This window comes from Macaca fascicularis, chromosome 13, assembly GCF_037993035.2.
Source record: "Macaca fascicularis isolate 582-1 chromosome 13, T2T-MFA8v1.1".
In the NCBI taxonomy this organism is placed as follows: domain Eukaryota; kingdom Metazoa; phylum Chordata; class Mammalia; order Primates; family Cercopithecidae; genus Macaca; species Macaca fascicularis.
Genome location: NC_088387.1, coordinates 22,822,097 through 22,948,150, shown reverse-complemented (window position 1 = coordinate 22,948,150; position 126,054 = coordinate 22,822,097). Strand labels below are relative to the sequence as shown.

Sequence of the window (126,054 nt, the reverse complement as noted above, 5' to 3'; positions counted from 1 at the left end):
GATGCAGAATGAATCTACTTTTTCCATATTTCAAGAGGTAAGACATCAACAACAGCTCTCATGTGCTTCCTGAATCTTTCCTGAATCTTATTTTTTTCCCCCCGAGAGGGAGTTTTGCTCTTTTGTCCAGGCTGGAGTGAAGTGGTGTGATCTGCAACCTCCGCCCCCACCGGGTTCAAGGGATACTCCTGCCTCAGTCTCCCTAGTAGCTGGCATTGTAGGTGCCCACCACCATGCCCAGCTAATTTTTGTGTTTTAGTAGAGACAGGGTTTTGCCATGTTAGCCAGGCTGGCCTGGAACTTCTGACCTTGGGTGACCCACCCGCTTTGGCCTCCCGAAATGCTAGGATTATAGGCATGAGAGCCACCATGCCTGGCCTGCTTCCCGAATCTTTTCTTCTCTGCCCAATCATCTCCACTAGGGCAATAATGATTCAGCCTCATTGTCTGGAGTGACATCTGAGATTTGTTGTCTCACAGCCATGGAGATCAAGAATGTGGGCACACAAAGAGTGAGGTTAACAGCAGAAATTCAACAGGGAAATTAAAGAGAATAGCTCTCTGCTACAGAGAGGGGTCCCAGAAAAATGGGTTGCTGATCCACACTGAAATGAAGAGGGTTTTATAGGTGACCTAGTGGGGAGGTGGTGTCTGCTCTACATAGGGTGTGAAAAATGGGTTAGGACCAGGTGGGTCATCTGCACAGGACTTGAATCTCTGACAGCCCCCACCCCAATCTTTTATTATGCAGGTAGGTACTCTGCCTGAGCTTCTCTATGTGGCCCATTTCTTTTCTACTGTACACATGCTAACAAAAAAGGGAAGGTAGAGCCCCATGTTGGACATGCCTGGCCCCCAGGTAGCCCTTTTCTATTGGCACAGCTGCCGGCATCCCCTGTGCAAGCTTCCAGCTTCCTTATCTATGTTTGCAGTTCGGTCTTCCAGGGTGCTCTTTGTTAGAAAAGAAATTATTTCTAGGGCTGTTTTTTGTTAGAAGGGAAGTTCTGCTGAGGACTCTTTTGCCCTCACTATCTGCCTAAATGATTTTTTTTTTTTTTTTTTTTTTTTTTTTGAGACAGAGTCTTCCTCTGTCACCCAGGCTGGAGTGCAGTGGCATGATCTTGGCTCACTACAACCTCCACCTCCCAGGTTCAAGTGATTCTCATGCCTCAGTTTTCCCAAGTAGCTGGGATTACAGCTGTGCACTCCCATGCCTGGTTAATTTTTGTATTTTTAGTAGAGACGGGATTTTACCATGTTGGCCAGGCTGGTCTCGAACTCCTGATCTCAAGTGATCCAACCACCTTGGCCTCCCAAAGTGCTGGGGTTACAGGTGTGAGCCACTGTGCCCGGCCTAAATAATTTTTCTATCTCCTGCATCAATAAGAAATCTTTTCAAAACTCTACATGTGCTTTTTCTCATGACAGAGACCAGTAGTTCTCAATGGAGGCAAATCTACTACGTAGAAAGCATTTTAGGAATGTGGGAAGAACTTTTGTTTGTCACAATGATTGTGGGATGCTACAGGCATATTCGTGGCAGCACCAAAGTCATCAAAAAAGGGTTGGATCTCAGTGGGGGGAAAAAACAAACCAGGATGGGCTGTAGCAAAGGCAAATGGGCAAAAAACTTTTACACAGGATTTATATTGATATGTGGCATACTAGGGCCTTATGCCCTCTTCTCCACCACCAGTCTGGAAACTACCGTCAACATCCTCTGCATCCTTAATCCTGGCCAGAGATGTTAGATCCTCTGAGAAGCAGGGGACAGCCTGGTACAATGGAGACTCTCTGCCCACCCTGCACAACCTCGAATATCTGTATGTGCTTTTCTGGTAGGCAAAAAGTTGGTTTATGATTGTCTGAGTCTGGTAACCCATTTTGTAAGTAATCGTAAAGTAGTTTTTGTAAAGTTTTAATATACACTGAATTTTCCAGCAATGCAACTTCTTGTTAACCAAAGGAAGATCATAGTTTATTTTATTTAGAACTCCCCTAAGAGTCATTCAGCATTTCAGAAAATTATGGTCACAGGCAACAATATGGTATTGTGTCCTCAAAATCAATCTGCATTTTTGCTCTGTCTATCATAGTGATTCCACGTAGAGGTACAAACATCTAGCCATTTTATCTCATCTTCTAATATAGTTGTACCCAAGCATATGCATAGTGAGCACATTTACATATTTAATTTACAATAAATAGATATTACTACAAATTAACTTTGATTTTCTTTCACCTTTATTAGGTTAAACTAGTCATTTTTTTTTTAGGTATAAGAATGAATAAATTGGCCGGGTGCGGTGGCTCAAGCCTGTAATCCCAGCACTTTGGGAGGCTGAGACAGGCGGATCACGAGGTCAGGAGATCGAGACCATCCTGGTGAAACCCCGTCTCTACTAAAAAATACAAAAAAAAAAAAAACCAGCAGGGCGAGGTGGCGGGCACCTGTAGTCCCAGCTACCCGGGAGGCTGAGGCAGGAGAATGGCGTAAACCCGGGAGGCAGAACTTGCAGTGAGCTGAGATCCGGTCACTGCACTCCAGCCTGGGCGACAGAGCGAGACTCCGTCTCAAAAAAAAAAAATGAATAAATTATACTATGTATGAATTTCACTTTAAAGTAAACATAGTATTTACTATAATGAGACTAATATAATAAATATTTACTATATTTACTATTGCTGCTGTGACAAAACATGACAAATTTGGTGACTTAAAATAACATAAATTTATTATCTTACAGTTCTGGTGGTCAGAAGCCAGAAATGGACTTTATATAGCCAGAAATGGACTTTACATGACTGAAATCAAGGTCCGCAGGGCTGTGTTCCCTCTGGAGGCTCTAGGGTGAGAATCTGTTCCCTTGTCTTTTCCAGTTTCTTGGTTCATGGCCACTTCTTCCATCTTTAAAGTCAGCAACATAGCCCCTTCAAATATCTCTCTGACTCTGACCCTATTGGTTGCACTGTTGCTTCTCCTCTGACCCCGGCCCTCCTGCCTTCCTCCTATAAGGATCCTTGTGATTACATTGGTCCTACCAGGATAATCTAGGATAATCTTCTCATCTCAAGATCCTTAACTTGATCACATTCACAAAGTTCCTTTTGCCATATAAGGTAACATATTCACAGGTCTAAGCATTAGAATCTGCACATCTTTGGGGCCTGTTATTCTGTCTACCACCCTTTAATAATATAATAGCCATCATTCTGATAAGATTGAGGCCCACAGGTATAATTAGAGCCCTGGGCTTCCTCTCTCCGTGTGGTCTTGGGGCAGGTAAATTTCTTCTTTCACCATGGCTTGGGCTGAACCTGCTCCAAGAGTGCTGAGTCTAGGGAACAAGCTCATCTGAGCCAGGCTGAGCCCCTGGCCACTGAGGGCAGACTAGTTGTTGCAAGACCTTGAGTTGGTAGGCAATGTGGATAAAGGGTATTCACTGGGAGTCAACCTGGATTGAAAAAACCTTTTTTTTTTTTTTTTTTTTTTTTTTTTTTTGAGATGGAGTCTCTCTCTGTCGCCCAGACTGGAGTGCAGTGGCGCGATCTTGTCTCACTGCAACCCCCACCTCCTGGGTTCAAGTGATTCTCCTGCCTCAGCCTCCTGAGTAGCTGGGACTACAGGCATGTGCCACTACGCCCAGCTAATTTTTGTATTTTTAGTAGAGACGGGGTTTCATCGTGTTAGGCAGGATGGTTTTGATCTCTTGATCTCGTGATCTGCCCGCCTTGGCCTCCCAAAGTGCTGGGATTACAGTGAAAAAACCTTTTTAATATTTCCTCTCCTTTCCTGAAAACATCTTTCCTTTCCCTTCCCTTCCCTTCCTTCTTTTTTTTTTTTTTCTGAGACAAGATCTTGCTCTGTTACCCAGGCTGGAGTGCAGTGGTACGATCATAGCTCCCTGCAACCTCTGCCTCATGGGCTCAAGTGGTCCTCCTACCTCAGCCTCCTGAGTAGATGGGACTACAGGCATGCGCCCACCATACCTAGTTTATTTTTTGTATTTTTGGTAGAGATGGGATTTCACCAAGTTGCCCAAGCTAGTCTCAACCCCTGGGCTCAAGTGATCCACCCACCTCGGCCTCCCAAAGTGCTGGGATTACAGGCGTGAGCCACTGAGCCCGGCCTTCTTTCCCTTTTTTTAACTCTCTGTTTTGTAGAATTGTTTTTCCCCTTGGGAGCATGCAGTGTTTACTTTTTGAGGCACCTAACTTTACATGTCTTAAGTTCTTTTGCTCTTCAGGGTACATCAGAAGCCGCAGAGGCATTCTCTTGCTCTCATGGCTATGCATTCTTATCTAAAACTCAGGATATATGATAAGACAATGAACTTTCAACATGCTTCCAAGAGTCGAAGGGGTTTTGGGAGATTCAGTTGGTTGAAGACATGTTAAAATTTCTGGTACATCTTGATAGTTTAGGGAGGACAATGTGACAGAGTAAATAAAATAAAATAGCTATCACTTAATGAGTACTTTATGAAGTGCTCCGTGCTGTGTTATGTCCTTTATACATATTATCTAACTCTCACAATCCAGTGAGGTAGAAATTATCACCCTTGTTTCACAGGTTCCGTCTCAAGTGGTAGTAGCAGGCTCAGAATTCAAACCCAGATTCATCTGACTCCGAAACCATACACTCAGAAAGATCCAGGAAATGCCCCCGCCCACTGCCCCCCCGGGAAGTAGATGCATCCCAGGAACTAAAAATCTTACATGGAAGTCAAGCCAGAGCTCCAGATCTGCAAGTGTCTTTCTTTTAAACCTCAGTGAGAGCTGCCTGATAGCCAAGAACAGTGGCATTTAGTTCAATGGGGATTTTAGATTCGTCTTTCCAGTGTCCTCACTCCTGAGTAAGAAGAAGGACAGAGCACATTGGTATTTTCCTGGCAGCAGACACATGTTAAAGGAAATTTGATAGAAAGATAGAGATGGGGGTTGCTATTTTTAAAGCCTGCCTTCTCTGTATCCAGCCTGCCTCCAGCATACCAGCATCACCAGCAGTGCTAAGAACAGCTGTGGAGTAGGGGTGCTGTGGGAGACCTAGGTGACACTGAAGAGGAAAAATGCCCCCTTGGAGCCTAAATAGTACTGTTACGTATATGCCAAGGGCTCAGTTTAGCTTCTTCTTTTTTTTTTTTTTTTTTTTTTTTTTGAGATGGAGTCTCACTCTGTCACCCAGGCTGGGGTGCAATGGCGCAATCTCGGCTCACTGCAACCTCTGCCTCCTGGGTTCCAGCAATTCTCCTGCCTCAGCCTCCCAAGTAGCTGGGATTACAGGCACCTGCTACCACGCCCAGCTAATTTTTGTATATTTAGTAGAGACGGGGTTTCACCATGTTGGTCAGGCTGGTCTTGAACTCCTGACCTCAGGTGATCCACCTGCCTCAGGCTCCCAAGGTGGGGATTACAGGCATGAGCAACCGTGCCCAGCCCTCAGTTTAGCTTCTGCTGCTTCCTGAAAACAGTCCACCCTTGGGAGAGAGACTGAAAAGGGTGGGGCGAGGGGCCCACCTCACTTGAGAAAGTGCAAGCCTGACAGCTGAAGGGTCCCAGAGCAGCAAATATCACCTTGTTTCTCTTGGACTACTCTAGTTGTCTGCTTTTGATTGACAGAGGCATCTGGCTGCTAAAAATACACTCCTGACCAAATGCTCCCTACTCCAACTAAAGCCGAACAGGATTGTTGCAGTTCAGAACTTAGCATATACAGAGCTTCTGCTTGCAATGGAACCTCTCAAAACTTTTCAGGTCCTATCCCAGAACCATATTAAGCCATGGTCATTTTCTCTTCTGTTAGCTTTGCTGGGTGATGAATGAAACCCTTCCCAGTTCACTTGTTCTCGTGCCTGTCCCATTCCCACCTCCAGAAAAAGTAGCAGAGGGGGAGGTGAGGGCCCAGTGGCTGAGAGCGGGCAGGGAAGGGGAGGTGGCTTGTCCATTTATAGTCTTGCTCTTTGGGATGCTGAAGGTGCTGAAATAGCAATGACAAGAGACTTGGCTCAGTGTTAAATATCTGCTGCGCTGGCCTGACAGACTCTGAGATGACAATAGGGAGAATGGAGAATGTGGAGGTCTTCACTGCTGAGGGCAAAGGCAGGGGTCTGAAGGCCACCAAGGAGTTCTGGGCTGCAGATGTCATCTTTGCTGAGCGGGCTTATTCCGCAGTGGTTTTTGACAGGTATGAAATGTGGGGAGTTGCCTTCTCTCCCGTTGGTTTGGCTGGTGCCAAACTCTAAAATACTTTGCTCTCAAAAATCATCAGGGGAAGGGATAAAATTCATGTGCTCTTTTTTGAACAAAATGACACTTCTGAGAGCTAACTTTTCTGGCATAAATTTTTCTGCAAGGGGTCGTTGCCAGTGTGATTTGCTGTGGCTCCTAGAAGGATGGTGAAGGTGAGCAAAGGCTTCAGGGGCACTTTCTCCCAACATTGGGCAACTTGGCTGAGAGGGTGTGCTGGGAGTGGAAAGGTGGGTGTGGTGCTGTGGGAAACAATTTCCGACAGAAAGCTCTATATTTTTAGCTTTTTTTTATTATAAATATATTACCAGATAAAGTAATTGCTGAGACTTAAAAAAATAATAAACTGTTTGTATATTAATAATTATGAATAACACAGGAATCCACTTATCCTTGAAAAATCAAAGTATCATCCAATCCCAGTCCCCTCTGTCTTTCCTCAGATATTACCTTTGCTATTATTTCATTGTATTTCCTTCTAGAATGTTCCTGTGCTATTACATGTATATATCAGCATTTATCAAAATGGATGGCTGTAGTTTGCTTTTCTTTCTTTCTTTTTTTTTACATAAATGGTGTCATACTTCAGATGTCGTTTTAGAACTTGCTCTTTTCCCTAAACAACATGTTTATGATGTCTATCCTTGCAGGAACTATAAATCTATAGATACTTCTTTTAAATTCCAAAGATCTCTTTCCTTTATAGAGCTATACATATAGATTCATATGCTATATGAATCACCAATCTTAATTTTAAATATTTCATCCTATAAATATATGACATTTTATTTATCCATGTCTCTCACCTATTGAGAGACAATTGGTGGTTTTTAATTTTTCATAAAAAAATGAAAATCCTCGATCGTTTCTACCTGTACATATGTGCGATTGTTCTCTAGGCCATAGGACTAGAAGAGGAATTGCTGGGCCATAGGATGTGATGTTTTCAGTTTTATAGGCTCTTCAGACAGGCTCTGTTAAATGTACATTCCCTCTTCTTCACGACCTTGGCCACCCTAGACTACCAAGCTTTTAAATTAGTAATAAATCTTAATTTTAAACAAATTTACATGGTGATCACATTAAAGTGCCAATATTTTCTGAGATCAAGGTTGGGGTGACCTGCTTGACATCTATGTGGTTTGAGTCTGATAACCCAGGCTTTGTGGTTGGCTGGCTGCACTGACCACCCTGGGAAAGGGCACTGCTTCTCAGAGATAACTTTATTAGTATTCACATTCTCTTGTCTTCCTGCCCACTAAGACCTTCAGGGAAAAGGGTGTGAACTGGGGCATATGGCTTACCACCACCCGAGGAATATATGGGGCTGAGGTGACTTTTTCAGGGGGAGCTTGTCTTATTTCATTAATTGTGTGTGTGTGTGTGTGTATGTGTGTGTGTCAGGGGAGGGGTGAGTACAGTTAGGGAGCCAGCTGAATTCAGAGTGAAAACACAACCCAGAAACACAGGGACTGTCAACACTAATCCTGGTGCTGCCAGTGAGTTACTGCCTGGCCTTGTGAAGAACATCTCCATTTGCTGCCTCCAATTCCTCAAAGTCAATCTAGCCAATCAGTTCCATTTCAAGAAGGTTAAAGTTGAATGGGCTTTCATTCCATTATAAAAGCAAGGCATTGTCATTTCAGAAAATTTAGAAAGGTAAGATATCACACAACGATAACCACTCTTAACATGTTGGGTATCTATTTTTGGTTTGTTTTAAAACATAGGTTTCATTTGGCTGTAATATACTCATTATACAAGCTATTATGCTTTTTCATTTAATAATTTTGACGTCTTCTGTGCTATTATACACTCTTCAGAGACAGTACTTCAGAGCTACATGTTCTATTACCTGCTGATGACTGACCATTTGGATTGTTTCCATGTTTTTGTTATTATAAATAATTTGTCATTCATTTGAAGTAACAACTATAAAAACACTTCATGTACATTGAGGATAAATACTACATAAAATCATATATTTTTTTACAGTAGTAATACAAGTGGGATAAATGGTATAAATGACCTTTAAAATGATTGAAAAAAAAATCTAAAAGAGATAGTTTTTTCCAAAAAATGCCTTACCCAAACTTGTCACTGCACAGATGAGGGAGCTATGCTTTCTTTGGTTATACCAGAGACAGTCCAAAGAGGCATTAAAGGAAAGTTTTATGCACTTTAGGCTCCTGGTGAGGCTCAGCCACCGTAGATGAGAAACTTGATTGCAGAGGTGGAACTCATCACCCACAAAAGTCACTGTATAAAACTGGCTTATTCTAATCCATGTTATGGCAAGACAGGCTTTCCTAGTCTTCCACAGAAATGTGGAGAAAGATTATATTTTTAATTGAGCACTGCATTAAATGAAAATTAATTCTTTCAAACTGTGTATTATATATTCTAACATATATATTATCTATTATATTGTATATATTCTAACATATATTATACAAAGCATAGCAATAGATCAACACCAAACCAACTTAACTAGAATATTCCAATATGTTACATCTTCTCTATCCTGTCCCATGCCTGCTCCAAAGGTAATTATCCTAGGTTTTGTGTTGTATATTCTACTGCCTTTTAAATAATAGTTTTGGCCGGGTGTGGTGGCTCATGCCTGTAATCCCACACTTTGGGAGACCCAGGCAGGCAGATCACCTGAAGTCAGGAGTTCAAGACTAGGCTCACCAATATGGTGAAACCCTGTCTCTACAAAAATAGAAAAATTAGCCGGGCATGATGGCAGGTGCCTGTAATCCCAGCTACTCAGAAGGCTGAGGCGAGAGAATCGCTTAAACCCAGGAGGCAGAGGTTGCAATGAGCCAAGGTCGTGCCACTGCACTCCAGCCTGGGTGACAGAGCAAGACTATGTTTCAAAAAAAAAAAAAAAAAAAAAGTAATAGTTTAATCACAGTCACATATTTCTAAACAATATATAATTAGTTATGTTTTGTTTTTGATCTTTTAAACAAAGGTACAATATTATATGTGGTTTTATGTCCCTTGCTTCTTTCACTCAAATGTTTATTATTCATCTGTATGGTTTTGTGAAACTAATAAAGTGAATAAACTTTGTGTGTGTCTGTGTACCAAATTTATTTTTCCATTCTCCTGTGAATGGTTGCTATGAACATTTTTGTTCCTATCTCTTGGAAAGCAGATACATGAGGTGTGTATCACAAGAGTGTAATTACTAAGCCAGTAATATATGTGTTCTTTGACTTTAAAATATAATGCCATACTGTGAAATGCTGGTTTGTAAACCTGAATTGTGTCTTTGCTAGAATGGGCTTAGTTTAGCATTAGCAGTAACATTCCAGGCCCTTAAATTATGGTCCTTAGTCTGGTTAAGATCTTTTCACCTTTGATGATTAGAAAAACAGGTACTCTTCTTGAAGGTAAGAAAGCGAGAATAAAGCTGGGAAAATTCTTTCAGGCCTAGCTACTATGTAGCACTTGGATTAAGTGCTAGGCCTGACTAATCAATCAGGCACACCTTCCTCCTGAATTCCAATTTGGTCTCAGAATCCCTTCCAGCAGGTCCTCCAGGGGGCTACTACCAATCAATGAGAACTAGCATTTAAAAATGAAGTCTATTTGCCATCCCCTTAGGCATTGTGGTTGGGTGCTAGAAGGGAGTGAAGTACCTTTACCAAGGAGTTGCCTTTTTTGGACACATCATTTTATGGTAGTTGAGATACCGGGGGTGATGCATGAGTGGGTAAAATTGCTCTCTGCCCCTTTAACTCTTCACTTTGAGGTTTTCCAGTTCTCAGGAGGACAGTGAGTGGGAGCTCTGTGGTACCTTAGCCCAAGTGATCCTCCTAGCTTCTACATAGCATGGGGCAACCTGGGAATTCGCAATGCTGATTTTTTTTATTGTTGTTAAGGAAGAAAATAATAATTCTCCGCAATCTTATCATTTGGGGGAAAAAAACCCCCCAGCTATTAACATTCTGGTGTATATCCTCCTTGTTTTCTGATGCAAATACAATGCATATATAATATTTTCTTGATTCTGGTGAGTTATAGGTGGGGTGGGAGTCCTGGAAGAAACACTACATTATTATTGTTATTATTTTTGCTTTTTGAGATGAAATCTTGCTCTGTCACCCAGGCTGGAGTGTAGTGGTGAGATCTCGGCTCACTGCAAACTCTGCCACCTGGGCTCAAGTGATTCTTCTGCCTCAGCCTTCTGAGTAGCTGGGACTGAAGGTGCACGCCACCACACCCAGCTAATTTTTGTATTTTTAGTAGAGACAGGGTTTCACCATGTTGCTCAGGCTGGTCTCCAACTCCCGGCATCAAGTGATCTGCCGGTTTTGGCTTCCCAAAGTGCTAGGATCACAGGTGTGAGCTACTGCGCCTGGCAGAAACACTACATTAAATGTATGCTTTGATTGTAAGACACAAAATATCCCTAAATTCTGGATATTAAAATATGGGAAAAGAAGTTTATTTCAGAATGGAGGGAAAATGGGACATACATAATATGCTATATTTATCAATTCCAGAATACATATTTTAACTTCTCTGAAATCATAATGTATCCTAAATCTATGGCTCATTATGGTTTAATTGGTATATTTTTTTTAATTTCTTAGTAATGAATAAAAATGGTGCATTTAATAATTTCAAGTTCAATGTAATTAAGTTGTATATACTTTTTCTCTCAAAAAAGCTGGATTATTTTGTAACCTGTTTTATTTACTTCGTAAGATGTTGTGAACAACTTTCAAAACCATTAATATCCTTCTACACCATTTTAATGGCTGCATAGTATTCTTTTTGTTGACTTGTATATTAATTTAATTAGATGCCATATTTTTTTTAATTTTTATTTTAGATTTTGGGGGTACATGTGCAGGTTTGCTACATGGGCATATTGTGGGATGCTGAGGTTTGGGCTTCTAATAATCTGCTTGCCCAAGTAGTGAACATGGTACCCTATAGATAGCTTTTCAACTCTTGCCCCTCTCTCTCCCTCTCCCCTTTTGGAATCTCCAGTGTTTATTGTTCACATTTTTGTGTCCATATGTACCCAATGTTTATCTCTCACTTCAAAATGAAAACGTGTTATTTGGTTTTCTGTTTCTGTATTAATTTGCTTAGGAGAATGGCTTCCAGTTGCACCCATATTGCTGCAAAGGACATGATTTTGTTCTTTTTTAACGGCTGTGTAGTATTACAGGGTATATATGCACCATGTTTTCTTTATATAATCCAACATTGATAGGCACCTGGGTTGTTTCCATGTCGTTGCTGCTGTGGATAGTGCTGTGATAAACATATGAGTGCACGTGTGTTTTTGGTAGAATGATTTATTTTCCTTCAGGTAGATATTCAGTAATGGGATTGCTGGGTCGAATGGTAATTCTAGTTTTAGTTTTTGGGGAACTCTCCAGGCTGCTTTCTACAAGGGCTGAACTAATTCGTAGATGCTTTGTTTTGGATGTCAAGGGTCTGCTCTTTTTCCTAGCAGATCTTCCCATATATCTCTGATTATGTATTAAAGACAAATTCCTACAAGTACAAATTTTGAATTCAAAAGACATTTTTAAGGCTTTTGATATAGATTTCCAAATTACCTCACCAAAGGAGAACATACATTTTTCTACTAGCAGCACAGGAGTTGCCTCCTCATCCCAATACTGGCCAACACAGAAAACTACTTCACTTTTTCAAGTTTGTCAATTAAATCTGTTAAAACTTATCTTAGTATTGTTTTAAGTTGAATTTTTTATTATGAATTGTTGTTTTCTTTTGATGCCCTCAATTTTTTTTTTTTTTTTTTCCTGTGGCCCAGGCTGGAGTGCAGTGGCGCAATCTCGGCTCACTGCAAGCTCCGCCTCCCGGGTTCACGCCATTCTCCTGCCTCAGCCTCCCGAGTAGCTGGGACTACAAGTGCCTGCACCACGCCAGGCTAATTTTTTTTTTTATTTTTTAGTAGAGACGGGGTTTCACCGTGTTAGCCAGGATGGTCCGATCTCCTGACCTCATGATCTGCCTGCCTCGGCTTCCCAAAGTGCTGGGATTACAGGTGTGAGCCACCGCACCCGGCTGATGCCCTCAATTTTTAAGTATATGCATAACTCATTTGTTTATTACTCCTTTATGTCTAGTTCTCCCCTCTGTTACCTAGCTCGATGCACACAACAGATGCTCAATAAATACTTGTGGAAAGAATCAGGGAGGGAAGGAAAGAGAGAGAAAGAGAGAGGGAAAGAACATGGGGTTTCACCATGTTGTCCAGGCTGGTCTCAAACTACTGACCTCAAGAGATTTGCCTGCCTCAGCCTCCGAAAGTGCTGGGATTACAAGCTTGAGCCCCTAGGCACCCAGCCTTTAGTTCCTTTTGCTGCTGTAGCAAACTACTGTAACTTCAATGGCTGAAAACAACACAAGTTTATTATCTTATAGTCCTGGAGGTTAGAAGTCTAAAAACAGGCTGATACTTCTGTTTCTTCATTATCTCCATCTTCTTGAGGCTGCCCACATTCCTTGGCTCATGGCCCCCTTCCTGAATCTTTAAAGCCAGCACTGTAACATCTTGTTCCCCTCTGACCTCCTGCCTCCTCTGAAGGACCTTGCAATTACATTAGGCCCACCTAGGTAATTCGGGATACTGTCCTTGTCTCAAGGTCTTTAACTTAATCACACATGCAAAGTTCCTCTGCCATGTAATGTGACCTATTTACAGGTTCTGGGGATTAGGACATTGACAATTTTGGGGGGCTATTATTTAGTCTACCCCAACCAATAAGAATTTTCTAGATTGATCCAATTCATCACAAAATATGCTAAGAAGGAGCAAGGACAGTTAGTGGATTTTTTAAAAGTTTTTTAAATAAAAACTTGAACAGTCTCTAAATTATTCTGGTTACAAAGTTGAAAGTGTTCAGGAGATTATGTGTATATAGTGTGTGTATAGGTAAAAAGATAGTGGGGAACATGAGAAAAAGTTGAGTATTTGTAAATAAATTACTGACAACCAGGGTTTTTTTGAAAATGGAACCAGTTATGAGCTTTCTTAGGTGCAGCAGAGCCGGTGGGGTTTAGTCAGTGTAATTCTGTGTGAGCCTGTGGCAATGGCAGGATTAGCCCTGGCAGACACACAAACACACATGTGGCCTTTAATCTGATAACAGCTGGTGGTTGGTTAGTGGGGGATAAATGATGCTATAAATGGAAATAATTTAATGAAAGGATTAGAGAAATTCTGGAACAATTAGTTCAGAAAATGAGTAAGTGTTAAAGTATTCAAGTGACAGCCTTGAATGTTTGCATTGGATGTTGAGAATAACCACAGTTGATTTAGAATTCTGCTTTTCATTTGGCACTTTCAGCTACAGAGGCATGACATGTCGATATGTTACACAGTCTATTGTGAGTTGTATTGCTAAATATCGCTCAATAATTCTTAAATCCAGAAGTCTGAGAATGATTGCCTTTTAAAGATGGATTAGATCAAATGGCAGGTTGTCCCCATAATAATGCTATCTTTACCCACTCACATCCGAGCATGTGTTCTGAACATGAATTGAGGGGTGTGCTTCAGCTAGGTCATGTAAATGTATACAGGTCTTCGTAGGGTATGTGAGCTGTGGCAGAGAAAATCTTGAGAGTTGGTGTTTTAATAAAAAAAGGGATGTTAAAAATAAATTGGCAATATCCAGGCTTGATCCAAGAAAACAGTACCTTCTAATTCTTTTTTTTTTTTTTTTTTTTTTTTTTTAGATAGGGTCTCACTCTATTGCTCAGGCTGGAGTGTCATGGCACAGTCATGGCTCACTGCAGCCTTTACCTGCTGGGCTCAAGCCATCCTCCCACCTCAGCCTCTGGAGTAGCTGGGACTACAGGTGCCCACCACCATGGCTGGCTAATGTTTTATTTTTGTTTTTTTGTAGAGACAGTGTTCTCTACTGGACACTATTTTGCCCAGGCTGATCTCAAACTCCTGGGCTCAAGTGATCCTCCTGCCTCAGCCTTCCAAAGTTCTGGAATTACAGGTGTGAGCCACTGCCCCTGGCCCCCACTGACTTCTTATGTCAAGGTATTTAATAGTCAGTGCAAACATGAATCTCATGATCTCATCCAGCGGCTACCTTTGTCTCCTATATGTATACACTGACATGGACACATTTGCCTCATATCAGTTCCTCTTTCTGGAAGACCTCTACCTTCTCTGAGTACAAACTCAGCCCATCTCTCGAGGTCAGAACAATGCCTCCTCATCTCGTAGGTGATTGCCTGTCTAGATTGCCTCCCCTACCTCCGTTGAAGTAGTCTCTCTTCCTCGAAACTTACAGCAAGTTACCATGTTCGTGGAATGTTGTGGGTCCTGCCTTGTTTATACGTGTTTATGTCCCATCCCAGCCTGGGGACTGCTTGAAGGCAAGGTCGGTGTCTCCTTTATCTTTTAAGGCCGTCTATTACCTAGCTCAATGCACATAACAGATGCTCAACAAATACTTGCAGAAAGAGGCAGGGAGGGAAGGAAAGACAGAGGGAAAGAAGAAAAAAAGAAGGAATGAGAAAAAGAATTTAAAATATTGTGAAGTTATCTGGGTACTTGAGGGACGAGATGTTCTTTAAGACATCTACTCACAGGCTGGGCGAGGTGGCTCATGCCTGTAATCCCAGCATTTTGGGAAGCTGAGGCAGGCAGATTACTTGAACTCAGGAGTTTGAGACCAGCCTGGGCAACATAATAAGACTCCGTCTCTACAAAAAAAATAAAATCAAGCCGAGCCTGGTGGCCTGTGCCTGTAGTCCCAGCTACTAGGGAGGCTAAGGTGGGAGGGTCGCTTGAGCCCAGGAGTTTGAGGCTGCAATGAGCCGTGATTACGCCATTGCATTCCAGCCTGGAGGACAGAGAAAGACCCTGTCTCTTAAAAAAGAAAAAAAAAAAAAAAAGACACTTCCCTCTAATTTTTGAGGTGAGACCTTCTGGCAGGCTGGGAGTTTATAAGCAGCCCTGAAAGACAGAACTGTTGAACTGTTGGTCCAGTCCTCTCTCGCTGAGTTTTTAGGGGGCTTGCCCACCATGCAGGCACCTTGTCTTTGCATGTATCTGTCCGTGAGCAACTATTTCCATACAAGGAGCTGAGCAGCAGCTGCCCTTCCAGCCCTCTTCACTCTGACAGATCGCAGAATCCAGCAGGGCTGCAGAGCAGAGTGAGAGGGGACCAGCTGCTGGAGCAGGCACATTCAAGGCTGCAGGCCAAGCAGGTGGACTTTGTAGCTGCATCCGCCCTCTGTGTGCTGGGAGTAGAGTCCGGCATCAGGGACTCTTAAGAGAATAATATCCCTGTGAGGATAATGATTATGGCTACTCTAAAGGTTGCTGTGAAGATTTTTTAAAAAACGAATCACTAAAAACATCTCTTTGAAATGGCAAAGTGCTGTGTAAGTGGGAGTTGATACCTTTTGGTGTGAATAGGAATATGAGACTGGGGAGAAACGAGACTTGCTGAAGGTCACCCAGCTAAGCCTGTCTGGGACAAATGCTCTTTCTCGGAATCCAAAAAGTGGCTTTAGGACTTCGTGTCATTTGGACGCTCTCCTGCACTGGGGCCAGTAAGGTGGGGGAGGGATGGGCATTTCTTTCTTTCTTTCTTTTTTTTGAGATGGAGTCTCACATTGTCGCCCAGGCTGGAGTGCAGTGGCACGATCTTGGTTCACTGCAAGCTTCGCCTCCCAGGTTCTCCTGCCATTCTCCTGCCTCAGCCTCCTTAGTAGCTGGGATTACAGGCGCCCACCACCACACCTGGCTAGTTATTTGTATTTTTAGTAGAGACAGGGTTTCACTATGTTGGTCAGGCTGGTCTCAGACACCTGACCTCATAATCTGCCCTCCTCGGCCTCCCAAAGTGCTGGGATTACAGGCATGAGCCACCGTGCCTGGCCAGGATGGGCATTTCTGTCAGGGGAGTGCCCTTGTCCCCATACAATGTTCTCCTGTAGCTGCGCTGTCTTCCTTTCTGGTAGCTGCCTGGAATAAGCTGGCGCTGGGGATGAGAGGAACTCGGTGATTAACCTGGCCCAGCCCTGTCTGAGTGACAGGCAGGATGGGTGGCTTGGGCTGATGTCCGCTAGGCACTTATCCAGTGCCAGGCTCTGTGCTGACCACCTTACACGTGTGATTTCTTTTAACCCTAAAATCACTATGAGAGTGGTGAGATTTCAGAACTTCTTTGTAATTTTCATCTTGCTTGAATTTTTAAAAATAGTATATTTCATTCAAAAGTACTGGTCAGTGGTCTAAAAGATAGCAAGATCTAGGTGTTGCTACTCCCATTTTCACATAAGGAAACAAAAGCTTGGAGAAGTCAGGGGACTTGCTCAAGGTCACACAGCCAGTAGATACTGGAGTCAGGAGAAGAACCCGGCTCTGACCAACTCTAGGTTTGACCTTCCGTAACACCCAACCCCATGCCAAGGAGGGGAGATGGGAACCAGAGGGACAGGCTTAAAAAAATTTTGGACTAGATTTGAAATAAAACAAAAAATTTCCCTTTCCTGTCTACTTGACACATCTCGGTGTATCCCACCAGAAGGAGCAGGATTTGGGTTTTCTCTCATCTCCACATTCTTGCTACTCAAAGTTGAAGCATCAGTATTGCCTGGGAGCTTGTTAGAAATGCAGAATCCCAGCCCCCACCCCACATACTAAATCTGAACCCGAGTTTTAACAAAATTGCTGGTGACGTGTGTGCACACTGAAGTTCCAGAAGTTCGACTCTGCATCCTCCTTCTCCCCAGCTCCAGTCTTGTGGCTAAGCCCTACCAGCAGCTGCGGGCATAGAGAGAAGGTCAGCTTCATCCCAAAGGAAGCCTACATTTAAGAAAGATAGGCCGGGCGCGGTGGCTCAAGCCTGTAATCCCAGCACTTTGGGAGGCCGAGGCGGGCGGATCACAAGGTCAGGAGATCGAGACCACAGTGAAACCCCGTCTCTACTAAAAATACAAAAAAAGAAAATTAGCCGGGCGCGGTGGCGGGCGCCTGTAGTCCCAGCTACTCAGGAGGCTGAGGCAGGAGAATGGCGGGAACCTGGGAGGCGGAGCTTGCAGTGAGCCGAGATCGCGCCACTGCACTCCAGCCTGGGCAACAGCGTGAGACTCCGTCTCAAAAAAAAAAAAAAAAAAGAAAGATAACTCAATGCTTCCCGGGTTTCACCAGCTTTTAAAAATTGGCTCTAGGCCCTAGCAAAATTACAGAATGGGATATAAAATAGATCTGTGATCCTGAAGGAACTATTTGGTGGTTCATATTTGGAACCCACCCAAGTTCACTATGGGAAAAGAAATCATTGATCACATTTTCTTTTTATGAAAAGTATTTGAAGTTTATTACAGCAAAGAATCTCATGAGATAACATGAATTATTTAATAGCAAAGAATCTCATGAGATAACATGAATTATTTAATAGCAAAGAATCTCATGGACATAACATGAATTGATCCAAAGCCTGATAAAATGATTATATAAGTGTAATGTTCTTCCTGTCACCCAATCTTGAGTGAAGGCTGCTTTGCAGCACCTTAAGGTTCTGTCTCCTGGTCACGGTGGTTATTAGTGACTTTGAGAACATGAGGGTCATGTCACTGGAATTTATTCTTAGGGACATAATATAGCTACAGTTAATAGCAGATAGATTGTTCTCTAATCAGGCCCTAGTAGAAGTGTATTAAGTTAGTTCATGGGAGCTTGGAGGCAAATGCCAGGGGAGACATATTCTTTCTCTTGGAGCCGGGCTAGGAAAACTTGCCGTAATAAACCTCACAAGCAGCATGGACTGAGTAAGGACAGGGTTGTGTGAGGGGTCCATTCCTGATGTCTACAATAAGGTCATTAGTAAGGGGTCTTTGTACAGAATTGAAAAACAATAATCCCAGCATTTTGGGAGGCTGAGGTGGTCAGGAGTTCCAGACCAGCCTGACCAACATGGTGAAATTCCATCTCTACTAAAAAATACAAAAATTAGCCAGGCATGGTGGCGGGTGCCTGTAATCCCAGCTACTCGGGAGGCTGAGGCAGGAGAATCACTCGAACCTGGGAGGCAGAGATTGCAGTGAGCCGAGATTATGCCACTGCACTCCAGCCTGGGCTACAGAGCGAGACTCTGTCTCAAAACAAAAAACAAAAAACAATAAAAGTCAATCTTTTTTTGTTATCACCATGTACCAGCAATTCTAAACAACGTCAAGGATAAAATACTTCTCCTCACTCCAAAATCCGTATGAGTCTAAGTTCTGAAAAACTGCTGTTGGGTAAACCTCATTTTAGCACATTTTAAAATTGCCTATCTTTTAATAAACATTGCATTCTGCCTGGAAGTTAATTCTGAGGACCTTCGGTTATACAGTCAGCCATGTGGACTCAACTACATGTGTTCATTGTGAAAGTAAATTCTTAAACTTCAGAGTTATTCCAGATTGTGTTGGCCACAGTCTATGTCTCCAATCCTTGTGATACCATATATTCCCACATTTTTAAGTAGATTAGAAATAAGCAGTGACTATAAAGATGAAGACTCAAAATTTGTTATTCGAAGTGTTTACCTAGGTGATTTTCATTTGTGTTTGAAATTTAAAACAATAAAACAGAATTGTGAAGAGTAATGTTTTTGTTTGGTAGGCACACATATTAGTGTATACATGAAATATGAATGTGTGAATATATGTATATGAATAAAAAGATGAGGATATTGTACTAGGCTATTCTAAAATGTCAATTTGGGTGTAAAATATGAGAGTAGTTCTGGTGTGGGGTCGCTCTCTGATGGGCGACCTTGGAACAGACAAGCATAAAGTTACAAGTGACCGGTTACAAGGGACAGACAGCATGATTGTGCTTGTGTCTAACTGTTCCCTCTCCAGACCACCTCTTGGCTCTCCTCCCATTCTCTCCTGCCTTGGGTTTGTATTCCTGGTATGAGCCCTGATGCCCCAGAGGTGGACATCTGCTCCTCCTTCCTCGTTCCTAACCTAAGACAGACTCTGAAATTTGCAGATGACTCAGAGATTAGCATACCAATATGAAAGATGACAGAAGAAAATTCAAAATGACCTTGACGTTTTGGAATGCTACACTGAAAACCATCAGGAATAAATGTGAAGACTCCACTTCAAGTTTAAAAATTCAGTGTCACAAAGGAGCTTTTAGGCTGATGGATGTAGTCTTTACTTATTTATTTATTTTTATTTTTTATTTTTAATTTTTTCGAGATAGAGTCTCACTCTGTCGCCCAGGCTGGAGTGCAGTGGTGCAATCTTGGCTCGCTGCAAGCTCCGCCTCCCTGGTTCAAGCAAGTCTCCTGCCTCAGCCTTCTGAGTAGCTGGGACTATAGACACGTGCCACCACGCCCAACTAGTTTTTGTATTTTTAGTAGGGACTGGATTTTGCCATGTTGGCCAGGCTAGTCTCAAACTCCTGACCTTAGATGATCCACCTGCCTTGGCCTCCCAAGGTGCTGGGATTACAGGTGTAAGCCACCGTGCCCGGCCTGGATATGTGTATTATCTTGATTGTGATGATGGTTTTGTGGGTAGATGCATATGTCAGAACCTATCAAAGTGTTCTTTTTTTTTTTTTTAACACTTATTGTATGTCAATCATACCTCCATAAAGATGTCTAGAAAATGCAATGCTGTGTAGACAACCAGAGTGGAAACTCTGGCTTGACTGCAGCACCTTTGAGAAAGCTTGGGAGGTTCTACTGACTATACTTGTAATTTGACCCTAATTTTTTTTTTCTTTCTTTCTTTTTTTTTTTTTTTTTTTTTTTTTTTTGAGGCAGAGTCTTGCTCTGTCACCCAGGCTGGATTGCTGTGGCACGATCTCGACTCACTGCAATCTCTGTCCCTGGGTTCAAGCAATTCTCCTGCTTCAGACTCCTAAGTAGCTGGGATTACAGGCATGTGCCACCATGACCAACTAATTTCTGTATTTTTAGTAGAGACAGGGTTTTACCATGTTGGCCAGGCTGTTCTCAAACTCCTGACCTCAGGTCATCCGCTCGCCTTGGCTTCCCAAAGTGCTGGGATTACAGGTGTGAGCCACTGCACCCGGCCGTTTGACTCTAAATTAATGTGAGGTTTTCACTAAAGAAACTAATGGAAGCACAATGTGGAGATCTGGCAAGCGTGCATGGCACCACATCTGAATAGTATACTCTGCTCTGGGCACCATAATTGTGAGGTGTTGACACCCAAGCTCTCACCTGTGTTTGGCCAGGAGACAAGATTTGGAGCCTTCTTGGAATCCAATTTACTTGGATTTTTCAGCAGTCCAGTTCCTGCTAATGAACTGCAAATTCCTGCCAGAAAATGCAATCCTGACTTGAGGTAGATGTAAGAAATTCATTGCTCTCCATCGGCAGGGGTTTAGAGAGTTCACTAAGTGGCCAGGGTTCCCTGTAGGCCCCATGTGCTCTATTCTGCTGGGGCACTTATGACAAATGACGTTCTCAGGGAGGGTGCACCCTCTGTGGCCTAGTTATGACGGGCTGTGGAACCTGTGCAGTTCTCAGTATGCTAGTGTGATTCTTCTCCTCCTCGTTCACTAGGAAAGTTTAAGGGAAGGCAAGTTTAAGGGCGAGGAAGCTGTTACTGTGAGGATAACCTTGAATCTGCTCTAAATTAGAAATAAACACTGACCTTTCATGCCCTCGAGTACTTTATGATTGTTAACAAATTAGTAGCAATGCACCTCCTAGTGGATGGGGATACAACGGTGTGTTGAGCTGGCCAGCCAGAGGCTGGAAACTGCCTGGACTTTAGGAAGCCCAGGATGTAGCATAGAGCAGTAACCTCTGCCGTGCCCTCAGCTGGCTCTGCACCTGTCTATCCCCTTCTAGATGCCATGCTGGGATCAGTGCTAGGGGTCAGGCTCAAGGGTCAGGCCTGGCCTTTGGGCTGGTCCGTGAGCCTGACCCCCTGGCACTGGCCAGCACATGTTGCTTGATTTCTCAGCTAAACCCACCCTCTTGTGGCTACAGGGATTTCTGTAGATATATCAGAGGCCACTAGAAAGGTGCAAGAATTCTAGAAACCATGTACAAGGAATTGTTTAAAGATCTGGGAGTATTTAACTTGGAGGAGAGATATGAATGGGAAGCAAGGCAGTGGTCTTCAAATTCTTGAAGAACTGATCTGACCAGGCTTGTTCCATTGGGCAGGACCCAGAAGGCCAAATTAGGGTACAGGAGTAGGTTTTCTGGGGAGGCAAATTCAAGCTTAACACAAGGAGGAAGTTTGCAACAATTAGGACTGGCCAACAATGAACTGACTGTTCTCAGAAACAGCGAACTCCTTTTCACTGTGGGAATTAGAATATTCATGGCCAGGGATGTACACAAAAGATTTCTGTGCTTGAATGTTCTGTGGAAGTTTCTCCCTCCAGGCTCTAGAATTCTGCGGTTTTAAAAGCTCCTGTGTTCTTATACTTTTGAGGTCCCTGTTTAGACTGTGGACTCCTACCTGAGTTTACCCATCCACTTGCTTCCCAGGAGCTCAGCGCTCCCCTGCAGATCATTGAACTGGTTTTCATTATTTCTTTGCTTCAGTGGTTGGGATTTCTCTTCCTCACATTGCAGGAGCATGAGGTTGAGGCCCAGAGATTCTGTGCATCATACCAGATTTCCCTCACTCTGGATGTCAGGCTATGTCCTGAAATACATTTCCTATGGAGCCTATGCCCTTTTCTGTTTGAATGATGGGTTTAACATGGGGGACACAGGGCTCTCTAATGGGAACACTAAGAGGCTGGAAGCACCGGGTGAGGATCCTCATCTTCTCACAACTCTCTCCCTCACCCATCGAATGGGCTTGCATTTTCCTCTTCATCACTTCCATCCTCACTGTGAGCTGGGAGAATACGTCAATGACAGTGAAATCAGTAACCCTGTCATTCTTACTGTTGCAAAACACACAGACTGTGACATATATCATAGTGTGTAGATATTCTTTTGCATACAATACTATGATGCTCTTGTCCCATCATACTGTAGATCATTATGATTTGTTGTACTTTGGGAAAGGGGACACTACATTTCAACAATGAGAAAGACATGTCGCCAAAATGCCCCCTCCAACACAGTGCCAATGACCTGTGACTTCGGGCGAGGGTATCATAAGGAATTCAAGTGTCTTCTCCAAAGAGTCTAGGACCCCCCCTGTGCTCCCCTGTCATAGTATTCACCACACTGCACGTTCAATTGTTTCTCTAGTAATTTGTGGTATTCCCAATGCCTAACACACTTAGGTCATGAATTTACCCTTCCTGAATTGAAGGGCTTATATGCAGAGGATAAGAGTGTCCTCCACATGGGGGTCACTTAAAAATATTTGGTAGGCCAGGTGTGGGCACTCACGTCTGTAATCCCAGCACTTTGGGAGGCTGAGGTGAGTGGATAACTTGTTGGGAGTTCGAGACCAGCCTGAATAATGTGGTGAAACCTTGTCTGTACTGAAAATACAAAAATTAGCCGGGCGTGGTGGCACGTGCCTATAATCCCAGTTACTTGGGAGGTTGAGGCAGAAGAATTGCTTGAACCTGGGAGGTGGAGGTTGCAGTGAGCCGAGATCGTGGCACTGCACTCCAGCCTGGGCGACAGAGCGAGACTCCGTCTCAAGAAACAAACAAAAAAAAATTGCTAAAGGAATTGTTATTGCCGAGAAGGGCCTTTGGAAGCCCAGGCGCCTCATTTTGGAAGATGGAAATCTGAAGTTTAGACAGACAAGGACCAGTCAGCTGAACCCAGTACCAGAATGCCGTGTTCCACTGGCTGTATGGTGCCCTTTCCACTGTGCTCCCAATCACGTGTCTTCTCTCTCCATTTCCAGCCTTGTTAATTTTGTGTGCCACACTTGCTTCAAGAGGCAGGAGAAGCTCCATCGCTGTGGGCAGTGCAAGTTTGCCCATTACTGCGACCGCACCTGCCAGAAAGATGCTTGGTTGAACCACAAGAATGAGTGTTCGGCCATCAAGAGATATGGGAAAGTACCCAATGAGAACATCAGGTGAGAGCTGGGCCCCATGGTGGTGCTTCAAATTTCCAAATGTCAGGCTGGAATGGCCTCTGTAACGGCATTCCCAGATCTAAGGAAGCCAAGCTGAGTGCAAGTCAGGAAAGAGCCTCAAAGACTGGATATGGTCACTTCTGTTCATTCCCTTAAGGTCTAACAGGGAGAACTGGCTGTTGACAGCAGTGATTCCAAACTGCAGCCACAGGCTGAAACTGGCTTGCAGACTCCTGCTGTAGGGCTCCCCAGTGTTTAGTTTATTTATGTATTTTGGATACAGGGTCTTGCTCTGTTGCCCAGGATGGAGTGCAGAGGCCCTGATCACAGCTCACTTGACCTCCTAGGCTCAAGTGATCCTCCCACCTCAGCCTCTCGACTAGCTGGGACCACCGGCATGCACCACCACACCTGGTTAATTTTTGTATTTTTTATAGAGATGGTGTTTTGTCATGTTGCCCAGGGTAGCCTCGAACTCCTGAGATCAAGCAATCCACCCGTCTCAGCCTCCCAAAGTGCTGGTATTATAGCCGTGAGCCACCATGCCCAGCCAAGGGGCAAGTGTTTTTAAATTGATCCACCAATGTTTAAAAATTGGGAAATTTCACATTTTAAAATTAGGATTTTTGACTTCTCTTGGAAAACAAAAACAAACAAAAAAAACTGAAGATCTGGCAAAATAGGCTAGAGCTCAGTAGTATCTGCCACCTTTGAAAAAATACAAAGCTTTCTAAGTCACAGCAGCACCACTGCTCCCTGTGGTCATACACGTTACACCAGAGAGTGCATTTGAGTTTGCAACTAACGGCCTTTCCTGGTGGCCATCATCAGAAATCTTAAGGCCAGTAGCTCCAGTGCAAGAGATTCCCAAGTCCTGGAGGCTTGGTGCTGGGCTGCAGGGAGATGCTCAGGAAGCCAGCACTGCAGAGCAAAGGAGATGGAAATGGTGACTGGGAGCATTTTCACTGTGTGCGTAGGGTGTGAAGTTAAGGTACAGAATGGAATTGTCATATCATGATGATTTTTAGGAACCTGCAGGATGAAATGGCTCAGTCAACCTCTCCATGCCCCTTAGCTCCATCTACTGAAACAATACATATGCTTCAAGAACTAAAGTAAATGGCACCTCCTGTGACAGTTATTGAGTTGAAATCTATCACGCATTGACCTCTATTCTCTGAGCTTCATAACCCTTTCCTCATTATTTGGAGGCAGCAGATCTTCCATGTGCTGAGTTGTATTTTCCCCAGTGCTGCCCTGGGCTCCCTGTGAAGACACGTCAGTTTCCAGGCACCTGGAGTCCCACGCGGGGCATTTCTCCAGAAATAACTCAGTGACTCAAATGGGAGAAATCGGGAAAATGAAAAAGGTTCTGGAAACAGATGGTTGGTGATGGTTGCACAACAGTGTGAGTGTGCTTAATGCCATCAAACTGTATACTTTAAAATGGTTAAAATGGTTCAAAAAGAGGTGGGGGACAGAAAGGACCCTGAGGTGATGACACTGTTTAGTATCTTGACTGTGCAGGTGGATACACGAAGCTACATAGGTGATAACATTGTATATAATTAAACACACATACACATTCATGAATATAAGCAAAATGGAAGAAATCTGAATAACAGAGGTGGGATAATATTCTGGCTGTGATGTTAGTTTTCCAGAATGTTACCATTAGAGAAAACTGGGCAAAATGTACAAGGGATCTCTTCGTATTGTTTTCCAACTGCCTGTAAATCTGCAATTATCTCAATTAAAATTTCAATTAAAAAAAAAAAAAAAAACGAGGAGAGGGCCTGTGCTTTGCCCAGCAGGTCTCTCCTCAGGAACAGGATCTGTCCTAGACCACCATCCCCTCCCTAGGTGCCTGAAAAGTGAGCAGTCAGTGGGTGGCAGGAACATTAAAGTGTCCCTGGGTTATAAGCTTCATCACAGGCCACCTAATAGTTAACAAAGAGGCCTTTGGGGTGAAGTACACCCCTCTGTCTCATACTCAAGTCCCTGTGTCTCTACAGGTCTCCTCCTGTCCCACCTGGCCTCCTGCTCTTCCCGCAGAGCCCCGCTCCAGCCAGGCCAGGTCCTGCACGTGGCATGCCCGTGGCTGCCTCGAGGCCTCTCCTCACTGTTTCCCCACCTAGATGGCCTTCTCCACTTTCACGCTACCCAATCATTAAGAATATCAATACCGGCCGGGCGCAGTGGTTCAAGCCTGTAATCCCAGTACTTTGGGAAGCCGAGACCGGCGGATCACGAGGTCAGGAGATCGAGACCATCCTGGTTAACACGGTGAAACCCCGTCTCTACTAAAAAAATACAAAAAACTAGCTGGGTGAAGTTGCAGGCGCCTGTAGTCCCAGCTACTCGGGAGGCTGAGGCAGGAGAATGGCGTAAACCCGGGAGGCGGAGCTTGCAGTGAGCTGAGATCCGGCCACTGCATTCCAGCCTGGGCGACAGAGCGAGACACCGTCTCAAAAAAAAATAATAATAATAATATCAACACCTTCACATATAATGCAGACACCTATTACCTCACTTTGTCTTCTGAATACCTCTGGAGGTTAGCACAGCAGGGAATATTTTCCCTATTTTACTGGCCACCAGATAGATTCAGAGAGGTCAAGTGACTTGCCCAGGTTCACACAGTAAGAAGTGGAAACAGGTCATTAGACTCCTGATGCAAGGCTCATCACAGTAGGCCACAATGTTAAGAGAGACCCAGGCTGCCGCACCTCTCTGTGTCCCCAGACCCCATGGGACCTGGCTCCTGCCCAAACCTCCACCTTTATTTGGTCTCCATTTCTTGCTCCCTGTGCTCCCGCCACCTCTACCTTCCTGCTGTTTCTCCATCAGACCAAGCTCATTCCTTTGTACTCACTGCTCTCTCCCGAAGTGCTCTTTCTCCAGTGTCACAGAGCCAGCTCCTCCACCCCTTCCAATTCCAGCTCAAATGTGCCTCCCCTGTGACACTTCCTTGGAAGACCTTAGCTTCCCCACCCCAGTCACTCTCTATCATGTCACCCTGTATTATTTTTTCTGCATAGCACTTTCTATGTAAAATGTGCTTGTTTACTTACCTCTCCCCCACTATATGAAGCATCACAATAGAATAAATTCCATCTATCTAGTTTAAAACCATATCTTGGGCCCAACATTGTGCCTGGCATGCATGAGACATCCAGTAAATGTGTGTTGAATGAATGAATGCAGCTGTAGTGCCCCCCTGCTGCTGCCCATCCCACAGGCTGGCGGCGCGCATCATGTGGCGGGTGGAGAGAGAAGGCACCGGGCTCACGGAGGGCTGCCTGGTGTCTGTGGACGACTTGCAGAACCACGTGGAGCACTTTGGGGAGGAGGAGCAGAAGGAGCTGCGGGTGGACGTGGACACGTTCTTGCAGTACTGGCCGCCCCAGAGCCAGCAGTTCAGCATGCAGTACATCTCTCACATCTTCGGAGTGGTAGGCCCCCTGCGTCCCTTCTCCACCCTCCCTGTCTGTCTCCTCTTTCCTTCCCTCCTCCTGCTTGGGGAGGGTGGGGCTTCTCAGAAGTGAACTACGAGGCGGAAGCCCTGTCCGCCCTGGACCCTAATTTCTGTTTCCATAAAGGTCTCATCTAGCCCAGGCAGCCAGAGGCTCTGGAGAAACCACCTTCTGTTTACCATATGTAGCAGAAACATCTACTGCCCTTTCCATTTCAGAGCCCAGGGACAGGCCTCCAAATGACCCAACTAATAAAATCCAGAGATTCTAGAGTATGATTCCTCATAAAGGAGGGGCCATGGTGACAGCTGGGATCGTCCAACTAAGAAGTTTCCAGAAACTGCCAGGCCACAGTTGGGAGGGGAGGCCAAGAGGACTGAAAGAGGATAGGAGCTTGAAATGAAGGCCCCTCATCCCGGACTCTGTCTTCTGGCCTTGTTTACTATGAGGCCATTCCTGCTCTATCTGAATTGGCATCCCACATACAAATCTTACTTATTTATCCAGCTCTGGATGATAGATTTGGATGGTAATTTATCCTCTTACTTATCTGCACTTTTTATACTTTTTCCTCTCCACATTGAAAATAAAGACCCCCAATCACTATCCCTTCCTGCCCACCAGTCACTTTGGAAACCTTTTTCCAGGTCTGCCAGGCAGGATTGATGTGGAGGCTGCAGCAGTGGGGGCTGCGAGCCAGAGAGAGGGGAGTCAGGATTTTGGGGTGGGAGCAACCAAGCCAGGTGAGGCCATAACAGTCCCAGAAGTGGGGGCGAGAGCCCAGTGGATGAGGAGGCTCAGGTCCTGGCTGTGGGGATGGATGTGTTCCACCTGGTAGGCCAGGCTCTTTATGTGGCGAAGGTGAGCAGGCTGAGGAGAGAGGAGGACAGACATCACACTGACATCTCTCGAGTCTTCACCATATTGGGGGACAAAGGGAGAGAGATTGATTGAGTCCAAGGATTTGGCTCACACAATGGTGGAGGCTTGGTAAGTCCAAAATCTGTAAGGTAGGCCAGCAGGCTGGAGATCAGGGAAGAGTTGCAGTTCAAGTCCAGAGGCATTCTGCTGGCAGAACTCCTTGTTCAGGGGAGATGAGTCTTTATTCTCTTGAGGTCTTCAACTGATTAGATGAGGCCCACCCACATTCTAGCAGGCACTCTGCTTTACTCAACTCCACTAATTTAAGTGTGAATCTCATCCAAAAACACCTTCACAGAAGCATACATTATAGTTTTTGACCAAATATCTGGGCACCATTGACCAGCCATGTTGGCACACAAAATTAACCACCACAGCTTCCCATGTATTATTTCACACAGTCTTTACAACACAAGGTAAGGTCCATGCTTTCAGCATTTCTGTTTTATAGAACAGAAAACCTAGGTCCCGAGAGGTTACATGACCTCCAAAAGCCACATGGTTAGCTTGTGCCCAGGGAAATTCCAGAGGCAATCTGTATTTTCAGGAGCCAGAGCTTCTACCTTTTTTTTTTTTTTTTTTTTTTTGAGATGAGGGTCTTACTCTGTCACCCAGGCTGGAGTGCCGAGGTGCAATCATGGCTCATTGCAACCTCCATCTCCCAGGCTCAAGTCATCCTCCCGCCTACCAAGTAGCTGGGACCACAGACGCACACCACTATGCCTGGCTAATTTTTGTATTTTTTTGTAGGAGCCGGGTTTCACCATGTTGCCCAGGATGATCTTGCACTCCTGAGCTCAAGTGATCTGCCCATCTCGGCCTTCCAAAGTGCTGGGATTACAGGCGTAAGCCACCACGCCCGGTCTAAGCTTTTACTTTTAACAGTTATGTTCTATAGCCTTGGGGTGAATTGGTGTGTTGCGCAATCTTGGGCATCCCTAATAGGTCTGCGGACTAGGGCTAGAGGTCATATAATTACCAAAGGTTAGAGCTGAAAAGATCCTTGGAGCTCATCTAGTCCAATTTATTCAACCTATAGATGGGAAAACCAGGGCTCAGAGAAGAAAGAAGTTTGCTCCAAGTAGTACAGCTTGTTAGTGGTACTCACAGGCTTAACATCATGAACTTACTAAATGTCTGATGAGAATAAGTGGAGAAAGTGACACTCCTCCATATCTATGACAAATATTCATGTGAGGGAATAAATGTCTACTGGGTTTCTGTTATATATAGCATGTATTCATAGATGTATTTACAGATGAAGTGGAAATTTGCATGCAGTTACTAATGTATTCTAGGTTATATTTATTCTTATGCATTTTTCATACTGTGAGAGCAGATATTTAGAGTCTGTTTCTGTAAAGAACAATTTATTTTTAAGGAAAAGAAAATCACTTGGATGCCACATCAGTAGTAACCAACTTGATTTGCCTTGAATCTCAGAGATAAGTGTTAAATATGGCACTCACCAGATTTAAAAATTGTGAGCAGGGAATATAACAGTATTCACCAGATACAAAATAATCAAAAGAGATGTTAATTTTTTTTATGAACAGCCACAGGAGTTTAAACTAAGTAGGCAGAGGAAATAGAGGAAGGAAAAGCTCTTTCACACATACACACACACACACACGCACACACGCGTGCAAAGAAGGGCACAGAGAGAAAAACCAAGACAGAGACTGAGGAATACTCATGTAAGACCCAGATACAGAAAAAGGAAAACATTTCCCATCTTTGACTCTTTTAGAATACAGCCACAAAAAACTTTCAAGGTAGGGTTGCATTTTTGCAGATGTGGGACTGTCCCATGGCCCTAATCTTGTGCGTCATTTGGAGTCACACAGAGAACAGGGGACTAATGTTCTGTGTCCAGACTCCCTAAGCATCTCCAGGGTGAGACTGGGTCCTCTGTTTTTTAAAATTGCTTTCAACAGCTGGAATAGCGTTCTGTCCACGTCTGTTGACTGACTCTTTCATCTTTTCCTCTGGGTAGATTAACTGCAACGGTTTTACTCTCAGTGATCAGAGAGGTCTGCAGGCCGTGGGCGTAGGCATCTTCCCCAACCTGGGACTGGTGAACCATGACTGTTGGCCCAACTGCACTGTCATATTTAACAATGGCAAGTGAGTATGTCTTTATCTGGGGGGGGTGTGTGATGGGGATGGGGAGACCTATGGTGTTTTGTCCACTTGACTTAAGCCAAAGTCAACCTGCTAAACCTCAACTAGCATAGATTTTAAATGTATAGCACATAGAAATCTCATTCCAGAATAATTGTGAATGAGAGAAAGGCATCATGGAGGATATCAAAGAATTCAACCTGGGTCATTTCTGAGTGTGTATGTTTCTTGGGGCTGCCTAGATGTGTCAGATAAACCTTTAACTACTATTTTAAAACTTGAAGCCTAGGATTATCTGTCTAGAGGTCATTTAGTCAAGGTCTCAGCAGGAATCAGGAGGCACACTCAAAGGGGTTTACCCAAATACAATTGAATGAAGGGACAGTTTACAGAAGTGTGGGCAGGGTTTAAGATACTAACAAGGGACAGGGCCTGGTGGCTCATGCCTGTAATCCCAACACTTTGGGAGGCCGAGTAGGGGTGGATCACTTGAGGCCAGGAGTTCAAGATCAGCCTGGGCAACATAGTGATACTCCTATATCCATAAAAAATAAATAAATACATAAATAAATACATTAGCCGGGCATTGTGGTGTGTGCCTGTAGTCCCAGCTACTCATGAAGATGAGGCAGGAGGATCACTTGACCCCAGGAGGTTGAGGCTGCAGTGAACTATAATCATGCCACTGCACTCCAGCTTGGGTGACAAAGTGAGACCTTGTCTCTAAAACCAAACCAAACCAAACTAAACCAAACCAAACAAAATAACAACAAAAAGAAACTAACAAGGAATGGTGAGGTGCCCAGGGACTAGCAACACATGAAACCATCACCACCTCTAGGCCTGGAAGGGCAGGTGAAGGAAGCACTGTTTCTGCAGCTAGTGAGAGCTGGACATGGGCTAGAGGGCCCCCCAACAGCTCAGCTGTGGCTTACAACTGTGTCTAGAGAAACCAGCCAGCTGGCACCATGGCTCGGAAAAGAGGAAGTCAATGGACTAGATAGTCCAACCCCTCATTCCCCTAACCCTCTGCTCTCCTACCATTGGCCAAACCCCAACCTGAAGATGAGGGGTAAATAAGGGCACATTATGGATTTGGGGGTGCGGCACAAATGGAGAAGAATCAGTAGATGGAACGAGCCCCTGGTTGTCCATGGCTCGGGATGGGGAGATATAGGGGAATGAGGCTTGAGCAATATTAATTGCTTTTGCTCTTAGAGATGAGCTCTTATGACAGATACAAGCTGACTTTGAGTCATCAACAATGAGCAAGTTTCCCCCAAAAACTTCCTAGAAGCCAGACAATGGTGTCTGGTTCTCAGCTGAGAATCGGGCCTAAGCTTCAATATGCCAAGTACCCTGATTTCTCCTTTCCTTCCTATTTCTGAAACCAGGCTCTTAAGCAATTGAGAAAGTCACTTAAGATGGGAAAGTTTATTTTGGACTCAGATGATAATCTTTTCTCAGCATTTGTGTTTCCTTTCTGAAGCCTTTTGGGGTCACTAGCCTGGATCTCATGGAATCCTCCCTAGAGGGGCTGTTGACTGAGCTTGACCTGGATGGCAGAGAGGATCAAATTCAGCCATGTATGGGCCTGGGCTTTCTAGACGGCCCTCTTCTAAGTGGTAGTGACCCAAGGCTCCTCTTGTCATTGGGTATAACAACCACAGGAACCTAGGAACTCTTTCTTCTGTGTCTGCTCTGGCTTCCTTGCATCTACTAATTTCTAGCAGCCACATTTTATCCAGGCTTCTTGGCTTTTGTGCAAGAGAAGGTGACTTTGCATTTCCTGTCTAGCCACCTGCCATAGTGGAAAGAACCCTAGACATGGGGTTAGGGGCCCAGTTTGAACCCCAACAATTTTTATATACTATCGATTTGACCTAAACAGCCTCCATGTGCACTTCAAACTCTTTCCAAGACCGACATCCAAAGAGGCAATGTTTATTCATCCAGGATGCTTAATAGAATGATAATAACAGCATTGCGCATGTTTTTTCAGCACTCTGCTTTTAAGTGCATTGTCTCATGACAGTCTCATTATAGGTGAGAACACTGAAACACAGGGAAGGGAAGGAACTTGTTCAGGTCAGGGTTGAGTACCTTTGAATCCAGAATGTCTTGTTCCAAATTCAGTGCACTTTCCACTCTAGCAGGCTGTGTCTTGTCCAGTGAGTCCAGCTAGAAGGGGCTAGGATAAAGGTTGTGATGGCCAAAGCTTTGATAGTGTGACTCAGAATGCTGTGCACCCTTGCACTGGATGACTCCTGACCAGCCAATGATAATGATTTCCATATGGGTGTCTGTTTTGTCTTTCAGTCATGAGGCAGTGAAATCCATGTTTCATACCCAGATGAGGTGGGTCAGTCCTTTCAAGCATCCCTGCTCCTCTGACCCGTCTCCCTCACTTGCCTGGTTTGCTGGAGCCACCCATTCCCAAGACTCCTTGACTGCCATCTGTCCATAATGTCCTTCTGCATCCCAGTGTCTCGTCTTTGCTGAATGGTGTATTTTAATGCATTTAAATTAACCATTTTTTCCTTACCCACATACCACCTGCCTTGTCTTTGCTTTACTTTGCCTCCTTTCTTCCTCCCTTTCATGCCTCACTTCCACTGCTCTTCCAACCTTGAAGCATGAACCCTTGTAGTCCACATCGTCTTAGCAAAAGCCTATCTTGTCTCCCTAAACCCTGCTTACCATGAAATGGGGACTGTGACTGACCTACTAAAGGACTGTCTGTTTATAAGCCCCAACTTCTTACCCAGACTGGGCTCCAAAAAATAGCATCTATAACCGATATTTTTAATAAATGTTTATTCCCAGTATTCTGCTTACTGCTTCTGACCAACTACGAATGAGTAGTTTAGGTTAAATTTTACTTCTGACTTTTCTTGATGACAACCAAATGGCCCTAGATGGGTCTTTTCCTCAGGGTGGGGTTGACAGCCCTTGAAGTGGTCTTTGGATTAAGAACAAAATGCTGTGTGGGAGTTTGGGCTTTGGGAATGCTGGGGTAGAAGTGGTTGGTGCATTTGAGTCTGTGTTGCTGTGCACTGCACGTGACTTTGGATGATTCACATCATCTCTTGGGCTTGGGTTCCACATCTGTAGAGAAAGGTCAAGAGGAGAGTGCTCTAGGGACCTTCCTAGTTCTAAGTCTCTGTAGCTCTGGACTCTGTCCCTAACCTCTGTGAGAAATACATAAATAGGCTGCTTACTTGTGGCTCAATTAGCTGAACTATAGAATTGCAGATTGTTGGAGGTAGAAGGGGCCTGGGGTACAAGGTGGGGATGAAGCTTGTCCAAGGAAGCTGGTTGGAGGGAGAGCCAGGGCTAAAACCCTCATCTCCTGCCTCCTGCAGTGCTTATTTCAGGCTGGTCTCCATTCCTCTCCCCCAATCTCCAGTTTCAAGTAAGGTAAAATGAGGCATACATATATGCATCTTTTCATATTTAAGTCACATTAAGTTAATTTGGTTTTGAAAAATTTCTAATACCATTGGAATAATCGGAGATACCCTGAGACCATGCAAGAATTGGCACAATCATGATAGGAAGCAAAATTACTGGAAATTCTAGCCCAATTGGCCACTGATTCACTGTGGAATTAGAATATGTCACTATGGTGGGCTGCCTCTGTAAAAGGGACTCGTGGGGGCAGAACTGGTTACTTACCCAATAGGGTTAAATACTGGAGATCCTGGCTCAGGAGATGCTCACATGGAATTACTTAGGACATTAGTAGAGTCCTAAAAATCAAAGACTTTGATGCATCTTAATTCCCATGCATCGAAGACCCAGGAAGCAGCCTGAAAACAACCAGGCAAGGCTACTATGTTGAGGGTGAATGGTATGAAGTTCTAATCCTGGCTCTGTCCCCAAAGTGCTGTGGGACCTATCCCTCTTGTGTCACTATCCTCATTTGTGAAATGAGCATCCCTGCAGCTCAGACAAACTAGGATTCTAAGCAGAACTGTGAGCAGAATCACCCGGCCTTCCTCTCCTACTGGCCTTTCATCACTACAGTAACCGCTGCTGCCGAAAATTGGGGTAAGGAACAAAGGAAAGGAGTGACAAATGGTGAGCAGGCACTTCAGTTTTGCAGACTCCACAGGAGTTGTTTTTATACACATTAACACATTAATAGGTGTGTCAGTGTATCTCACTTTGGGAGAAGGATTTGTATCCATCAGTGGTCACCTCAGACGCCTGGACATGAACGTCACTACCATTCAGCAGTTGCTTCCTTGATTGTCATCTCAGAGCACAGGGAAGGGGCTGCCTTTGACTGGGACTCTTCTTGGGTGCTGGAGTCTTGCCCTTGCTTTTGCATGGTGTCTAACTGAGCCTTCCTGGGAGGTAAAAGAAATGACCATGGATCTCTGTGCAGGCACTCTCCCCAGCCCTCTGCATCCTGCCACTTGCTCTCTGGATGATGGCTTCCCACTAGGCAGGGAGGCCCCAGGATTCTGGGGAGGTACAGGAGCACGGTTTAGGACCCAGCTTGCAGGGCCCACCACTTGTTTTCTGTAGCTGTCTGGCCTTGTGGTGGAGGATGCATGGCTGAGAGATCCACAGGCTGACCTCTACCTGTTTGGCTCAGCTGGATGTCAGTTCTGCAGCAGGTTTTTACCTTCAACATCTTCAGTACCTATCTCATTAAGTAAGGTGGGTTGTGCTATAGGTAATTGAGGGTCAGGTCTAGGCTGGAAGGGAACTGAAATGCCATCTGCCCTTGCTAACGACCTTCAACCAACAAGCCACATCCCCCAATAAACACAAAAGTGAACAATGCAGTGAGCTAACAGAGCCAGCCTTTGTTTATTTGACTTCAATGATCTCCAGTGGGCTAAGTCTCGTTAGGTAATTTGGCCTGAACCATTGGACTGAAGGTCAAGAGGTGACTTCAAGTTAGACACCGAATGAGCCAAGGTTGTGGGTAACTGAATTTTTATGTTTCTGAGAGAGTAGTCCCCAAACTAACCAGAAAAGATTTTCAAGTTTTTTCTTGTTTGGAGTTTCTGCCTTATTATTTCTCCTTCTTTTATTACAGACAATCAGTAGCTAAAAGTAAAGGGAGACTTATGGGCATGGACATTCTGTCTGGTTTTATGACCAAGCCCAGCTCTCTACTAGGAGTCTATTTGAGCTGATTCCAGAGCAGTTAACTGAATGGAGTGGATCGGACTGTTCTAAGGAATAGAGTAGAACTATCCACAAAATCATCCTTTAGGTCACATTTCTCCTTTTGTGGAGTCAATGGGGGTTTCTGACTGCCAGTGAAAGTCATTGTCTTTGAGACCCAACTCCACAAAGCCTTGGAGGAGAGCATGGATCCCATTCCAGTAGGCCTGGATTCGAGTCACCTTTTCCTTTCGCCCTGCTCCAGAATTGAGCTCCGGGCCCTGGGCAAGATCTCAGAAGGAGAGGAGCTGACTGTGTCCTACATCGACTTCCTCAACGTCAGTGAAGAACGCAAGAGGCAGTTGAAGAAGCAGTACTACTTTGACTGCACATGTGAACACTGCCAGAAAAAACTGAAGGACGACCTCTTCCTGGGGGTGAAAGACAATCCCAAGGTACATGCAACCCTGCTGCTGAGGTATTTGTGTCCATATTCGCCAGGAGCCAGTCACAGTTGGTTTCACAGCTAATCAGTGTGCCTTGCCCATGAGCTTCCTAGGGAGCAGCTGTGACCCTGGGGAGGAGGCAGGGTATGAGAGCAGAGCACCGTGGGTAGGTCCCAGCTAAGTCCTGGCACTGCCACTTGCCAGGTGTTTGAGTTTGGGGAAGTCACCCAGTTTTCTCAACTGTAAAATAGGAATGATGGTCCCATTGCAAGAGGTTGTTATAAAGATTAAAGAAGATGATGTGTATAAAAGGAGTGGCATACGGAGTAGACACTGGAAATTTTGGTTCCTCCTGTTGCTCCTTTATGAGTTGAGGGATGTTGAGAATTTAAGGTGCTGAGATCAGATGGGCAAAGATATTTGTCATCTGGTTATGAAAAAGATATTCCTAGTCCCATGGGGATGGGCAGTGTGGAGACAGGGCTATGTTTAGATTGGTCAACATCCTGAACTCCTGGGTAACTGTTGCTAGTTGATGGTCAGTCTGTTGAGCAGCAGAAGAAGGCTTGCTGACGGGAGGTCAAGAGCCCAGCTGAGCTGGGAGAGAGCGCTGAGGCGCCAGGTGTCAGAGTAGCCAGTTAAAGCAACAGAGCAGAAATGAGTGTGAAGTATTTAATCACTTACTGCAATAGTGTTAAGCAAGAAGCCAAAACCGAAGAAAGCACTGACTCTTCTTGTCCATTTCCTCCAGGGAAGCTGTGCTCAGGGGGAGGATGAGGGGGATCAGCACAGTCATGGAGGCATCTCACATGGCATTCTCTTTTATAAGGACACCAGTCATATGGGGTTAGGAGCCCACTCTATTCCAGTATGATCTCACCTTAACTAATTACATCTGCAATGACCCTATTGCCAAGTAAGATCTCATTCTGAGGTAGCTTCTGGGGCTAGACTTCAACATATGAATTTTGGGAGGATACAATTTTACCCCTAACACTGTGTATGCTACCATTTATGAACATTAAAAGGCACACACACACATGCACACCCATGCCCATGCAAGCATACTCGGTCTCCATACAGAAGTAGGAGGACCAGTGATGCCTGGGGTGAAGATATTGAGAGTCACCCTTCGCAGGCAGAGACAAAGCAGTTGGGGCCCAAGGATTAATGTTTTCTATAGGAACAACCTCTTTTCAGAGAAGCAAAGGTCTGTATTCTAGGAGATTTATATTGGATGTATGTGAGAGGCACTGAGCACTACATCATGGGCGCTACAGAGAAGAATTTGTTATTGCACCCACCCTCACCCCGACCTTTCAGAACCTGCGGAAAGCATGTCTTATCTGTGAGCCAGCCAGCCTTCCTTCCTGGAGACAGGCACTGAGTATTTGTTTCATAACTTGCTTCCACACTACGTAATTATTATTATTATTATTATTATTATTATTATGAGGCCAGACCCTCTTTTCTCTGTTCTAAAATAAAACAACCATGTGGTCATTTCTTTAGACTTTTTGATGTTTACCTGGCAGTTTCAATCGTTCAGAAGGCTATGTGTGACCTTTAGTTCCCATCCCTTCACTTTAGATATGCTGTTACCAGCTGGTGACAATACACACACGTCTTCAGTATGAATTGCAGAGTTGGCATTTCTCTTGATATAACAGATTGATGATTTCAGCTTGAACCTACCTGAATTCAAGGCAAAAACTTTCTATTGTATTTTATATCAAATTGAGTTTCTCTATTAAAACAACTCAAAATAAAAATACCTATACTAACTGAGCAGGAAAAAATTGAGTATATCTTTTTAAAAGCAAATGCTTCCTCAGGCATTAAAAAAAGTCCATAATAATGTAGTAGGAAGAATACTGGAAGAAGAATTATGAGGCCTGTGTACTAGTACTGGCTATGACTCTAAACACCTGGGCTTGGCCAAGTCTCTTCCTTCTGGGCCTCAGTTTCCTCATCTGTAAAATGGGGAGTTGGACTAACTTATTAACCATTTCCTCAAGCTGGACTGTCTATGATGTCATCACAGTCATTTCCTTTCTTTTCTCTATAACGCTGTATCCCAGACTGATAAGCCTCCATCAGTACACCATCCTCAAACCTTCAAATGCCATCAAAATCTTTCCTAGCTCCTCAATATATGTTTATGTAAACCTACGTAGAAATAAAAACCAAATATTTTTAAAATGGGAAAATAATAGCAAAATTTATGACATTTTTACTCAGTTGTGTCTCTGGACTATCTTTGTTTAGGCTGCTTAGGTTTTCTTTTGTAATCATTCTTTTTTAAAATTTATTTTATTTTTATTTATTTTTGAGATGAGGTTTCACTCTGTCACCCAGGCTGGAGTGCAGTAGTGTGATCTCAGCTCACCGCAGCCTCGATTTTCTGGGCTCCAGAGATTCTCCTGCCTTAGGCTCCTGAGTAGCTGGGACCATGGGTGCGTGCCACCACTGCAGACTAATTTTTGTATTATTTGTAGAGACGGGGTTTCACCATGTTGCCCAGGCTGGTCTCAAATTCTTGGCCTCAAGTGATCCACCCGTCGCAGCCTCTTGAAGTGCCGGGATTACAGGCATGAGCCACAGTGCCTGGCGGGTTTTTCCGCTGTCTCTCTCCAGCCTTTACTCATGATTTTCAAATACGAATGTGCCAGGCCGGGCACGGTGGCTCACGCCTGCAATCCCAGAATTTTGGGAGGCCGAGGCAGGCAGATCACAAGGTCAGGAGTCTGATACCAGCCTGGACAATATGGTGAAACCCCATCTCTACTAAAAATACAAAAATTAGCCGAGCATGGTGGCCCACGCCTGTAATCCCAGCTACTCGGGAGGCTGAGGCAGAAGAATGGCTTGAACCCGGAAGGCGGAGGTTGCAGTAAGCTGCGATCGCACCACTGCATTCCAGCCTGGGTGACAGAGAAAGACTCCGTCTCAAATAAATAAATAAATATATAAATAAATAAATAAAATGAAAAAAATCAAATAGAAATGTGCCAATTTCTCCAGGCTTGGGAACCAACATCCTTCTTACCCCTTCTCCCTCCTTGGCTCCTTTTCCTCTGGCTCCTCCCCTTTCCTCTGGCTCCTCCCCGTTCATCTGGCTCCTCCCCTTTCCTATGGCTCCTCCCTTCTCCTCTGGCTCCTCCCCCAGCCCCTCAGATCGCCCAACCCTTGCTCCTTCTCCTCCGCCTCTGGGTCCTCCCTCCCTCTTCCTCCTTGTTTTCTGTAGAATCTGATGCTCCTGGAGACAGCAGCCTTTCACCACGGGGGTTCCTTAAATCCTGTGTGCAAATCAGAATGTTCTTGCCTTTATTGTGAAGAGTGGAGCCAAGTGGAACAACTCCGTTTCCTTTCTCACAATAGATTTATCACATGTTGCACTTACTAATTGACAACCATTCTGCTAGGTTGTTTTGGGGAATCTTGTAAGTTGCCTCTTTAAACAAAATTGACTCACTTCCAGAGCTTCAAGTGACACTCCTCCTTACATCATCAAACTGAGCAAGACTTTGATGAACACTTAACCACTTGGTATTCTCTTAATCTATCCTACGAGCTACTGATTACTCCAGAAGGTTCACTAAAAATTTTGAGATTTAAAGATAATAGAATTTACAGTAGATTAGATATCAGGGGTCATAAACTATACATGATTTTGTGAATCATACTTGGGTAATAAGCTATGGCTATAACTAGAAATGTGGGTTTGACAGATTAATGGCACACCTCTGGTCCATCAGTCACAGAACTCTGCACAACCAGGCAAGACATAGGCTTAATTCCAATAGGCTTAGGAAAGCAGTCACACACTGAAATGACTTCTTTGGGACAAAGACATGATTTGAGTTAACAGAGGGCTGAACAGCATTCCGGGGCATAAGGTAGCAGCTGGTAGCAGCAGGAGATTTCAGCCAAAGCCAGAAATCTCAGTCAAGTCAAAGGTCAAGGCAAAGGTTAAGCTAGGAGTGAGACCTGCAAGCAGAAGCTAGAGCACTGGTGGGTGCATCCATTATCAGAGTCAGGCCATGGAACAAATGCAGGTAGACACATAGAATAACTAACTCCAGGGAGGCCCAGATACAGAAGGATATGGAAATAAGGATAGCCAAAATTATAGGGATAGCCAAGAGCTATACAAAAGCCAAAGTGGGTGAGGTGGGCAGAAGAACAAATGTAGTACCCCTTTCCTTAGGAGAGCCTGACCCTGAAACAAGCTGTCCTGGCCAGAGGGCTCTCATACTGCAAGATGAAAACCCATGGCAGAACTGGTCCAGGACAGCTGGAAAAAGGAGGGAAGATGGTCTACAGAGAGGGATACGTTTTCATTGCAACATATGCCCATTCTCTTGTTACTCTTTGGTAGTTTACTGAGGGTGACTTCACAAAACAATGTGAACCGCAAATCGAAAGGAAGCTGTTGAGTCTAATTCTTTATAGTGAAAAAATTGGACAACCGGAGAACTGGTTAAATAAATTATCCTAGCTTCATACAGTGGAAAACTTTACATTTATTAAAATGATATAGTTTTATATTGATATGGGAAAATGTCTGCAAAATACTGAGTGAAAAATTGCTATAGACAGATATATGGTATAATTCCAGTTAGAAAACATAGTCAATCCTATTGGCACGTACATACACATAGGCATGTGTGTGCACACATAGGACTGAAATTCAGCCAGTGCTTACTGGCAAAGTCATTTAGACATGCCCAATGTTTAATTTAATTTAATCTAATAATTTTATTTAATTTTTTTTGAGACAGGGTCTGGCTGTGTCACTCAGGCTGTAGTGCAGTGGTGTGATCTCGGCTCACTGCAGCCTCTGCCTCCTGGGTTCAAGTGATTCTTGTTCCTCAGCCTCCCTAGTAGCTAGGACTACAGACGTGCACCAGTATACCTGGCTAATTTTTGTATTTTTAGTAGAGATGGGGTTTCACCCTATCGTGCAGGTTAGTATCAAACTCCTGATCTCAGGTGATCTGCCCGCCTGGGCCTCCCAAAGTGCTGGGATTACAGGCGTGAGCCATCATGCTGGGCTGACATACCCATTGTTGATGGTCACTGTCTGTGCTTTGATTAGTCAGTGCTTTTTCTCTATCAGTCATTAAGTATTTTAAATATTATTTCTGTATGCATGCGTAGGAAAATGTTCCCCCAGATACTAACTGTAGTCATTAGGTGAGTTCTAGGGATTTCTACTTTTTTATTTTTTAACATACTTTTAAATATTGTTTTAATTTTCACAACTTGCATATGTCAATTTTACAGTCAGAATAAGTAATAAAGTTATTTTCATTTTGGAAAAAAGTTATAAAAGATTTGCTTAAGCAAAAAAAAAATGTTTCAGAAAAGGACTTCCGATAGGAATAAGCATAGCATGTAAACTTCTTGTTTGGACTTTGAGAAATTTGGCTCTTTTCCTTCAAAATTATTATGTCCCTGTGGGAAACGGCTTCTTAATTATGGCACTTCCTTGCCTCAAATATCAAAACCTTGTTTTGTTTTGTTTGTAAGATCACTAGGCTTCTTAGGCAAATGTAGAATCCTAATGAGTCCAGATTTCACAGGAACAGCTGACAGATGTTCTCCTGATATCCTTTTGGCTAAGACAAGGAAATACAGGCTGGATGCTAAGACATTTGGAAGAGTTTGAATAATTATAATCACAAGGACCCTCCTTAATGAACTCGAAGACAAATCGGAGTATGATTTTTGGGTCAAGTCCTTGGGGTCTGTCTTTAGCCCTGTGCTGGCTAGTATTTAAATCAATGACTTGGATGACAACAAAAATGCAAGGGTGTACCTGTGGAAATATGTGGTTGACTTGAAACAAAGAGGGACACCAGCAAATATTTTGGGTGATAGAATCCAAAATGCCAGAGAAAACGCAATAGCTATCAATGTCAGTTTCTGCCCTGGGGTTCAAAGGGCCAGGAATTTGCACAGGCTGGAATGATTGGCTGACAGCAAGGGTCTGAGACTTGGCTTAACAGAAAACAGAAGTCAGAAATGTGATGAGAGAACTGGAATAGCTACAGGATCTTGGGTAGCATTTATAGGAATAAGGCATTCAGAATGAGGAAGGCATTAACCTTGCACTACATTGAATGTCAAAGATGGCAACTACTCAAAGGTGGAACGGGTTGCCTCACGAAGGCATCTCTAGCTCAATGGGTCTCTCTTTCCCAGCCCTCTCAGGAAGTGGTGAAGGAGATGATACAATTCTCCAAGGATACATTGGAAAAGATAGACAAGGCTCATTCGGAGGGTTTGTATCATGAGGTAAGAATTCACTTGTTACAGAGGATGGGGTTAGAGAGGAGGGTGGAAACGTTCTCTAGTAAGGGAGGGAAATGGGGTGGGAATGGCCGGGCAGGGGGCTACCAAGCAGGTTGTTTTTCTAGATGTCCCTTGGTTGAGACCATGACTCTTCTTGCCCCTAAACCTTTAGCATCTCTTAGGGGTGTATTCTCAGTGACTGATTATTAACCCACTGAGACTGGGTCCGAGGGGAGCAAATGCAGACAGACACATGTCCCTGGGGGATCTGTGATGTCTAAACCTGGCATCAGAGATGAGGGAATGCAGATGGCAGTGGACATACTGGGAGTGAGTTTCATGCTTTCCCATAATTGAATGCATGTGCCAGCTACAGTTTTCTGCCTCTGCCAAATGAGCATTCATCCTTGGCTCTTGAAGCGCCAGGGATTCTCAGCTGGCTCTACACTAGAATCACCTTTGAAAAATTTTGATGCTCAGGCCCCCACTCAGGACAATTTCACCAGAATCTCCGGGCATGGAACCCTGATAGCAAGATTTTTAAAGCTCTCAGGTGATTTCAATGTGTAACCAAAGGTGAGACCCACTGCCAGACACTGGCCTGCAGGGTATTTGCATTGAATTAACCTGAGCAGCTTGTTGGAAATACTGATTTCCAGTCTCACACTCTAAGATGTGACTCATTCAATCTGCAGCAGAAAACAGGGACCATGAATTAGCATTTTTGTTCCCCAAGCTCGCTAAACAACTTGAATGTTAATGCCACTAGAGCATGTCAATGCGGGAGATTAATTTCTATTCATTTCTATTTATATTTTCCTTCTCTTCTTCCTCCTTCTTTACTAACTCGCTTATTGCACATTTCTAAGCCCTTACTGGGGTGGCCAACATAAGACACTCTCCTTGCCTGGAAGGAGTTCTGTCAGGTGGGGAGACAGTCACACAAACAAGGTGTTACTGTACAACATGGAAAATCTATGTCAGAGGCACGAGGTGGGAGCTGGAGTGAGCAGGAGGTCCCCACTGGCTCCATTGCGCTGGCTTCTCTCCTCTACATTTCTTCTCCTTCCCCATTCAGACCTGGCAGGGCTAGGTGTGACTCTGGACACTGCCCCCATGGGTTTAAGAGGATTGTTTTCAGGATGAATTGATTGCCAGCCATCATCTTTCCACTTCCTGCTACGCCCCCACCACCTCAGGTTGCCTCATGAACTCTGGGAAAGTCTCAGAGCAAAATTAGTTCTCACTGATTTTAAACGGAAGGAATTGTACGGCATTTCTCCCATGAGAGCTTCAAAGGAAGGAGAGGAGAACAATGAACACCTAAAATCTAGAGACCACTGGACTTCGTAGGGTAGGGCCTAAGCCTATGTCTACACAAGAGTCAGTCAGAAAAGCCTGGTTGCAGGATGACCGTGGTCAGGCCCATCTTTTTCCTCACCAGAGCCAAGGCTGAATCCTTCTGGGGATGTTTTGCAGTTTCCCGGGAGCTCATGCATCTTGTACACTTCAGTAGGACATAATTATTCAAACCCACTGAGCCTAAGGACCACCCAGGGGCTTATACATAAAAACTACACATCCAGGGTTTCTCTCCCAGATATTTGGTTTCAATTGGTCTGGGGTAGGACTTGAACATCAGTGTTTTAAAAAAGCTTTCTGATGATTCCAAAGCCCAGTGAGTGGAGAATCACAGGAATGGTGGTGAAGCTGGAGCTCAACTGCTTGGTTTCAGTGCTTGATCCATTGCTCACCATCTGTGTGACTTTGGCAAAGTACTTACCCTCTCTGTGCTTCAGTTTTCTCATCTGGTAAAATGGGATTATTAGTAGTACTCATCTCAATGTGTTGTTATAATAGATATACATTTATTTGTATATGTATATATGTATGTATGCATGTATGCGTGCATATATATATCTCGGTATCTGTAGAGAATTGGTTCTAGGGGCCGGGCGCGGTGGCTCAAGCCTGTAATCCCAGCACTTTGGGAGGCCGAGATGGGCGGATCACGAGGTCAGGAGATCGAGACCATCCTGGCTAACATGGTGAAACCCCGTCTCTACTAAAGAAATACAAAAAATAGCCGGGCGAGGTGGCAGCGCCTGTAGTCCCAGCTACTCGGGAGGCTGAGGCCGGAGAATGGCGTGAACCCGGGAGGCGGAGCTTGCAGTGAGCTGAGATCCGGCCACTGCACTCCAGCCTGGGCTGCAGAGCGAGACTCCGTCTCAAAGAAAAAAAAAAAAAAAAAGAGAATTGGTTCTAGGACTGCCACAGATACTAAAATCTGCAGATGCTCAAGTCCCTTGTATAAAATAGTGTATTCTTGCATACAACCTATGCACATCCTTCCATATACTTTAAAGCATCTCTAAATTACTTATAACACCTAATACAATGTAAATCCTATGCAAGTAGCTGTTATACTGTATTGATTTGTTAGTATTGTTTTTTGTTGTTGTATTGTTCTTTCTTTCTTTTAACATATTTTTGGCCAGGTATGGTGGCTCATGCCTGTAATCCTAGCACTTTGGGAGGCTGAGGTGGGCAGATTGCCTGAGCTCAGGAGTTTGAGACCAGCCTGGGCAACATGGTGAAACCCTGTCTCTACTAAGAACACAAAAATTAGTCGGGCATGGTGGTGGGCACCTGTAACCCCAGCTACTCAGAAGGCTGAGGCAGGAGAATCACTTGAACCTGGGATGTGGAGGTTGCAGTGAGCCAAGATCAAGCCACTGCACTTCAGCCTGGGCAATGGAGTGAGACTCTTGTCTCTCTCTCTCTCTCTCTCTCTCTCTCTCTCTCTCTATATATATATATATATATATATATATATATATATATATATATATATGGAACTTGTGCTTATACAGATCTGATTGTACATTTATATGTGTGTGTGTATGTATAGCTTTCATAGCTTCCCGCTACCTACTGATTTTGGAAACTCCGCACTGTGCTGCATCTGCCATGTTTCACACCATTACCCTTCCCATCCTTACCCCTTAGCCAATGGGACCACTTTGCAATTCATACCCCAAAACTGTGCTTTCCCACCTCTGTCAGCAATTGCCCCACTCTTAAAAAGAATGAGTGTCTGATACCATCATGATGGTCGCGTATGTGAATTAAGCGTGTGCTCTGGTGCAATGGTAATGGGCAGGGCCTCTGTCTCACTCTAGGTTGTGAAATTATGCCGGGAGTGCCTGCAAAAGCAGGAGCCAGTGTTTGCTGACACCAACATCTACATGCTGCGGATACTGAGCATTGTTTCGGAGGTCCTTTCCTACCTCCAGGCTTTTGAGGAGGCCTCGGACTATGCCAGGAGGATGGTGGACGGCTATATGTAGGTGACGATTCTGGGTCTCAGATAGTCTCTTGGAAGTGTGTCTATTCCAGGGATGGCAAATAGATAGCATATTTACTGCTGCCTCTCCCTCCTATACCCACAGCAGGCGTCACGAATCCATCACGGCTCTCTTTTTGACTGAGCCTTTTTATCATGGTGCTCCAGTGGTAATGACCAAACAATCAGAGTTTGTGCTTGAAATGAAACCTATTTGTCATCCCTGGTCTTTCCCAAATTCTCCAGCACATCTATTACTTGGGTGTCATCTTCTGCTTTTGATTTCCTTCAGGCTAGCCCCAGCTTGATTTTAAGTGATTGGACCCCGCCCTCCACCCCGTAATCCACACAGGCAATTCTGGGAGCTTTTATTTATTTATTTATTTATTTATATATTTATTTATTTATTTTTAAAAGAGCCATCAATCATCTTTGCTTAAAAATTGTAAAATTCAATTCCCTTGCCTTCCATCTGCCAATACCCTCTCTTGCTTTCTGTGTCCATGTTGTCATGCGAATTTGTGTTTCTGGCCAAATAAGTTGACCCAAGTTCATTTCTTTGAGAGGATGTTAGTCATAAACAAAACGTAGAACGTTTTGTAGAAATGTTCTAAATGTAGAACAAGAAATGTAGAACAAAATGTAGAACAAGAAACTATACAACATGCTAAGGAAGCCCTGCAAAATGGTGCCAACCAGGTGAAAATACAATGCTGGCTCAAAAAGGACATTTAAATTATTTTTTCTCCCTTGACCTTCCTACCACTTTCCGGGGAGAGGTCTGAGGTGCTCCTGAGAGCTGTGAGCTCCCCGTGCTCAAGCTCAGAGAGTACGATCCTGGCCCCTTTTTCTCACAAGGACTTGGCTGGGCAGCCCAGGCCAGAGTTTCAGCTATCACAGCCTCACTGTGTAGAATGTTTGGCAACTCGTTCCATGTCTCTGTGCCTCAGTTTCCCCTTGGCGGCTACAGAAGACTCACAGTGCTGAGGGGAAGAGCAGACGGGCTTAATCAACGAGGGCACTTTATACATTATTAAATTAAGTGCAGACATAAGGATGACTGGTATAATGTATGATTATTTGCTATGCTCCCACAGGAAGCTCTACCACCCCAACAATGCCCAACTTGGCATGGCCGTGATGCGGGCAGGGCTGACCAACTGGCACGCTGGTAACATTGAGGTGGGGCATGGGATGATCTGCAAAGCCTATGCCATTCTTCTGGTGACACATGGACCCTCCCACCCCATCACCAAGGACTTAGAGGTAAGTAGCATCTTGGGGCTGGTGTTCCCTTCCTGGCCTGAGGTTTCTGAGGATGAGAGTGTGAGTTTTGGTGGACTCTGCTTTAGAAAAGTCCACATACTCCCAGCTAGACCAAGGGGAACTCAGAAATGCTTTAGCCCACTACCCTTGTGTGTTAGACCGTTCACGTTACCATAAATGAATACCTGAGATTGGGTAATTTATAGAGAAAAGAGGCTTATGTTGGCTCATGGTTCTGCAGACTGCATAGGAAGTGTGGCGCTGACATCTGCTTCTGGTGAGGGCCTCAGGAAGCTTCTAATCATGCCAGGAGGGAAAGGGAGTCAGTGTGTCACATGACGAGAGAGGGAGCAAGAGAGAGAGGCAGAGGTGCCAGGCTTTTTTAAACAAGCAGATCTGGTGTGAACTCAGAGCGAGAACTCACTCTTACCAAGTGGATGGCACTAAGCAATTCATGAGAGATCTGCTCCCATGACTCGAGCACGTCCGCCAGGCCCCACCTCCAACACTGGGGGTCACATTTCAGTGTGAGATTTGGAAGGGTCAAATATCCAAACCATATCACCTTGCTTCACACATGAGGAAATTGAGGCTCAGGGAAGGAGGGCAATCTGTCCATAGTCACACAGCGAGTTAATGGCAAAGCTGAGACTTGAAGCCTGAGTCTGTTGAACCTTAACACCCCAAACCTGGAGTGAGGAAATGCAAACAACGGTGTATGTGTGTGTGGGGGGGGAGGGGGTGGGTGTGCGCGCACGAACGCGCAGCCATTTATATTAGAAAGTATCCTGTGTAACATGGAGTATAGTTAGGGATCACAGGCTCTGGAATCACACCTCCAGGTTGAGTTCCAGCTTCACTGCTTTCTGGTTGTGTGATTTTGCAAATATTGAATGTATAGCTCTCAGTCTCCTCATCAGTAAAATGGGGAAAGGATAGGGTTGTGACGAGTGCTCATGAGTTAATGTGTGAAATGCACTTAGTGCCTGGCAAATGGTGCTGCTGGTGTCCTTGTTGCTTTGATGGGCTGGTTTGAGAGTGACAGGGCTGTCCTCAGACAGTACAGTCTAGGGAAAGCGGACAGACTTTGGTGTTATAAAATGTAGGATGACTATGACACAGGACTGGCGTGGTCTCAGGTATGGATGTCCTTTTACTATTCAGATCCCAAGTTTCCTCATTTATAAAATGGAAATAATATACTAGCCCCTCAAAATTGGCAGGAGTGAGAGGCAGAAAAGCAGGGTAACTAGCTTTATGTCTAGGGTACCGAGCCTGTCAAAGGCAGAGCCTTTGTTGATTTTACTCACGGCTGTGAGCCTCTGAATGCCTGGCCCTTAAGCAATATTTCTTGAATGGACATGTGGGAGGATGAGGGCTCTTCTGTGTGTCACACACTGTAATCTTCCCAACCCACAGTAAGGTACAAAAAGGGGGAGAAAACTGATGGCTGAAGCAATTACTTCACTTGCATGAGGTCCCACACTAGTATCTGCAGGGGCCAAGGTTCAAATCCAGGTCCCCACTGGGCAGTTCCTGAGAACAAACACTCTTTTCTGAGAATGGTTCCTTCAGCTACTCTCCCAGTGTTCTGACTCCCTCTCCCTGACAATGGACACACTGCCAGGATGTTAGGCCCTCGATGAATGAGTGTGTGTGTGTGTGTATATGTGTGTGTGTGTTCTGAGGGGATAGAGTTGAATCTCCATGGCTGGAAGTAATTTACCCCAAGGTATATCAGAGACCGGCATGTCCTAGGGTCTTGCCATCACTGTTTATGATATATCTGTGTCCCACAGGCCATGCGGGTGCAGACGGAGATGGAGCTACGCATGTTCCGTCAGAATGAATTCATGTACTACAAGATGCGTGAGGCTGCCCTGAACAATCAGCCTATGCAGGTCATGGCTGAGCCCAGCAATGAGCCAGCCCCAGCTCTGTTCCACAAGAAGCAATGAGGACTGCCCAGTGGAGGAGGGGCAATGTGGCTGGGGAGCTAGGGAGAGACTCTGGAGGTGGTGGGTCTCTGGGGACACCCCTGATGAGGAAGTTGAGGTAATGCTTAACCTTATTGCTGTGAGAATTTACTGCCCTGTGTTTCCCAGTGCCATTTTGGCTCAATTCAAGTCTATTCAAGTTAACTCTATCTCAGCCCAGACCGACTCCTCCTACAAATATTATTGGATGATAGGCCCTAGAACCCAATAAAGGAGCTCCAAATGTCATTGGGTGGGGAAGCAAAATGTAGAGAAACATTTAAAGCACACTGTAATAATAGATGCAATTGTAAACTATATGGAGGAGGGTGCAGAGGAGGGAATGTGTCTGGTGTGTGATGTGTGTGTGTGCAGTGGGGGTATCACAGAAAGTATGACATCTGAGTTGAGGGTGGCAGGTGCCTGGAGTCTCAGGTGGCTGCTTACCCATCTGTGCAGGTGTCTCTGGGGCTGCTGGTCTCCCCTGTGGTCTGCAATAGACATGATTGGCTGAGCAGGATATATGATGCTGTGTGGTTGGTGTGGAGTTATGAAGAAGCGGCTGAGTTCGGGCCACTTAGGCTCTACTCAGAGACCTGAAACCACTTCAGAATGGTGCATTTGTGGAAAGAGCTGGCTGGGGGCCTTGCCCAAACCACCTGAGGTCTTAATTTAAAGCCTGGGGGAAAAAAGTCTGGGTTCCAACTAGAATTCTAGAAATATTTCTAGAACACACAGAGAGGGAATAACTCCCTCCATCACCCTTACCTTGTGGTTCCCTGTGATTTTAGATAATGTCTGATATTTTTCTGGCTATTTACCTAGTAGGATTTAAAAAATCAAAGTGAAGCTGAGAGAGAATCTTGGAAACACACATACCTGTTGATCATGGGCCCTGCAGAATTGGCCCTTGGGGGCTTTATTTGGTTACATGTGCCTGGGTGGTCTTTACCAGCTTAGACTCTATCATGGGACCCCATGAAGCTCCATTCTCGATACTGAATAATTATTACTTCCCTTGCTGAGTTTGTTTTTCTGTCATGCTCTTGGGGCTTCTGCTCTTCTCACCAGAAAGAACATTTGAATCTGGATTCTTGTATACCTGGGTTAGAGTCTTTTCAGAGGTGTGGTCAATTTATTCTGATCTCCGGGAAGGCTGTTGTGATTTCCTTCTAAGAAATGAGGGTCTTGAAAATCAACCAATCCCAAGATTAGCTTGTTATCCTGTTACTTTCTGAGACCCCAAATTTCTCACCAATGTTTTGGGAGATCCTGGAACAGATCCCTTCAGTTGGGGGTATCACCAAGACTTCCACACAACCCAGGGCTACCACTGACCTCCAAGCTCTACCCCACATCTTGAAGTCCATTGATCCCACCAGGTCCCATGTTTGTTATCTATGCCTAAATGTTAGCTTCTCCATCCTCACCACATGATGACCCACTGTGCCCCTCTGAACACTGCCTAGTGGCTGAAAACTCTGCAAATGGGCCACATTTTTGCAAAATACTTGTATCTGACACTTAGGTCTTCTTTGAAGATTTTCCTTTCTAGAAGGTTTTACAAGAAGTCTTTTACTTTACTGATAGTCTTTCAAGCCCCCACACCACAGGCTTAGGGATGGCACTAACATTCTCCCAGGGATCTAACTGGCATGTTCAAATTATCACTCTTTACCTTCATATAAAATGTCTCCCCCAAACCTTTTCCCCTTCTTTGTCATTGTCATCTGCTAAGCCACTGGTCATTTCCCCATATTCATTCATAGTCTTTTTCCATCCTATCTTTCTAATATTTGTTGTCTTTAACAAACTGTGCTCTGTGTCTGTGCTCCTACTTCCCTCTCAGACCATTGGAATGTGAGTCCTCCTCCCGCTCAGCATGTCCTCTGGATCCCTTCCCCTCCTTTGACCCCCAGACTTTGCTCCATCTATTATTGCTTCTCCATCCTAGATCCTTGACATTTCTCACCCCACTGGCCTTCTCAAGTGCAATCAATAAAAATGCTGAGAACTCTTGGATGGTAATCTTCATGACTAAGTTTATTTAGTTGTATAGTTATTATCTGCCTTTCTTCACTTTGCATTTCTTCTTGAATCCATTGCAGATTGGCTTCCACTCCCACTCCTCCACTAAAAATGCTCTTACCAAGATCAAATCTAATGGGCACTTTTTAAGTTCCTATGTGATTTGGCTTTTCTGCGTCAATCATCACTCCCAGCCCTTGATTTCGGTGACCCACTTCCTTGTGATGATCTTCTGATCGATCTGGTTTCTCAGGTTCCTTCACTGGTCCTTTTTCTTTCCCTGCCCCTGATATATTGACGTTTCCTGGAGTTGGTTTTGTTCTTGATTCATTCTCATCTCATTCTGCACACACTCCCTGCATAAACTCAGGCAGGCCCCTCATTTAATGACCACCTGAAGGCTGATGATTCTCAAATCTGTATTCCCTGATCTTGCATTTGAGTTCCAGCCCCACTTATCCTCTTCGATATTCTGCAGGCCCAGCAAACTCATCATGTCCAAAGTGAAACTTTTTCTTTTTCCTGTCTCCTCTCCCGTGATCTGTTCTTCTTTAGAACACCACCCAAGAACGTCACCTCCTCCATCAGATTGTGAGCTCCTGGCGGGCAAGAGCTGTGTCCTATTCATCTTCCTATCCCCAGAACCTTGCCTGGAACGTGGTAGGTGCTCAGTAAATGTGTGTTGAATAAATGAATGAATGAATGAAGAAATGAATGAATTTGCTTACTTCAATGCAAAAGAACCATGAAACTATTTTGAGTTTTTATGTTATAGCAGTCAGCAAATCCTATTAAACACTTTGTGTTTCCAAGCAATAAGTGTGGCTTCTTTCTTTCTGACAATCTTTTTAGAGCAGCACTGTCTAATGGAATTTTCTGTGATGATGGAAATGTATTATATCTATGTTGTCCAATACAGTACAGTAGCTACTAGCAGCTTGTGACTATTGAGCACTGGAGTATAATTGAATAACAGAATTTTAAATGTTATTTAATTTCAACTAATTTATACTTAGCTAGCCAATGTGGCTAGTGGCTACCATATTAGATTGTGCAATTTTAGAGAAATACTTCAGTGTCATTTCTAAGAACATGGACACTAAGAAAAACCATCCAAGTTTGCCTTTATCCCAGCTTTCCTAATCTTATCTGCACTAGTTATTTCACCCGTGCCTCAGTTTCCTGACTTCTGCCTATTGCATAAGTTTACTGTGAGGACTAACTTTTTAAAGTGTAAAGCCCTGAGAACCCAGCCCATCATATGTGCTTAGTGACTATTATTAGCTATTATTACACTTTGAGCATTCCAACCTTGCTTCTCCTGGGGTGTCCCTTCTCCCAGTTAGAAGATGAAGGTGGAGGGTAGAGGCAAGCAGTGGTGTGATGGAACTAGCTCTTATCGGCTTGGGAGAGCCGGCAGGGCACATCTCTTCCCAACTCTGCATTCATCAATATCACACTGATAACTTAAAATTGGCCATGGTGGGAATATTTAAACCATAGTAATGGCCTAACTTAGGAACACATTAATTCGCAGTGTTGTCAGTCTATAAAGGAGCTTCACTACATGGGAGTAGCAAAACAGATCGTAGAAAGACCATTAAAGAAGTCTTCACTTAAACTGGGGTGAAATCTGCATCCTGAAACCTCTATTCCTTAAGGCCATGCCAAACAAATCTAAGACCTCTGATTACCCTTTAGATGAAGCCGTCTGCCCACGGCACCATTGATATATTGATAAATACATGTATTAAAGGGCAGACATAGCCATTGCTTGGGTGAGTCACAGCGTACACTTCTCTAAAGGATACCAAAGGGAAAAATATAGTTGGGGGCATATAGCAGAGAGAATAGCAACATTTCTTCTTATTATTTTTTTTGAGACAGGGTCTCCCTTTGTCACCTAGGCTGGAGTGCAGTGGAGCGATCATGGCTCACTGCAGCCTCAACCTCCTAGGTTCAAATGATTCTCCCACCTCAGCCTGCCAAGCTGCTGGGATGACAGGGTGTGCACTACCACCCCTGGCTAATTTATTTATTTATTTATTTTGTAAAGTTGAGGTTTCACTATGTTGCCCAGGCTGGTCTCAATCTCCTAAGCTCAACCGATTCACCTGCCTGGGCCTCCCAAAGTGCTAGGATGACAGGTGTGAGCCACTGCACCTGGCCAAGAATAACAATATTTCTGAGGGCAGTTGGAGGTCCAAGCTTCTGGACCAAGGCATGCACAGTTGTGGATAACATCCAGTGCATGAAAGTAAATAGCCCTTCTAGAAGCTCCCTGCCCCTCCTGGCCCAGCATTAATTACATTCACAACCCAGTCTCACCTGGGCCAGGAGGACTCCTCTCTCTTAGAGAAGTACAATAGGCAGCAGCACGGCTGTAAGCCACGGTACCGTTCTGCTCACTCTGGCAGAAACTCAGTCCTCATTTCCCAGTCCTGGCCTCCCCAGCTCACGAAGCTTGGTCTGAGAACAATCTGACCCAAGCACAATGCTACAGTTCCCCAGATGTCTTTAGGAGTTGTGTTTATTTCCCATGGCTGCTGGAACAAATTACCACACACATTTTGTAGCTTAAAACAAAACAGATTTATCATTTTGCAGTTCTAGAGGTCAGAAGTCTAAAATGGGTGTCACGGGGCTAACACCAAGGCGCCAGCAGGGCTGTGTTTCTTCTGAAGGTTCCAGGAGAGCAAGCGTCTTCCTCTAAAATGCCCACATTCCTTGGCAGTGGCCCCCAACCAGCAATCACATCACTCTGACTCCCCTTCTGTCATCACGTCTCCTTTGCCCCTCCTGCCTTTCTCTTTTACTGATAAGGACCCTTGTGGTTCCATTGGATCCACTAGGATCATCCAGAATAATCTCCCCATCTCAAGGTCCTTACCTTAATCACATCTACAAAATCCCCTTTGCCATGTAAGGTAACACATAAACAGTACTGGGAATTAGGACATGGACATCTTTTGGGGGACTTCCCTCTGCTTACCACAGCAGTTTTGCTATCGAGTCCTCAGACCCGCCCTGCATCCACAGTTGCAAGCCTCTGAGCAGAAGACCTGGAACCTGAATCCTGCAGTCCAGGCTGCTGGAGAATGAATATTCCTTTCTATACAGTTCTTTGATGGCCATGTCCAGTTTGCCTTCTTTCTCTTCCCTGTTCACAAGGCAGGGTTTTAAAATTCTCTCTTTGTAGATCACAGCCCTTTCTCACTGCTGCCCTTCTGCTCACCTGTGCCGGGCAGGTGTGGAGTCCTTTTACAGACCTAGCACCTTTCCGGGGATGGCCAAGAGCTGGGACAGTGCAGGGGACTAAAATTTGAGGCAGCAGATAGAATTCTAGATATGTGGCTTGTGTCAGTCAGTGGCACTTATATTTGGCCTTGGTGGACACTTTCCAGCCCTTTCTCTAGGGACAGGAGGCTTTGAGGAGGCGGTTCAGGACAGGCTGGTGCGGGATGAAGCCTGAACCTGTCACAGCACAGCATTTCCTGACACACAGTGATGGCCCATGAGTCAATGGAGTGCCGGTAGAGATTTCAAAACAATGTGAAGAAGAGCCCTGATCTGTAGCATTTGCTGATTTCCCTGGTGTAAACACTCCCGCGAAGGCCGATGTCAAATGCCAAGCTGTATGCTGAATCGGGACCTGGGACTAGGTGGCTCCAACCATATTGCTTGTGACTCAAGCCAGGCAATTAGACCCTTGTTGGGCAACCCTTTCCCTTCTGAACTGGAGGAGGAGGAGTCCTCGCTGTTCTCTAGGAATGCAAGCTCTCAGTTTGTGACCATGGAGGTGCTGACAATCATACTCTCTGCCATGTGGAGAGGCCCAAGAGACCACAGCTAGTATTGAGGGAGAAATACTGAGTTGTTATCCAGCTTTGGATCCATCTGTCCTTTCTAGTTCCATGAGCTGGTGAACCATGTTCCCCCTGCCGCTTTTCATTTTTGGCCTAACCCATTTGGGTGGTTTCTTTCACTTGCAACTAAAGGTGTTCCCATCGTGCTAGTTTTTCTCCATTTCTCCCACAAGCCTTCTCCACTCTTCTCTGCCCTGCTTTGTGTCAGAAAGGCTGACTTCCTTTCTCATTTAACCAATAAGAAGCACCAGCAGGAGACTGGAATGCAGAAGGACACCCCCCCACAACTGACCAGCCAGGGGCAGTTGTGGTCCTTCTACAGCTCTAGGTCTCCCTGGGCTCCGGTAACACTGTCCCCTGCATTGTCTCTTCAGGTCTACAGGTGGTGGTGGCTTCCTGCAGTTGCTGGCTGGGTGCCTCAGCTACCTAATGGGTTCCATTTACTCTAACCACATCTTTGTAAATAGTCCTTTTGTTACCAGTGGCAAATCCGAATAGGTCCACAGCAGTGTGATTCTCGCTTCCCGAGAGGAAAACATTGGTCTGAGGGGCGCAAGTTAGAGTGAAAGACTGAAGCAAGTTTTAGAGCAGGAACGAAAGGTAGTACACTCGGAAGAGGGCCAAGCGGGGGACTTGAGAGATCCAAGTGCCCTGTTTGACCCTTGATCTGGGGTTTTATATGTTGGCATGCTCCTGGGGTTTTGCGTCTCTCCTCCCTTGATTTTTGCTTGGGGCAGGTTGTCCGCATGCGCAGTGGCCTGCCAGCACTTGGGCGGGGCTGCATGCGCAGTGTGTTTAGTGGAGTTGCGCACACGCTCATCTGAGATGTTTTTTTCCTTACTAGTTGAGGGTTCCTAGGGGAAGGTCATGTATCAGTTAAGCTCTGCCATTTTCCCTCTTAATGTACGTGCTTGAACCCACTTGCCCAAATCCTGGGCTCTTATTGGGAAGCTGCTGACCACCGTCTTCAGGGATTTTCTATCTATTGGGAGATTGCCTTTCCCTGGCGCTGGCTGTGACCAATTATTATTTTAGAGAGACAGTTTAACAACTACCTGAGCATCGCCTGATGATTGCCTGACATTCGTTGGTGGCGGGGGGGCCCTCTCCTGCCCTGCTGATGTCTACCTAGCTACCTGCTCTAACACTTTCTCTACATTCTCACAGTGTGCCTTAGTTCCTGCTGATACATCTTGACTGATACATCTTGCTAACGCACATCCCACCTCTAGTAACTAGAGCCCATCGATTCTAATTCCTAAATATGCTTAAACCTTTTGCTATGTTCCGTTCTCATGGGCACTGCTTTGGTTGAGGCCTCCAGCATCTCTTGCCTGGACCATTGCCACAGCCTCTGAATTGTCTCTCTCTATTCAGCTTTGGTTCTTTTCATTGGTCCTTGATACTGTGGCCAGGATTATTTTTTTACAAAGCATTTAGTATCAAGTTACTCTTACAGCTTAAAATCCCTCAATGATTCTCTGCTGTCTTCAGGATCAAATTCAAACTCCTTGCTAGAGTCAAAGCATACTCATGGTAGACATTCTGTTCCTTCTCTGCCTCCTCTTCTGCCAAGCCCCATTTATACCGCATCTCCCTGTGAAGCAAGTATCCTTGGATGCTTTCATACCTCCTCTGAGATGATTTTTCTAGGCACCACCCCTACCTGGTCTGCAGCAGGGGCTGGAGCTGGTACCTACCTGCATCACAGTGGATGACACTGTCACTCTTATGGTCCCACTGACAGTGAGTCTCCCGGAGATCACTGTATCCTCAGGGCTTAGCATTGCCTAGCCCTGCTTTGACTGAAAGAGGCTGGGCTATGTGAAGAAGATGCATTTAATTCCATGTCTCCACGTTTTTCTAGTAAGACATGCTACAAATTCATAGGATGGTCAACATGCCTCTAGTGTATACAGAAAAAGTGCTCTGAAGATAAAGCATGGACTAAGTTAGGCAGCACCCCCACCCCTTCCCCTGCCCACCAATCACTGTGTTTACTCTTAACGGCAGTCAGTTAAAAAGAAAGAAAAAAAAAGGCTACTTTTGTGTGGATATAGACACCGAAACTGGCTCTTTGCAAATCAATGGTCTGTCATGGGAAACAGCACTTTCTGTTGGTGGGATGCCCACAGGACAGGCAGAGAGAAGGCCTGGAGGGGCCCAAAGTTTGGGAGGGGTCAAGGTAAAAATAGCCCACACCATCCACAGCTGTTTATTCCATTTATTTAAGCAGGCTTCCGGCCCAAAGTTCTCTGGGCACCTGCACAAAATCTAAATTCAACATCTGAAATTAATTCTCCTTTTTCAGGAAAAAGCACAAACAATCCCCTCAAAAACCCAGAAATGTTCTCAGCGGAAGAACCCCTTTAGCGGGGAGACTGGGAATTTTGTCAGATCCCTGGAAGCTTTGCTGAGAAGACCTTGTCTACACTACTTTCTTCTCCCGTGTCTCCAGAGTCAAAGCACCGCAGTGCCACTGTCTGTCAGCCTGGTGACAGACAGCCGCAGCGCCACTGTCTGTCAGCCAGAGCAAACCTCTTTTCCTCCCTGAGCCTCTGCATCTGCTGTTGGAGGTTCACTTCTCTGGGCACGACAGTTTCTGCTCACGATCTCACTATCAAACCCGACTGACACCTGCTGAGGAATCTGAGGATGGAAAGAATGACATGTTTTATTTGGATGGCATTTGGCTTGCATCATTTCATGGGCTCCTGACAAAAGCCACGAGGGAAGGGATTGTCTTGCCCATTTTACAGGAGAGAAAACTGAGGTCCACAATTATAGATTAGTTAACTAGAACCATGTCTTCATGCCCAATATTTTTACTTTGTCATCTGCCTTTTTTATTGCTCGTTAAAAATAATAGTTTCACAGAACGAGTTGTTAGCAGAAGATTCAAACAATATAAATAATGCAAAAAGCTCTCGACCTCCCACCAGTCTGTTCCCAGAGGTAGTGGCTATAATCTGGTGTTCTGGATAATAATGTTCAACCATTAGATTTTTTTCCATACGTTCACATACCTAGATGTATATACATACTTTTGTTTCATGTTTTAACAACATTTGAATGACAGTATACTGTCAATATTATTTTTAAAACTTAGTTTTTAAAAGAAGTGCTTTGTCTTAGAGATATTTCTATGTCAGTACATACAGGTCTACTTCATTCATTTACTCTATTGTAGGTTATGTCAGAGTATGGCTGTACCACATTTGATCGAACCCTGTTTTTACTGAGGAGCATTTGTTTCCAGTTTTTGGCGACTGCATCCTTTATACACTTCTTGTGCGTGTGTGTAAACCCTTCTTTACGGAGACACAATAGTGGCTTCACTAGGTTTTAGGGACTTCAGACTGAAAATATTAATGGATGCTGTCAAAGGTGCTCCATATGGGGTTCACCATATATATATATACACACATATATATATATTAATTTTAATTTTTTTAAATTTTTTGAGACAGAGCCTTGCTCTGTCGCCGAGGCTGGAGTGCAATGGTGCAATCTTGGCTCACTGCAACATCCACCTCCCGGGTTCCAACAATTCTCCTACCTCAGCCTCCCGAGTAGCTGGGATTACAAGTGCCTGCCACCATGCCCGGCTAATTTTTGTATTTTCAGTAGAGATGGGGTTTCACCATATTGGCCAGGCTGGTCTCTTGACCAGGCTGGCCTAGAACTCCTGTCCTCAAGTGATCTGCCTGCCTCGGCCTCCCAAAGTGCTGGGATTACAGGCATGAGCCACCGCACCCAGCCCACCACTTTATATTTTTGCCACCAAAGGCAGAGCTCATCACATCCTTATAAACTCCAACCTTTTAACATTTTACTAGTTTGATTTTTTAAATGGTACCTCATTTTGTATCCCTCCTCCCTGGTTACTACAAGACTAAACATATTTTGTGTTGTGAGATGTCTATTAATGTACTCAACCCACCTTTCCATTGACTTGTTGATTTTCTTATTGATTTGGGGGATATTTTTATATTCTATTAACCTTTGTTATGTAAGCCACGCCTTTTTTTGAAACTGTGTTCATGGTGCCTTTTTTATACAAAACTTAAAATTTTTGAGGTAGTCAAATTTATTAATCTTTTCCTAGATGGTTTTTGAATAAAAAATCTGGTATAAAAAAGTCTTCTATAATTGGAAGCTATCTATAGTCATATCTGTCTCTAACATTTCATATTTATTTAGCTTGTTATTTATTTATTTTTATTATGTTTGAGATAGAATCTCGCTCTGTCTCCTAGGCGGGAGTGCAGTGGTGCCATCTTGGCTCACTACAACCTCCACCTCCTGGGTTCAAGCAATTCTCCTGCCTCAGCCTTCCGAGTAGCTAGGATTACAGGTACCTGCCATCATGCCTGGCTAATTTTTTGTATTTTTAGTAGAGACAGGGTATCACCATGTTGGTCAGGCTGGTCTCAAACTCCTGACCTCAAGTGATTCGCCTGCCTTGGCCTCCCAATGTGCTGGGATTACAGGTGTGAGCCACTGCGCCCAGCCTATTTAGCTTTTTAGTTCATCTGGAGTTTACTCTTGTGAATGGCATATCATAGTGTGCTATTGTTTTCTTGCTTCCTGTAACTCCTGACTCTGACTTCTTACTGAAGTAATATCATTCTCTAAAGGCAGACTGAAACTCTTTCCTTCAGTCTGCCTTAGTTCTCCAAACAATGGATGTGTTTTTTCCCTAAGGCTCCACTCCAGGTGAGAGAAGGAGAGCAAATACATGGAGAAAATAATAGTGCAAGGCAGGAGGAACTGCGTTGCAAAGACTGGTCCAGAGAAAATGGCAGAGAGGGAAAGAGTACTTTCAGCGGAGCGGTTTGGGAAGCCATCTCAAAGGAGGTGGTGCTTGAATTGTGAGGGGAATGGGAGGTTGTTTAGTTTGATTAGGCTAAAAGAGGTTGGACAGGCTATGATTGCAGGGATCGGCATCCTACATTTCATAGGCCAAATCTGGCTGCTACCTGTTTCCATACAAGGTACAAACTAATAATGGTTTCCACATGTTTAAATGGTAGAAAAAATGAAAAGAAGAGTAATAGTTTATGATGTATAAGTTATATGAAATTCAAATTTCAGTGCTGATAGAGTTTTGTTGGAACACAGCCACATTATTTGGCTGTGGCTGCTTTCGCACTGCAGTGGCAGAATTAAGTACTTCTGTGACAGAGACCAAATGGCCCGCAGAGCTGAGAAAATGTATTCTCCGGATCTTTACAGAAAAAGTTTGCTGACCCATGATATAGGGACTTGGATGCCAGGTTTAGGAGTGTGACTCTTATGTGCTGGACAATGAGGTAGGACACATTATGGTTGGCGGTGCGTTTAAGGAGGATGCTGTTGTGGTCTGGAGATCTGCAGGTGAGAGTGGGGCAGGGAGGTGCTACAGGTAGCCTGGGAAACAGTCCAAGTAACAAGTAATAGTTTCAACTCTAGAAGTGGGAAGAGAAGAGGGGGAATGTGAACGATTCAGTCATTCGTCAAGGCTTACTGCGGTCTGCATAGAGTTCTGGGTGCCGAAATGTCTTATGAAGGTAGAAATGGCAGCTCTGAGGGATATGAGTACTATTATTAGTTTGCTAGGACTGCCATTGTACCACAAACTGGGAGGCTTAAACAACAGAAATGTATTATCTCACAATTCTGGAGGCCGTTAACCTAAGATCAAGGTGACGGCAGGGCCATGCCCCCTCTGAAGGAGTCAGGGAAGGATCTGGTCCAGGACTGTCTCTCAGCTTCGAACAGTTCCTTGATTTGTGGCAGCATAGCTCCAGTCTTCACATGGACACCCCCCACGTGTTCAAATGTCCCCCTTTTAGAAGGACACCAGACGTAGTGGATTAGGGGCCCATCCTACTTCAGTATGACATCGTAATTAATTACATTTGCAATGACCTTATTTCCAAATGAGGTCACATTCCAAGATACTGGGGGTCTAGGACTTCAACATATAAATTTTTGGGGAATGCAATTCAACCCCTAACAGTTTGGCACAAAGTGGTATTGAAGGGACTCCTCCCCTTCCCCTACCTTCTGCCCCTGACCATAGCATGGAGGGAACTTCCACTGAGCCTCCTCTGTCCACTTCTGGTACCTCTCACTAAGCCCCTTGCTTAGCCTCCCACAGGAGGAAAGGTTTATTTGGCGGGTCAGTGCCGACCTTTCTGCACCTGTCTGCTGGTGGGCTGGTACCGTGGCTGTGCTTGTGGGTATAGCTCTCTTTTTCTGCCCACTCTTCCTGCTCCCTTGAGAGAGCCACCTCAAGGCCAGCCCACTGCACATCCTCTGGCTCCAGCTCCTTGCCCACGTGCCTGACTGGGAAAGGGCATTCCAGGGCCTTCCTGCAGCTCTAGCCACACCTGGCTTTCCTGGCAGAGACACCTGAGTGGCCAGCATGGGTTTTGTGTTCAGGGAATTACTCTTCGGATTTGACCTGGTAGTGGGGATCACGTGGATTATCAACATTTATGAAAATATATTTATGAGAATATGGTGAGCAATAGCACCATCAGTGAAAAGGCATTGAGAAGAAAAGGCAGTTTTTTTTAAAAACAAAGTTCACTTTATTACGTTAATTTTACATACTAAGATAATATGAAATGCAGACTTGTTTAAATTCTCTTGCTGATTCTCTTGAAGACAATGTCGCCCAATGTCATGGTCTGAAAGCCAGAAAAGAAATTACGAAGTGTTCATCTGATGTTGTATTGTAAAAAGCAAAACTAAGCTTAAAAAACAGCACCAAATATGTTGGCATATGAAACAATTCAAAAATTCATCTGGTTTCCTGCAGGACTGGAGGAAGGGATAGCAATGTTTTCCAAAATCCTATGCCAAGTCTTTATCACTTCTCCTCCTCACCTGGAAAGTCCTCCTGCCTTTGACTCAATTCTTTTCTACATCAATGACTGTTATAGCAAGACCATCCAAACTAGCCCAATCCAATCTCTTAAAGTTTCATTGAGTACCTACTATGCACCAAATACATGTTGAGCACCAAGGATACATGCACATGGACACAACTGGGCGCACAGCCTGGAAGGCAGTGAGTAGTGCATAATTGTACCCCTGGAGCTGTGAAGCTTATAAAAACAGTGGCTGCATCAGCTTTTGAGATTTTAAGGATGTTCCCTCCACCCCTGCCAGTTCTCTTGAATAAGACTGCTGGAATGACATACCATGTCATCAGGGTGAAAAGGAGCCCCTTAGCTTCAGCAGCAATGCAATGGTTGCTGCTTGATGGGTTCAAGCCCTGGATTTACCATTTATTAGCTGATGACTTGGATAGGTCAACCTGTCTATTGAATCCCTCATCCAGCCTCCCTCGAAGGAGACAGGAGGATTAGGTGAGATGGAGTCTATCAAAGGGCGTTGGCCAGGACTTACTGCAGGACGGCTCATCTCCTGCTCCCCTGCCCTCCTGGGAATGTGCTGGGGTGGAGGGGGAAACTGCAGATTGGGTGGGTAATGCTCACACTCTCTCTAGTTTAAGAATTTTTCCGGCCGGGCGCGGTGGCTCACGCCTGTAATCCCAGCACTTTGGGAGGCCGAGGCGGGCGGATCACGAGGTCAGGAGATCGAGACCATCCTGGCTAACACGGTGAAACCCCGTCTCTGCTAAAAATACAAAAAATTAGCCGGGCGTGGTGGTGGGCGCCTGTCGTCCCAGCTACTCGGGAGGCTGAGACAGGAGAATGGCGTGAACCCGGGAGGCGGAGCTTGCAGTGAGCCGAGATGGTGCCACTGCACTCCAGCCTGGGCGATGAGCAAGACTCCATCTCAAAAAAAAAAAAGAATTTTTCCATTTGAACAGAGTGATGACAGCCTCCTGAGGCAGTGTTCTGTTGTATGTGACTCCTCAAAGCATATACTGGGGGCAAAGAAGAGTCAGGGGGACATACCTGCGGGAGAAACACTGCACTATTCCTCCCCTACCCCCAAATAGGGTATAGGATGTGGCTGGCAGCCAGGCACCAAGGCTGACTGCATAACCGGACTGTGCCAGGCTTGTCAGGTGCCATAATATCACCATGAATGGGATTCTGTTTATAAACGCTAAATGGGCAAAGGCATTTATGAAGCACTGTGGGCATGCAGGGCAGGTGGAGGCCTCTGTGGCTGCTTGGTTAGTGCTGAGCAGAAAGGATTAGTGATAATGTGTGTAAAGTGCCTGGGACATTGTGGATCTCCAGTAAGTGCTGGCAGATACTGACCACAGGAAAGAAGTTTAGGGGTTGGAGGGTGGAGGGGTGGCATTAGGGTATGTGAACCACTCCCCATGCTTCACCTCCCCTCTCCCCTCAAGCACGGGAAGCCACAGGCTCAGAGCACTACCAACTTACATTGGTGATTATGTCGCCGTTGAGTTCGGTCACAGACTTGATGTTTTTGAACGTTGTCACCAGTTTATTGTTACCTTCCAACTGAACCACTGTCTGCAGAGAACAGAGAGATGGCCTGTGAGGAAAGGGTGGTGGGGGGCAAGAGCCTTGCTAATGAAGTTGCTTCTTCTGCACAGGTCTCAGGTCACAACAACTGAAATGTTCTGGTTCCTATGATTCCAAGCCTGCAGTTCTCTGGCTCCAAATAGAAGTGAGGTGCATTTAAGAACTAAATAAAGTGAACAGGCAACCTACAGATTTACAATCTACTCATCTGACAAAGGGCTAATATCCAGAACCTGCAAAGAACTCAAACAAATTTACAAGAAAAAAACAAACAACGCCATCGAAAAGTAGGCAAAGGATATGAACAGACATTTCTCAAAAGAAGACATGCATACAGCCAACAGACACATGAAAAAATGCTCGTCATCACTGGCCATCAGAGAAATGCAAATCAAAACCACAATGAGATACCATCTCACACCAGTTAGAATGGCGATCATTAAAAAGTCAGGAAACAACAGGTGCTGGAGAGGACGTGGAGAAATAGGAACACTTTTACACTGTTGGTGGCATTGTAAACTAGTTCAATCATTGTGGAAAACAGTGTGGCGATTCCTCAAGGATCTAGAACTAGAAATACCATATGATCTAGCCATCCCATTACTGGGTATATACCCAAAGGATTATAAATCATGCTGCTATAAAGACACATGCACATGTATGTTTATTGCAGCACTATTCACAATAGCAAAGACTTGGAATCAACCCAAATGTCCATCAGTGACAGACTGGATTAAGAAAATGTGTCACATATACACCATGGAATACTATGCAGCTGTAAAAAACGATGAGTTCGTGTCCTTTGTAGGGACATGGATGCAGCTGGAAACCATCATTCTCAGCAAACTATTGCAAGAACAGAAAGCCAAACACCGCATGTTCTCACTCATAGGTGGGAATTGAACAATGAGATCACTTGGACATGGGAAGGGGAACATCACACACTGGGGCCTATTGTGGGGAGGGGGAAGGGGCGATGGGTGGCATTGGGAGTTATACCTGATGTAAATGACGAGTTGATGGGTGCTGACGAGTTGATGGGTGCAGCACACCAACATGGCACATGTATACATATGTAACAAACCTGCACATTATGCACATGTACCCTAGAACTTAAAGTATTAAAAAAAAAAAAGAACTAAATAAAATGTCAGGACTCTTTTGTCAGAATTTTAATTCATGGCATGTGATCTAGAAATGAGCATGGAACACCTAAGTGGCCCCAAATACAAATGCTAAAATCAAATCAAGTAAAATCTCAATTCTCCCAAGCTAATGGAGGGAGGTAGTGGCAAAATTCAAAATATTGACCAGTAGAGAATACATCTTTTGCTTTGGTATGTATTCTTCTTCTTCTTCTCTTTTTTTTTTAATTGAAATGAAGTCTTGTATGTTGCCCAGGCTGGTCTTGAACTCCTAGGCTCAAGCAATCCTCCCACTTCAGCCTCCCAAAGTGCTGGGATTGTAGGCATGAGCCACCTGCCCAACCAGGTATGTATTATTCTTCCCAGAACGTTAACGTTTCGTTTTGTGGCCTCCTTCCAAGCCCTTATACATCCTGGAAGAGATGACAGGAATCCAGCAGGGAGCCGAAGACCCTGGACAATGTTAAACATTTTGCCTCCAAAAAGAAAATTTGGAAAAGGCCCATAGTTAAATCCCTTGACCATGAGCACATCAAGAATATTTTCCTCCTAAAATCATCCTGACCTGTAATGTTCTAATTGGAGAGGCAGAAATAAAGAGTGACCCGAAGAGATAAAAAGACAAACATTCCCAGCCCAATGAACACAGCTGTCTGGGGGGAGGAGAGAAGAGGGCTGCTAAAGCATGGAGTGTTTCAGAGGGAGGAGGAGACGGGCACCCCCATTGCCAGGATCCCCCTGCCACCATCTGCCACTCACACAGCCCACACCCCACACCCCAGCTGTCAGTGCACACCTTGAGTTGTGCCCAGCAGAAGTGATGCTGATCTGCCCACTGCCTTCAGTCTAGGGGGGTTGACTGTTCTTATTTTACAGTTTAGGGAGGTTGATTGTTCTTTATTTTACAGATGGGGTGGCTGAAGCCAGGGACTTCGTGACCACCCCTGAAGGCAGGGTCTGAGCACCTGTCTAGGGCCCTGGTATTCTGGTATTGCCAGCACCTCCTTCAATAAGTCTCTCCCTATCCTTCAAGAAGTATCTCCCAGCTCTAGGTTCAGTGAAGGCCAGTTGACTTTGGGCTCAGTTAAGGGTTTTTCACAAACTCCCACTTGCCCCACTCCTGGGCCCTGCTTAGAGGACTCTTAGTGCCAGGAGCACTGGGCCTGGGAGGACCTGAGACTTAGAATCCTGCTCTATGCCTGGTTCCCCCATATCCTCCATATGGGAAAGCTCAGACTTTGGGGGCTGGAACATCCCTCAGACAATCCCTGGGAAGAGGAGAGCAGCTTCCCTATAAGATTCTTCCCTAAGAGCTGCCTTTGTCTCTCTGCTTCTCCCACAGTGGAGGTGGGTTCAGAAATGGTATCTATGGTTGGAATTGTGAGGTTAGAGCCTTGAGGAATGAGGCCCCAGGGCCAGATTCCAAGGAAAGTTCTGACAGCAGAAGGGATGCCCTCCTACCTTGACTTTCTCCCCTGTCATTGTCTCCAGCTCACTTTCCTCCCCCACCGTGAACTCGTTTTGGATCACTTTGGACCCGGCGGTGATGGTGAACTTGAAGTGCTTCCCGTTCTGCACGATTTCCGTCACACTCTTGATATCCTTCCCCTTCTGGATGAGCTCTTCCGGCAAACCTGGTGGAAACCATCTGAGGTTTAGAGATGGGCAAAGGTGGGAGTTTCATGACTGTGGTAGGCAGATGAGAGAAATGTTATGGCATGGAGGGGCAGAGGAGGGCACTGTGTCTCCCAAGGGGCTACAGGAACTCACTGGGGACTTGTGAGCAGCATGGGCTGTGGCTTTAGGATGAAAAGGACAGTGGCCTGGCCTGGCCTGCTGCTATTTTGCCAGTCAATTTATAAAAAGGACACTCCTCTGGCCTGAAGAACTATTCCTCTTGTGAGCACCCTGGTTCTTGCTCACTCTCCTTCCTCATTCCCTCCTCCTTTGATGACTTTGCTCTTGGAGCGGGAGCATTTCATTCCCCATACCCTGGGTGACCAGAGAGTTGATCTTCCAAGCTAGGTCCCTCCTGGGAGTGACAGGGGAGCTATCAATAATCATGCCAGGCCAACACACCCAAAGCAGCACTGTGCCAGGCAAGCCTGTGTCCACCTCTGCAGCCAAGGCTCTAGAGGAAGACATGCCAGCAATCCCTTGCCCTGGCATGGAGCTTTACCAATTTTAGAACTTGTCCATGCTGTTATACAAACTGAGGTTCACAAACATTATGTGGGTGGACAGTGAGCACAGAGGGTCCTGTTGCATGAGGGAGAGATGCGAGACACAGAGGTAGTATGAATTGCCTGCAGAAGATCCCTCTCCAGCAGAGCTGAAGGTCCTCCTCTCCCTGCCCCTGCTGTCTTCGGCACCCTTCTCATTCTTGGCACCCTCCCTTGCCATGCTACACCCTTTGCTTATAGGGCTCCCTCTGCCTGGAGCATGCTCCCTGCCCCCAGTCCCCTAGACACCTGTCTTCCAAGGCTCAGCCTGATCCTTCTCTTTACCTCCACTGAGCCATCCCTCCATGCCCTCCGTGAGCCACATCCTCCTGTACGTGACCCTGGGAGGCACAGGGGTTAAAGCAGGGTCTCTGAGAATGAGTGCCTGCTTCCAGTCCTAACTTAAACACTTCCTACTTGCATGACCTTGCTTGTGATTACTAAATCTTTCTAGGCTTCAATTACATCAACTGTAAAGTGGGAAAATAACGGTACCCAGCTTAGTTTTATGGTGAGGAATAGATGGGGTATTGCATATTCCATGGTCAGCACAGTTGCCTGGCACAGTGAGTGCTCCATACACCTTAGGGAATGCCTTATTACCTTTATTTCTTCTCTTCTTTTTCCCAATAAGATAATGCCTTATTACCTTTATTATCTGTCTCCTTGATATCTATCCAGCACAGTGCTCAGTGTGTGATTGGCCTTGAATCACTATTTGTTTGAAGAATGAATAAATGCAGGAACAGGATCACACAACGAAGTGCCAACGACATGGTCATCAATCCAGACCACACCCTAGTTCAGTGCTCTTTCCACTTGCCTATGGGATGGCCTTGTGCAGTGAGGACTCACTGCAAATAACTCCAGAAGTCAGTAAAATGCCCCCTAGTTTGTGTATATAGCCTGAATCTCTCCCCCCATCTCAACGTTTGGACCCTAAATAGCCACTGCTGGTAGGGCCAGACCCTCATCGATGTGACCCACAGCTTTGCCTTTCAGAGCAGCACTCACCGATTGCCTTCATGAAGGATTCAAAGTTTTCCTGGCTCTGCAGTTGGTACTTGCCAGAGAAACTCATGCTGGCGATAGAGCTCCCTCTTCACAACTGACCTGCAGCTCTGCCGACCAGACTGTCCACTGTAGGCTGTTTTATAGGGGGCTCCCTTCCTTTCGAATAGCGGCCAGAGGTCAGCAGCTGTTGATTCCTTTATGGCCAGGTTCAAACATTAACTCCCGAGAGCAATGGTCAATGATAAAGAACAGGATGGGCACAGCAAAGGTTTGCTGCAATTCAGCAAACATTAATGAATATCAGTCAAGCAGGAAGCCCTATGGCCCTGGGAGCCTTTAAGTGACTCTCCACACCCCATGAAATGTGTGTGTATATGCATGTATGTGTATATATGCACACATGTGTGTATATATAGATGTGTGCATATGTGTTTGTACATCGGTGTTTATATATACATACATGTATTATGTACATAAAGATGTGTGAATGTGCATATATGTAATACATACACATATACACATTATATACATAAGTGTTTATATATGTCTGTACACATGCACACACACGTGTACACACACAGAAAAATTCCAGAGAATTCCTTTGAACTCAAAACCTCACCTTATTTACATAACCTTATGATCTCTTCTCATCCCCATTATTACACAAACTTAATTTGTAGAGTTGTCATCAGCTGCTAGTGCTATTTTGAATCCTGGGAATTCCTCCTTGATGATTATAGTCTCCTCCACAGGTCTTTTTGAGGTGTTAAAGCGCCCTTGCTCAATGGCAGGTGTAAAACATTGGAACCAGGTGTGCAGAATTGAGACACATTTTATTAGGCAGAGACAAGGCAGGAGAAAGTGACACCTGCTGACTTGCTCCAGCCCTGCTGAGAAGACAGGACAAGGGATCTGGGGTTATGTGTAGGAAACTGGTCTTGTAGGGTTATGTACACAACACTGGCCTTGGGGAGATGGCCCAACAGGGCTTCCAGTGGCCTTGGGATGTGCCAGTTTGTTGTGAAGCACAGAGAGGCGTGGTGCCCAGTGGGTGCACATGTCCCAGTTTCTGCCTCTGAGGCAGTTCTCGGCAAGTACCCCCTCACCCCCAGATTCTCTCCCTTCTTTGTCTGGACTTTGGTGTCAACCTTTTCACCCGCAGCTTCCTGCCTTCGTCCTGTGGTCCTCCTCTACTCTGTGGTTAGACAGATCATCCTGAAGCATAGGCTGGGTTGGGCCACTGCTCCAGGCATGAGCCTCGGTGGTTCCCATCACTTCAGAGGCCACAGGTCCTGGATGGCCTGGTGTCACCTGCCAGGTCACGATGGCCACCGCCAATAACACTTCCATTTCCCTATTATGAGTTCTAATTTTTGGCTTGGAAAATGACTCCCATTGCCTAAACTTCTAGCAGGGCTGCCAGCCTTCAAAAGGTCACTCCAGTCTACCTTTCCATCCTTTTTCCTTCCTTCTCCCTAGGTCACAGATCCAACCACAGGGCCAAGTGGACACATTAGGGGCATCCATGCCACTCTCTATGCCCTCTGTGGTCTCCAGCATTTGGACATGTTGATCCAGCAAAGCACTTCAGAAGTTCTCTCCTCCACCCACAGTCCCAGTGCCAGGGCCCTTCTATGGCATCCCTGACAGGTGGTATTAAGGTGTACCCCGCCACAGAGAGCTCTCCACCTTTGGAGCGGTGTGGGCAGAGAGCGCTCACTAGTGGAGTGTCCTGCCATGTAGATTGTGGCACCAGCAGACCTTTCCCTCCAGCACAGAGGGGTGCTCTGGCCCTCCCTGCTTGGCCCTCCTCTGACCGTGTCTAGGACACAGTGTCTAGGTGCCTCCCAGGCCAGGAATTGGGGCTGTCCCTGCAGCAAGCGAAGTGGGCCTGCATGCTGAGAACTTATGGCTTTTTATAATCACCACGACTACCTGAGCAGCGGGCAGGAAGGGGCAAGGTGGCTCCAAGAAGGATGGGCACACCCACAGTCCTTCTCTCATCTTGCTCTGAGCTTAGATTACGCATCTTTTAACATGTCTCATTGTAACGAAGGGGCCCTGGTCTCCAGGTGGGATGCTGATATTTCATTTTTGTATATGTAAGGAAGTAAAAAATCCATTTTCTCAAGAACCGGCATGAGAATTCCTTGCGTGCGTGCGTGCGTGCGTGCGTGTGTGTGTGTATATAAATGACTGCCTGGGAGACAGAGTGTGTGAGACCCCAGACCTCAGACCCGTGTGTCAGTGACAGCCAAGCTGGTGAAGAGAAGGGCAGCTCCCTCATGCAGGAGACCAGGAGAGGCTGGGTGTGTCTTCCTGTCCCTCTCCCAGACTGCAGAAAGCAGAGAGAGGAATGTGGCAGGCAGGCAGGAGAGGCGCCACCAAGAGGGCGTGGGGTGATGGGTCACTGAGTTACCCCCAGTGACCGCAAGGCAAGAAGAGCTCCAGGATGACACTGGCTTTGAAGCTGCTCATTTGCTGCAGTGAATCCCCATCCATCTTTCTTTAATTTCCACTCCGACTATTTCAAAAGCTTCAGGAAAATATAGTGCCTGAATCAACATGTGAGCAAGTGGAAAACGATGCAGGGCTGAGCTTTATTTCTGGATGGTTGTGATGGGGCTGAGATGGCACACGCAGAAGCAGTGCCAGGAAGTGCAGTGTCTGTGGGGCTGCATTCCCTACAGGGTTCCCCAGGTCCCTAGAAATCCTAGGAAGGGCTTTGGAGGAACTCAAGCTCATTTTGTTTAGATCCCATCTGGGTTACATGTGACACCTAAAGCCTGGGCCAATAGCTGGCATATGTCTGTCTAATGAGCACGCGAAGTTTCAGCCCAGGGCTAAATTCAGGTCTATACCTGAGACCCTATTCACCACCTACCTAAAGAGCTCTTCTAGCACTTGTCAAGGAAGGAATACGTAAACACTTGCTTAGATGGGGAACTTAGGAGCTTTGCAGCCTAAAATCAATGAAATAATCACCAGGGAAAATGACCGTGATAGAGTCACTACGATGCCCACCTCCCATCCCACCCATCAGCTGCTTCGTTTGGGAGAATCTGCTGCAAGTGCCCATGTTCTCTCATGCCCCCAGCTGCCTGCCTGGCATCCTACTCAGATAAAGGGATATCTGGCTTATACATCCACAACTAGGCCCTCTCCCGTTGATTGCAAATGTCAAGTATCACACCCCACACTGCTGCTTTCTGGGGTCGACAGAGGGGAGTGGGAAAGAGCATCATGAAAGTTTCTCCATAGAGCAAATCAGCATCAACCCTGGAGGCCTCAGGGGAAGTATGGACCAGATGCGCCTTTCCTGGTGTCTGAGGAACAGCAGGACCCGTGAGCTATCTCCTTGTGGACCCCTCTGCCTCGTGCTGCAATTCCTTCCTACCCTGTCCAGGCAACGCCTGCAGACTCAGAACAGCATTGGGAATGCAGCTGACCCAGAGGTTGGTTCAGGGCCTGGCACAACCAGTAAAGCCTTGACAGTTTCCCTGGCAGATGGGCAGCCTGACAAGTAAATCGAGCTGATCAACGCCGGGCCAGGACTCCCTCTCTCCCCCAGGTCTGAGATATGGCTATTCTTAGGCAACCCCCAATGACTTCCTTTTGTCATTTGTGTGTGTGTGTGTGTGTGTGTGTGTGTGTGTGTGTGAATCTTGAGAGCACAGAGATTAGTAGCCATTTCAATATTTAATACTCATGAGTTTTCCATAAACTTAGAAGAGGGTAATGACATCTTCCACCCACTAGCTGAGCAAACACAAGAAGAGATAAGCTTAATTGCAATGACAAAGTTCAAGTGGCTTTCAAGAAATAAAAAAAAAGAGACTCCCATTCTGTGGGCACAGTTTTGGAGTGACCAAAGACTCTGGCCCCACTCACTCCACACTAGACATCCCCTCTTCTCACATCCCTACTCAGATGGGCAGCGTGCAGGTGTGGGAAAGGAGGGGCGTCACCTCTTGGTGGCCAGGATATGATAGGTGTTCATTTTAGAGCAAGCACCTTTGACCTTAGTGCCTGCAGTGCCAGCCTGCCCATTTCCTGGGTGTTTGAACATAGGAGGTGGCCTGAGAAGCCCATAATTCTGATACAGGCAGGGCTGCAGAGAAAGGACTTGGGTTTGGGCCCAGCTCTTCTTTATACCTGATGTAGAGCCTTGCTGAGCCTCTACTTGCTTATCTGTTAAATGGTCATGACATTTTTTGCCTCATGAAATAGTTGTGTAAACTAATCACAACCACAATGAGACACTATCGCCATCAGTCAGAATGGCTACTATTAAAAGTAAAAAAAATAACATGCTGGCGAGGTTGCAGAGAAAAGGAACACTTACAAACTACTGGTGAGAGTGTGAATTAATTCAGCCATTGTGGAAAGCAGTGTGGTGATTCCTCGAAGAACTTAAAACAGAATTACCATTTGACCCAGCAATCCCACTACTGGGTATATACCCAAAGGAAAATAAATTGTTCTACCATAAGGACGCATGCATGAGTATGTTCACTGCAGCACTATTCACAATAGCAAAGACATGGAATCAACCTAATGCCCACCAACAGTACACTGAATAAAGAAAGCGTGGTATATATACGCTATGGAATACTATGCAGTCGTAAAAAAGAATGAGATCACGTCCTCTGCAGCAACGTGGATGGAGCTGGAGGCCATATCCTAAGCAAACGAACACAGGAACAGAAAATTAAATACTATGTGTTCTCACTTATAAGTGGGAGCTAAACAATGAGAACACAGGATACTAGTAGGAGAACAACAGACACTGGGGCATAGTTGAGGGTGAGGGTGAGAAGAGGGAGAGGATCAGAAAAAATATCTATTGGGTCCTATGCTTACTACTTGGGTGATGAAATTATCTGTACACCAAACCCCTGCTACATGCATTTTACCTAAATAACAAACCTGCACATGTACCCCTGCATTTAAATAAAAGTTAAAAACATTTTTAAAAACTTTTAAGTGGTTATTGTAAAAATAAAAAAAAAATTAAAAAAGAATTGTATAAACTGTCAAGTCCTTCAGAAATGCAACACTCACATGACAGGGGATCGGAGCACTTTGCATTTGCATCTGTCAGATGTCCCAGAGGTATGACCAGAGAGGACCAATTTTTCAGTCTCCTGGCTTGGGGACGAGCTTCCTTCCCATCTCTCTGGGCCAGTGGGTAGTGCCTCCATTCCCCGGTTTCCTGATGGTGCAGCTGTCTCTTGTGCAGTGCCAAGGCTTCATCTCCTGCTCCAGATGGCAACAAAACCCAAGCTCCTGGCCATCTGAGTCATTTTCAATTCTGGCAACCACCTCAGGTGCCCCAGACTCAGCTCACTGCTTACTGCTCTGACTTTTAGCTCCTTCTGTGTTCCTAGCATCTGGGGTTTTCCTTTTTTCTTGTGACCTCAGCTGAAAAATCATTATGCTTCAACCTGGACACTGTAGCCATGCTGCAGGAAGAGTTTGCATTAGCTTCATTGGCCATGTCATTGGTCCTGAAAGTCTTATGTTTTCACCACGTGCTGTTTTCAATCCTTTTGGTAGAATTTCAGGATGTACTAACTTCAACAAAAAACTCTTTAAGGATATTTCTAGGACTTGTTTTATATGCACCGATTTTGTCTCTTCAATCATGGTAAGTTCCTTAAAGAATTCCCCTGTAACAAACTGTAGAGTATTTAGAATGAGACCTGCTCTAATGAACCATTCAATGTCCTTAGCATTTCTAGAGGCTCCCCTGCTATAAGAACCCACGGGGAGGAGCAAAAATAAAAATGTGCTAAACAAAAATTGTGGGTGGTGGTATGCACTGTCAAAGGAATTATACTACACAAAAAAGTGTGTTGAAGGAACAATCTTTTCCTTCACATGATAACTTGTTAGGAATGCCCTTGTTGCATGACATGAGGCCTTCCCATGATATACCTTAGGACCCCTACTAAGCCCTCCTTTGCATGGTAGAGGGTAGAGCCCATGGATGGCATGGCAGGCAGTGGCGATCATGTGTCAGCTGACGTAATCCAGACAGAATCCAGAACTTACCTGCAAGCCTGGTTCATTAGGTTCCTATTTTGGCCGTAAAAGTTAATACCATTTATTTGTCCCATGCCCCTTGCCCCTGAGGGTTGAATGTCCAATTGGCGGTTTAATGTCAGCCTGACACTTTAAAGAGAAATATCTCCCAAGCAATCCTGGACCCATTTATCACCCCTATCCTGCAACCTTGCATCCTCTCTGCTTTCAAGCCGGGGTAATCAACCCTTCACAGCCATGGTGGCACTGCCCTGGCCTCCTTTAAAACTCAGAGCATTGGTTCCTCTCCATGAAGCCTTCCTGAGGTGTCTGCCTTCCCTGCACCCCTAGACCAACATCCCCAAAGCAATCTCTATTTTCTTCTAATATGTTAATAATGATAATAGCTTTCACTAATTGAACACTCAGTGCTTTCTCTGTACTATCTCATCAAATTCTCAAAATAATACTGTGAGACAAGCAATAAGTTCCCATTTTTCAGTTGAGAAAACTAAGGTATAAAAAGGTCAGAAACTGCCTCCATTTGCCCAAATAGGAAGTTGCCAAGTAGAAACACACAGCCAGCCTGCTGGACTCCAAAGCTTGTGTTTTTGACTTTTATTATTTTCATAGTATAATTTTTAAAGATATAGTTTGGCTACCCTCCTAAAAATTCTTCTAAACTGGAGCTTAGCACTACACTTTCCATGGAGTATATGACTAGAAAATGTTGACAGGACAATAGTCTAGGCACCACTGACCCCTTGAGTCATTGATGGGTTACTGTTGGTTCAGAATGTCTTGTTATTCCAGAACAAAGAGGCTGACACTCCATGTGCATGAAGAGAGATCTCAAGAACTTAAAGATCCTGGGGAGGCTGCTGGACTCTTGTGTTTATCAGAGGTGTGGTGTAAAGCATATATACTGAATCCCAATTCTTCAAAGCAAGGATTTACAGTTCTTCCAATATTGTATTTACTGGAATACCCCATCTGGGCCATGCTGTAAATATATATCTTGTGTTTCATCATAATCACACCCATCATCCTTTTCCCTCCCCTTGGGTTTCCTTCTTCCTTCAGATTCCACAAGACATCAGATGACTTATCCACTGCTTAATTATTCACCCATCAAGCATTCTCTGACCTATTATGTGAGATTTGTGCTGGGCTAACATTTTGAATGTATGAAAAATTTGCTATATAGTAGGAAACATAAAGGGAGTTAAAGCTGCCTTTTAAATAGGATGAAGTTTGAATAAAACTGCAAAATCTAGAGAATGTTTGAATTAAGAGCAAGAAGAAATTTTCCGGTCAGGGAAGAAGTCAAGATGCTTTCACGAAGAGAGACTGAAGCCTGCAAAAGCATAAAAAATGCTGCAGAAGCAAGGCCTTGATGCAGGGCAGGATAGAGAGGAGCGTGGGAGAGTCTGAGTGGGGAGATGGATGTGGGAGCTGGAGAGGGGACCACACTAGCTAATGAGAGGGAGGTGGACTGGACCATGCATTCCCAGAGTGGGCATATATCAGCACTTGAGATGGTTTTAGACAGTACATGGATACATATTTTTAATATTAACAATTAAGCATTTAGTTTAATATGTATTAGAAAAATATAGACCAACTTATGATCTCATGGATATTATTGCTTAGAATAAGGTCAAGTATTTTTAGGTAATCATTGAGAGAAAAATAGTGCATAAAATAGTACAAGAGCATGTCAGTCAGAGTCCAATATGGAAGACGGATATTAACCTAGGCATTTCAAATGAGGGAATTTAATACACGAGACTGGTTACCAAGAGTAGAAAGAGCTGGAAGAGCAGAGGAAGAAGGATTCAAAGCTGCTAATGCCTGGGCTGGAACCCAGGTATCTACAACTGCCTCTACAGTGTCAGAGGTTGCTGGTACCTTCAGTTCCGGATTCAATAAAGTGGCGCCAACTCCACCAGGGTTTGAACCATGGAAAAGGTGCTTTCTCTGCTTGTGCTGCTGGGAGAGACCCACTGCATGGCTGCAGCCACAACAGCAACCACTAGAGTTTCCAGCAAAGCTGTAGAAGGAATTGTCTCTTACTTCTGTCTTCTAATTCCCACTGAGCAGGTGATTGGCACATTCTAGTCCTAACGGAGACACAGCTAGCAAAGGAGTCTGGAAAACATAATGTGTAGATACCACGCTTCCCAAATACAGAACAGAGTGATGAAGTGAGGGTAAGGAGCAGGTAAACAACTGGCACAAGGACATACAAAGATATGACAAAAACTAAAATAGTGGATCTGATATTGCTAGTGGCAAAATTTTGGATTTGCTGCACTAGGTAATGAAAAGTCAGCAAAAGTTCTTAAGCCGAAGAGTGACATGGTCAGATCTGTGATTTTTGAAGATTACTTCCAAGGCGGCAGGAAAGATGGGATGAGGGGAGACCTGGAGGTAGAGAAATGGATTAGGAAACTCTAGCAAAAGTTATGGCAAGAGAGGATGAGGACCTGAATTTGGGAGTAGGCAGGAGGGTATGAATTGGAGGGACATTCTGTAATTGTAACAGGGAGCATTTGGCGGTCCATCATAGTTGGGCATAAGGGAAGAGGAGAAGCTGAAGACATCCCTGGAGGCCCAGCTTGGGTGACCATGGGGATGTTAATGGCACCCACTGAGGAGAGCGATGTAGGGAGAAAAGTCATCCTTGCCTGTCCTCTTGCCCCCTTCTCCTAGATGGAAGCATTTCTCTTCACTCTGAACTGTCCTGCTCTAGATCACCGGGCCTCTTATTTTTTAGACCGCTGTATCTTACAACCTCACCTAGGTTATGCCTTCCTTTCCTCTGGACGCTCAGGTGCTCGGTGGCAGGGTACAGGGATTCGTTTTGTCTTCCCTGCTGGTCTTTCCTGGTCCTTGGCACAGACAGGATCAATACATGTCTGGTGAATGAAGCAATGACTGTCATATTGGGACAATGGCCATTTGGGCATTTGCACGCTATGCCTCCCCCTCTCCTCCAGTTCCAGTAGATCATCTGTCCATTGCCAGGTGTCCTTAAAATCCTGAGAGCCAAACCCAACATCTATGTCAATAGCTCAACAGAAATAGCTAAAGCCAAATAAAAGTTGTTTAGTAGAATTCATTCAGGCTGCTGATCCCAGCACCAGGCTCCTCTTACCCAATGGGGTTCCCTGGTTTCTGAAGCTCAGGACAAAATATACAAAGTATGGGCTCAGTAAAAATTTATTAAGCTAACGTGAATCAGTCTCTGCTTGAAAATGTGGCATCTTCTCATTTAAACAATTGCTTTAAGGGTCTATGACCTTGAATAACCAAGAAGTTTGAGCTTATTTGGATTCGTGAAGAAATAGGTTGGGGGGCAGATAACCAAAATATCTATCATGTTTTTTCATTTGTTTGTTTTTTAGAGATGGGGTCTTGCTCTGTTACCCAGGCTGGCTGGTAGCAGTTTTGATTACAGATCAATTACCTAGATTATGGACCATCTGTGATTTGAATAGCTACCATATAGCCATTACCGAGAATGAATGAGTTCTGTTGGTAATGACGTGGAAATATTTTCCAAAATGTACTGTTTTCCAAATATTTTCCCAAAATGTACTGTTAAGGTAACAAAAGGTAGTTACAGAAAAATATGTAGAATGACTTTATTTCAATTAAAAACCCAGTAACCAAAATTACATATGCCATACACCCATACACATCCACAAAGTCTGGAAGGGCACATTGCAGACTGAATAGTGGTTACCTCTGAAGAGAGTGGGAAGGGAAGGGGAATATAAAGGTACGTTTTACTTGTTTTATTTGATTTTTTCACAATACCTTCACATAGTTCCTATATGATTAATTTTTTTTTTTAATGAGGCAGTCATTGCTTTGTGAGAAATATTCAGTCCACTCTCTCCCTCTTCCTCAGAAGGATGAGTGCTGGTTCCCACCTGTAGAGATGAGAAAAGCCTCTGTCCAGTCTCCTTCCAGACCTGGACCACAGTTGCTTGTCTCACTAGGACTCAGAGGCACACTGCTGTAGTGTCACCACATTTCTCCAGCCGGTCCTTGGCTGTTACAGTCACACACACAGCTAATACTTGCTGAATGCTCATTGCTATTAGGCACACTATATGAATTTTCCCATTTACAGTACATTATAATTCATTTTAGAGATGAGCACTCTGGGGCACAGAGAAGTAAGGAAACTTAGCCAAGGTCTCTCAGGGCAGAAACAGAGGAGCCAGGATTCAAACCCACAGAGTCCAGCTCCAGAGCATGGGCCCATCCCTACCAATCACATTGATGCAAGATAAGAAGTCAGACTCCATCCGATTTCCCAGGTGGATTACGATCCATGGGGATCCACACTCATCAAACTCATAGGAAACTTGTATGGAGACCAGGGCAGATGGATCCATTCATGTCAAAGCTGCTCTGATCTTCTTCTCTTTGTTAGTACTGGACCTAGGAGTGATCCCACTTAGAAGAAACCACTGTAAATCGTTCATCAAGATGCTTCCCATAAATGTGACAAACATTTGGGACTGCCTCACATAAATGGTACCTCGCCAAATGCTCTGTATAGTTTTTGATCTGCCAGGATCTCAGAGTGGAAGCTTTCATAACTGAGCTTTCCTGCAGCATGGCCAATAGGCACAGAAGTACTGAAGGCTCCATTCGGTCTGAGGTTGAAGGGAAAATCTTGAGGTTCCCTGAATTATTATCTCTCCCTTTGTGCCTCAAACTCTGGTTGAACTATACATTTAAAATATTAGAAAATTTGATTAAGAAGTAAAGTTTTCAGAAAGCACAAAAAGCAAATTTTCTATTGCTTACTTTTCAGTCTATTGATCTATTACTAGGAGGATTTCAACTTTTAGGAAATATTAATCATAATATTAAGTCAAGGGTGCAATGATAAAATTGGACAGGGAGGTTTTGGGTTTGTAATGACTTTTTTTTTCTATTTTCTTCTGCTTATTACTTGTGTAAGTTTCTCGAGGGTGGGGACTGGTTTTATTTGTATCTCTGGAGCTTAGAAAAGTTGCTGAGATTAGAAGGCACTGAGAATGTGCTTATTGAATGCCTGAATGACAGATAAGAATAAAACAAATGTCTCCAGTTTCATCTACAGGTGCTTCTTGGCAGGATCTTTGATTACAAATAAAAACAAATGCCTTGCACAGAGTGAAGATGAGAGAATAATTAGAGGTCTATGAGATAGAGCCAGGACTCTATTTAGCAATATTCTTATAAGCATCTCATAGAAACTCTAAAGCCCACTGCCCTAGATGGGAAGTGGCCCAGGGAAATTGCCTGGGAAGTACAAGATTGCATGATGCAGGCAGAGCTCACAAAATGCACATTGTCCATTGAGAGTAGGAGTGAGATAGATCACCCCATCTGCTGATAGGTGTGTGTATGTGGCACAGGTTAAATCACAGGCTCAACTTTGACCCCCAATTCCTCTTTGACCAAATCTTTTGACAGTTAGGTTAAATTTCAACTAATATTATTTGACTAAACTGTTCCCTTATAACTTTCGGGACTGGAGGCTGTCAGCCTTCCTTGGATGTTTTTACTCAAAGTAGCTCTGATGGAAATCATTTTCCAAAGTCAGAGCAAAGTGAAATCCTAGTGTTTTGGGAAGGGGCAGGATTAGCCATGATAATTGGGATTCAAACCTTTATTTACAGAGATATGTGGGACAAATGGGACCATTCAGGGGTTTCAAACTATTCACTTGACTCCTTTTCCAAATAAGTCAAAGTGGACAAACTTCTGACCCTGGTTTTTGTTTATAGTTTTGGTTAATATCAATTGGAAGACTGATTCAAAGAGACTTCAAATTCCCGAAGACTGTAGTAAAATGATGAACCCTTATCCTATGTATCACAGTTCACCAAGACTTACTCATTTCCAACTGCCTATCTGGTAGACACAATGTATACACTGACTTGCATTTTACCAGAAAGAAAACTGAGACTCAGAGAGCGAAAGTGTCTTGCCTGAGGCCACACAGCCAGGAAACAGCAGAGAATGCAGGTCTTCTGAGAGTGATCCTGAACTGTCTCCACTACATTGGAAATGCCTCCCTTTCATATCTTTATCCTAAATACAAGGCAACTACTGACCCAGGAATGTTTCTGCACATATCTATTAATGCAGCAGACACTTTTGTTGCTTCCTAACATCCAACCCTACCCATCTTCCTTGCTAACAAAACACAATCTTTTTCATATACCGGCAGTGTATGAGGACTCTAATTTTTCCATGTTTGCCAACTGCTGTTATAACTCCATCTTTAGTATAGCCATTCTAGTGGGTATAAAGTGGTATTGCATTGTAGTTTTGACTTATATTTCTCCCATGACTAATGCTCTTGAGCATTTATTGGCCAGTTATGTATCTCCTTTGGGGAAAAGTCTACTGAAATTCTTTGCCCATTTTAAAGTTAAGTTATTTGTCTTTTAGTTGTTGAGTTGTGAGAGATCGTTATATATTCTACACACAAGTTCCTTATCAGATATATAATTTGCAAATATTTCCTCTAATTTTGTGAGTTGTAATGGTGTTCTTTGAAGCAAAAAAAAAAACAAAAACAAAAACAAAAAAACAACTTTAATTTGGATTAAATTTAATTCATCATTTTTCTTTTATTACTTGTGCTTTTGATGTTGTATCTAGATACCACTGCCTAAACCTATAGACCATAAACTTTTAAAGTGTTCATTGATAATAGTCAGGTTGAAATCTATCATCTTGCTGTTTATTTACTATTTGTCCCATTTAATGTATTATTTATTTTCTTTGTCTTCTTGTGGTTTATTAGATATGAAATATTTATTATTTTTGTGATTCCTTTAGGGTTTAAAGTACACATCTTAATTTATCACATGCTATCTTTAAGTGATATAGATATAGTACAAGAACCTTACAGTAGTTTTCTTTCCTCTTTTCCCTCCCTCCCTCCCTCTCTCTCTCTTTCTTTCTTTCTTTTTCTCTCTCTCTTTCTTTCTCTCTTCCTCCCTTCCTCTCTCCCTCTCTCCTTCCTTCCTCCTTTCCTTCCTTCCTTCCTTTCCCTTTCTTTTTTCTTTTCTTTCTTTCTTTCTTTTCTTTTTTCTTTCTTTCTTTCTTTTTTCTTTCTCTTTTTTTCTTTTCTTTCTTTCTTTCTTTCTTTCTTTCTTTCTCTCTTTCTTTCTTCCTCTCTCTCTACCTTACAGTAGTTTTTCCTTCCTCCCTTCCTCTCTCCCTCCCTCCCTCTCTCCTTCCTTCCTTCCTTCCTTTCTCTCTCTTTCTTTCTTTCTTCCTCTCTCTCTCTACCTTACAGTAGTTTTTCCCCCTTCCTCCCTTCCTCTCTCCCTCCCTCCCTCTCTCCTTCCTTCCTTCCTTTCTTTCTTTCTCTCTCTCTCTCTTTCCTTCCTTCCTTTCTTTCTTTCTTTCTTTCTTTCTTTCTTTCTTTCTTTCTTTCTTTCTTTCTCTCTCTACCTTACAGTAGTTTTTCCCCCTTCCTCCCTTCCTCTCTCCCTTCCTCCCTCTCTCCTTCCTTCCTTTCTTTTCTTTCTTTTCTTTCCTTCCTTTCCTTTCTTTCATTTTTCTTTCTTTCTTTCCTTTCTTTCCTTTTTCTTTCTTTCTTTCCTCTTTCTTTCTTTCTTTCTTTCTTTCTTTCTTTCTTTCTTTCTTTCTTTCTTTCTTTCTTTCTTTCTTTCTTTCTTTTCTCTTGCTCTGTCACACAGGCTGGAGATCAGCAGCATGATTATCGGCTCACTGCAGCCTCCACCTCCTAGGTTCAAGTGATTCTCCTGCCTCAGCCTCCTGAGTAGCTGGGATTACAGACACCTGCCATCATGCCCAGCTAATTTTTGTATTTTTAGTAGAGACAGGGCTTCACCATGTTGGCCAGAACTCCTGACCTCAGGTGATCCACCTGCCTTGGCCTCCCAAAGTGCTGGGATTACAGGCATGAGCCACTGCGCCCGGCCCTTACAGTAGTAGACTTTAATTTCTTCCCTCTAGAACTCTGTGCTACTGTTATCATGAATCTTACCTTTATGTATGTTATAAACTTCAGACTACATTGTTATTATTTAGGTTTAAATGATTGATTATCTTTTAAACAGATTTAAATAATAATTAAAATTTCATCACATAGTTACCATTTCCTTTGGTATTCATTCCTTTGTGTGGACCCAGACTTCCATTTGGTATCATTTTCTTTCTTCTTATAAGACTTTAATATTTTTTGTAGTGTGGGTCTGGTGGTTACAAATTCTTTCAGCTTGTTTGTCTGAAACAGTCTTTATTTTGCCTTCATTTGTGAAAGGTAGTTCTACTGATATAGAATTCTAGGTTGACCGAGTTTTTTTTTCATTCACTGCTTTAAAGATGTTGCTTCACTCTGTGCTTGTGTTGTTTTCTGTGAGAAGTCTGCTATAATTTTTATCTTTATTCTTCTAGGTAACATGCCTTTTCTTTCGGTTGTGTTAAATATTTTTCTCTTTATCATTGACTTTGAACAATTTGATTATGATGAGCTGTGGTATAGTTTTTCATGTTTCTTGTGCTTGGGCTTTGTTGAGCTTCTTGGATCTACATGTTAACGGTTTTGGTTATTATTTCTTCAGATATTTTTTCCCATACCTCTTTCTCTCTCCTCTCCTCTGTGGGCTCCAATCAGACTTCTGTTAGGCTACCTGAAGTCTTATAGCTCACTGCCTCATAGCTTAGTAGAGAAGGCAGGAAAGTAAGTTGGCTCTTCCAAGTGAATATATCATATGTTGAACAAGATAAATGTCCAAGGGACTATAGGCACAGAGATAATGGGCACATGACTTGCCTGAAGAAAAACCGATGGGATAAGTCAGAGAAAACTTCACAGAGGCAGCTCTGTTTATTTTTAAAATTCTATTTGTCTCTGTGTTTGTCATTTGGTATAGTATTTACTGCTGTGTCCTCAAGTTCACTAATCTTTTCTTTTACAATATCTAACATTCTTTTTTTTTTCTTGAGACAAGTCTTGCTCTGTTGCCCAGACCGGAGTGCAGTGGTGCAATCATAGCTCATTGCAGCCTTGAATTCCTGGGCTCCAGTGATCCTCCCACCTCGACCACCTGAGTAGCTGAGACTACAAACGTGTGCCACCAAAGCTGGGTAATTTTAAAATTTTTCTGTAGAAATGGGGTCTTGCGATGTTGTCCAGGCTGGTTTTGAACTCCTGGCCTCAAGCAATTCTCCTGCCTTGGCCTCCCAAAGTGCTGGAATTATAGGCACGAGCTACCATGCTTGGTTGCTAATATTCTTTTAATACTGTCCAGTGTATTTTTCATCTTAGACATTCAGACATTGCAGTTTTCATCTCTAAACATTCAATGTGGTTTTGTTTGTTTGGTTTTTAGATATTTTTTATCTTCACTTAACATGGTAAACATATAGAATATAAGAATAATAACTGCTTCAATATCCTTGTTTTCTATTTTTAGCATATTCATAAATTTTGAAAGGGTACAATTGATTGAATTTTCTACTTTTTATGGCTATTTTTTCCTGTTTCTTTACATGCTTGGTAATTTTTTATCGGATGCCATATGTTGTAAATTTTACTATGTTGAGTAGAGGATAGTTTTGTATTCCCATAAATATTCTGGGTCTTTTGCTCTGAGATGCAGTTTAGTTACTTTGAAATACTTTGATCTTTTTAAGTCTTGCTTTTAAGATTTGATAGGCAGGACTGGAACAGTGGTCTCGCCTAGTAGTAAGACAAGACCTTTCAGCATAATGTGTTCAATGTCCATAAATCATGAGGTTTTTCATTTGTGCTGGTAGAAACAGGCACTATTCCTGGCCCTATGTGAGTGCCAGATGCTGTTACCCTCTCATCCTTTTGGTTGGTTCTTTCCTTAGCCTTGGATAATTTCCTTGCTGATCAGTTGTCTGGGGACTACTTGAAGATCTGCAGATCTCTGGAGTTCTTACCTGTGCAGCTGTCTCCTCTCCGGTACTCTTTTCTGCAAACTCTTGCTGACTTGGTCTTCCTGAACTCTTAGCTCTATCTCCTCAACTCAAGGAATTCACCACAATTTGCCTTGGTTTTGTCTAACTGTGTCATAGCCTAGAAGCTGTCTCAAAGCAATAAGCTGGGGCAATTGTAAGATTCTCATAACTTATTTCTAGGTTTTCAGAGATCAGTTTCCTTCATTGTATGATGTCTAGTGTCTTGGAAACTATTTTATGTAGTTTGTTTGTTTTTTGGTTGTGTCATGCAGAATGATTAATCTTGGCCGGAAACAGAGGTTAAATTTTTTTTTAATAATCGTATTATCTTCAAGTAGTGATAATCTTAGCTCTTTCCTTCCAATCCTTCTACGTATCATTTCGCTTTCTTGCCTTATAGTCTTGGCTAAGACTGCCAGAACTGTCATAAAAATAATGGTAATAGTGGATTATCTTGTATTATTCTAAATTTTAAAGTTTTCTTGTGTTTTTACCTATGGTAGTCGGTGTAGGTTTTAGCCAATCAATTTCACTTGCTTCCTTATTTTAAATTTGAGTCCAAGGGATCTCCTTAGCACAAATGTATGCCAAGCATTATACTTTAGGTGCTGGGTGTAGAAAGAGGTAGGTGATAGAATCTTTGAGGAAGGGAGCTCAGGGTTTAATAGGGAAGGCAGAAAATCAAGTCAGCTTTTTCAAATGCAGTGTCTTTGATGCTAAGCAAGAGATTGGTCCAGGTTAGTATGGGCACAGAGATAAAGGGCATATGACTTGCCTGAAAGAAAGAGGGTGGGAGAAGTCAGGGAGGACTTCACAGAAATGGTAATACTTAGGCCTAATATTGAAGGATAAATAGGAGTTCAACAGTCTGACCAAAGGGGAATGGAACTATGGGCAGAAGGAAAAGCATATACCAAGCAGAAACATGTGAAAGCAAATAGTCAATGTGACTACAGAAGTGAGTGCTTGAGGAAATAATGGGAATGATGTCAGGTCTTGACGGTTTTTGGATAATTTTTAACTTTTATTCTGGAGGGTAATCCTTTCTGAGTTGATCTGTGAATCATCTCTGTTGAAATATAGGGCATATAACCCTGGAATGTATATTGCCTATTCTCATTGTTTTATGGTTTTTTGTATCAACCAGATGAAGTGATAAAAAAAAAAAAAAAGTCTAGCAGAATAAGAAGATCTGGGCAAGGTGTAGTGAAGAGGGGCATTTTAGCAATCCTGCTTTATACCCCAGGGTCTCCGGTTTTTAAAATTCATAAACCAATAACATTTTCAAAAGAATTTTGGTTGCAAAGATGTTAAAATATAAAAATAATAATTACTATAGATGATCACATCATAACATAAACAACAAAAAAGGCAAGAAAGGCATCATCTGAGCCTGGTTGGCAACCTGATTCTGATTTGTTCTGTAACCCAGTCACGATGTAATAGTTGTGTTTTCAGGTTGGGAATGAAAAGATAGAACAGCAGACTGATAACAAAATTAATACATGTGGCAGGTAAGTCTTCTTATGTGTGCCTCATGGTCAAACCAGGTCCTCCCTACTTCTCCACTCCCATGTAGACGGCCTCCCACTCTAGGCTGGAAGGAATGGTGAACGGAGGTCAGGAGCCTGGTGCCAGCATGTATGTCCCAGTGGGGTGGCTCACAACTTTAGTGACCCTGAGCCTACTTTTCCTATCTAAAAACTTGGCCTTTTCCTATCTAAAACCATTGACCATCTGGCCATGAGCCACGTATCATAATAGTCTTATTTAGATTGGGAAGCAGCAATCTAATCAGTGGCTCTTTTGATTAGACCTGGATAGTATGAAGTCAACACTCAATCCCAGAAGCTTCCAGTGACCCTAGATAATGGGCAGAGCTGTACCATGGCTCACCTCTGGGTGAAAGGTCTCTTCAGTCTTGACAAAGTTGACTAAGGACCTTTGAACCTATGACCACACAGATTGCCTCACCCCTTCCCAGTAAATGTGAACTCTCCCAGCCCAGTTTTTCATTTATGTGTCCATGGATGGAATGAAGAATGAGCACTGCAGCCATTATCAAAATCATTACTATAAGAAATTTTGTACTTCTCTAGAAAGGCCATTTATTCTAGAATCTGAAGAAGGGTAGAGCTCAGGCCACTTCCTCAGGCTGATCCTTTTATCTTTCTTGATAGTCAGTTTCTGATAAATTCAACCCTTTTGAGATATTCTGCTTTTTTTTTTATTGCCCTGGATGTCCTTGGTCACTCAGCACACCCAGGATGCTTAGCTACCATTATCTTGGTGAAGGTGGGGTAGACTTTTGTCCTGTTTGTATCTGCCAAGTTAGTGACCAGCTCTTCGTCCCTGTAAAAGGCAGAATGAAGTGCTGGTTCAATGTATGTCAGGAGACCACCCACAGGCTGGGATTCTAAACCTGCTGTCTAAAGCGAGTTGTGTCCTCTCCCCAGCCAGGTTGCCCACAGCACCCAGAATCCAGATCATCCATGAATGTCAAAGTTGACAGATCTTTGAGGACATTTATTCTAAGAAATTATAACTAAGAGACTTTAGGAGTCTAGAGAGCCCAGAAACACCTGAATTATGTGTAAAATTTCAGATTACATTTTTCTGACAAGGCTTTCAATAGATTCTCAAACTTAACCTCCCCAAAAGTTCAAGAAGCCTTGACTTAACGCAATCCCTTGTTAACTAATGAGCAAACAGAGAAGTGAAGTAATCTGCACAAGTCACACAGGTAGGAAGGAGTGGAGCTGGAAGAGAACTTGGGGTCTGTTACATTCCACTCTCCACTCCCACTTGGAATCTAGAGCAGAATTCCCCAAAGTGGTCCACTCAGTTCCTATACAAGTTAAACATTCAGACATCTGGGTCCATCACAGACCTACTGAGTCAGAGTGTCTCAGGACAGGGCCTAGGTGTTTAGCAAGCTCCCCTAGTGTTTTGGGGACACACTAAAGTTTGGCAATTCAGGACCCTTCCCCAAATTAAAAAACACACAAAAAAGATAAAGTAATAAGATGGCTGTAACCAGTTTCAACTCTTTTAGCTACTTTCTCCACATTTCTAAATGACATGTTTTTATAAGCTTTCTTTCCTCCTCTTCCCCATTTTCCTCCCCATTTTCCTTTTAGCTTGAGATATTATCACCTGATTTATTATCATGGAAATTAAGGATCATGAGACTGATTTGGTTTTCAGGTGCCCACCTGGGCACACCCCTATCATCTCCATTTTCAGGGAATGCTCCAGCAGCACAACTGACCCCACTTCACCTGTCATAGCAGGTTCAATCTCTGCTTATCTGGGAAAGCACTGGAGAGCCGCTCTATGACCCATATTCCTAGCTGCCTTCCACAGCTTCCCTGATCCCACAACACACTTAGCAATCATTAACAAACCTCAATAGGAACATGCAGGTAAGGGAGGGGATCTTTGCATTCTCCTGATTTGCAAGGTCCACCTGCAACCTCTCTGCTACCTTTCTCCTATGTCCAGTGTTTTCATTCCCCTACCTGCACACTTTTCACTGTATATCATCTTCCCAGTTCATCAGTGTTGATAAAATACTCCATAATTTTTCATTGGTTGTTCTTTCATTTATGTTCACTTTTTTTAAAAAGGGTCATTCCTCTGCTAAGGACTCAGTAGTGTAATATTCTTTGTTTTCACCACTTAGGATGGGATGGTTCACATTCTCACCACAGACATCTGCAATCCTAGCTACAGGAGAGCCCCTTGGCCCTCGCGGCCCTGAGTGTAGTATAGAGAGCTGCCTAGTGTCCCAGAGAAGGAATTTACCCTGGGTCACATCCTTCTCCTAGGACCCAAATGCTGCAACATGGCACAATTCTGAGAGTGGAGTCAACACCACACAACGTCCTGCCCTGGGATACATATCCACTCAGAGAGCTGCAGCATTACAACCCTGGCTGGACCCAGCAATGCAGCTATGTTCCTAGTGCCCAAGCCCCTGCAGTGGCCTACACCCCAGGGAACAGAGAGCTCAGCACCTCAGGGAGGCTGCTCCTAGGACATAAGGAGCCAAAACATATGCTTCACAGAGTTTGAGAGTCACCTGCTTGGGACCACTGCCACTGACCGTAGTCCCACTCCCTCCAGAGAAGGGGCTGCTGTGTACCTGTATGAGCCATCTGGGGACCCAAAACCCAGCCTGCCTGGGCCACCAGTGCCATCACAGGTGCTCATGCATGCTGCATGGGGGCCTGAGGACTGGCTGTCTGCCCAGACCACCACAGCTATCTGCACTTGTTGGCCAGGGGCCAAAGGACTGGCCTTCCTGTCAGTGCAGGACCACCACTGCCATTGCAGACACCTGCATATGCTGCCCAGGAGGCTGAGGACTGGGCTTCCTGGACTTCTACCACCACTGCTCACACTCTTACATACCACTTGGGGGCCCAAAGTTTGGCCTGCCGGGCCTACTGCCACAATCATGCCATCATCACTTTGGATACTCATGAATGCTAGCTAGGGTCCCAAGAACTAGCTCGCCCTAACTGTTGCTGTCATTTCAATTGCCTGACCTGCTTCCTGGGGGCCCAAATACTGGCCCACTCATCTCACTGCTATTGCCACCTGTGCGCCCTGCCCAGGGGTCCAAGGACCAGACTGATCAGGGTTTGCCACCACAACAGATGGTGCTCAGCCATACCACTCAGGGGCCTAAGAACTGGCCTGCCTGGCACCTCAGTTCCCAGGAAAGCCTCACCACAGCCTCTACAAACAATAGTAGCCTAAGCCACTGAGAAACTCACCAACACCACTGACATTGATTATAGCCAAATAAATCATGCAGAGTACATTATAGTGCCTACCCAGAACCATAGCAAAATTACCCTACCCAACCAACACTATGGATATATCTATAGGAAAAAGACTTTCACTATGGAGGTTACTTCAAAAATTGGAAGAATCAACTATTACACCGGATGCACAAATATCAACATAAGGACACAAGAAACATGAAGAAGCAAGGAAACATGACATGTGAAACACACACACACACACACACACACACACACACACACCCTGTAATTCTTCAGTAACAGGCTCCAAAGAAAAGGAAATATATGAAATGCCTGAAAAAGGAATTCAAAATAATGGTCTTAAGGATACTCAGTGAGATACAAGAGAACACAGATAGATAATACAAAGAAGTAAGAAAACTATTCTATGATTTGAGTGGAAAATTTTAAAAAGAAGTAGAAATCATAAAAAAAGAAACCTGAATCCTAAAATCCTGAAACTGAAGAATTTAATGAATGAAAAAAATATATAATACAGCTTCAACAATTGACCAGATCAAGAAGAAAAATGAATTTCTGAATTTGAAGACAGATCTGAAATAACCTAGTCAGACCAAAAAAGAAAAAAAATAAATTAGAAAGAGTAAAGAAACCTACATAACATATAGAACACCATCAATAGAACAAACATTCAAATTTGGAAGTTCCATAAGAAGAATATATAGGGAAAAACATAGAAAATCTATTTAATGAAATAATAGCTAAAAATTTCCCAAGTAATGGAAGAGATATAAACATTAAGATACAGGAAGCTCAAACGTACTGAAATAGATTCACCCCAAAAAGATCTTCCCTGAGGCACATGACAGCCAAACTGTGAAAAGTCACAGATATAGAGAGAAGTCTAAAAACAGCAAGAGAAAAATGTCAAGTCACATATAAGAACATTTCTATTAGACTAACAGCATATTTCTTATCAGAAACATTATAAGTCAGGAGAGAATGGGATGATATATTCAAAGTATTGGAAGAAAAAAAAGTGACAGCCAAGAATACTATACACAACAAAGCTATCCTTCAGAAATAGAAGAAAAAAAATTTTTTTCCAGAAAAGCAAATCCTAAAGGAATTCATCATGACTAGACTAGCCCTACAAGAAATATTAAGGAAGTCCTGCATTTGGAAGTGAAAAAACAATGTCTACCACCATGAAAACACACAAAAGTACAAAACTCACTGATAGATACACAAATGAGAAAAAGAAAGGAATCAAACTTCACTGCAGAAAACCACCAAATTGCAAAAATAAATAGTAAAGGAGAAAGAAAGGAACAAAGGATATACAAAACAATTAGAAATCAATGAACAAAATGACAGGACTAATTTATCACTTATCAATATAATGTTTAATGTAAATGGTTTAAATTCCCCAACTGAAACATAAAGACTGATGGAATGAATAAATTTAAAAAAGACCAAACTTTATGCTTCCTACGAGAACTCACTCCACCTAGTTTCAAACACACATAAACTGAAAGTGAAGAGATGGAAAAAGATATTCCATACAAACAGAAACCAAAATTGTCCAGAAGTAGCTATACTTATACCAGATAAAGCAGTTTTTAAGTAAAAATTTAAAAAGACAAAGAAGGTCATTATATAATGGTAAAGGGATCAGTTGCATAAGAGGATATAACAATTGCAAATATATATGCACCCAACATTGGAGCACCCAGATATATAAAGCAAATATAATTAGAGCTAAAGAAAGAGACAGACCCCAATACAAAAATAGTTAGGGACTTCGACACCCCATTTTCAGCATTGGACAGATCACCTGGACATAAAATCAACAAAGAAATATCCAACTTAAATTCCACAATAGACCAAATGGACCTAATAGACATTTACAGAACATTTTATACATCAGCTGAAGAATAGACATTCTTCTCATGAGCACATGGAACATTTTCTAGAATACACCACATATTTGGCCACAAAACAAATCTCAACAAATAAAGAAGCAAAATCATATCAAATATTGTCTCAGACTAAAATGGTATTAAACTAGAAATCAATAACAAGAGAAACTCTGGATACTGTACAAATACAAGGAAGCTAAATAATGTGCTCCTGAATGATTATGTGTCAATGAAAATATTAAGGAAGTCAAAAGATTATTTGAAACAAGTTAAAATGAAAGCACAACACATCAAAATCTATGGGATACAGGAAAAGCAATACCAAGAGGGAAGTTTATAGCAATAAACACTTAATCAAAAAAGAAAAAAGACTAAATAAATGACTTAATAATCTACCTCAAGGAACTAGAAAAGCAAAAACAGACCAAACTCAAAATTAGCAGAAGGGAAGAACATAATAAAAAATCAGAGAAGAACAAAATGAAATAGAGACTAAAACAATAATCAAAAAGATCAATGAAATGAAAAGTTGGTTTTTGAAAAGATAAACAAAGTTGACAAGCTATTAGAGTAACCAAGAAAAAAAGAGAGAAGACCCAAATAAATAAAACCAGAAACAAAGAGAATACATTACAACTGATAACACAGAAATCAAAAGCGTCATTAGAGACTTTTATGAACTATATACCAACAAATCCCCACCTAGGGGAAATGAATGGATTTTTGGACATCTATAACCTACCAAGATTGAACCAGGAAGAAATAGAAAACTTGAATAAGCCAATCATGAGTAACACTGAACCAGCACTTAAAGAAAAAATCTCCCCAAAAAGAAAAGCCCAGGGCTAGCTGACTTTACTACTGAATTCTACTAACATTTTAAAAGAACAAGAATTATTTTCAAACTCTTCAAAAAAGTTAAGGAGAAGCAAATTCTTCCTAACCCATTCTGTGAGGCCATTACCTTGTCATCAAAATCAAACAAGTACACAACAAACAAACAAACAAAAACTGTAGGCCAGTTTCACTAATGAAAAATTAATATCGCTGATGCAAAAATCCTCAACAAAATACTAGCAAACTAAATCTAACAACACATCAAAAAGATAATATGTCATGACCAAGTGGAATTTATCTCAGGAATACAAAGATGGTTCAACATACAGAAATCAATAAGTGTGATACATCTCACCAACAGAATGAAGGACAAAAAACACATGATCATGTCAGTAGATGCAGAAAAAGCATTTGATAAAAATGTAATATGTCTTCATGATAAAAACTCTCAACAAATTAGGAATAGAAGGAACACACTTCAACACAATAAAGACCATACATGAGAAACCCCCTGATAATATCATACTGAATGATGGATGCCCACTTTCATCACTGTTATTAGATATCATACAGCAATTAGGCAAGAGACGAAATAAAAGGTTTCCAAACTGGAAAAAAGAAAGTCAAATTATCCCTCTTTGTAGATGATATAGCATATATAGGAAAACCTAAAGACTTCATCAAGGAACTCTGAGCTGATAAACAAATTCAGTAATGTTGCAGGATACAAAATCACCATACAAAAATCAGTAGAAATTTTATACACCAAAAACAAGTTGGCTGAAAAAGATATCAAGAAAATAATCCCATGTGCAATTTCTAAAAAATCTCCACAGGTGTAAATTTAACCAAGAAGGTGAAAGATCTCTACAATGAAAATTAAAAACTGATGAAAGAAATTAAACAGAACAGACAAAAATGGAATGATATTCCATGCTCATGCACTGGAAGAATTAATGTTGCTAAAATGACCATACTGCCCAAAGCAATCTACAGATTTAATGCAATCCCTATCAAAATACCAATGGCATTCTTTACATAAATAGAAAAAACAATCTTAAAATTCCTATGGAACTAAAAAAGACACTGAATAGCCAAAGCAATTCTTAGCAAAAATAAAAAAGCCGGAAGCATCACAGTACCTGACTTCAAAATATATTACAGACCTATAGTAATCAAAACAGCATGGTATTGGTATAAAAAGACACATAGACCGGTGGAACAGAATAAGGAGCCTAGAGACAAATCCACATATTTATATCTGATTCTCAACAAAGGCACCAAGAACATACATTGGGAAAGGACATCTTCTTCAATAAATGTTGCTGGGAAAACTGGATATCCATATGCAGAAGAATGAAACTTCATCTGTGTCTCACCATCTTCAAAAATTAACTCCAAAAAATTAAAGGCTTAAATGTACGACCCAAAACTATAAAACCACTGGAAGAAATCATAAAGGAAACACTTCAGGATATAGGTCTAGGCAAAAATTTTATAGCTAAGACCTCGAAAGCATGGACAACTAAAACAAAAATAGACAAATGGGACTATATCAAACTGAAAAGTTTCCATACAGCAAAGGAAACAAACAAGAGTGAAGAGACAACCTGCAGAATGGGAGAAAATATTTGCAAACTACTCCTCTGAAAAGGCATTAATATCCAGAATATACAAGGAACCCAAACAATTCAACAGCCAAAAGCCCAAATAATCTGATTTTAAAATGGGCAAGTGATCTGAATAAACATTTCTCACAAGAAAACCAAATTACCGACAAATATATGAAAAAATGCTCAACATCACTAATGTCAGGGAAATGCAAATCAAAAACACAGGGAGCTATCATCTCACTCCAGTAAGAATGACTATCATCGAAAAGACAAACAAAAACAAACAAACAAACACTGGTGAAGATGTGAAGAAAAGGGAACTCTTATACCCTGTTAGTGGCAATGTAAACTAACATAGCCATTATGGAGAACAGTGTGGAGGGCCCTCAAAAAACTAAAAATGGAACTACCATAACATTCAGCAATAATATCCAGTATTTACCCAAAGGAAAGGAAACGAATATGTCAAGGAGATACCTATACCTCCATGTTCATTGCAACATTATTCACAACAGCCAAAAAGTGGAATCATCCAAAGAGTCTATCGACATATGAATGGATAAAGAAAATGTGGTATATGTACACAGTGGAATACTAGTCAGCCATAAAAAAATGAAATCCTGTCATTTGCAGCTACATGGATGATCCCGGAGGACCTTATGTTAACGGAAATAATTTGGGCACAGAAAGATAAACATCACATGTTCTCACTCATATCTGGGAGCTGAAAAAATTGAGCTTATAAAAGTAGAGAGTAGAACTGTGATTATAAGTGCTGAGTAGAGTAGTAGAGAGAGGAAGATAGGGAGAGATTGGTTATGCATACAAAGTTATAGCTCTATGGGAGGAATAAGTTACAGTATTTTGTAGCACTGTAGAGTGAATATGATTAATAATAATTTAGGGTATATTTTCAAAAAGCTAGAAGAGAAAATTCCGAATGTTTACAACATAAATAATACATGTTTGAGATGATGGATATGCTAATTACTCTGATTTTATCCTTACGTAGTGTATACATGTATTGAAGTATGCTGTATCCCATAAATATGTACAGTCATTACACATCAACTAGAAATAAAAGAAAAAATAAAAAGAAAAGAAAAAAGAACATTTGTGATTCATGAAAGGAGGTAAAAATAGCAACACCAATAGGACTTTGGAAGAAGTTGATGGCAACTCTCATGAATGACGTTGAGGGGTTCAAGATTTCAGTGGGGAAAGTAACTGCAGATGTGAAAATTAGCAAGAGAACGAGAATGAGAAGTGGAGCCTGAAGATGTGACAGAATTGCTGCAATCTCATGCTAAAACTTGAACAGATGAAGAGCTACTTCTTATGGATCAGCAAAGAGGGTGGTTTCTTGAAATGGAATCTACTCTTTGTGAAGATGCTGTAAACATTGTCAAAATGACAACAAAGGATTTAGAACAGACATAAGTTTAGTTGATAAATTAGCAGCAGGGTTTAAGAGAATTGACTCCAATTTTGAAAGAAGTTCTATTGTGGGTAAAATGCTATCAAACAGCATCCCATGCTACAGATAATTTTTTTTTTTTTTTTTTTTTTTGTGAAAGGAAGAGTCAATGGGTGCAGCATACTTCATTGTTGTCTTATTTTAAGAAATTGCTGCAGCCACTCCAACCTGCAGCAACCATCACCTTGGTCAGTTAGCAGCCATCCTCATTAAGGCAGGACCCTCCACCAGCAAAAATATTACAACTTGCTGAAGGCCCAGAAGACCACTAAAATTTTTGGCAATAAAGTATTTTTATTTATCTATCCATTTTTATTTTTATTGCGAGACAGGGTCTTGCTATGTTGCCCAACCTAGACAGGAACTCCTGGTCTCAAGGGATCTTCCTGCTTTAGTCTACTATGTAGCTGGAACCACAGGCACATGCCACCACACCTGGCTTTAAGCAATTAAGTATTTTCATTTTTTAAATTTTTAAAAATTCTTTATTTCCATAGGTTATTAGTGAACAGGTGATGTTTTGTTGCATGAGTAAGTTCTTTAATGGTGATTTGAGAGATTCTGGTGTACCCGTCACCCAAGCAGTATACACTGAACCCAATTTGTAGTCTTCTTTTTTTTTTTTTTTTTTTTTTTTTTTTAGATGGAGTTTCACTCTTGTTGCCCAGGTTGGAGTGCAATGGTGTGATCTTGTCTCACCATAACCTCCGCCTCCCAGGTTCAAGCAGTTCTCCTGCCTCAGCCTCCCAAATAGCTGGGATTACAGGCATGTGCCACCACACCCAGCTAATTTTGTATTTTTAGTACAGACGGGGTTTCTCCATGTTGGTCATGCTGGTCTTAAACTCCTGACCTCAGGTGATCTGCCCACCTTGGCCTCCCGAAGTGCTGGGATCACAGGTGTGAGCCACTGCACCTGGCCCCCGATTTGTAATTTTTATCCCTCACCCACTTCCCACCCTTTCCCCTTGAGTCCCCAAAATCCATTGTGTCATTATTTATGCCTTTACATCCTCATAGCTTAGCTCCCACTTATGAGTGAGAACATGTTTGATTTTCCATTCCTGAGTTACTTCACTAAGAGTAATAATCTCCAATCTCTTCCAGGTTGCTGCAAATGCCACTAATTCATTCCTTTTTATGGCTGAGTAGTATTCCATCAGATACATATGTACATATATATCATATATATACACATATATACATATATACATATTGTGTGTGTGTATATATATATATCATAGTTTCTTTATTCACTTGTTGATTGATGGGCGTTTGGGTTGGTTCCACATTTTTGTAATTGTGAATTGTGCTGCTATAAACGTGTGTGGAAGCATCTTTTTCATATGACTTATTTTCCTCTAGGTAGAAATCCAGTAGTGTGATTGCTGGATCAAATGGTAGTTCTGTTAGTTCTTTAAGGAATCTTCACACTGTTTTCCATAATGATTGTACTAGTTTACATTCCCACCAGCAGCGTAGAAGTGTTCCCTGTTCACCGCATCCATGACAACATCTATTATTTTTTGATTTTTAAATTATGGCCATTCTTGCAGGAGCAAGGTAGTATTTCATTGTGGTTTTGATTTGCATTTCCCTGATCATTAGTGATGTTGAGCAATTTTTGATATGTTTGTTGGACATTTGTGTATCTTCTTTTGAGAATTTTCTATTCATATCCTTAGCCATGACCACTTTTTGTTGGGATTTTTTTTTTCTCCTTGTTAATTTGTTTGAGTTGTAGATTCTGGATATTAGTCCTTTGTCAGATGTATAGATTGTGAAGATTTTCTCCCACTCTGTGGGTTGTCTGTTTACTCTTCTAACGCTTCCTTTTGCTGTGCAAAAGCTCTTTAGTGTAATTAAGTTCCAGCTATTTATCTCTGTTTTTATTGCATTTGCTTTTGGGTTCTTGGTCATGAAAGCCTTGCCTAAGCCAATATCTAGAAGGGTTTTTCCAATGTTATCTTCTAGAATTTTTATAATTTCAGGTCTTAGATTTAAGTCTTTGATCTATCTTGAGTTTTTTGTATAAGGTGAGAGATGAGGATCCAGTTTCATTCTCCTACACGTGGCTAGCCAATTATCCCAGCACCATTTGTTGAAAAGGGTGTCCTTTCCCCACTTTATGTTTTTGTTTGCTCTGTAGAAGATCAGTTGGCTATAAGTATTTGAGCTTATTTCTGGGTTTTCTATTCTGTTCCATTGGTCTATGTGCCTGTTTTTATACTAGTACCATGCTGTTTTGGTGACTATGACCTTATAATATAGCTTGAAATCAGGTAATGTGATGCCTCCAGATTTGTTCTTTTTGCTTAGTCTTGCTGTGGCTATGAGGGCTCTTTTTATGTTCCATATGAATTTTAGGATTGTTTTTTCTAGTTCTGTGAAGAATGATGGTGGTATTTTGATGGGAATTGTGTTGAATTTGTAGACTGTTTTGGCAATATTGTCATTTTCACAATATTGATTCTACCCATCCATGAGCATGGGATGTGTTTCCATTTGTTTGTGTCATCTGTGATTTCTTTCATTTGTTTGTATCATCTATGATTTCTTTCAGCAGTGTTTTGTTGTTTTCCTTGTAGAGGTCTTTTACGTCTTTGGTTAGGTATATTCCTAAGCCTTTTTTTTTTTGGTAGCTATTGTAAGAGGGGTTGAGTTATTGATTTGATTCTCAGCTTGGTTGCTGTTGGTGTATAAGAGAACTACTGATTTGTGTACATTAGCAATTAAGTATTTTTAAATTAAGGTATGTACATTGCTTTTTAGATGTAATGCTATTCCACACTTAATAGACTACAGGATAGTGTCAACATAGCTTTTATATGTACCTGGAAACAAAAAAATTTATATGACTTGCTGATTTCACTTATTGTGGTGGTCTAGAACCAAACCTGCAGTATCTCCAAGCTGTGCCTGTACTGGAAAAGGAGCCAGGTGACCTTAAAGATGAGCCTCAACTCTATTTGTTGCATCTGTAAAATGTGGGGGAAGACCCAACCTATCTTCTGATTCTAACATGTTCCAAACATTTTAGACAATTGCTGCTTTCCGATCATCATCTACTTAACAGAGAAGCTGAGGGAACAGGAAAAAGTGATAAAGTCACTGCTACTTGGAGATCAAGGAAAACAATTTAAATATAACATCATTAATGTGGGTACACAACTGGTAGTTAAAAGAGGTAGCAGGGACATAGTAAGGAAAGATAGTTCTCATAGAAAAAATTCCAATGCTGATAATTTTCTGGAAAAACATTTATTGTTTCTTCTTCTTCTCCTCCTCCTCCTCCTCCTTTTTCTTTTCTTTTATTTTCTTTTCTTTTTCTTTTCTTTTTTTTTTTGAGACAGGTCACACTCTGTTGCCCAGGCTGGAGTGCAGTAGCGTGATCACAGCTCACTGCAGACTCAACCACCTGGGTCACAATCTCCTGAGTAGCTGGGACTACAGACCCATGGTGCCATGCCAGGTTAATTTTTGTATTTGATGTAGAGACGGAGTTTCACCATGTTGCCGAGGCTGGTCTCAAACTCCTGGCCTCGAGGGATCTGCCTGCCTCAGTCTCGCAAAGAGCTGAGATTACAGGTGTGAGCCTGTACAGTTTAACGAATTAAAGAAAAGTTTCTTTGTAATCCATGCAATTCTATTGCCACTCCTAAGGATTTCCTCCTCTCTCCGAACCAAAATCAGACCTAAGGCTGATTTGTAATAAAACCCCGGTTTCAAGCACTTTTGACCAAGTACTGCCATCTAGTGGCAGTGAGTGTAACCAGCTTGGGTTTTTTTGCTGGCACAAGGAACCAGAAAGTTTGATCTCAGGGTGCCAGTACCACGTAGGAAAGAAGGCTGTCAAACACCGCATCAGCCACCTTTCTGCCTGGTGCAGGTGGATAAACAGAAACTCTCTTCAGTTCCACCTATGACTGCAAACAAAGTCACCAAGGCTAGTTCAGAGGTCACCTCCTCCGAGAAGCCTTCATTGAGTCTCTCACAGGCCCCTCCACTCTCTGTGCTGTGCCAAGGCCTGTGCTTGCTTCCCTTAGAGCACTTCTCAGCTGGGCTATGTATGTCCCTCTGTCTGTCCCAGACTATGGACTTCTGGAGGGCAGAGATCTTGTTTCACGCTTTCTTTTATATGCCTAGAGCCTGGCATATAAATAATATATACAAAATTACACATTATACATATATATAATTATACAATTTATGGAATAAAAACGAGTGAATGACAGAGTAAATGTCCGTTACTTTAATGTCAGTTCCAAAAGAATGCGACATCTGCTTCTCTTAAATCATTTTGTAGACATGGCAGATGCTGCAAAGCTTTGCCTAGAGGCTTCTGCAGGAAGACAGAGCTTCTTCCCCAACTGCTGGGAACTGCTGGCAGAAGGTCCTCAGCTGTAACCTTCGTTGGAAATTGTGTCAGTTGAAGAAACAGCCTCGCCCAAGGCCAGCGCTCCTCCTGGGACAGCCGCATCCAATGCCTGACTAGTGTGGGAGTATGAGGGTCCACAGTTAGAGATTCACCTCTGATTCCTGAAGATGTTGTGATGTTCCTAAGGTCTGCCCTCAGAGGCTTAGTGTGTCTTCCTTGTGTTTCCTTCCCCAGGCCCTGAGTAATTCATCCCATCTCTGCACCTGCAGAAACACGCCCCTCCCATGGCCCAGGACACACTTCTCGTGTCCCTGCTCCTTCTGCACTCAGGCAAGCTCAGCCGAGAACTTTGGTTTAATTGGCAATGTTGCCCATGTTTTCAACTGTTCCTTTTGCCTCTGTATCCCTTTGTGTCTCGCATTGTTTCCTGGGTCTCCAGGGCCTGCCTTCCTTTCCCCTTCCCTTGACAAATAAACACCAAACTTTGTCTTGTGGAGTCTCACATTGTGAGAGATAGAGAGTCCATGAGTTCTGAGTCTCCCCGACAGTGTTCGAACAAATGCTGCCCATCTTCACTTCTCAGACAGCAATTGTACCAAGGAGAGCGCTTCTAGACCAGAACCCAGTGAACTTTTTCATAAAGGGCCACACAGTAAACATTTTAGACTTTGCGGGCTACATGGTCTATGTTGCCACTATACAATACTGTACTATTGGAGTACAAAAACAGCCATAGGCGATACTCAAACAGTTCCAGTATAACTTTATTTACAAATCAGGCAGTGGGCAGGATTTGGCCCATGGATCATAGTTTGCTGATGCTGTTCTAGGCAGTCAACATCTACTTCCAGGCCGGGCTTGATCTATGGCTGTCTTGCCTGACTTGTGTGTTCTCTGTCTTCCAATGAGTCTCGGCCTCGTGTAGTCTCGGGCTTGTTCTTCATGACCCAGAACTGTGCCATCCAGATGTCCTGTGTAGTACTTGGGTCAACCTGAGGCTCACCTAAAGTTTTCCAGTCACCTGAAGTAATAAATTCTATGCTGACCTCGCCCTATTTTATGGTGAAAAGAAACCAAAGACTTTCTCCAGTGTCTGGTGGTGATAAGCCTACGCAGAAGAATTACGCCCAAGGAGAGGGCTGTTTTAGACAAAGTGCTTAGGGAAATCCTTTCTAAACAGGAGAACTTTGAACAGAAACCTGGCTGCATTAAGAGGGAAGACCTCTAGGAGAAGCCCTTTCCAGGCAGGAGGGCAAGTGAGTGCAAAGATGTGAGGTGGCAATGCATTTGTCACATGGAGGAACAGTCGGGTGCCGTGTGGCTTGAGCAGAGTGAGCAAAGGGTAGACTGTAGAGGATTAAGTTCGATTTTCATCTTACACTTCCAACTATCTGTGAAAATGAGCTTTCCAAAAACACAGGTGCTGTAGCCCTGGTTATTTCCTGAAATATCAATCCCGGCCCATTGTTATGAACAATGCCAAACTCTGTATTAAGAACTCATGACTTGCCCAGGCGCAGTGGCTCACACCTGTAATCCCAGCACTTTGGGAGGCTGAGGTGGGCGGATCACAAGGTCAGGAAATTGAGATCATCCTGGCTAACATGGTGAAACCCTGTCTCTACTAAAAACACAAAAAAATTAGCCAGGCGTGCTTGCAGGCCCCTGTAGTCCCAGCTACTGGGGAGACTGAGGCAGGAGAATGGCGTGAACCCAGAAGGCGGAGCTTGCAGTGAGCCGAGATCGTGCCACTGCACTTCAGCCTGGGCGACAGAGTGAGACTGAAGAACTCATGACTTCACTAGCACATTCATGAGCTTCTGTGTTGGAAGTTTTTAGGTATCTGAACAAAGGCCGTTTGCAAACACTGTACTGCAAACATCATATTGACATCACTCTCCCTCATCATCCATAAGAAAGTACCTGTATAAAGGGCTCCTTCTCTACCATGCCCGCAATCCATTCGCTATTTCTTTAGCCACCTTTATTCAAGGCAGCTTGTTAGTTCATCACTCTTCATTATGACGAACAAATGCATAAGTTCTCTAAATATATTCACAGACCACTGGATCAGAATCACCTGGGGCACTTGTTAAAAATAAAGTTTCTAGGGTCCCTCTCACTGATCATGTAAATCAGAATCTCGAGGTCGAGCCCACGAATCAGCATTTTAAATAAGCTTCCTAGGTACTTGCTACTCAAAGTGTGATCCTCACATCAGCAGCATGAGTCCCTGCAAACTTGTTAGAAATGCAGAATCTGGCCTGGTGAGGTGGCTCATTCCTGTAATCCCAGCACTTTGGGAAGCTGAGATGGGTGGATCACCTGAGATCAGGAGTTCAAGACCAGCCTGGCAAACATGGTGAAACCTGTCTCTACTAAAAATATAAAAACTAGCCAGGTGTGGTGATGGGCGCCTGTAATCCCAGCTGCTCGGGAGACAGAGGCAGGAGAATTGCTTGAACCCAGGAGACGGAGGTTGCAGTGAGCCAACACGGTGCCACTGCACTCCAGCCTCGGTGACAGAGTGAGACTCTGTCTCAAAAAAAAGAAAAAAGAAAGAAAAGAAAAAAGAAAAAAAGAAATGCAGAATCTTGGGCCCCATGCCAGGTCTAGTGAATCAGAATCCACATTTAACAAAATTCTCCGGTGTTGCCTTTGCCTATTAAAGTTTGAGAAAAACAGGCCTAGACGTTTCTTCTTACATCCTGGAGTGTGAGAACCACTGATTGAATGCTATTAAAGGGAGACAGCAGACTTTTTCAGAATAGGGCCTACACTGAGATTTGGGTCCCAGGAAATGGTTGCTTGGCTTGCCCAGTAGAAAAAGGAACTTACGCAGTCTGCAGGTTCCCTTTCTGCATGTGAGACCGCTTCAATCTACAAAGATTTTCTAGTTTTCAATGTATCCAACTGCAGAAGTGTACCTCCTTTCTGAAGCTTGCAATGTCCTTGCTGACAATTGTTTTCCAGGAGTGTTTATCATGGCCGCCGGTTGTGGAATTTCATATTGGTATCGAATCCACTTTTGCAGGCTGGCTCTGTGCTGAGCTGTTAGTGAAATTCAGGTGGCTGGCAGTTTATGCAAGTCAATGTTGTTTTCTATGTATTTTATTCATTCATTCAACAAGCATACACTGAGTGTTGCTAGTTACTGTTCTAGGTGCGGAGGAGAGTGTCGAATACAAAAAATAAGGTTCCCACTCTCACAGAGCTTCCATTAGAATAGAGAGGGGGAAAAGCTAACAAGCACATGAAAGTCATAGCAATAGTGGTATAAGGGCAATAAATCAACAGTACGATAGAATGACTGTGGGCAGATGGGCTCTTCGGATGCTCTAAGGCCATTCTGAAGTTATAAAACTATTACCTCACTCCTAGAAAAGAGAGGTGGTCATCACACCTATCAAAACCAACATTGATTAAGAGCTCAAGTGGCTAGTATGTGGCCCAAGGGCTGTAGGCACAGTGGTGAATGGAGCAGGCTTCTGCTCTCAAGCAGGTGATGTTCTAGCAGGAGTTGGGCTGGGGTGGGCAATAAACAAAACAAAATATAAGGAAGGCAGCTTCAGGCTGCAGTAAGTGGAATAAGGAAAGTAAGAATGGTGATTTCGTAGAGAGAAACAGGGAAGGGAGAATGATCAGGAAACGTTCATTCAGAAGGTGATGTTAGTGCCAATACCTCAGTCATGAGAAAGAGCCTGTCACAGAAGACCCTAGGGAGCAGCATTTAATTAGAAAGAACAGCAATGCCCAAAGATGTGAAAAAGCTTGGCTTATTTTGGAAAGGAAGAAAGCTAAGTACTACTCGAGCATCACAGTGGGTGAGGGTTGGAGTGTTTCAAGGTGAGACTAGGGAAATCACTCAGGGACACACGGGCTCAGAACTGAACGGTGGAATGGCGATGCGAATTGTGGAGACTTTAATCACTGGTATGCTGGGACCAGTTCTGCTGCTGGAAGAATGTACTGTGATGTGGAAGGGCAGAGACAATAGGTGGTAGTGGTGGGTAGGAGGTGGAGGTGGTGGGAAGTGGACCATACATTCTAGGGATAGAACCCATGGGGCTTGCTGATTGATAGAACATGGGTGACACGGGGAAGGGAAAAATCAAGAATGCCTGCTTGGGGGCCTCAGCAGCTGAGCCAATGACAGTGCTGCTTACAGAGTAGGGAAAGAGTAGTAGGGAGAATGCAGAGTTCTGTGTAGGGCATGTTGCACTGAAGATGACACGAGCACTTCATTTCGTACTCTAGCTTTGTAACAATTGTTTATGCCCCTTACACTTCTTTCTTTTTTGCTTCGCTTCTGTCCTGTCAGTTTCTGATAGAAGAAATGTAGCAGTTAGGATACTGTTTGGCTCCTTGCAAGAGAAAACAAGGTTTAGACAAGCAAGTACAAGGCTTGTTCAGTTGCTCAAGGAAACCACCAAGGTCTCAGGCCCCTTCTATCTTTCTGCTCTCTTATCATTAATTTGTGGCTTTCCTCTTCATGGTACAAGGTGGCAGGCAGCTGTGCCTCCAGGCATTGGAAGAAAATTCTCCATGAATATTTCATAGTTTTTCACGGTTCAGGCTTTCTGAACAGCGGAGGTGTTTGGATTGCCATGGCCTTAGAAACTGGAGACAGTGTCTCCCTAAAGGTATAGAAGTCCTGAGAGATTTGGAGAGTTAAATTCCTCTCTTTCTCCATCTTGGAGACATTTCTTACAATCCAGGACGATCAACCAAGTGATCTCTTCCTCTTCTCCCTTGGAGGATATTTCTTTAATGAGTAATCTCTTTCCCTGGAGGGAAGGATGAGCAGATGTACCAGTGGCCTCTGAAACCCCTAATTTGGGGATGTAAACTCTGCTTTCACCTAATTCTATTTAATAGGGATAAATGGGTAGACATGTCTTTCCTATCTGCTTGAACAAAAGTACCTCTGAATTTAGCACAAATGCTTTCAGGCATACAGAGCAATGCTTAGCACGGGCCAAGGGAAGGAAAAAGGCATGACTGGAAAACCAGTACCCAGTTCTTATAACAAACATCTCTTATAAACACACACTGCTCAGATGGTGAAAGAACAGCACCAGAAGTAAAAATAACTACAGAACTATTTGTACCCTTCTCAAATGTATTCTGCTGGTTTCTCAAAAGCTATTGAGTAAAACTAGATATCAGAATCCTAAAAGGCATCTCTCATTTGTATTAATTCTGCAGCATTCACTACTATTTAATAAATCCAGCAATGGAAGAATGTATTTGGAACAGTAGGAAAGAGTACATAATATTAATATATTTGAGAAGCTCTTAGCAACAGAGGAGGCTTTGTTCTCTGAGTTTTTAGAAATCATTTCTAAAGTTGTTTACTTATTAATTAAATCATGCCTGAATCAGGCTTTCTCTGATTGTTTTATTCTCTCAGTGGCAGCAAACGTGCTCCTTCCCAGGACTCAGTCTGCCCTGCAGGCCTTAAAAGCCTTCCTCTCTGGGCACCCTGACTCCTAGTCAATCAATTTTTATATTTTTTTGCAGATTTAAAATACAATATAATTCACATAGCATAAAATCCACCTCTTTAAAGTGTACAATCCCATGATTTTTAGTAAATTCATACAAATTTGTACATCCATTCCCACTATCTAACTCCAGAAATTTTAATCACCCCTAAAAGAAACTTTGGAATCATTAGCAGTCAATCCCCATTTCTCTCTTGCCCAGCCCCTGGCAACCACTAATCTATTTTTAGCCTCTACAGACTTAAGTAAATCTATATGCCCAGAACAAGTTTCTGGGTGTTACCTATAAATAGAACCATACAATATGCAGGCTTTTGTTGTCAGGCTTGTTTCACCTGCATAATGTTTTCGAGGTTCATTCATGTCATAGCATGTACCAGTATTTCATTCCTTTTATGGCTGAATAATTTTCCACAGTTTGGATAGATCACATACGTTTATCCATTTTTCAGTTCATGGACATTTGGGTTGTTTCCACATTTTGGCTATTATGAATAGTGCTGCTATGAACATTCTTACGCTATATTTTGCATGAACCTATGTTTTCCATTCTCTTGGGTATGTACCTAATAATGGAATTGCTTGGTTGCATTTTGAGGAACTGCCAAATTGTTTTTCCAAAATGGCTGCAGCAGTTTACATCCTTACCAGTAATGTATGAGGGTTCCAATTTCTCCACATCCTTGACACTTGTTATCTTTTTTGATTCTAGCCATCCTAGTGGGTGACAAGCGGTATCTCATTGTGGTTTTGATTTGCATTTACCTAATGACGAATGATGTTAAACATCTTTTGATGTGCTTATTGGCCATTTGTCTATCTTCTTCAGAGAAATGTCCATTTATGTTCTTTGCCCATTTAAGACTTAGATATTTTTATTACTGAGTTGTAAGAGCTTTCTATGTATTCTGGATACTAGATTCTTATCAGGTGTATGATTTGCAAATATTTTCTCCCACTTTGTAGATTGTCTTTCACTTTCTTAATACAGTCCTTTGATGCACAAGAGTTTTAATTTTGACGAAGTTCAATTTATCTGTTTTCTCTTTTGTTGCATGTGCTTCTGGTGTCATATTTAGGAAACTGTTGCCTCACCCAAGGGCACAATGATTTAAACCTATGTTTAATTTTAAGACGTTTATAGTTTTAGTTCTTATACTTAGGTCTTTGATTGATTTTGAGCTAATTTCTGCATACGGTGTGAGGCAGGGGTCCAAACTCACTCATTTGTGTATGGATGTCCAGTTATCCAATTATAATTTATTTAAGATTATTCGTTCCCCATTGAGTAGTCTTGACATCCTTGTCAAAAATCAATTGATCATATAGGTATGGATTTATTTCCAGATTCTCAGTTCTATCCCATTGATCTGTTTGTCTATCCTTATGCCAGTACCAGGCCATCTTGATTAACATAGATTTGTACTAGGATTTAAAATTAGGAAGTGTTAAGTCCTCCAACTTTGTTTTTCTTTTTCAAGATTATATTGGCTACTCTGGGTTCCTTGCACCTCTAAATGAATTTTAGGATCATTTCTGCAAAAAAAGCAGTTAGAATTATGCCAGTCAGGTTTTGTTTGACAATTTGGGGCTATTTATTTGGCACTCTTGTTACTGAGTCAGGAACTCAAGACGTGAGGGTGACTCAGGGTACTTAAACTTAAATATTACCCCGTTTCCTCAAACCACCACCACACATACTTGGCAAAATGATGGATCATCAATTTAGGAGTTCGAAAATGCTCTGAGAGAATGGTTTATCCTGATTTGGAATGCCATCTTCTCTCTCTTCTGCCCTGCTGTCTTTGCCCAGCTTGGACACCAGAAGCAGCCTGAGTTCTGCCCTCTGCCCTGCACAAAGGCTGGAGGACTTTTAGCAGGTTGCTTTCTTCTCCAGAAGTCCAGGCCCTAACCTAATCCTTAGCAAGGGCTCTGGTCCCTAACTCCTACATCCAGTGCATGGCAACAAAGGTAAATTCTCCTGTACAGCTTTGGAGAAGCCTCTCTAAAATAGTTCTTCCTGGGTCACACAGAAGAAACAGCACGGCATCGACCCCAGGGCTCTGCTTCAGCATTGGCTGGAAGATCGTTGGCTTCAATGTTATAGACAGCTAAGCACTCTAATCAATAAAGGTTGAAAAGAAAAAAAAAACAGGTGGTTTCTAATCCTATAAAAACTAAATGCTGATACCGTGTAGAAGTCCCCGAGAACTCCACATCCCTACTGCTGCTTGGCAATTCAGAATTCTGTCTTCCTCATGGGCCATGCGGATGTTTCCGTTCTCTGCGGCTGTCCTGTTCTTTATGTCTCAGGCAGAGATTCCTAATGAACCCTGTTGTTCCCGGAGCATTTTGCTCCTCTCTTTTCTGGGGAGTCAAAACTACAATTCAGAGAGCAGTTTCTGGCCACTCCTCCTGCCCATAGAATCGCAAAGGCCTGCAGGCCTGTGTAACTGTGGCAGAGAGCTTGTGGGAGAGGTCCGTGGAAGGTGCATCTGTCCTCATGCAGACTCTACTGGTTGAGTCTGTAGCACACGCTGTAACACACACGAGTGCTGTAACACACGCTGCTGAATCTTATTTTTGCCATGGGCCTCAGTTTCCCTGGCCTCTGAGTGATTAAGTACACCTGATAGAGGGGATGAAAACCCTTTGGGGGTCCCTGCCTGGCCTATACCCGTCTCTCTTGGAGTGTCCCCTCTGACCCTTGTGTGAACTCTGTGACAAGTCCTCAGCCCCAGCTTGGGACAAGAAGGCCAATCCCATTAGCTGAGCAGTGACCAGTCTCTCTCTCCTTCTCTCTTTCCAGAATCTGAGATCCACCCAGACTAGGGTCAATCCATGGTAGGTGCATGCACCTGTGTGGATATGTCAAGAGGGCACCATGTATGGGCCGAATTTTGGAGAACAGGTAAGTTGAGTAAGCAGAAACCACAAGTGTAGGAGGATGTCAGAGATAGGAGGAAGAAATAGGCAGAAACAGGCAACACGAGAGGGTCGCTGGAGGCCCAGATGGGACTGCCAGAGTGACCTGGCCCACTCAGAACTAAACCTTTGCCTGAACCTCTCTGGTCTACCTCCTCTAATTTTGCTTCAGTGGGTGGCCCCAGGAGCTAAATGTGAATCCAGGGGCATTTGGGCTTATCTAGAGGGCGTTTTTGTTGTTGTTGCTGTTTTGTTTTTCCTTCAAGTTCTTGCCTTTTTGTTTCTCTTAAAAAATGAATGGGGGTGACGGGCTTTTATCCTACAATAGACCTATGCTTAATAAAAAGTGTTTCTCAAAAAATATAAAGAATTTTCATACCCCCCAAAACCACTGAAATTTTTTTATAAAGAATTTTCGGAATTGAGCCGATGTCACCAATCTGGTGGGTTCTGAAATCCTAACAGACTAACCTCAGGTTGAGAACCAAGGCTCTCATGCTCTCCAGCTCTCTGATGCTGCAGATGAGAGACAAGAATCCTAAAGGAACGCAGGGCCTTTCTTCTTCGCATCTTGCTGTCCATTTTCTAAACTGAAAAATGAGGTTTGGTGGGACTCACAGCCCTGCAACGAAGATTCTGAAGCCGAATGTGAATAAAGCGTTTACTAAAGCGCCTTAAAAAACGGGCCGCGGGAGGGGCACAGGGCTTCTCCCTGGTGATACTTCCCTGATCCCGCACCGCGGCCCACGCGCTGTCCTCCGCGCTCCGCCCTCCGCTCCCCACCCCACCCCCCCCACCCCACCCCACCCCCCCACCCCACCCCCCCCACCCCACCCCCCCCACCCCACCCCACCCCCCCACCCCACCCCCCCCACCCCACCCCCCCACCCCACCCCACCCCCCCACCCCACCCCCCCACCCCCCCCACCCCCCCACCCCCCCCACCCCACCCCACCCCCCACCCCACCCCACCCCCCACCCCCCCCACCCCCAGGTCCTTCCCTCCCCGGAGCTGAGAACCATAGCTCCGGCCCCGACCGGAAGCCCCACCCCACCGCCGGGGACGCGGCCTCGGGAGTGCTCACGTTGGCAGCCCGGGCATCCCCGCTGCGCTCCGCTCCCCGCACCGGTAACGCGCGCCAACCTTGCCGCCCACCCGGGGTCGTAGCGGGCGAGATTTCCGAGCTCCGGACGCTCTTGCGGCTCTGCTCAGCCCTGACTCCAGCAGGCCCGCGTCGGCTGCCCCGCCCGTTTCTGGAACCTTTGGTTCCGGCGCTCGGACTTGGGGGAACTTAGGAGGGTGGTGGTGGGGTTTCTGATGCTTTGCGTTTTCTGCGGGGTTTGGGCAGTCAATGGAGAAACGCGGAACAGAAGTCCGTGGTGTTTTCAGGGACAGGGAGTGGAACCTCAGGCGCCTGCGAGCCCCCTGAGGGTTTAGGCGGCCCTCCTTGGCGGGATGACTGGCGCCGGTAGGCTGAGAGAGCCCGGGGCCTGCCTCCACCCCTAGGGGTGCCGTAGGCTCCTGGGGTCCGAGTCTCCGCCCTGCCCCACCGCTTCTCACAAAACCCCTCCACCTCCCTGAGGAGCGCCCGTCTACCCACCTTCTGGTTCCCAGCCTTCGGGCCGCTCCTATTTACCATAGTGTTTATTTATCCTGGTTATCGGTTAGAGTTTTTCTGACCTTCTCTACTCTGGAATAGGGTCCAGAGGAGTCGTGAGGGAAAATTATTAGAATATAAAATCCCAGGAGTCACGTAGTCCGGGTCTGCGTCCCATGCTTGAAGGCCCCACAGAGCAGCCCAACAAACAGCACTTGGTTTTCTTCTTCAACCTCGCCACCTCCTGTGTGGTTGCTGTTTCCGCCTCTGGCTTACATTGAACCCAACCATGTGTATTTCTCTTTAGCTTTGCTCCATTGGCATGGGAATGCTGCCCCTGGAGGGCATTGGACAGAACAGAGACAGTCCTGTTGCGTGAGGGGCATGGGTCTGTGCTAATGAGGCCAGCTCCTTCCATGACCTGCTCAGAGCCCCGCGCCAGCCCCTCTGTCCTCTGTTGCTGGACAGTTGTTCCATATCCTCCTTCCCAGTGCCCCAGGTGTGATATTCCTTCCACCCAGGGAAGGGCATTCCAAAAATTCTTTTGCTGTACCTTACTGCCCTGCTTGCTCCTGCCCTCACTCCTGCGACGGGTTCTTTGGGCTAAGGCGTAGCATTTAAGTCTGGTCCTATGAAGGCCGTCTTTCTGTTATGCCAGGGTCTTGGGCAGTTTGCGTTGGCTCTAACTCTTACTACAGAATTGCAGAAATTCCTCTCTTTATTGAGCACCGCTAACACCTGCCCCCCAACCCTGGTTCTGTTTTGTGAAATACTGTCTGCTTTGCTTATCCACTGCAGTTAACTTTTGGAGTTAGCCAGATTTCATCTCTTTGACATGGACTTCCACATGGGGTGACCTTGTGTCCTAGGTTGCCAGAGACAGTTCTGGCTTATACCATTGTCCCAGCATAATCACTTTCAAAAGATTCATGGTTTGTATGATCAAGCTTGTCTCTGTCTCTAAGTTAGATACACTTATATTTGTAGGTAAGAGAGTGGCATGTGGCAGCCCACGTTAGACTTGCACTTGGGCCCATAGATGTCAGAGCCACAGACTAGGAAATGAGAATTCCTCCAGGTCAGTGCTCATAGGCCTCATGTAGGTAGAGAGCTTTGGGTGGCTTTGCCCTTAGAGGGCAGGGGTTCCCTTCCCACCCTGGCACAGAAAGTCCAAACTAATACTGAGGGCTATGTCTTGTCAAATTCATCCCCAGAGTTACTCTGGGGCTTCGAAGCCAGTGCCCCTAAATTCACTGTCATGATCCAGAGGAAGGTGTTCAGAGTTCGAGCCCAGCTCCTTGACATGGCATCTGGCTCCTGGGAAAGTAACCGATGTGGAAGTGTGACCAGAGTTAGGCCTAAGGTGCCCTGGGCTTCCCCAGGAACCAGAGAACTCAGTCCATGCAGGGCCAGTTAGTTTTAAAGACTGAATGTCAGCACTTGTAACTGTCATAGGATTAGGCTAAGAGGGAGAACACTGGTTATCCACTAGGATGACCAACCATCTTAGTTTGCCTGGGATTGAGGGGTTTCCTAGGACATGGGACTTGCAGTTTTAAGACCAGAAAACTCCTGGGCGAACTGGGATAAGTTGGTCACCCTCCTCTCAACCCTGGCTGCATGTTAGACTCTCTTGAGGAGCCTCTTATTTAGAGTCTAATTTAATTGATTCAGGTAGTTGTTTTTTTTTTTTTTTAAACGCTCTCAAGTTGATGCCAACAGGCTACCAGAGTTGAGAACTACTAGGCTGTAGACAGTGTTTCCAATAACCATTGAAGGTGTTTGGTTTTTGAGCAGAAGTGGTTCCAGACATCCCTGACAGGGGTGTATAACTCTGTGTGTTGGCCTTTTACCTTAGCAAGAGAGGTATCAAGCTGGTAGTTGCCTACTATTGCTATTATCTGTCCCCACCCCCAGGCCGCCTTTCTCACTGGTGAGGACCAAGCTTTCTCTTTTCCAGGCATGCTCCGATACCTTCTCCCTCAAGACAGGAGGTCAGTGGAATAGCCTCATTTTGATTGATGGAATCATGATTTACACGGTTGCAGATGAAGCTGGCATGAGACTTGAGACAGGACTGCCATCTCTAGGTCTGGGACATATGCCCCAGAGAGTGGTGGTCCAGAGGCTAACTGTGAGACTGTGTGTGCTTTGGCTTTGCCCCATGGGGTGTGGGAGCTTGGAGACCAGGTGCCTCTGGGACTGTCCTCTCTGCAGGCCTCCAGGATCATGTGGTACGTCAGCACCAGGGGCATAGCCCCACGGGTCAACTTTGAGGGGGCCCTCTTCTCTGGCTATGCACCCGATGGAGGCCTCTTTATGCCGGAAGAGCTCCCACAGTTGGACAGAGAGACCCTGTGCCAGTGGAGCACACTCTCCTATCCTGGCCTGGTGAAGGAGCTGTGTGCCCTCTTCATCGGCTCTGAGCTCATTCCGAAAGATGACTTAAATGGTGAGTGCTCCCACCTCTACTTCCACTCCTCCAGCCCCTGCCAGCTCAGTCTACAGAATTGCAAATCCATCACCAAACCACTAGGAAGTCTCTAGTCACATTTCTCAAACTTACTTTCTTTTCCTGACTCTAGAATCCCAGAATTGAAAATATTCTGAAAGATTTCATCCTTTCTCCAGGAAGATGAATGTTGACATTTTCTTCATTCTTTCTTTCTCTTTCTTTCTCCCTCCCTTCCCTCCGTCCCTCCCTCCGTCCCTCCCTCCCTCCCTCCCTCCCTCCCTCCCTCCCTTCCTTCCTTCCTTCCTTCCTTCCTTCCTTCCTTCCTTCCTTCCTTCCTTCCTTCCTTCCTTCCTTCCTTCCTGTCTCTCTCTCTTTTCAAAAAACCTCTTCAACACTAGGGATTTTAGAATCATCTTGAGTGACTTGAACGTTGAGGTGTTTCCTTCCTGCACATAAAGCACCCAGACCCCCAAATTGCTCTTTTATTTTTTGAATGTTAATTCCAGAAGGGACTTCAAGACTGTCCCGGACCAGCTTGTCTTAAGCTATACTGTGCCTATGGATTCCCTCCGGGATCTTGTTAAAAACCAAATTCTGATTCAGTGGGTCTGGCATAGGAGTGAGAATTCTGCATTTCTGTCAGATGTCCGAATAATACTACACTACTGGTCCATGAGCCACACTTGAAACAGCAAGAACAAAATCCATAATGTAATGGTGGTGGTTTGGGGTTGGGGAAGAGAAAGGACCACTTAAAATGCAGTCTGATGACCAGCAGTAATGGCATTGCTTGGGCATTTGTTGGAAATCCGGGACTGCTTCAGATTGACTGAACCAGCCTGCTTTTTAACAAGATCCCAGGTGCTTGGTTTGCCAGTGACAGTTTGAGAAGCTCTGCTCTAGGACTGCTCCAGTCCTGCCTTAGGGAGGGCTGTATATCAGCCATCCAAAAGCTCTGGCGTCACAGGTGCGAGATTTAGTAATGCAACAAACAAACAAAAAGCTTCCTATCTTTAAGAAGGAGCATTAGGGCCGGGCGCGGTGGCTCACGCCTGTAATCCCAGCACTTTGGGAGGCCGAGGCGGGCGGATCACAAGGTCAGGAGATCGAGACCACAGTGAAACCCCGTCTCTACTAAAAATACAAAAAATTAGCCGGGCGTGTTTGTGGGCGCCTGTAGTCCCAGCTACTCGGGAGGCTGAGGCAGGAGAATGGCGTGAACCCGGGAGGCGGAGCTTGCAGTGAGCCGAGATCGCGCCACTGCACTCCAGCCTGGGCGACAGAGCGAGACTCCGTCTCAAAAAAAAAAAAAAAACGAAGGAGCATTAGATGGGATGTGACATTGATGTGTTATGTAGCTATTTAATTGACCCCTGATTGGAATACATGCTCACGAGACAGTCAAACAATGAGGAAGTATAAAAAATGAAAAAGTCTTCTAGCACCAATCCTGGTCTCTGAGGAAATCACTATAAGGAATCTACGAAAGTTTGGTGTATGTTTTCCCAGATTTTTTTTCTAGGTTTATACAATTGTATTCAAAAATGGTATCATTTAAGATGAAGATTTTTGGCCTTTTAGTAGCAGGAGTTGGAAACTTTTATCTTCAGAGACTGAGAGGGAACTTGAGAAAGAGACCAGGCCCCTCATTGGCTCTCCACCCCACTACCCTCACAGATCTGATCGACCGAGCCTTCAGCAGATTCCGTCACAGAGAGGTGGTCCATCTGTCCAGGTTGAGGAACGGGCTGAACGTGTTGGAGCTGTGGCATGGTGTCACATATGCATTTAAGGACCTGTCCCTGTCCTGCACAGCACAGTTCCTGCAGTACTTCCTGGAGAAGAGGGAGAAGCACGTCACTGTGGTTGTAGGTGTGTTTTGGTGCACGAACCCGGAATACCTGAGTGCTGTGACTGTAGGGTGTCCACCTATGGGATGCTGTTCATGGAGCCACTCAGGGACTGTGGTACTGGTTCTTCCAGAGCAAGGTTCCTAACCTTTTCTGGTGCCATAGACCCCTTTGCCAGGCTGATGGAGGCTATGGAACTTCCTCAGAGTAACGTTTGAAGGGCACAAAATGCTTAAGATGATGTGGTTCACAAGTTCACTGATGTCCTGAATTTTATCCGTGGATCCATGGACCCAATGTGGAGTGCTAGGTTCATATCCTCCAAGTATTTGAAGTAGTTGTTGCTATATTTGACAACAGTGCTTTGGGGACCCTTTCTTTCCTTGTTCATTCCCTTTGTTCTAAAGGGGGAGGGTTATCCTTTCTTCCCGTCCAGGAACGTCTGGGGACACAGGAAGTGCTGCCATTGAGAGTGTTCAAGGGGCAAAGAACGTGGACATTATCGTTCTACTGCCCAAAGGTCACTGCACAAAGATTCAGGAGCTCCAGATGACAACGGTGCTGAAGGAGAACGTACATGTGTTTGGAGGTGTGTGCTGAGGCAGAGGCTCTAGGGACAGTGCAGCCCTGCCTTACTTGGGTTAGCTTTGGGAGATGGGCTGGAACAAAACTGCACAATTGGGTAACTGTCTTCCTTTCATCAGTCATATTTGAGGTTGGTGTATATGCCTTGGCTCAGCTCTGGGCAGGGTTCTGGCTACACAGTAAACTATTGGAGGTGACAGATGCATAAACTGATACTAACAGTACAGCACACTAAGTACGGATTGAAAACCATATCCCAAAACATGCCACCTCCATGCATGTCCAACCTGCAAGTGTCATGTATGTCAGCAGCCATGCAGAGTCATAACCTGAGCCAAATGACTTGGGTTTTGTTCCAAGACTCTGAAGTTTAGAGGACACCAACATGTTAAGTAATTATTTTAAGAGAATGTGTTGCCAGGTGCGGTGACTCACGCCTGTAATTCCAGCACTTTGAGAAGTCAAGGTGGGTGGATCGCTTCAGCCCAGGAGTTTGAGACCAGCCTGGGCAACATGGCAAAACCTTGCCTCTATAAAAAATACAAAAATTAGCCGGGCTTGATGGTGTGCACCTATAGTCCCAGCTACTCCAAAGGCTGAGATGGGAGGATCGCTTAAGCCCAGAAGGCTGCAGTGACTCAGGATCATGCCATAGCATTGCAGCCTGGGCAACAGAGTGAGACCCTGTCAAAAAAAAAAAAAAAAAGAGATAATGTGTCATTATATGTTGACGGTTCCTGCTGTTCTTTACAGTATGGGAACAACTAAGCCATGCACTAGTTATCTGGTCTAAATATTTAAAATAGGGACCAGTGGTACCCACCACTGGTTATACTCCTACCTGAGTCACATCATGAGAATCACAGCATTTTGTGCTTGGAGAAAGGCAAAAGCCATCTTTTTTAATATCAGGCCATCTATTCCTAATGGATTTAATCATTATAGGGATTGGGAGTGGAGAAAGATGGGGCGAGTGTGGGTGGAGCTGTACATTTTTATTTTTACCTCTCACACCCTACTGGACCCCAGGTAGCTGTAAGGTGGGGACTTGGATTAAGTTTTGGCCTGGGTGGGCTGTGGCCTCGGGCACGCTTTCCAGGAGGCCTGGCTTAGTTTGGTCACTCACCTGACAGAACAGCAAGTGTGATGGCAGAGAATGTTCCTTCTACAACTGTCCTGGCTTCTTATCATCATCCTGTAGAGGTTATTTTTGTATAACATCAGCTGTGACAAGGAGCAAAAGCACAGTGAAAGCAAACTTATCCAAAGGAATAGCATAATATCCTTTGTCAGTTTGTTCAAGAGCAAGCAAACTGCCCCTCTGCTCTGTTCTTTAGCAAGTGCATACACTTGCCAGTGAAAAGTCCATGCTAATGCAGGTGTTGACGTCGTCTTACACATTTGCCTTGCTAATTGCTCATATTTGGCTGCATTTTCCCGCAGTTGTTGCAAGACTTCAATGCACAAGATTCAGGCTCCTGAGGGTCCTTGTTATACCCCAAGCACCAAAATTGCTAGTTATGGATCTAGGACTGTTTTTTCCTAGAATCAAAGCAGAGAATAGCATTTTGTGCCTCTGTCCTGCCTCCTCCTCCCTTTTTTTCTTTTTTGTATGCAGACCTAAGGGTGTGACTGAAAGCTCCATTCCTGACTTGTGGATTGGAGAACAGTGCTCAAGTGTAAAGTAATGGTGGGAGTGCGGAATCTGATGAATGTATCAAGTCATTAAATCTGGACCTGAAGGGAGTGTTTTGTTGTGTACATGTTGAAGAAAATCAGAAACTAAGGCAGCAGGCTTCACAGAAATCAGTTTTGTTTATAAATGGCACTATTCAGATGCTTTCTTTCCTTTCTAGAGCTTTCTGGTTTGGTTTTAAGGAGGATGTGTGTTAGTTCAGGATGTAACAGCAAATATGTATTTTTCCGTAGACTGGTAAGCTTAGCAAGTAGGGATGGACCACTTAGATTATTGCGTGTGGACAGTTGGTTTATAAAGTCATTGATTTCCATGTACATTGTATACTTGGTTCTTCTTAAGCACAGAATAATCAGCAGGTGCTAGGTATTTATTAATTACATTATTTGGGATGCTTTTGGCTAGAAGTAGCAAAAAATTCAACTCAGACCAGCTTAAACAAGAATATTTTCCAGCTTCCATAACTGGAAGGCCAGAGGTGGAGTGGGCTCCCAGTTGCTTCGTTCAGTGACTGACACTGCTCTCAGGAACCCAGGTCCTTCCCATCCTCTGCTCTGCCCTCCTCAGTCCTAAGGCTCCTTCCTCTTGTGGTCATATGGTGTTTCCTTGAGGTAACCAGGTCTCTCCCTTCCTGTTGCTCTTTCCTAAAAGCAGTGAATCTTTTCTTAGAACTCAGCAAACACGTCTTTGTGGTTCACTGACCTGAATTTATTCACATGCTCATTCTGGAGCCAACCCTGACCCCATGAGAATACCAGGCACTGATTGGCTTGGTCCTGGCAAAGGAATGGAATCACCGTGACGGGCCCTGGCCATTCTGGATACACACGGGGATCTAGAGTCAGTCCCCCAGCTCCATTGCTGCTACACAGTGTTGAAGGGCAGAATGGTTAGCACCTTTAATGCCTTCTCTGGCACATTTCCCAGTAAAGTTCACCCCTCTCCCTTCCAAGTGTAGATTCAATGGAGACATACTCGGGTATCAGATAAGAAATCAATATTGGCTTGATTGCTCATTGAGCTAGATGGGGGATATAACTTGTATTAGTGGACAATTCACCATAAATTTATCCAGTAATTCACTCATAAATTACACTGATGTACACACCCAGTTTCATGGAGGGGAAGTTCTGTCCATGTAATCTTACCTGCCATATAGTAGCAGAGAGCAGAACACCTACCCTGTGACCTAATGGGGGCAGAGGACAGACCACGGGGGAATGTTGGCTGTTTCCACCCTGGGCCCTGGTAGAGGACTGTGGAGGAAAGGCTATGACTCTCATCATTTTCCAGTCAGCCACACGGTTCCTCGTCTGCGGAAGAGTGGGGGAAGTGGGCAGGGATTACAAAGAGAAATTTTCCCAGGATCCCAGAAGGTTGACATTTGCTATCTTATTTTAGATAATGGTAGAAACATTGGAACTGGTTCTGGCTCCCCTTTCTGTTCTAAGCTAGGGCAGTTATTTAGGAACACAAGCATCTGAGGCATGGTTTCTGTCCTTGAGGAGCTTAATATTGAGTCTAGAAAGTGAGGTCAAGTTACGTGAAAGTAAAGAAACCTAGGCTACGCGAAGGTCCCAGGAGGATGGGCTCAGCCTGGGAGGGCTGTCGCAGGCGGGTGCTGACCTCCTGGGGGCTCTACATGCTCCTGACAGCTGCCCTCTCCTCTTGCCCCGGCAGTGGAGGGAAACAGCGATGAGCTCGATGAGCCGATCAAGACTGTGTTTGCTGATGTGGCTTTTGTCAAGAAGCACAATCTGATGAGCCTGAATTCGATCAACTGGTCCCGGGTCCTGGTGCAGATGGCCCACCACTTCTTTGCTTACTTCCAGTGTACGCCATCCTTGGACACGCATCCCCTACCCCTGGTGGAGGTGGTTGTGCCAACAGGGGCTGCCGGTAACCTTGCAGGTAAGGAGTCCCCGGGGCACAAATGGGCTTTCCAGAAAAATACCTGCGGCCCCAGTCCTTCTAGCTGCCTTTTGGCTGCAACTGTGAGGAGAAAGAAGGTGGAGTCCCAGTTCTGAAGGTGATGGGAAACCCCACAGAAGCAGCTCCCAGAAGATTTCCCCTGTCATTGCCTGGGGCAGCATCCTGGGCTTCTGCTGCCAGCAGCAGAGGGTGATGGCTTAACCCTGCATGCTCCTGCAGCCTCACCTGATGTGCTCGCCGGCTCAGCAGAGTGCGGAGAGGCAAGGTCAAGGGTCAGCCGCTGTGCCTGGCTGGCAGTGCCCTCAATCAGAAATGTGGACTTTGCTCCCAACCCTGGCCAGCTACCCAATGTGAGGGCAAGCGGCTTGACTGGCACGTGTGTTCCCATTCCTGGATGCACTACCCTGACCCCATGTGATGTGGAAAGAGTTCTGGACTTGGGGTTCTGGCCCCAGTTCTGTCCTTTACTAGCTGAGAGGCTGTGGAGCAGTCCTTTAGACTCAACCTTTGAGCTATAAAATGAGATTGTATCACTCATCATATCTCCCAGGACTGCCTCAATGAACGAATAAGATTCCTGTGTACATGCAGACTTTGTAAGGGCAAAGTGCTGTACAGCTGTGTAGCATTCAAATCATTTTATCTAATCACTAATATTTATCAAGCACTTAGTATGCAACTGGCACTGTTCTAAATGCTTTTCACATAGGAACTCATTTATCCATCTGTGGAGAAGACACTTTCCATTTTATAATGAGGAAACAAAGGCACAGAGAAAGGAGTCATGCCCTGGTTACGCAGCTGGGCCAGGAGTGCGACCCAGGCAGTCTGGCTGCAGAGCTGGCGAGGCTACGGGAATTACTGTTCCTGATAGTTCCAGCAATGCCATTGGTTCTGATGAGCACCAAGGACGGTCTAGCTGAGAGCACAGAAGCATCTGAGTGGTTAGGAAGCCACTGGGGGAGGTGTGCAGATGTGGCCCAGGTGTTGGTTGGGTGGGGCTTCCTGACTTCTGCCACTGAAAGAAGGGTGGAGAGAACAGTGGGCTGGCAGGCAAGGAGGGAATGAATAGCTTCTTTGCCACTCATGGGGTAAAGCCCACCATGCTCCCCATTCCCATCACCCTCCAGTTAGTGATGCACCGAGTTGTGCAGCCAGTGGCCCTCTGCAGCCCAGAGCCTACCACAGTGCTCGATACAAAATAAACACGTGACCAACGTTTCCTGAGGGCGTTCTTATCCACCTTTGCTCTGTCAGGAACCAACTCTTTGGCTTTAAGACCCTGGACCTTCCTGAGCCTCCATTTCTCCCCTGTCAGGCAAGGATATCATGATGTTCTCATGAGGACCAGGTGAAATAAGAAAGAGAAAGTTGAGATCAGTAGTTCAAGACCAGCCTGGCCAACATGGTGAAACCCCATCTCTACTAAAAATACAAAAATTAGCCAAGTGTGGTGGCGCACGCCTGTAATCCCGGTCACTTGGGAGGCGGAGGCAGGAGAACCGTTTGAACCTGGGAGATGGAGGTTGTAGTGAGCGGAAATTGTGCCACTGCACTCCAGCCTGGGCAACAGAGAGAGACTCAGTCTCAAAAAAAAAAAAAAAAAAAGAATGAGAAAGCGTTTTGCCAGGTTAACAGTGATGTTGGATTGTGTGGTTGTCCCTAACTCCCCTTAGCTACTCACCAGAGAGAAACTGCTCATGAAAGCACCATATGTAAAACCTTCCTAAATGATGTCACATGTCCGGGCTCTACACCTCTTAAAGGGAGGAATTCCTTGCTTGTTCTGTGCAAACAAGAACTGCTGTTGGGGTGGACTGAGGGTGCTGCTCTGGCCTCCCCTGATGCCTGTGCAGGGAGAGTAGTCTGGGAAGCTGAGTCGAGGGAGGGCATGTGCTCAGGACTTAGGCATATTTTGAATCCTGACTCTGACACTTAACAGGCTTCGGAAAGGTCACTTTGACCTCTTGGAACTTTCATTTCCTCTTCCAAAAATTGGTGTTTTACGGTAGTCAGCCATCTATGAAATACTTTGGCCCCTGGGAGGGGCTGACACATAGAACAGCCTCAGGGCATGGTGATGTGCTCCTAGTCATCCTCACACTCGCTCTCTCTCTCTCTGTGTGTGTGTGTGTGTCTGAAACAGGTTTATTGCTAGATGATTCACATACCATTCACACATTTTAAGTGTATGATTCAGTGGTTTTTAGTATAATATATTCACAGACTTATGCAACTATCACCATAACCAATTTTGGAATGTTTACGTCACCCTAAAAAGAAACCCTGTACCCATTAGCAGTCACTCCTCACTTTTCCTTAGACCACCTCCTTCGCCAGCCCTTGGCAGCCACGAATCTATTTTGTTTCTCTATATAGATTTTCCTATTCTAGATATTTTCTATAAAAGGAATCATACAGTGTGTGGTCTTTTGTGCCTGGCTTCTTTCCCCTAGCATAATGTTTTCAAGGTTCATTCGTGTTGTATCATGTATCAGTACTTTTTCAATTATATGTATATACCATACAGCGGTATATTTTGTTTATGAGTTTATCAGCTGATAGATATTTGGATTGTTTTAACACAGCTATTATGAATAATGCTGCAGTGAACGTTTGTGTATAAGTTTTCATGTGACCATATATTTTATTTCTTTTGGATATATAACTAGGAGTGGAATTTCTGTTATATGATAACTCTATGTTTAATATTTTAAGGAACTGACAGACTTCAGTTTTCCAAAGTGGCTGCACCATTTTGTGTCACCACCAGCAATGTAGGAATTTTCCAATTTCTCCACATCCCCACCAACACTTTTTATTATCTGTCTTTTTGATTCTAGCATCCTAGAGGGTGTGAAGTAATAGCTCATGGTTTTTGTTTATATTTCCTTCACGGCTAATGATGTTGAACATCTTTTCCTGTGCTCATTGGCCATCTGTATGTCTTCTTTGAAGGAATGCCTGTTCTTTTGCCCATTTTATTATTATTATTATACTTTAAGTTCTAGGGTACATGTGCACAATGTGCAGGTTTGTTACATATGTATACATGTGCCATGTTGGTGTGCTGCACCCATTAACTCGTCATTTACATTAGGTATATCTCCTAATGCTATCCCTCCCCCTTCCCCCTTCCCCACAATAGGCCCCAGTGTGTGATGTTCCCCTTTCTGTGTCCAAGTGATCTCATTGTTCAGTTCCCACCTATGAGTGAGAACAAGCAGTGTTTGGTTTTCTGTTCTTGTGATAGTTTGCTGAGAATGATGGTTTCCAGCTGCATCCATGTCCCTACAAAGGACACGAACTCATCCTTTTTTACGGCCGCATAGTATTCCATGGTGTATATGTGCCACATTTTCTTAATCCAGTCTGGCACTGATGGACATTTGCTTTTGCCCATTTTTTAATTCGGTTATTTGTATTTTTATTGTTGAATTGCAACAGTTCTTTATATATTCTGGATACAATCCCTTATTAGATATATGAATTGTATTTTTTCCCCGTTCTGTGAGTTGCCTTTTCATTTTCTTGATAGTGTCCTTTTTAAAGCAGAAAAGCTTCAAAAAGCACAAAAGTTTCTTAATTTTGATGAAGCCCAATTTACTTTTTTCTTTTGTTTCTAAAAAGCCATTGTTCTCTTCCTCTCTTGTCTTAAGCTGGGTACATTGCTCAGAAGATAGGCCTGCCCATCCGTCTGGTCGTGGCAGTGAACCGCAATGACATCATCCACAGGACTGTCCAGCAGGGAGACTTCTCTCTGTCTGAGGCTGTTAAATCAACCTTGGCATCAGCTATGGACATTCAGGTAGGCCTGGGGGAGGTGTGCAGATCCGGCCCAGGTGTTGGTTAGGTGGGGCTGGATGGGGCTGAGATCAGTGTGGACCTGAAAGTGACTTTCTGCCCAGGTGCCCTACAACATGGAGAGGGTATTCTGGCTACTCTCTGGCTGTGACAGCCAGGTGACAAGAGCCCTCATGGAGCAGTTTGAAAGGACCCAAAGTGTGATTCTGCCCAAGGAACTGCACAGCAAGGTCAGTCACTGCCCACACACCACAGAGAAAGGAAAGGGTACAGCCACATAGCAGACTTGGGGTTTGGAAGTCTAGTCAAGGGAAGAGGACACCTGTTTCTTGAGCACCTGCTATGAGCCCGTCACTTTTACTGACGCTTTATGTGGAACAATTTATTGAATGAGGAGAGGTAATAGAGAACATAGTTTAGAGTCAAATGGGCTCAATCCCAAGTGAGCGCTGAGACACTGGGCCAGTTTCCTAAACTCTGTCCCTCAGTTCCTTCATCTATAAAATGGCGATAGTAAGAATGCCTACCTCATAGAGTTGTTGTGAGATTTAAGTCAAATAATATATGTGAAGCACTTTGCATACTTCCTGGTAATAGATGGCTTGATATATTAACTTATTTTTACTTCTTATTGTTGTTAATTTCCAATAATACTGTCAACTGGAAGCCATTTTGCCCATCCAGTATGAACACAGACCATTGTTTCCGTTGAGCTCTTCCTTTCTTCCTTTTCCTTCCTCTCTCTTTCCTCCCTCCCTCTCCTTCGTCCCTCTCTCACCTTCCTGCCTCCCTCTCTCCTCCCTCCTTTCCTTCTTACTTTCTTTTTTCTTTCCCTCCCTCCTTCCCTTTCTCTGTCTTATTTTTCTTGGAAAAGGAGAAATTTTATTCCCTTGGAATGGTAGGAATCTAATTGGGAAGGATTGTTTTTATTTTAATGCAACGTGGTGATGGTACTTATTCTGTGTTTAAAAAAAAAAAAAAAGGATTTCTGAAGCTGCCTTTAATTTTCTCTACCACATTCCCACTGAGTGGCCATCCAGACTGTGCATACCTCCAGTGACCAGACCCTCACTACCTCACACCAGCTCTCACCATTACAAAAGTCTTTACGTTGAGCTAGAATCTGCTCCTTCTAGCTTACACAGTCTGATTCTACATCTCAGTGTTTCCAGTATTTAGAGAATCCTCATTTACCAGGTTAGTCTTCCTACTTCCTTTAGTGGTCCCTTGCATGACATAATTTTGCATGGTCAATATCCACCTTAAAGTGTTGTTTTCCAAGTTGGATGCAGTTCTCTAGGCTGAGCCATACCAATGCAGACTGGAGTGGAATTTCGGCCTTCTGGAATCTGTACTTCTTTTGATGTACCCAAAGATCAATTTATTTGGTTAATGGTTTGACATTCACATTCCTTCTCCTCATATAAATGAGGTGCTCCATGAAGACAGGCACCATACCCCCCACTCCTTCATTCTCTCTCTGGCTATACACTTGCTGCAATGGCATTCATATTATATATCTACTGTGAGCCAGGAACTGTACTGGGTGCTAGAAACACAAAGACAAGTAAAATACATTCATTGCCGCCTGGGAACCCTCATTCACAGCAGGTAGCTGTATGAATATCTGGAGGCTGAGGCAGGTGGATTGTTTGAGGTCAGGAGTTTGAGACCAGCTTTGCCAGCACGGTGAAACTCCATCTCTACTAAAAAAAAAACAAACAAAACTTAGCTGGGCATGGTGGCACATGCCTATAAATCCCAGCTACTTGGGAGGCTGAGACAGGAGAACTGCTTGAACTCGGGAGGTGGAGGTTGCGGTGAGCCAAGATCGTGTCACAGTACTCCAGCCTGGGTAGACAGAGACTCGGTGTCTCAAAAAAAGAAAAGAAAAAGAGAAAATCTATGATACTCTATGATCCCTATTGCAGTCAAGTATATGCAGGGTGTTTGGTGTATTATAAGCATACAATACATTTTCAGAAGATGATCAAATAAACCAAACACACTGAGGGAGCACAGACAAGGCAGTCTTCCTCTGTCCGAAGGAAGTGGGGAGGGCTTCCTGGAGGAGGTGCTCCGTGAGCTGAATAGCAACTGATAGGAAGGAGGTGTGCCAGCAGCCAAGCTGCCTGGAGCCTTCTGGCTGTGGCAAGTTGTTGAACAAATCTTGATTTGTTGATTTGCTGATTAGGAGCCAAATCCCGACTAAATGGATTGACATAAAACTCAAATGTATCCTTCCTCCAAGCAGAGTGAGTCAGCTCAAAACTGGGAGGCCGGATTTTTACTGTGAGCCACGTCTGAGCCATTGGGTCTGAATGTCCCATTGGATCCCTGGGGTTTGTGTGGGTCTGTGGTGGAGAGTGGGGTTTTGTCATCTTTCCCTGCTTTCCCAACATACCTCATCTTTCTGACCTGGGACCCTTCAGCTTTCAGAGGTGGTGACATCCGAGTCAGTGTCTGATGAAGCCATCACCCAGACCATGGGCCGCTGCTGGGATGAGAACCAGTATTTGCTGTGCCCCCACTCGGCGGTGGCCGTGAACTACCATTACCAGCAGATGGACAGGCAGGAGCCCAGGTACAGGCCATGGGGGCTTGGGCCACTGAGGGACCATTTGAATTTCAGGGGCCCTCTTCTTCTCCAAGCGGTGGGAGAGACAGGACTACGAACAAATGGCTGTAATGGAGTGTGATGGGTGCTGTGTGGAACTGTGCCCTGGAAACTGTGGGCCCAGAAGAGGGAACGTGACAGGTATCCCAAGGACAGTCAGGGGCAGAGGAGGTGGCTGAGCTGGCCTCCAACCCGGAAGAGCAGTTTGCCAGGTGGCGTCATTGTAGCGATAAGTTTGAGGTACCAATTTTCTGTCTGTGTCTCTGTCTTCCATACCCCACCCTATCCCTAACCTTCCACTGTTTCTTCTCCTTCCTCCTCCACCTTCTCCTTTCCCATCCCTCTATTCTCTCACTGTCCTCCTGCTGCCACCTGCCCCCATCCCCAGCAGCACTCCCCGGTGCTGCCTTGCCCCTGCCTCTGCAGCCAAGTTCCCGGAAGCTGTCCTGGCTGCTGGCCTGACCCCTGAGACTCCTGCAGAGATCGTAGCCCTGGAGCACAAGGAGACACGCTGCACCCCGATGCGGAGAGGTGACAACTGGACCCTGATGCTTCAGGACACCATTGAGGACCTTAGCCGACGGTGGAGGGGTCATGCCCTCAACGCCTCCCAGTAGCCTGGCTGGAGGTGGCTTTCTTTAGGCTTCAGATCCCAGGGAGGTGCACCCTCTGAGCTGCCTTGTGACCCTCCCCATTAAGCATAGGTTAGGAGGTTCCCAGGAGGCTGCTCAGCTGGGTCTGGAGCCAGCTGGCTTTGCTCCGTTCCCTGGCTACTCTGTGCCTGGTCACAGGGAGGCTGAGTGAGGGGCTGTGAACAGTTGCCAGAAGCACCCCCTCCGTCCCTGGCCCACGCGGCAGTGTCTGAGCTGTAGTGAAAGTTTCAGGGCCTGCAGAAGAAGAGCCTTGGGGCACAGGATTGACCATGGCTCCAGGGGTTTAGGACCCCAGACCTGTGAAGGTGGGGGCAGCTCACCACCTTCATGCAGCCTTTATATGCTCTCTGAGCCTTAGCTGATTTGGCCCCCAAAACACATCCAAAGGTTCTAGCCCGCCTTGTCAGAGACTTCCACCCTGCTCACATGTTGGCAATCCCTGGAATAAAATGCTTGTTCTGTGTGATGGAGACGGCACATCCTGTGGGCAGGTCCCTTCCTAGAAGGGCTGCAGGACTGTGGGCAGCCCTGGGGGCCGCTGAGTGGTGGGCTGAGGTGTGTGCGGCATCCCCCGCTGCCCTGCATTGGCCTAGGCTTGAGGTGCCATGGCCCTGGTGGTGCTGGCATCCATAGAGGTTGAGGTGGGGCTCACCAGATGGAGACCCTGTGGGAAAGCATTGGCATCAATGTGCAAACCGAGTCAAGGCCCTGTTGCTCATACATCACTTGGGATTGAGCCCATTTGACTCAGGTTCCAATCCATTTCATCAGGTTCCAATCCTGTGTGGGTTGAGGAGAGTTTTAGACAAATACATGAACGGCAACAGAAACCCCATGCCTTGGATGCTGGGGGCCCCTAGGAGGGGAGGGGAGGGGAGGGGAGGCAGACGTTGGATGGAGGAATATGTTGCCACTAGAGGACGCTGTTGCCGCCACCCTGGGGGCTGCTGTGAAATGACCTAGTGGGCATCTGTCCTCCAGAGTCCCCTTCCCCTGCCTGCCTGAGGTCTGAAGGCGCTGCTCACCAGGTGCGGTCCCTGCCTGGCATTCCCCATCAGAACATCCCAGCCCCGTATCGCCGTGGGACTAAAGGGAAAGGCCTGTAGTGCCCTCTGCTGGAAGACTGGACATCGAGGCACTGCAATCAGTACCCAAAGGGGAGGACAGGGATGCTGGACCCCAGGAAGACAGAAGGAGTGTTCTTAAAGGAGTGACAGTGACTCCTTACCAGCCACGACACTTGGCAGTTTCTGAGACACTTTAACATCCACAGCAGTAGACACTGATGCAGCCCCTGGGGCCACTTACCCATTAGATATGATAGGCCCAATGCTTAGGGGCCACCATTCATTAGAGGCCCATGAAAATGTCTTCATTTCTTTTAAAACCGAAAGAAAATAGTATAATCCAGCTGGGATTTTATTCATCTTTCTTCTAACACAGTTGTACGATAGAATTTTAAGTATTTTTTATAGAGGAAGACACCCATGAAAGCAAAAGTGCCTAATACCCACAAAAGTTACTATGCAGCCCTGATAGCGCCTACTGTGTGGCAGGTGACATTTTACAAAAATTATCTCATTTAATCCTGACAGCAGCGTGTGAAGCAAGTGCTACTGTTTCCCCTGTGTTGCCGGTGAGAACAGAGAACATCCAGACTCTGAAAGACGAGGTAACTTGAGGTAACTTACCAGGGTGGCGGCACGGAACAGAGAGGCCGGAACTTGAACCCAGACCTTGTGGTCTCCAGTTTGGCATGCAGTTCTCCTCACACCGCCTCCTGTGTCAGCGGGCACGTTCTTATGGGGCTTGCCCTGCTGCCTGCCTCCCTCCATCTTTCCCCAGGCCCTGGCCCTGGCCGTGCTCCTGGGTCCGCCCGCCATATTCCTTTTTTGGATGGATCTGGGAGCATGGCTGTGCTTCTCCAGGAGTCCTCCAGGGGCTGCTGCAGGCCTGCTTTCCCGGCCTCTTTAACTGGCACTGGTGCCTGCTGTGGGCGGGCCCATGCAGGTGGCTCCTTCTCCTTTGCTGCCATATTCTGAGGACCTCAGGGCAGGGCCAAGGTCACAGGGAAACCCCATCCCCTGAATGGTTCTGGGACCTATCCAGCTCTGAGAGGCCACCATGCCTGTGAGGGAGGCCAGAAAAAGGCCGCACCAGGCACAGCGCACATTGACAGGAAACCTGAACTGAGGCTGCACTGGCCACGGGGAGTCTTGGGGAAATGAGAAGAAGGATGAGAGCAAGATGAAGTCTGGAGAAGTGCCCACCCCGGAACACTAACACACACACACACTCACACACTTATGAGCTGAATTGTGTCACTTCCATTATATGTTGAATCCACAGTATCTCTGAATGTAACTGTATTTGGAGATAGGGTCTTTAAAAAGGTAATTAAAATGAAGTCTTAATGCTGG

At 44.4% G+C, this 126,054-nt stretch overlaps 3 protein-coding genes across 15 annotated transcripts; 2 read left to right on the top strand and 1 right to left on the bottom strand.

Moving 5' to 3' along the window:
* The first annotated feature begins 6,007 nt into the window (after positions 1 to 6,007).
* SMYD1 (SET and MYND domain containing 1) lies at positions 6,008 to 51,103 on the top strand. 2 transcript variants are annotated; one of them, XM_005575352.5, is made up of 10 exons: positions 6,008 to 6,184; positions 23,101 to 23,277; positions 26,519 to 26,732; positions 29,671 to 29,801; positions 32,118 to 32,156; positions 35,191 to 35,380; positions 41,582 to 41,674; positions 44,854 to 45,017; positions 46,115 to 46,283; positions 48,083 to 51,103. In XM_005575352.5, exons 1-10 carry the CDS (start codon positions 6,048 to 6,050, stop codon positions 48,239 to 48,241), a joined length of 1,473 nt encoding a protein of 490 aa, XP_005575409.3. In that variant the 5' UTR covers positions 6,008 to 6,047; the 3' UTR covers positions 48,242 to 51,103. The 2 variants fall into 2 exon arrangements, with proteins under 2 accessions (XP_005575409.3, XP_005575410.3); XM_005575353.5 differs by lacking the exon at positions 32,118 to 32,156.
* Positions 51,104 to 60,710: 9,607 nt separating this feature from the next.
* Positions 60,711 to 67,111, bottom strand: FABP1 (fatty acid binding protein 1). Its single transcript, XM_005575351.3, has 4 exons — positions 67,000 to 67,111; positions 65,225 to 65,397; positions 62,514 to 62,606; positions 60,711 to 60,833 (listed from the first exon to the last, which is right to left on the bottom strand). Exons 1-4 carry the CDS (start codon positions 67,064 to 67,066, stop codon positions 60,783 to 60,785), a joined length of 384 nt encoding a protein of 127 aa, XP_005575408.3. The 5' UTR covers positions 67,067 to 67,111; the 3' UTR covers positions 60,711 to 60,782.
* A 40,381-nt stretch (positions 67,112 to 107,492) lies between these two features.
* On the top strand, positions 107,493 to 124,100 carry THNSL2 (threonine synthase like 2). Of its 12 annotated transcripts, none has more exons than XR_012422073.1 (10): positions 107,493 to 107,573; positions 110,260 to 110,494; positions 112,175 to 112,369; positions 112,784 to 112,936; positions 116,309 to 116,539; positions 120,220 to 120,368; positions 120,469 to 120,594; positions 121,348 to 121,561; positions 122,797 to 122,948; positions 123,373 to 124,100. XR_012422073.1 is itself a non-coding variant. In XM_074011300.1 (10 exons), the coding sequence occupies exons 3-10, from the start codon at positions 110,272 to 110,274 to the stop codon at positions 123,596 to 123,598; spliced, it is 1,455 nt and encodes a 484-aa protein (XP_073867401.1). In that variant the 5' UTR covers positions 107,493 to 107,573; positions 110,003 to 110,036; positions 110,260 to 110,271; the 3' UTR covers positions 123,599 to 124,100. The 12 variants fall into 12 exon arrangements, 10 of the variants coding, with proteins under 10 accessions (XP_073867401.1, XP_073867402.1, XP_045224858.2 ...); XR_012422074.1 differs by having other exon boundaries at positions 123,370 to 124,100; XM_074011300.1 differs by lacking the exon at positions 121,348 to 121,561 and adding an exon at positions 110,003 to 110,036.
* The last annotated feature ends 1,954 nt before the right edge of the window (positions 124,101 to 126,054 follow it).

Coding starts and splice junctions, on each gene's coding strand:
- THNSL2 (XM_005575347.4), top strand. CDS start 110,272: ATGTGGTACGTCAGCACCAGGGGCATAGCCCCACGGGTCAACTTTGAG. Junction 110,495..112,174: donor TCCGAAAGATGACTTAAATG/GTGAGTGCTCCC, acceptor CTACCCTCACAG/ATCTGATCGACCGAGCCTTC. Junction 122,949..123,369: donor ATGGACAGGCAGGAGCCCAG/GTACAGGCCATG, acceptor CCCCATCCCCAG/CAGCACTCCCCGGTGCTGCC.
- SMYD1 (XM_005575352.5), top strand. CDS start 6,048: ATGACAATAGGGAGAATGGAGAATGTGGAGGTCTTCACTGCTGAGGGC. Junction 41,675..44,853: donor CGGAGGGTTTGTATCATGAG/GTAAGAATTCAC, acceptor GTCTCACTCTAG/GTTGTGAAATTATGCCGGGA. Junction 45,018..46,114: donor AGGATGGTGGACGGCTATAT/GTAGGTGACGAT, acceptor ATGCTCCCACAG/GAAGCTCTACCACCCCAACA.
- FABP1 (XM_005575351.3), bottom strand. CDS start 67,066: ATGAGTTTCTCTGGCAAGTACCAACTGCAGAGCCAGGAAAACTTTGAA. Junction 62,607..65,224: donor TGACAGGGGAGAAAGTCAAG/GTAGGAGGGCAT, acceptor TGTTCTCTGCAG/ACAGTGGTTCAGTTGGAAGG. Junction 60,834..62,513: donor ACGGCGACATAATCACCAAT/GTAAGTTGGTAG, acceptor TCTGGCTTTCAG/ACCATGACATTGGGCGACAT.